Source organism: Dermacentor andersoni, chromosome 7 (genome assembly GCF_023375885.2).
Source record: "Dermacentor andersoni chromosome 7, qqDerAnde1_hic_scaffold, whole genome shotgun sequence".
Lineage (NCBI taxonomy): Eukaryota > Metazoa > Arthropoda > Arachnida > Ixodida > Ixodidae > Dermacentor > Dermacentor andersoni.
Window position 1 is genome coordinate 112,931,051 of NC_092820.1, and position 144,179 is coordinate 113,075,229.

Below are 144,179 nucleotides of genomic sequence, written 5' to 3' on the forward strand. Positions count from 1 at the left end.
AAAAAACAAGTGCGTAACATAATTCAGAAAGACTTTGATGGACCCGCTGGATTAACACAATGAACCACTCATTGCACTTTCCATGATGGTGATCTTGCAAAGTGCGATGTGTGGCATTCCAAATAAACAATGTGATAAACCCAAGCCAAACATGTGCATAACCTCATTAAGAAACATAGACATAACCAATAATATAGAAAGACGTGAATAAACCATTGGAATTAACCCAGTGATAAACACCGGGGCCGCACATTACAGCTTCGCTGGTTTACCCTCTGTACAGAGTGCATGGGCAGTAACTTTTTCTGTTATTGTTTGTTAAGTATTGTATAATGTTGTGCCAGTAAAACACGTTGGGCTAGTTGGTGCAATGTATTGGTACTGCTTTTTTTGCTGGTTTCTTTCTTAATGTTGTGCCCTTCTTCCTTTTGTAACCACTTTTTTATTCCCTCGTGCATAATACTCCAACCTTGCAGCCGGCGAGATATGTAAATAAATAAGTACATAAGCACGTCATTCATTCATCTGCATACACCTCGCACCATTCCTTGCTCAACAAACGTCACTGTGTTGATGTCTCGCAGTGTGCATCTACATTAACTGCCATTTGCGTTTCGGTACGGTTTGTGAACAGTGTAATGCATAAAGATTACATGACATTAAGGTTGTGACCTATGCGGTGCATAAGCAAACCTTGCAAAAGATCACATGTTGGATTGTTGAAAATAAGACAAATTGTATATATTGCAGTCACTTTAACAGATTTAATTGACCACTTGACAAAAACTTCACTTCGCATATATTTCAACACGTGCACTGAATCTGCAGTTTTTTTTTGCGTATTAATGTAGTCGTTACTGCATGGCCACATAGTAGATTTGAAAACAAAGTTAAATAAATTTGTTTGTTGCAATATAACAATGTGCAGATCACTGCGATTGTAACACCAGAACTTGATACAAACAGGCACAGTATAGGATGCAGACAAATGCTCAGGACAAACTCCAGAATGTTTGCATCCTGATACTTATGAAAGTGAACGGTTCCATTCCATGGCTGTCAATGAGAGGGAGAGAGAAAACTTAATTGTGTTCGTGGAACAAAAACGCATGGATAAGCTGAGACATATAGTTATTGCTTAACACTTTCGAAATGAATAATTAATGCTTGCTATCGACATTGAAGCAGCCTTTCGACAGCAAGAAAAAGAATCAGTTTTTCCAGCTCTGAACATTGAACTGCAGGAAATGCTAGCAGGCATAAAATTCTGCCAATATAATCTGTTTAGGAATACCAAATTGGAATAAACATTGAGACTTGCATTTGTACTTTCTCTTGCTGAGCAATCTAGTTTGAAATGACTCCCGTAAGCATGTCGTAACAATGTTGATATAATACAGGTTAAATACATGACTAGCTTAAGAAATCTGGATGATTGCTATAGAAACAGTGAAGAAACTATAATATCTAATAACATTAATAATATAATAATAATATTTATTTCCACAAAACAGGCTAACCGTGAGCGGCGTGCGAGGCTGAGCACAAACCTGAAAAATTCTACGGCAAGTGCGCCTGCCGTGGGCCTACGATCCTGCAATATGGATAGCGCGTATTGATATGGTCTTCCTGTTAGAAGTTCCGAGTATACTACCAGCGCGAGACACGGGACAACAAAGTGGACGAGAAGCGTGTCCTTTAGAATGCTATGTTACAACGTACAGGTTTCTACAAAAGTGACGGTAACTGCTCGAAACATTTGATGCGTCGGCTTTTGCGCCTTTAGAAATATTTAGAGAGGACCCCCATATATATATTCGCAGCGCAAGCACGGCGATGGACGAACCAGCCTAGCGCTAAGGTTCACAATTTTCACAACATAATTTTCATTCCACGTCGTAATCACACATCGTTTGAGGCTTCGTTCAGGGGCACACGCGGGCGTTCGGGTTGGTGCTTCTTGTTGCGTTTGGCGTAAGAATATGGCAAGGAGCAGGTACCAAATATGCGCAATTACGGGCAATATACACGCATAATTTCTCCAGAAGCTGACGCTGAGCACGGGTAGCGCGGGGATCTTGTTGGGCTGACACGACAACTTCGTGGCAGCCGAATTCCGAATACTGCATATGCGGTGAGGGTAGCTATATGAACTTGTCGATAGGTCATCTTGTAGATTGTTGTAGCGCAGGCAGAACGAAACGGTCATAGAAGGTAGATAAGACAACACACAGCGCTGAACCATAGAATAAAGAGCCGCTGAACCACCTGCGAACAGCTGTTTACGTGCGCGATGTCGCACTGAACTACAGAAACCGCCGTCGCGCACTCCAAGACAAATCTTAACTAACGTCTTTAAATTAGTACACGTACATATTATTTGCTTCTAATCAAGAGAAGTCAATAATATTATAGTCTAAACATTTTATTCATTACAATAAAAGAATTATGCAGCGTGTGCTACGAAACCTGGCAGTAAGCAACCCTGGGCGTCGCACCAGTTCGCATCCGCATTGTTGAAATCGCAATCATGTGAAATGAGCCCTCTAAAAATCGCCTTGCGACGCGTGCGACAGCACCGATTTTCGTCGTTGCAGTCGCAGCATGTGAAACAGCCTTTAGACGTATACTCGAAATTGGTGCCAGTTAAAGAATTGCTCCCAACTGATTTGGCCCCACATGTTGACAGGCTCATTCCCGCCATTGCAACATGTGCACTAAAGTTAATAATTGAAAAGAAAAATGGCGCGACTTTGTCAATTATCAACCGTTGCACTGCTATACTCATTGAGAAAGTAACGTCCTCCTGTTAAATGTAACCGAGCTAAAGAAGCAGAATGCTGGTATCTGCAACATGCATTAAAACAAATTGTTTGACACAAGAAAACCCACCCTATGTAATTCAGTATTTATGTTCATGCATGCGTTTGTGTTTTAAAGCCAATGATAGAAGGCGAGCGCTTTGTAGATATTACCACCACAGGTGATCTTTGTCGGATTTTTGACAAGCTTTATTGAACTACTTTTATAGAAAAACAACGGAAATTGGAGTCCGTTGTTGTGAAACGTTGTATAAGTAAATTAGTGGTTGTGCCATAAAATGTGAAATAATTCACGACCGTCTTGTATGGACATTTGAAAATGTCCTTCATTGAATTGCATGTGCTCATTCACCAGAGAACTGTGCAGCCAGGTCACTTGGCTACTTCTGTGATGTTCCCGCTACGACATCTGAAATAAAGACATGTACTACGAAAGTTTCATAAATGGAGCATTACTGTTGTTTGGATGCTGAATACTGAACCAGATGCTTCGTGTTCTCTCAACAACGCTTTAAGCACTGTGCTTCGGAAAATGTTCAGACAAATCCATGATTTCTCATGGCAAGCACTAAGTACACATCGCACACGCACACGTAATGTCACGTTATTTAGCCTCAAAATAGGTGTCGCAAAAATCTGACGCGAGCGGGACAAAATGCGCCTTTCTTCAAGTAATTGCTTCCAATGATTGTGATTAAAGCTTAAATGTAAAACCTTTTTTTCGAAGATCAGGCCTAATATGGTTCCTATTTTCCCCTAATGTGAACTTGGTGTGGCCACTTGGAAACAGCGAATAACGGCCAACTCGCGCTTTCAACCGCTTGCTGAAGCGATTTTTACAAACGCTATAACTTGCCAACACACATTTAACTCCGCATGCTGATTGCCACTAACCTGCCCCGTTTTCACCAAATCCGATCATGGCTGAAATTAAAGTTCTCTCGGGACAGTGGGTCGAATCCTGTGCCGTTCGTAAAACACATTTATTACGCTCCGTAACGCTTGGATACGCAATTTACTGCAAAGGCTGTAATCAAACCAAACACCTTTTACTTCGCCTACAGATTATCAATAACGTTAACATTATTTTTTTTTCACGAAATGAAAACAATGTATCTGGTTTATTTCACCGGAAACATTAGGGAAACCAACTATGAACTTGGGATTGTGCGTGAAATTAACGAGGAAATGAGTTCCAGTAGTGATTTCTGAAACAAGAAAATTAAGCGAGGAATACTAAAGTTTCGGCACGGTTTGAACCAAATGTAAATTCGATGTAGCGTATAGTTTTCTCGGTACACTGAGAAACATAGCTGATAGCGGCTATATAACGCTTGTGAGCGCTTGTTTAAGGAATTTCTCGCAAAACGATGTGACTGACGCTATGGAAACTTCCCTCGTGCACCACGGATATTTCTTTAAAAATTTATTCCACCTTAAAGGCCCATGGGCATTACATAAGGAGGGGGGCATACAGAAGTGCATATACATACGTAATATATAAAAACACACATCTATATACAGTAAAGTGCAAAAGTCTAGACACCACGGCATATGAAAAAAGAGAAAGAAAATTAATTGTTTCTGGCACAGCTGTGAAAAGTGAAAACGTATAAAAGCACGGCGCCGGTCAAGCAGGCGCACCTGAGCAGCACACTTGATTTCAGCCTTTATGCCTAGGCTGAGAAGGAAAAAGAAAGTTAGCGGCAACGCTGGTCCTTAAACTTTTGCACTCGACTGTACATACACATATGTGATAATTCACCGACGGTTACGCTACTTCCTAATCTGAAAGCTGAGCGCAGCGCTATGCGTGTTTTCATTTCGCGAGATATTGGCTGGCGAAGACAATCTGTCACGTGCGACACGTTGCAAATGGAGCGAAGTGGGACACGACTGCCTGCTTAGTGTGGAGATCAAGAGAGGCATCACGCGGGTGACGCCTGGGCGCGATTCACAGCAGCCGCCGCAGACAGACGTCCGCTTACGCAGCGCTTTGTTTTGGCACGTAAAACCCCATAATTAATTTTTTTAAACAACAATAAAAAGTAATAGTAGAGGGGAAAGAAAGAAAGGAATGACGCTGCGGTAAAGGCGTTTCCGTCTTAGTGAGAAGATGTCGCGAAATTTGGAGGGGTCCTTGCTAGATGCAGCAGTATCAGGAAGTGAATTCCACAGTGTAATAGCTTGGGGGAGGAATGAGCTGTTAATGGCTATTGTTCTACCTGTGAGGCGAGCTATGGGTTGACTGTGAGATAGACGGGAATATGTTCCGTGGAGAGGGCTAAGGCGCACCTGTCGTGATTCAGAGTCGTAACAAAAAAAAAAAAGGAAGGAGGCATAAACGGGAGATTATTCGACGTGATTCCAGTGGTGATAGAGCAAGAGTGCCTTTTAGAGCGGTGACACTGACCTGCCTAGAATACTGTGATGAAATACGCAGCGCGATTTTGCACTACATCTTACATTTTGCTACATGTTACTACATTTTGCACTACGTCTTATCAGTACTCACCTACAGGGCTGAAACCTGGAGGCTTATGAAAAGGGTTCTACTTAAATTGAGGACGACGCAACGAGCTATGGAAAGAAGACTGATGGGTGTAACGTTAAGGCATAAGAGCAGATTGGGTGAGGGAACAAACGCGAGTTAATGACATCTTAGTTGAAATCAAGAAAAAGAAATGGGCATGGGCAGGAGATGTAATGAGGAGGGAAGATAACCGATGGTCATTAAGGGTTACGGACTGGATTCCAAGGGAAGGGAAGCGTAGCAGGGGGCGGCAGAAAGTTAGGTGGGCGGATGAGATTAAGAAGATTGCAGGGACGACATGGCCACAACTAGTACGTGACCGGGGTTGTTGGAGAAGTATGGGAGAGGCTTTTGCCCTGCAGGGGGCGTAACCAGGCTGATGATGATGATGATGATGATGATGATGATGATGATGATGATGATGATGATGAATTCAGCAGAAAGACAGGCTTGTTAAGGCTGCCGCACGGGTGCTGCGTATTCGAGATTGGGTCGAAAGTATGTTATATATGCTAGTTTCTTTTTTGGGGGTGGTGGGCAGCACATGCTGTTTTTAGGTAAGGGGCGTAAGTATCCAAAGGTGCGTGACGCATCAGAGCAGATGGTTTCTATATGAGTAGTCCCTGATGCAGTGAGTGCGTAAGGTGAACCCCTATTTGAAACATTCAGTTAATTCAAGTGATAATTAATCTAATACGCGCGGTGATTCATCGTATGTTTGCGGTTGGACGACATGGATTTACATTGTGAGAGTTTCGTGGCATGAGCCACTAAATCCTCCGCGGCTGTGCCGTTGCTGTGCCTTCCACAGTCGCGGCGGCTGCTCTTCAACAAGGCCGTCTGTGGTTTAGACAAGAGCCGCCCAGAGACCATGCCTCTCACATGAAATCTTTATTGGGCTCCCCTTTCGAGATGTGAAAAAGAAAGAAAACGGTGGGTTTCGGCGGCACCGGGATTTGAACTGAGCAAGCCCCGCATATGAGGCGGATGCTCTACCGCTAGGCCACCACAGCGTGGCCTAGTTGTAGAGCACCCGCCTCCGGTGTGGAGGTTGCGGGTTCGATTCCCACCACCGCCAGGCACCTACTGGTTCAAATAGATACACCCTGCCTGGCGTTCGGCTTTCACCAGGGGTGACACGCTTAGGAAAGGAGCATGTGCCCTAAATTCCCGTCGGAACCCTCGCGAGCATAAAATTAGGCTTGGGGCGCTCCATTGGCGACAATTTCCTATGTGGAACCCCAAATGCACCTACTGAGGTCTGTTCCATATGAAGCCACAGGTAGTTTGATGTGAAGTTAGCTCCAAAAAATTTTTGGGCGAAATTACGCCCCATTGCCACCGATACAACGCGTACACATAATGCGCAATTTGACGCACCGTTGGCTGCGTACGTTACAGTTTTGTATGCCAAGGACATCGTTAATTAGTACAAGAGTCGTGAATCAAAAGCCAGTTAACAAAGAAACGCACGGAGTGAAAAACATGACCGCTCCGCCTGTATAGCTTCCACAGCGTTGTCTGCTATGCATGCAACCAGGTAGAGTGAGCGAATGTTTACTGCAATTTGTATTGCCTGTAAAATTACGAACTTTACTTGGTCTATAGAAGTCTAAAAGCCTTTCTATCGCTGCCAATTCTTTGCAATACAAGTGAAATTGCAACTTTTTCACTGAGCTACAACATACCCGCGCAGAATATACTGATAATCATTGTATACCATAAAATTGTTGCAGCCCAACGCTAATATAACTTTATGGGCAATTGCCACCCAAAGGCTTTCACATTTTGTGAAAGAAAATGTTGTTGTTAGGGTGCTGGAACGAACAAATATACCAGTCAACAGTTATAGCGATAGCGACGTGCCTAATATACATATTAACGCGAAGTCGTTAAGGGTCCCATGTTGCAGAAAATCCGGTGTCGTCGTCGGCACCGGCCTCCACATGAGCGAAAATTCTCATATATATTTAGGTATCTGTATATACCACGCCCGGCTATACGTCATGCAGTATATGCGGGTTATAGTGCCACAACATTCTATCACGAAAGTTGCTCATACCTTACCTTAAATTCATGACAGAGTTATTCCTCAGAATTTAGAGAATGATAGCCCACAAACAGAGATCATGAAACAAAACACCGACAGAGCATGCCCTTTATGTTACATCTTCTCAGTCTAAAATATTAAAAGTGCGAAAGAATAACAGAAACTGAAAGTAGCGTAATTTTCTTGGCACGACTGTGCCCTATTGGGGCACGGCGAAAGCACTGCGGGCAAGGTGCTCAAAATGCTCCGTCTTTTCCTGGTACAGGTCCTGTTGCTGTCAAGTACGCACGCACCTTCGCAGGCTATCGCCGAGCTTCATCAAGTATGAACAGAAGAATTGGTCACCAAACATAGCAAATCTGGCAGCGTCGTCACCGTGGAGGCGCCACAGGCCCTGCTGCTGTCAAGTACGCACGCACCTTCGCAGACTATCGCCGAGCTTCATCAAGTATCAACAGAAGAATTGGTCACCAAAGATAGCAAATCTGGCAGCGTCGTCACCGTGGAGGCGCCACAGGTCCTGCTGCTGTCAAGTACGCACGCACCTTCGCAGACTATCGCCGAGCTTCATCAAGTATCAACAGAAGAATTGGTCACCAAAGATAGCAAATCTGGCAGCGTCGTCACCGTGGAGACGCCACAGGTCCTGCTGCTGTCAAGTACGCACGCACCTTCGCAGACTATCGCCGAGCTTCATCAAGTATAAACAGAAGAATTGGTTACCAAAGATAGCAAATCTGGCAGCGTCGTCACCGTGGAGGCGCCACAGGTCCTGCTGCTGTCAAGTACGCACGCACCTTCGCAGACTATCGCCGAGCTTCAGGAAGTATCAACAGAAGAATTGGTCACCAAACATAGCAAATCTGGCAGCGTCGTCACCGTGGAGGCGCCACAGGTCCTGCTGCTGTCAAGTACGCACGCACCTTCGCAGACTATCGCCGAGCTTCATCAAGTATCAACAGAAGAATTGGTCACCAAAGATAGCAAATCTGGCAGCGTCGTCACCGTGGAGGCGCCACAGGTCCTGCTGCTGTCAAGTACGCACGCACCTTCGCAGACTATCGCCGAGCTTCATCAAGTATCAACAGAAGAATTGGCCACCAAAGATAGCAAATCTGGCAGCGTCGTCACCGTGGAGGCGCCACAGGTACATGGATATCAGACGTCGTAGACCGTGACGTCATCAACCCTTGACCCTATAAATTCGGTACCACACCCGTCCGTCTTCAGTGGGCACGGCGAAAGCACTGCGGGCAAGGTGCTCAAAATGCTCCGTCTTTTCCTGGTACAGGTTAGTTATGTTTGCACCATGCGATCTGACGATAGGTTTCTTGTTCTCCTGCCGTGCCCATGCACGTGTCTAAACTGTGCCTATAACTGCTATTGCTCATGTATGCTGATTATTTGTGGAAATATAGAGATAAATCCAGGCCCAGCAGTTGATGAACTGTTTCAGACGCTCATTGAGGGGCAGAAAGACATTAGGACTCGTTTAGAGGCAACAGAAACGGCACTGTGGAACTTTGATGATCGCTTGAATAACATAGAGGCAAACATAAAAGATCTGCAGCAGATGAAAACAGATGGAATTGAAAACATAAGCATAGCTTTGAAGGCTGTGCAGGATGCACTTACATGGCATCAAGCCAGACTCGAAGACTTAGAAGATAGAAGTCGGAGGTCAAACTTAATTGTTTTTGGCGTAAAGTAAGATCCCATTGAATCAGAGCCGGACTTGCGCAGAAAAGTTATCGATGATCTTTTTTCTGCTAAATTGGGAGTGCGGTGTTCATCTGTAGCTCGAATTCATAGACTGGGGAAAAGTTCTTCTAATCGCCCTGTCATAATGTACTTTCAGGACTATAAGGAAAAGCAAGCAATCTGGAGCCCCAATGTATTTAAAACTAAAGGGAAACAACATTAGAATCGATAATGACTACTGCGCGGTAACGTTGTGCAAACGCAAGCATCTTTGGCAAAGTGCAAAACTTGAAAAAAAAAAAGGCTGGAAGTAAGGTTTCCTTGGTTTATGACAAGTTGAAGATCGATGTGCTGTACTATAAATGGGATGCTACACTGAACTCTAGACGATTGATAGAACGCAACACCACATCTTTATCTGAAAGTAATGGCCAGATACGTCCGACGTGCGGTTAGTTTCTTTCAATGCAAGAAGCATTGTGAACAAAAAAGATCAATTGGAAGAACGTTTGCTCTCTTTGGATCCGCACGTGTGTGTGTGTGTGTCATAACTGAAACCTGGCTACACGAGCAAATCAGTGACGATGACATAGTCCCACCAGGTTATCAGCTATATCGGCGGGACCGAGGATCTAGAGAGGGTGGTGCTGCTGTAGTTGTTAAATCATCTATCGATCTTGACGTGGAAAGCCAGATTGCTGAGCAAGAAAGCTTTTTTTTGAAAATCAGAGTGAAGGAAACGGCGTTTCATTTGTGTGCAGCTTATCGTGCTCCGGACGCTGATTAAAGCATTTTGAGTAAATTGTATGATCGCTTGTTCTTGTTACGAAACAAGAATGTGATTGCAACGGGTGAATTTATTTGCCTTTATTAAATTGGAGCAATCTGTCTTTTGGATTATCGCATACGAGCGATAAAATCCTTGATGTTATGCTTGCTCTTGGTCTTGACCAAATAGTTACTTAATGTACTCGCGGAACATAAATTCTTGACCTGCTGTTCATTAGTGAAGGATTTAAAGAAGGAACTGTTGCAATTTAACCCGGCATATCTGACTATAATGTAATTTCTTTTTCCTGGAAGGTTGAAAAATCAAAAACACATGCGCTTGATGTCGCTACAGTTAAGGAATTTAGTACAGCTGACTATGTGGCGATTATTGACTATATTGAAAAAAATCTTGGGATTACATGTGATGATGTGGAAAGCTCTTGGCAATGGTTCGCTAATGCGCTTAGGCATTGCATTAAAAATACGTTCCAAACATAAAAATATTTAAAAGGCGGAAACATATATGGATTACTCGTGAAATTATACACATTAAGCATAGACTTAAGAGATATCGTAAGAAGCAGGGGACGTCAACGCCACTGTTTAAAGAAATCAAACATCACCTATTATCAAAAGTGAGCTGCGCCAGGACTAAATATTTTTCGCACAGTTTAGCAGAGTTTCTAAGGACTGATCCGCAGAAATTTTCACAGTACTTGAGTAAACCCAAAGATCCACTTACTAAAATAAAAGTTAGGGACACAATTATCACGGACACTGCCGAAATAGCTGAGAATTTTGATCAGTATTTCTACGAGGTGTTTTCAGAATTAGATCAATATGAAATAAAAGCAGTGGCTGCACCAGAGGATGGCATTGAAGTAACTTGTGAGGGTGTCCTGGCGATGCTCTTGAAACTGGATGCTAAAAAATCCGCTGCACCCGGTAGTCTTCCGAATGTACTTTTGAGACGATACGCAGAAGAAATATCAGGTTGCCTCACAGACATCTATAAACTCTCATTAGAAAATTGAAAATTCCTTCAGATTGGAAAATAGCAAGTGTGGTTCCCGTATATAAAAAAGGTGATCGATTGTCACTTTCAAATTATCGGCCTGTTTCCATAACATGCAGTTGCTGTAAGATGTTGGAGCATATTGTAACCGGTTACCTGGTAATATGTATGTTTCGTACATGTATGCTGCTAATATTGTATAAATTTTATTCTCTTGTTTATGGAACAATGTAAATTCATTCCTGCTTGGGCCAAGCAATGGCCTGCAGTATTCTGAAATAAATAAATAAATAAACAAATAAATAAATAAATAAATAAATTAATAAATAAATAAGTAAATAAATAAATAAATAAATAAATAAATACAGGACCGGACCACGCAAGAGGCAGCGTTTCTACCAGAAAGCTCGCCTTCGTGCATAGCGTTAGCCGCCAGCCTTTCCCTGTGAACATTACGGGGACATAAGCTGCAGTTGCCGGTAAGCGTGAGATGGAATCAGAGATCTCTGAATGCTATCGCGTTCCACTCTTAAATGCGAAGCTTAAGCGTCCGCCAATTTTTTTCTGAAATCCTTGTGCGCTAAAATGACTTGAAATGCGAGTTCTGTCGTCATATAGTAATACCAGTACCGAAAATAATTCAGTAGCATCGATACCGAAACCAGCAGCTTCACCCTCGCGACGTTGGCACTTTTATCTTTCTTTGTGACCATGGGTCGACGTCCGCAATAAGCCTGAAACACTAAGCTTTGTGCATGCAAATCAGGTCACAGTCGCACGCCTAAGCATACTCGTCTTTCTGGAAGTGACATCGTACGGAAAGTGGATCAGACCGACATGTTGGGCCAACGATACTGTCAGCTGGCCCTGCTGACTTATGCACCGAGAGCCGCCATCTGACCCTATAATCATTGGCGTGCGCAGGGCTCCTCATCACAGGTTGACAAAAAGAAGACTGCGGGTTGACGAAATGGTGCTTCGGAAATGCCTTTCTATAAGCGTGAGAAACAACGACAAAATAAGACAAAAGTGATTCGTTGTCTCATAGTGGCCACAGCAGGGAGGACACTAGAGCAGCCCTACGCTGATAAATGTCCAAAGGGGCCGTAAAACACTTTTCCAACTTATCTTAGAATGGCCTAACTATTAAAGGACGTCGTCTCACGAGTGTCATGCTGCAAAAATGTTTTCGAGTCCTTCAACTATAAGTGGAGTTATCGCACTGATATCCGGCTTTCTTTCTCTTTTCGTCTCCGCTAGCTCGCTGGCAGCTACACAGCGGAGAAACTGGGAGAAGCCAAGAGAGAAATCCCGGGTCAAAAGTGGAGTGTCGCAGCGACGAGAGGGCTCGTCGCAGAAATCCGTGGCAGCCGCGGTATAGACTTCACGGTGCAGCAGGCCGCAGCTTTGTCGAAGGCGGAAGCGTACTGCCGACGCCACAAGGCGCAGTGCGAAGATGAAATCATTTTCTTTTTCTGTCATGTTGAGATCGAAGACATAGACGTATATATTTTGTTCATTTACTTGACTCAGTATTAGCAACTGCATATCGCCGAGATCGCAGACATACACGTATATACTTTCTCCTTTATTTAAATTAAAATCAGCAATTGCGTGTCGCTGGGTATGCTCTCTCAAACACTAAATTAATTAATAGCATTGGTGGGCCAGCTGCTTTCGATGACGTTGCATGACAGCATTGCGGAAGCGACAGCAAGCGATTTCTTATTTTTTTCTTTTGCTGCGCTTGGACATTAGATTGTAAGTTCACTGCTACGTGCCGGGCAGTAATATATGGCTCACATGTTCGCAGCAGTGTCTACGACAGATCGGCAACGTTTTCTTACTATGTTCAAGAAAGTGCTTCAGGCGTGCATTAGGTCGTGTATCAGACAATGTCATCGGGTGAAAGTAACTTCAATTCTTCTAGAATGAAAACAAAGAGTCTATGCCAGGAGAATAATATGTGTCGATACTCTGCAAACGTAGTTATAGCGGGGTTAAAAAACTAAAGCACCATTGCGTGCCTCTTGAACCTAGCTGCCATTATGTAACTCACGCGGTAAGTGTCATTTCTGTCATAAGTGACAGTACCTGTCATTTCATAAATAAAAAAGTCCTCACGGGCAGGTACCCGCACGAATCTAAATTTAACTGAGCCGGCACTAGAGAATAGAATGTACCAAAATGTGAAAATCACTATTTGCAGTAAGCGATGATATAAAGAAACCGTTACTTCAGTAACGGACCTTCCTAATGAATTGAATTTGCATAGGTTTAACCCTTTCAGGCACCAATTCAGTTCGGCAATTTAAAACTTAATTTCACCACATTTTTCACATGTTCAGAATCATTAGAAAAACGTACAGCTACAGAATAGAATAAAAAATTTTAATTCTTTAATGTGTTTTGTCAACTTTAAAGAATGTGTGTTGATTCATGCGAAAATTCACTACAGGAACACCGGTCATGAGAACATAAACTATTTCATGTCTAGTAGGCTTAAAAGGCGCCTATCCAGTCACTCGGAAATGCTTGGTGCAAAACATTGCTAAAAACAATGTAATAAGAGAATCCACTACATACAACGACATGCTTACACTGAGCAAAAATACACAACCGTCTACCTTCCCACTCGTTTTGCTCAAACATTTTACAGACCTTGTTCAAACTTGCAGCGCAATTCCAATCCGAACTGTTTCATTGATTGAAGTAATGATCTTACATATCATTACTTCAATCATTGCTTTTGCAGTTGATGCACAATCTTGGAGTACACAATTCAGTGAGGAATACTTGCATGACGTCAGTAATGCCAAGGGAGAAACTCCAGTCATCAGTAGGAGAGAAAATGCCAATACTAAATTTTGTTTGTCAGAATGTGTCCCGCAGGATGACAGCAGTAGTCGCCAAGCCCACTAAATAATCTTGTAAAGTCCCATTTAACATATTTTAGGAGTGATGTGTTGCGTTGCATTGAACATATGGTTGATGATTACGATGAGCCTTTAAAATATATCACATAACTACAATGGGGGAGGGACAAAGGATCGGGTTGTGCGCAGAGATAGCGGCTTCAGGAAAGTGAACTTGAAAAAGGAATAATTCGAGTAAAAGAGTAGTGAGTAGTTAAGTGAGACCAGGTGAATGGTACGACATATTAAAAAAATAAAAAGGTTCACCGAACAATGTATTCATTTAAAACATTAGGTATATTATTTAATGAAAGAATGTCATGGGATGATCATGTCAGCTTTGTAACAAATAAATGTTCACGTATTATTGGTCTTCTTTACAAGAACCGTGAGATACTACCGCGAAATGTAATGCTAATGCTATATAATTCATTGATACAATCGCATTTCAGCTATTGCCATTTAACCTGGGGTGCAACAACAGCAGGCAATCTTCAGAAACTACACTTGTTACAGAAAAAATTTCTAAGAATTGTTGAAAATGTTCCGCATACCTACCATACGGCCGCACTTTTCTTAAAGTATAACTTACTACCAATTACTAAACTTTATGACTATCGCCTGAGCAAGTGTGTGAAAAACGAGGTGTTGAAGAACATATCTTTTCTATCAAAATTAGCTGGTTTAGAAAAACGAGATGCAATGTACAGCACAAGAAACATAGCACAATGGAACGTAAAAACATACAGAACTTTCTATGGTAATCAAACATTAGAAAATAAACTACCACGACTTCTTAACAAACTCGCACAAAACGATATTGATCTCCAAAACACAACACGCCACAAACTGTTCGAGTATTTTTTACACTACACCTAACCTTTTTTTTTTTTTTTTTTTTTTTTTTTTCTGTGATTTGTCTACCCAATTCTTCTTTCTTTCACCATCATTGTAAGTTTTTTTTTTCCAGCCAGGACAATGCTGTTGATTTTATGCTGACTACTGTAACCGGATAACAACTCTGCTATATGTATTTTTTTTTTTTTTTTTCCTTTGTTATCTGTATTTCCTGTATTTTCTTTTCTTTTTCGTGTGTGTGAAAAAAAAAAAAAAGAAAAAAAAGGGAAAAAGGGAAAGAAAAAAGAAAAAAGGGGAAAGAAAAACAACCACTGTATTGCTGTCAAAGTGGGGGCCCGTGGCCTTGTCAAGCTGTCCAACGGCAGCTTTTACTACGGGTCCCCGCCATCATCTGTACCATGGTGGCAAATAAATTGAATTGAATTGAATGTATAGTCTAAGGAATTTAGAGCTTGGTGTATCGTGCCGTCTTCTTTTTCATTGTTACTGTTTGATTCGACTAGACTCGTTGAGATTGGCTTCGTTCTAAGCACATTTATTATGTTGTATGAGAAGGCCGCTCGCAATGTTTGTCTTACGCAGCTTTCGCAACATTCTTCGATTCGTTCCTTTCTGCACTTAAAACAGGCTGCATTTTGACAGCTGTTTTTGTAGTGAAGCGAGGGCCTGGAAGGAGAAGAAGTCGAAGTTCAGTTTTACCAGGCGTGGAAGCTACGACAGGGGTCCGACAGGCCAGATTTCCCCGTTCCGTATGGCGTTTCAAGGCCGCCCGCCGATGCCGCCTGTCTCCCCAATGGGCCCTCCTCCCATGAGCCCCTATCCCATGGAGCAGACTCCCCAACGGCTCCCTATGTGGCCCGTAGCGCCGACGCCAGGAGAGCGCCTCGACTCGACCAGGTACGGCACCGGCGCCTACGGCGTCGGCAGAAGCAAACGCAGTCGTTACAGCCTGACCATCCTCGTGTTGCTGTCGGCCGGGTGCTTACTCGTCGGCGGCGCCATCGGCGCTCTGGTGACCGTCGTGAGGGCCCGCCGCGGCGAGGGCGACATGACCGACGGGGAGACCGCCATGCGCCGATGGACAGAGCCCGTGCTACGCCTGGACAGGAGCTCAGGCAGGCGAGGCGGGCTCGTCGATGGGGGCTCGGATTCGGCCCGCGCCTTCGACCTAAACGCGACTGCTGTTGCCGGCAGCAGTGTTCTTGTGCAACAGTGTTTTCCAGTCCGGAGCAGTTTACGTTCTTGAATCTATTGTGCTTCAACCGATGAAGTACAGTTAGGACATTTGAGTTATAACTTTGTCAGTCAGGATTCATATCAATATTAGTTAATAAAGCCTTGGAAATGGTTTTTAACAGGCTTTTTTGATTTCCACGAGGTAACTAATGGAAGTTTTTGTTCCGTCACAAAAATCCGAGGACACCTAAGCGTTTTTGATGACTTGTGAATGCGAATGCATTAATGTCCAATGGAACGCCGCTGAGGGTTCTTTCGATTTATGAACGTCTTGCAGGCCAGCGAGCGCGTTGAGATGCTTGGCGCGTTTCGATTTGGACTGGCGAGAGCTTGCGCGGTCGAGGAACGCGCGGGTAACGCAGGCTCCCGAGATCGAGACTGATGTAGCGTTGCGGCGATGCTCTCGCGCGATACCGCGGCAGCAGGTATCGCGCGGTATCGCGCGGCAGCAGGTATCGTGCAAGCTACCTTGTACCCACTCTGCTCCGTCGAGGACCGAGCCAGCAAGCGCGAGCCAGCATCACGTTCGTGACGTGGCGACGCAGAGAATGCGAAGTTAGGTGCCATTTCGCTGCTACAGACGCTGCTACAGACATTTCGCTGCTGCAGACACAGATTCGATGGAGGCCTGTAAGTATCGTTCGTAGTCATTTTAATTAAACAAACGACAGACGAATTAAACGAAGACCGCGCGCGATTGAGCAGCAGAAGCGAAAGAAGAAAATCGCAAAATAGCGCAGCAGGCGTGGTGCGTGCCAGCTAGCGTTCAAAACACGCGCTCCCAGAATTGAAACCGGAAGGAGTTAATCCCATCCGCTTGGTGCGCTGCAGTCGATCCGGCCACTGGGCTCTATGAGAGTGCCCGCTCTTGTTGAATGTCTTCATAACAGCGATAAGCAGGGGCAAGGGCAGCACAGTCGCCTAAATGCTATGTCCGTTTGTGCGCGGAACGCTTGGGAGCAGTGCAATCACGACGGGCAAGCGCGCATGTCACATAGTGGGTTTTTTGTATTTCGCGGGCATCCGCATTAAAGCTAAAAAAACGTAATACGTAATAGATAGAAAGATGGAAACTGTTTATTCGGACGTTTTGCAAGCCGCTCTGCAACTTTCTAATTGGAACTTTTTTCCCTAGCTTCGTTGCTTCAGAAGTTTGTTATTATTCTTCGCTAATTACCTAATTAGGCAAAATAAAAAAAGTAGCATGACACAGGCCACTGCCTGGTAGATCTAATGCCGTCAAAACTGGATGTCAGGTCAAATTCAAAGCTTGTCAATCAGAAAGAAATAAATGCAGTCGTATCTAGTGCAGCAAGACAATGACAGTACTGAAACCAACATAGAGTACGTTACCAGACGCACCGCGTTAGAGAGTGTGCTAGTGCTCCCTGGAGGAGCTAAGAGCAATACCAGAGCACTGCACATCGTTCGAAAAAGGAATCGAAACGTGGTGACATTGGCCAACTAATAAGTTGATTTGCCTAGATCAAGACGACAAATTTCTAAGCAGCCCGAGGCAAGGAATGCTAGCTTATTGAACGACCTGTAACTAGTGTGTGGAAGTGATTTTCTCCAGGCGTTTTATCGTGAGCTGGGGCCAACCGACGCAAGAGGGAACTCCGTGCGAGTGTGCTCTCAGACCCAGACCCACTTCCAGCGGGTCTTCCCAGGTCGGGGCAGGTGCTGCTGCATAGGCTCCGTTCCGGCATCGTCCTCACACCGGATGTGCTGGAGCGGTGGCGACTGTACCGGCCACGCCGGGAAAGACGCCCTCCATCTTCATCTCCCAACTCCCTTCCATCGCAGGAACCCGGCCCTCCCACAGCCTCCGCGGACCAAGAAGCGTTCCAGGCGCCACACAGGTGCCCTGACTACGACATGGCCACGCGGCCATCCGCAGCCCATCTGTTTTGGGAGTGCCAGCGACACGCCCCGCAGCGGGACCACCACCTGAGGGCGGTGCGAGTGTCGTCCTACGAGGAGTGGATTAGACCGGAAACTGGCTCGATGGATTCCGACAGGCTCATTCTGGATTCGCTCTTGGCTTTCGCCAAGGCCGCGCAGCTTCTAGGACGGCTCTGAATACGCCTCCTCCCTCCTCTTCCTATTCCCCATTATAGGCCTTCGCGCCATCCCTTAATAAATACATTTTGTCATCATCATTGTGAGCTGGGTTGTCGTCAGCGCAGCCATCCGGGTTCTCCCGCAGCAGTTGCATTGGCCTTTGTAAATGTAGAGCGCAACTGTTCTCTTTTACAGTATTCTAACAAAACAAATATTTGGCAACTTCGAATAGTTGAGACTTGAATCGAATGCGAATGGAGTAGTGAATACTATTACTATATAATATATCATTTAATATATATACTATATAATATATATACTATATAATAGCGTATACTATTCGATTTCTATTCGACATTTTGAATATTCGCCTCAATAAAAAATATATTCAAGTGTTTGACTTATGATCGAGAAGACACTTTTTTGGAAATAAAGAAACATCCTCATATTCAACTTTGCAAATATTATTTGACGGTCTTAGTGGAATTTTATTGTGCAAACAATGAAATAGAGTTCCAGAACAACAAGCTCTTAACAACAGGTTAATAGGACAGCGTAATTGTAAAGTTTATTGTTAAGTAACACTTGTGATGTGAAGCAGTTGCAAGAAGGCGTGCAGGAACTGAGTGGGAAACAATACGTAATTTTTTTTTTATTCGAAAGCTTGCCTTTAGGTACGGCACAGCCGCATATTCATACGCGTAAGTACCCGAAAAATGTTTTTTTTTTTCATGCGTGAAGTCTACAACAGGAGAACGTAGAACGGTCTATGAACCCCGTGTTCGAGGTCGGGAGGGCGCACTGGGCGAAGGCCAGGGCGCGGAGGTGGCGTAGACGGGTCCGAACAAAAAAAATTCGGGGAAAGTCCAGAGCACTCGTGTTAGGTTCGCGATTTCGGTAGTGGTGCTGCCGAACGGGCCCGAAGAACCACACAGACTGCGGTACATACGAGACCAGAGGGCGGTCACAGTCCGCGCAATTGCAAGCCCGGCACGCAACCTCTACAAGTCGACCTCCTGTCGTCGAGTGAGCCCCCCACGAATGTGTGAAGCACGCGGTAGGGCGTGGGGCACTGCGGCGTCAATGGCCCCACTCTGAGGGATTGGCCGAGCATCGCCGGAAATCGGAGAACGAATAACGCAACGTGCAGAAAAAAACAAAAAAAGTTGATAATAGGTGGTGTGGTTGAACTTGGCGAGCGTATTTTATTAAAAATTAAAAAGAAATCTGAAGAAATGCAAACAATACAAACCGAAACTAAATCCGGCGAGAAAAGAAACCATGTTCTCGTCTGCATCTTGCAATTCAATCGCACAACAACCAACAGCGAGTCAGGCATGCCAGTGAGAATTTTCCCATCGCTGTTTGTGAGAGTCGAGGCATCTAATAGTATTACAGAACAGGTATATGCGTTCAAGAAGGCGGAACGGTGTTTATAAGTTTTTTTTTTGTGCCAGTTGATAAATTGTTGACAATCATCGAAAAACTGATCTATGGTCTAATCCTTCTCACAAACACAGCAATTTGGTCAGTGTGCCAGACGTGCTTGGTGTAAACAACAATTTGGAGATCATGTTCGACAACGTTACCTAGTGACGGCGACTTCAAGTATACCTGGGGGGTAAAATGCTCGTGTTGTGCGTGGGAGGTTTTCCTTACTATTATAAACACTGGACATCATGAGGCAGAGCTAGCTATGACACTAATGAGAGCTTAGCGCGTAGTGTCACATGGTGACCTTATCGTGTCTGAAGTTTGTTGTGCGATGACAGTCTTTTCAGCAGGGGCATTCTGCGCGCGGTGATGGTTCCACGTCTAACCAGGGCGACCAGGTGCAGTTATGGTATTGCGGGTAACCACGCTCGTCCGCTTCGTTATTCGCCGGGCGAGGAGATAATATGGTCGCACGGTACGTTGTCAGTCTACCTAGTAAATCGTCGCGCACCTGTAAAGAAAGAAAGTTAACGGTGTATTGCATGCAAATTTCCTCGTACGAAAGCTTGCCCATGTGCCCGTGCTGTGTGCTTTATTATTTCCAGCTTTCTTACAAAGTGGGCTTCTTTTGCGGCCCTTTGTAAACTATACTCATTGCTTTCTTGTATTTTGCCCCCACCATCGGGTCCTTGACCTTGCCCTTGTAATTGGTATGTGTCGTTGCATAAATTTAACAATTACGAGAGCACGAGAACGAGAACAATGACCAGGATAAACACCAACAAAAAACAAAACAAAAAATGAACGCGAAAAGTACTTTACACGCGCTACAGTCAGTACACAGACCGCCTCAAAAAAGTGTGCAGGTTGACGATGCAGAAAAAGTGCCGCTTGGTAAAAATTACTCGTCCGAGGTCGCACGCTTCATGGTGGAGCCAGATATCAGAATATTGTAGCCACACGTCAACACGTGTTTAAGCGTTCAATGTACGCCTTGATGACAGCAGCATATAGCTGACATGGATGTCGCTCGTACTTTCCAATTTATACATTCCATTTTCCTATTTGTACATTCCAATTAAAGAAAGAAACATTTGAATTTCCCCATCCTTTCCTTGGCTTCCTCGTTCCATAGCTTCATGTGTTGGCTTCGTTTCTTTTGCGGAATGCGCGCTATTAAAACAGGAGCACTACGCCGAGTAAAGCACCGTAGATGGTACTTGGCACCGTACCTCACCTCAACTGCTAGCCTCGTGGTGAGGTAGAATTGCAGAATTTGTTTTTATTCTGCCTTGATGCGAGGTTAACTGACACACGCCATTGTTCAAACATTTCAACAGATCGCGCTGTGTTGGACGGGTAGTTGTGTCACGTGCCGACGTATGGTGCCCTGATGCCCGGCATGACGACAGGAAATCGCAGCTGCTGCAATGAACCCGACGTTGATCGGCGCGCGTTGTTCGCGAAGCTGGGTGTTCTGATGGCACATTCAACGTACGAAGTTGCAGGAACGGGGCTGTGCAGTGGCAATTTTTCTTTCTTTCTTAAAGTTTGAGAACTCTAAGCAACACATCGCGCAGGTTGTATTCCTGATTGTGCCGTAACATACCGCCCTACTCACCAGATCGGTCGTCTGGTCGCTCGCTAGGTCGCTTACTCGTATGCTCATTAACTGGAGTGACAACCGACCGGCCAACTTAACCGTACCGGGCTAGACCGAACCGACCAACCAACTCACACGCTTCCTCACTCACTCACTCACTCACTCACTTACTCACTCACTCACTCACTCACTCACTCACTCACTCACTCACTCACTCACTCACTCACTCACTCACTCACTCACTCACTCACTCACCTACTCACTCACCTACCCACCCACCGACTCACTCACCCACTCGCTCCCCCACCCACCCACTCACTCACCCACTCGTTCACTCACTCAGCCAGTCACTCGCTCACTCACTCACTCACTCACCCACCCACTCACTCACTCACTCACTCACTCACTCACTCACTCACTCACTCACTCACTCACTCACTCACTCACTCACTCACCCACCCACCCACCCACTCACTCACTCGCTCACTGCGCCTGACTCTCTCACCTCGGGTAAGGATGATGCCAGATTGTTAATCTCGCACGGGTCGCTGAAGATGTCGAACACGAAGACGGTGGCACAGGGGTCAAAGTCGTCCGCCGCGAGGTCGTCTGCCCCGTCTGCGCTGCACGTGACCGTTGCCTCACGGCGCCAGTCGGCCCTCTTGGCGGAGTGGAGGCGGGACCCCGAGTCGGCGGAGGCCTCCTGCAGAGCTTTCCAGGCCTCGGACGATACCATGAGGGCGTCCAGGTCGAGCTCTTCGGGAGGTTCTCCTTCCGGCAGGGGAATTCGACTGTCGAGAAGCGCGTCGCAGTATCCCTCGGAGCGGTTTACCAGTTTGTACCTGGGAGTACAGGCAGTTTTGTACATAGGTTGTACACCGACCTCCCGCACACGTTCTGCGCTGTTTGCGCAACCACGAACCGGAGAAAAAAAGAATTTGGGATAGGCCTCGAGCCCGTTAAAGGAAAATTGCCACGAAGTCTTTCTTCCGCGGCCGCCAAATAACTGAAATGACGCAGACAGCAGACTCAAGAATGGCGACGTTGTCAACACAGCGCCAAGAAAACAGCGACGCATTCTACGGGAGGCGAAGAACACGAGGAATATCAAGAAAAATTCCTTCGCCGACGGTCAAGTGAAAGTACTCAGTACATCGAATAATTTAACCAAAATCATCTCCTTATTGTACTTTTTTGTAGTTCTACAAAAAATAATTGTGTACTTTATTGCATTAAGGGAGTAACCTTTACTGCCCACACGACTGCAGCTTTCATGTATATAGCACGAACGACTAAAATGCTGGCGTGTTATTGTCACAGATCCTGCACCGTACAGGTGAGCACGCCACGTAGAACATCTCAGATCTGACCACTGACAAGGCACCTGGCACCAAGACACCCGCCACAATGCGCCGCATCCAAGTATCACCCTACAAGACCATATGGTCATGCTCTGAGAGGCTTCACTCGCCCTGATTGCAGCTGTACTTTATTGAGGAACTAAGACCAGTTGGCTCGCGTATACGACGTCTACCTGCGTATACTTGCGTGGTTGGTGAAGGTACACGCAAAAGTTAATTGAGGACAGTAAAAAGACGAACTAATTCAAAGCAGCAAGACAGACGTGTCACTTATACAGGTCTTCTCATTCTTTCTAATATGGCACGCTTCCAATATTTCTCTCGCAAGAATATACCCGCTCTTGCCGATAATTCGCATGCTAGATAGTAATGGCTCACAGGAACACTGATAGTAATAGCTCTTTGAATCTGCGTTCCGTTCGTGGTTTGCGCTTTTCTTTATTCCTTTCATGATGAACCAACAAGCCTATCAACGCATATTGTTAAAATAACATCTGTTTCTTTCTCTAAAAAAATTCTGCAGTAAAAAGGAACAGCTTCCGTTTTTATTATTGTTCTTTCACACTAATTTTTACAGTACTATTGAAAGCACTCTCACCAAGTTTATGGAATGATAGTGCTTAAATTTTTTTATTAACAACAGTAATTGCACCTTGGCAGACGAGTGCACCTGGTAGTAGTTAATTTAGCGGATGTGACTAAAATCCCTCTACACCGCCTCCGAGATCTTCAGTGGGCCACTGATGCCGCCTTATCTGGGACGTCGTTCCGAGGAGCCACGCTGGTTCCCAAAGTTACATGTTCTGCGTCATTTCTGGTGAGTGGCAATGACGACGTGTTTCAATATCAGCATCAGAAACGTCTATTTTACGAGCTCTTCTTGACTTGACTCAACTCGTATTTAAATACTTCAACGGTTACACTATATATATATATATATATATATATATATATATATATATATATATATATATATATAACACTCCTAAAGTGAGCACTCCAAGCTTAACACAACCTAACACTACGTTAACACCCCCAAGGTTAGTTCTAGTGGTAACACATAAATACCCAAGAAAGTGGATGGGGAGAAACCGCACAGCGGTAGCTTAATTGGTTAGAGCATCGCACGCGTAATGCGAAGACGTGGGATCGTTCCCCACCTGCGGCAAGTTCTTTTTTCTTCCTCTTTCATCGCCATTCTTTAATTGAATTAGTGAGTACAAGTAATTTTCCCCATGTTTGCCTTGGTGTCTTTGTTGGCTGCTCACGATATATATATATATATATATATATATATATATATATATATATTGTTACGTCACAACCAAGAATGGCGCCAGTCAGAAGAAGACGATTTGACGTGTAGAGGTGAAATCGGCCTCGACAGCCATCTTTTTTATGCATCGTTGTCTCTCTTGCAAATATCGTAAATACATCTTTATATGTGACTTCTTCAACGTAACAAATTGGTGGAGGTGCGGGGTACCCACGAGAAACAACGGAGCTTTGCAGTGGTCATGTCGAACTGCACAACGTGACGGACGAAAAAGGACCCGATATGGCGCGGCCCTCATCAATGCCTTGTTAAGAACGGCCAGCTGCAGTGCAAGTTTTGCCACCCAGTTGCGACTGTGGAGGCAACATTCCTGGAGCGTCACCGCCAACCTCTAGCCACGGCGTGACTAAGTCGACTTTGTGTCATGAACAATACGCGCATCCTCCACTCTCCGTCGCTTCAGCTAGGATGCGTTCGACTAAGCAGGCTTTGTGCTGAAATCGTCACCGTTGCGCTCTAGCCTCATCGCCATTGTGACTGAAGGAGTTCGAAGGAACGCCGACCTGATCTGCTACGGGTGGGGGAGTTGACGCGGGGACGCCGACGCAGGCTCCTTCCCACGCACCGACCAAGACGCAAGACAAACGCGCTACCCGGAACGGCTCCGAGTTCTACGAAGCCCCTCGGACGTCGGCTCCGCACCTTCGCACCGGTGTGTATCCGTGTGTGCGTGTGTGTGTGTAACCAGTCCCGGAGAGAGGCGCCCTGTTTAAAATGACTGAACGAACGTTCGCGTCACCTTGTATCGGGAGAAGACCGAGTGTTTAAAAACCGCTGTTGTGCGGCTGCTCAGGTCACTCTCTCTCTCAAGCAGTCATGTCAGACTGATGTACTTTCTCAAACAGTCATGTTAGACTGATATAAATACTGTAAATAAACCCATATTCCTCGTTCTCGATGAGAAGCAGTCCTTCCCTTCATCAACGTCCTCAGCGTGGATAAGTTGGACGACGGCATGGGCCAGCTACCTTCTAATTCATGCCCAAGTCCAATCTTGACAACGGATCACGAGCGATGGGATTGAACCCCCAATCATAACAGCCTACAACCCCGATGGTTGTGGTGGCTCAGCCGCGGGATCCAGGAACGTTCTGCGGCACCGACCACCTCGACGTAGAAGACTGGATCGCCACGTATTAGCGTGTAAGCGCCCACAACAAATGGGATTCGACGATCATGTTGACTAACTTGGTCCTCTATCTACAATTCACGGCCAAGGTGTGGTATGACAACCACGAGGAAGAGCTTAAAGACTGGGACACGTCCAAAGAGAAGCTGAGGGACTTGTGCGGCCGTCCTACAGGGCGGAAGAGCACCGTTAAGAAAGAACTAGCGACCTACGCCCAGACGTCCACAGAATCGTACGTCTCTTGCATCCACGACGTGCTGGCTCTATGCCGTAAGGCCGACAGGCATATGGCTGAGTCAGTCAAGGTTAGGCATCTGCTGAAAGGGATCGCTGACGATGTTTTCAACCTGCTCATGTGCAAAAATTGTGAAACAGTACAGGACATCATAAAAAAGTGTCAACGCTTTGAGCCGTCCAAGAGTCATCGCACTGCAACGCCGTTCGCACGTCTGCCGAACACAGCTGCGAAATCCTCTTGTGAACACATGTTAGGAGTACAGCGACCATCATCATCAGATGACCTGACGTGGATATACGTGCGGCGAGACTTTGAAGCCATGGCTCCTGCAGCGCTTTTTTCCCGCCCCACTGAGCTGAACAATCTGCCTACAGCAACATTTGTGCAGGCAAAATACAGGTCCGCCGAAGAACTAGCTAATCTTCGAGTTCATTCTGTATGTACCGTTGCCGCTTCACAGCTGTCTCATCCTCTAGGTCCACCGACTGGTCCGCGGTGTCCTGCACGCTACCGAAAATCCAGCCGAGTGGCGAACCGCAGACGGTCGGCGAATCTGTTTTGCCTGCCGGCATATCGGTCGCGATGGTCACCATTGTAACAACCGTACTGTCCCCTCACCTCTGCGGCCGCCATTCACCAGTTATTATCACCTCGAACAGAGCGAGCGTCGTTACCAGCCTCTGTTGGCACCGCAACAGTCAAACAATGACGCTCGTGCTCCTTGGAACAGCCCCTTGTCGTCATTCCGACACCATCTGTCTTGTTTGCCACGAGCTCGTCGACCATCGTCCCCGATGCAGCCCCTATTTCTAGGTCCGGGAAACTTAGCGATGCAGCTCCCGGAGGTGACGCTGCACCGGCGACTCGACCGCAAAACCCTCTGACATAGGCGGCGACTGCGGGAAGAGGGGGGAGGGGGGAGGGGGGGGGCGCTCCGGGGCCCGAGCTCCCTTCGTAGTTTTCCGGGAGGGGGGACTGACACACTGGCGGGACAGCGTTACGTGGATTAAATCATTGAAGGAGTGGTGGATGAGTTTCTCAGCGAAGTCCTGCTGTCAGGTCTTCCACTTCTGTGATATGAGCAAGATGGACGGCCAGCACACAGCAGCAGCCGAGCACGAAACTGGCTGGAGGCGACTTTTCAAGCGCAATAGATTGAAAGGAACGAGCCTGTAAATTGGCCGGCTAGGTTACTTGACCTCTCTCCGTTCGATTTGTTTCTTTGGGGTTATGGGAAAGATCGTGCTTACATGATCGAGACAGACGTCAGCTTAATTCAAGGCAACGATAACGAGCGTCTGCAGTAGAATTCCGGCGTTGGTCAACAAGAAAGCCACTGAAGATGTGATAAAATGGACACAGTACTGCGTAGCTGCAAAAGAAGACCTATTCGAACACGTCCTCTAGGCTGGTGTTAGACGGAGCTTACGAATTCATAGATAATAAAGGGACACTGAAATCTGATGTCTTTTTTTTTGTGTGCAAACATCCTGATTGCCAATTCGGCTCATTTAGAAGTCGTATATTTGCTTTCCTGAACGAATTGGATTTGCCTTTTCTCTGTACGTTGGTCGTTTCCCGGTCTGCTCATTTCGCTTTTATTTTTTGACACGAACCTGTTTTGCAGGACGCATACACTTTGATGCAAAATAAAACGGTCACTTTAATTTGGCTTTGGTCCGAAGCAAGTTTCTGGCGCGAAATATAGCTTCCCGCGCCCTCTTTCGATGCGGTGCGAGCAATGCCGGGATTTTGAAACACAGCCTATTAAATTACTTTTCGCATTTCGTGCGTGGTCAGAGTGGCGCTTCGGCCGCGTTATCAAGGGGCTTTTGTTATCAATGTGATCAGTCGGCCTTGAGAGAGTGATAATAAGTGTGACGTAGAAATGAGAGGAAGGAATAGCTGGGAAGCCGCGAGACCTGCTGTTTGTGCTCCTTCCATACCATTATCAAGGTGATGCGCTCTCTCTTCAGGTTTGCGACTGGCAATGCAATTGCTTTCAATCAGCTTATTTGAGGGTGCTGCTTTATCAAGCGGAAGGGAGCGCACTCATGTGGCAATTTTCATACTTCGTGAGGTTTCTTTGCAAGTCGGAAAAGATTGCGCGCAATTAGTAGGTCGCTGAAAACACCACATTTAGATGTCATTTTGGGGTGCCTACAAATGCCTCATTGACACTTTGAAAATTAGGACAGTACTTCTCGTGTCTGATAATAATTGCAATTACTAAATTAAATATCAATAACGAATGAATTACTGGCGGCTACTCCACTGTACTGGAAACAATAAGCACTAGGTTTTCTTCGAGTAACGCAACTGCCCTTCTTTTAGGTCTTCGTGTATGATAATTGGGGGGACACCGTATAATTCACTCAGTAACCGAAGTGAGCTCAAGCCGGATTCACTCGAAATCAGAATCAACAGCAGTCATGCGCAGCCGCGCTTATACTCCGACTCACAAGAGAGAGAGAGAGAGAGAGAGAGAGAGAGAGCGAGAGAGAAAGAGAGGCTGCAGTTCCGCCGGAAAGGCGAAGTAGTACTAGTGATAGCCAAGTATACGACAATTACACGAAGTAGGATTACACCACCGAGGTGACTCAGGCTGTGAAATTGAACTTTCTCTTACTATGAGGTCTGGTATATACTCATATAACGCCGTCACTTCAGCTCTAAATTCTTCGAGGTCACGCGAAGTTTTTTCAAGTGCAAGAAATATATACATATATGGAGTTCGGAAAGCCGGTCGCCCCCCCCCCCCCCCCCCAACGGTAAAATGCAAGCTCTCCGCCTGTGCCCTCTGATAACTTTGCCGACGACACAGAACTTGAGGGTGGTCTTAGCCCTTCAAATTCTTTTAGGCACTTTCCAGGCAGTACCATTGAAGCTACATAAATTGTGCGATTACAGCAGTGTCACTCCTCCGCGCGTTTTACGGCACAGTTCTTTTGGATCTACGACGGTTTTTTCGGAATAACTACGTCGTATGTTACTCTTAGGGCGTTACAATCATGGCTTGTGGACGTAAGGCAACGCCAAATTGTGCACCCAGGATAAGCGTTGTGAGGTTGTGAGTGTTGGTCGCAGAAATCTATGCCTTTGCTCATGTGGTGGTAAGCAAGCTAGCGTCTGCGATGACTTGCGTGCAGTATAATTGCGCAATATTTCGCAACACGAAAGTACGAGACAATGCTACATCGAATCGCATGACGAGACGCATCCCTATGTCTTTCCTCGTACATAGGACTCACTACCTATTGGTCGCGAATGCAAGCAGTGGGAGGAGTTTCGCTATTCTATTGCCACACGTACTCAGTTATCTTTTCCGGTGACCGTCACTCACAGCATAATAAATGTGAAGGGTTATCGCTCAATGCAAGACGCGCATTTCTGTATCGGAAAGCTTGTCGAATGCTATCGCTGGTTCTATCTGTTGCCTATGTTGCCGCCGAACCTTGTGTAATCAGATAGTGGGCGCGACGCCAATTGTGGTCTACATTCTAGCACTTAAGCCAGCGCCAACGGTCATGCTGAAAGGTGCATTGAGCAATCTATACATAGGCGATGCGTCTGATCCGCAAATCGCATTTTCAACGATAGACGAGTGTGCTATCACTGTGTTGAGCCTCGCTTTGCTGAGCACAGGTTTGCCCATTAAACGGTTAGTTGCGTGGCTAGCGCTTTTTTTTATATCGGTAATTACACTACCGTCATTCAAACGGGATTATGCCGCCATTGTCACCGCCATTGCATCGTCGACGGACAGCCGTTGTCACGCGTACATCGTCATGCCGTCGGCAGTACGGTGTGCCGCCAGATTGTTTGAATGCTAATCGCATTAGCGCCTACATTCATCGCGAGACGGATTCTGCCAAAATCCCCCCCCCCCCCATTTGTCTTGAGAAACCCGCAAATCTGGCAGAAAAATCACGTGCAGCGCTATGCGAAGGGCAGTGCAGCAGAGTAAAAGCGTGCCTACAGTGCATGTGCGGAACGTCACACCGTCCGCATATCACTGTACTAAGCTAGGGCAGTGCAATCTACGGCAGGGCGCTGTGCAACCGCGCGCAAGATGAGCCCGGAGAAAAAAAAATAACGCCAGATTTTGCGAAATCAAGTTAGTTCGGGTACTATCCGCTTGCTAGTGCAGTGCTTAGAATGTCCGGTTAAAAAAAAAAAAAAAAAAAACGCGCGATCGTTGTTTCGGTTCGAAGTCGGGTGTCTTGGCTTAATGCGACATTTATCGGGTAATTTTAGTTTTCTCCCTCCTCGTCCCGTTAGGTTGTTCGAAGCTAATGTTATGTCAAGCTTTCTTTTTTTTTTTATTTCCTCATCCTCTCTATTAGACAGCAGGCCTTGTGTCTACTTCAACAGCGCGTCGCGCGTGCGTATGTTTACTCGTTTTCTCTACGCTAACGTAACCGTGGTTCGTACTACTAGTAGCGTTGGGCGCAGTGCTTACATTTCAGCGATCTGGTTGCTAGATTTCGCAAATTTGTGGTTACTGGAGAAACAACAAGAAGAAAATAAACTTCATTAAAAAGAATGGTCCGGCAGGTTTGGTTGTGGCGGCCTCAGGAGGCGGCTCGAAGTCCTTCGACTGGGGCGGCATCTTTGGCTTGCCGGAGGGCGAGACACATTTTTTTTTTTATATTTGACAATCGGCACCTTTTTGTAGCGACGAGACAGAATCATTGGTGATATTATTGCTATACAACGGACTCTTAAGAGACATGGCGCATGGGTATGGAGCCAATCGTTCGTGTCGGCTTGGACCTCACGGACCCTTTTCCGGCATCTACATAGGGGAACGAGTGGGTTGCTGTCGCTGCTGACTACGCGACCAGATACGCCATCCGACGCGCTCTCCAAACTAGCTGCGCTACTGATGTGGCAGAGTTCCTGCAAAAACGACGTCATCTTGATGCATCGAGCTCCACGCCAAGTGCTCACAGGCCGAGGCCGTACCTTCTTACCTAAGGTCATTAATGACATCATGCGCGTCTGCTCTGTCCAGCATCAGCTTATCACCTCCCGCTATCCACAAACCAATGGCCTGACCGAGAAACTGAATCGCATATCTGTCGACATGCTGGTGAAATACGGTTCAGACGATCACCGCGACTGGGACCTCGCTCTACCTTACATTACCTTCGCCTGTAATTCTCGCACTGACAATGCCGGCGATTCCCCGTTCTGCCTCTTGTGCGGCCGTGAACCTACATTACTGGTAGACACTTTGCTATACTACACTCTTACAATCTTAGTCAAAGCTACACATTTTGGAGTGTATCTCTGCCATACAACAATAATCGTTATCTGCCTTGTTTGTGTTTCCTTTCTTGAAAACGCCGCGCGTGCTACTTTCCTGTCGGGAATGCTATGTGATGCTGATAACGCGCATGCCGTTTGTAACTCGGGAGTGCCGGGCTCGCCGCGTTAAAGAAAGGAAATGCGGACAAGACAGATGACGATTATTGTTGTGTGGCAAAAGGGTGTAATTTTGCTTAAGAGTGTAGACAAAGGTACACCCTTTTGGGGTGTATATTTGCCACACAACAATAATCGTCATCTGCGTTGCTAGCGTTTTATTCTTGAAAACGCCGCGTCCGCTACTTTCCTGTGGGAAATGCTATGTCATGCTGATAACGCGCATGGCATCCGCTACTGGGAAGTACCGGGCTCGCGTCGTTAAAGACAGGAAATGCGGACAGGACAGATGACGATTATCGTTGTGCGGCAAGATACGACCCAAAGGGTGTAATTTTGTTTTAGAGTGTATACTGTCGATTATGACCTCGACATGCGAATATGCGCGTGATGCATTCACTCGCGATGACCACGCTGAAAGTGTGCGCACGCTCGCCTATCAGTGTTATAAGAGAGCCAGAATCGTCGCTGCGACCTCTGTCACCGTGAAGTGCAGTTTTCACCGGGCGCCCAGTGCCGCTTCGGTCGCCTTCCCGTCGAGTAGGCACTTGCGAGAAACTCCTGTCTTGTTACAAAGGCCATATCGCGTGGTTCGCAAAGTCCCTCATATGCATAAGACACGGAATCGTTCCAGCCAGCCTCGCAACGTCCTCGGTTCCGACCACCAGTGATAGGCTCCACGTCGCGAGGCTAAAGCTCTGCAGCTCTCCGCTTGCCACATATATCTAACGGCACCGGGACGGCGCGTCTGCCGCCGGGGGTTGTGTTGCGATACAATAGACACTAAAAACATGGCACAAAGGGAAACCAAGAGGGGCATCGGGGCTCGGAACCCAACTACCCACACTGTCCTTAGCGACTATAAGAGCGCTATTTTCAACTTTGCGAGTGGCAGTGTGGGACTAAATACAGCCAAGATGCTGGGAGACTGCAATCATGATGACCGAACCAAAATAGATTTGGTCTGGTTCCCCGCTCACTAGGAAAGTCCCGGCAACGAGCCAGCGCATAATGGGGCCCGAGGGTTAACAAACAGGGTCGGGCTCTCCCTCGAACCGGACCCTCCGATAGGAGAGGTAGTGACTTCTTACAACAAATCTACTAACCTATATAAAGAGGACAGGAGAATACACCCTGTACCACACAGGAACCTCACGAGACCGCAGGCCACTGTCCATCGAATTCAAACTAAAAGCCTTGTCACTTCTCATCGCTTAGCGATCGTTACAAATGAATCATCAGCATCATCATCATCATCATCATAATCTTTTATGTCGACTGCAGGACGAATGACTCTTTCCTGCGATCTCCAATTACCCCTGTCAGGCGCAAACCTATTCCAACTAGCGCCCGCGAATTTCCTAATTTCATCGTTCCACCTAGTCTTCTGCCGTCCTCACTGCGTTTCCCTTCTCTTGGAACCTATTCTGTAACCCTAATGGTCCAACGGTTATCTAACCGGCGCATTACATGACCACCAAGCTCCATTTTTTTTTCTCTTCATGTCAAGCAGAATATCCTCTATACCCATTTGTTCTCTGATACAAGCCGCTCTCTTTCTGTCTCTTAACGTTATGCCTAGCAATCTTCGTTCCATCGCTCTTTGTGCGATCCTTAACTTGTTCTCAAGCTTCCTTGTCAGTCTCCAAGTCTTTGCCCCAATGTCAGCACTGGTAAAATGCAGTGATTGTACACCTTCCTTTTCAGGGATAATGGTAAGCTTCTAGTGAGGAGCTGACAATGTCGTAGGCGATCCAACCCATTTTTATTCTTCTATGAATTTCTTCCTCATGATCAGGGTTCCCTGTGATTAGTTGACCCAGCCAGCTGTGAAGCCAGCTTCACAGACTCTAGAGGTTGACTGGCTATTCTGAACTCTTGTTCCCTTGCCCTGCTATTCATCATTATCTGTGTCTTCTGGATAGTAATCTTCAACCCCACTCTTACGTGCTCTCTGTTTAGGTCCTCAATCATTTGTTGTAACTCACCTGCATCGCTGCTGAATAGAACAATGTCATCGCCAAATTGAAGGTTGCTGAGATATTCGCCATCGATCTTTACTCCTAAGCCTTCCCAGTTGAATAGCTTGAATACTTCTTCCAAGTACACAGTGAATAGCATAGCATTGGAGAGATTGCGTCTTCCTGTCTGACCCCTTTTTTTATAGGCATCTTCCTGCTTTTCTTGTGTAGAATTAAGGTAGCTGTAGAACCTCCATAGATATTTCCCAAGGTATTTACGTAAGCATTCTGTACTCCTTGATTACGCAATGCTTCTATGACTGCTGTTGTCTCTACTGAATGGAATGCCTTTTCGTAATCTATGAAAGCCATACGGAGAGGTTTATTGTACTCTGCGGTTTTCTCCGTAACCTGAATAATGACATGGATGTGATACATTGTAGAGTAACCTTTCCTGAAGTCAGACTGCTTCCTTGGTTCACTAAAGTCCAAGGTTGCCCTTATTCTGTAGGAGATTATTTTGGTAAATATTTTATATAATACTTGGAGTAAGCTATTGGCTGTATAATTTTTCAATTGTTTAACGTTCTCCTTTTTGCGGATTAAAATAATCCTTGCATTCTTCCAGTTTTCCGGGGCCCTTGCAGTCGATAGACTGCTCGTATAAAGAGCCGCCAGTTTTCCAAGCATTATGTCTTCTCCATCTTTGATTAAATCGACTGTTATTACATCTTCTCCTGCCGCTCTTCCTCGTTTCATGTCTTGGAAGGCCCTTCTGACCTCATCGCTAGCTATAGGAGGAGTTTCTGTATTCTGTTCAATACTGTTTCTAATGGAGGTATCCCGACTCCTCTGGGTCTTGTTCAGGTCAGTATAGAATTCTTCCACTTCTTTTACTATATCTTCGAGATTGCTGATGATATCCTGATTATCTTTCAGTGCATACATCTTGGTTTGTCCTATGCCAAGTTTCCTTTTCACTGATTTCAGGCTGCGTCCATTTTTTACGACTTCTTCAGTTTTTCTCACATTATAGTTTTGAATATCACTTATTTTCGCCTTGTTGATCAGTTTTGATAGTTCCGCGAACTTTATCTTATCTCTTGAGTTGGACACTTTCATCCTTTGTCGTTTCTTTTTTAGGTCCTTTGTTACTTGGTATAGCTTGCCAACTAGTTGCCTTGGTGCCTTGCTTCCCACATCAATTGCTGCTTCTGAAGGCAGCCTAGTTACGGTTTCATTCATTAGCTCTATGTCACCATCATCTCTCTGCTTTAAGGCTACATATTTGTTTGCAAGTACCTGTCTGCTTTTACCCTTACTGCCTCTAGGTTTACCTGTTCCTTCTTGACCAATTTTGCTCTTTCTCTCTTCACATTGAGGTGAATCCTAGCTCTCACTAAACGATGATCACTGCACATTACCCTACCTGTAACTTCTACATCCTGAACTATGCTGGGATCAGCAGAAAGTATCAAATCAATTTGATTTCTTGTTTCAACATTAGGGGTCTTCCAGGTCCACTTTCTATTGCTACGCTTCCTGAAAAAGGTGTTCGTTATTCGAAGCTTATTGCTTTCTGCGAATTATGCCAGCATCTCTCCTCTAGTGTTCCTAGAATCGACGCCGCAGAAGCCAATTGCGTGTTCACCAGCCTGCTTTCCCCCAACTTTTGCATTGAAGTCGCCCATTACTACAGTATACTGAGTTTGCAGTTCTGTCATCGGTAATTCAACATCTTCAAAAAAGTGATCTGCTTCCTCATCACCGTGTCTGGATGAGGGAGTGTATATTTTAATAAATTTGTCTGCGACTACAGCTACCCTCTAATTATTGCTGTAGAATTCGCCAATGCTGCCCGATATGTCCTTATGGATTAGGAATCCTACCTCGTATTGCTTCTTATCTAGGAGACCTCTATAGCAGAGAACAAGTCCGTCATTGAGCAATATATAGACTTTCCGAGTTCTTCTAATCTCACTAATGCCGATGATGTCCCAAACAACGTCTGATAGTTCCTGAAAGAATCCTGCTAAGCTGGCCTCACTCGAGAGGGTTCGGGTGTTAAACGTTAAGGGTCAGTTTACAAAATTTACTCAGCCCTTCTAGCCACAATGTTGGTGACATTGAGGCCAAATTTATGTAATTCTTAACGGCTTCTTTGTCTCCGTTCAGGGACGCTAGACAAAAAGAGAAAGCCGGCAACACTGGCTGACACGCTCTCAATCAAGGCTTTCGCTCCGCGTCCGCATTACCAGTTGTGCAACGCCGGCAGGTGTTTTAAAGGCCAGACAGCTGCCAGACCACTTTAGCTCTAGCTGCTAGCAGACAGCTTGAGTTACTAGATGAAATAGCTTAGATACATACCGCAAAGTGGGTAGTTTCCAAATAATGATTTTCGCATTAAAGCAGTTTGCTTAAGGATATGCGTCAGTCTGCTTCTAATGACCACTAAACGCAGTACAAACAGCGGAAGTGAACATTAAAAAAAAAACTAAAACATTTCATCACAAGCGTTACGTTGCAAATGGCTCGCGTTAAATGTATTCTCACATTATGAAGGAGCGGACTCCTTTCACGCCAATTGCGCCGTTCCCGGTGGAAAACATGAACGATGCGACGGCACGAACGAACCAATGGACTCATTTGCTAGACGATAACCGCTTTTCGTAGTTAGAAATGCCGCAATCAGATACCGCAGCTATGCTCCTCTGCTCCGATTTGAAAAATATGAGGTCATATCGGGTCGGCGATTTCCTGATAACTCAATTTCTGCATTTCTCGTGTCTTTCAGTGGGGTGGGTTCGTGCAGAGTTCAAGACACTTGTCTAGAACGTGCTCCTCACGAGAAAGCAGCAGCCAGATATTGCGGCGACCAGCAGGGCGAGAGGTGAAGAGGCATCTCGTAAGTGTAGCCGTGCACAATCGAATCCAGATGGTTTAGCCCCACGTATTATTATCGCCTTGTCATCAGTGAAGTCACGAAAACGCATTCTGGACAAGTGTCAATTGAGCACCGTGTGAAAGTTTTCTATCAGATAATTTATCCCTTGCCTGCCGGAGATGATGGCCGCCGCCTCGTTCCGGCCTTCAATCTCCAGGATTACGTCCCCGCGTTCGATGCATTTGTCCTCAGTCAGCGTTTCCCACTGGTTCTTTCCGTCCACGTCGCCGAGGTCCGAAACGTGTCCACCTTGCAGAAACAACAGTAAGTGCGAAAGTGAATAGGTACATAAGATATATAGTAGGTAGTAGGATAGTAATAGGTATAAAATAGGTATATATATATATATATATATATATATATATATATATATATATATATATAAAATATAAGATATAAAACTTTAAGCCCAATTGCAATTAAACTTTAAGTTGGCTAAATTGTAGTAAATTATGTCCGTATGACACTATACTGACGCAACCTTGACAAAGGTGCAGGGCTGGCAATCGTCAATTTTCTTTTACTGGAGGCCTTAAATAGCACTCAAGCAGATGACACTTGCGTCTGGTGGTTAACATAAGCCGTGAGACCTAGCGTAACCGCTCCGAAATTTGTGAGAGCTCCGCGGGAAGCCGCAGGCGCCAGCTAATCTCGGAGTTCATGCCCAAAAGCCGCGCCTTTTTAGTCATGCGGCGCTTCCGGTGAGTGGTAATGGTGGAATTTTTTTCACTTGAGTTATGAAAACTTAGCTTTTTACTTAGTCTAAAATTGCATTGTAGTTCTTTGATGTTCGGCGATTTGCCGGAAGGCATATGTACGAAACATTCAGAAATGGCATAAAATGAATGCGCGCGCACGCACGCACGCGCGCACGCACACACACACAATCATGCACATATTTGAAATGTAAATTTCAATTTGAAATCGCTATCACTAAGCCCCGCACACCAGCAGGTGCCGCCATTTTGGTGTAGTCTGTCTGATGTCTGAAGGTGCGGTGCCCCCGCTGTGCCGTCAGCTAGGAAAGAGTTCGAGACCACATCGGACGGTTCGCTTTGCATGCTCGATATTCGTTTCGCATATTTAGCCTGTGAAGAGACGCTTAGTTTTGTGTCGAAGGACGCACCAAGGTATTCCATTCCATCGACCTTGGGCAATGGAGCATTCCGAAGTGTGTAAGAAAATTGCACAAGGTGTGTTTTTCCACATATAGCCTATTAGCGTAGTTTTGGAAGCATTTAAGAGTAGCTCATTGTGTCTGCACCAGTCTGAAAGTGGAAAGAAAGATGTCTTTTTGGAGGTCAATGCAGTCGTGAACACTGATGACAGTCTTAAATAGCTCCAGGTCATCAGCATATACAAAGAATGAAGAGCGCCGAATTGCTGATGAACTGTCATTTATGAGCACCAGGAAGAGAACAGGGCCTAAACTCAGTGTCCTTCCACTCTGTGAAGAAGGATGACCAGCGAAGCTGTGTATGTGGGCCTATTGATGGCGAACTGCCCCTCCGCCGCGGGTCAGCCCGGTATTGCACTATCTTCCGGATTTTTGTCTACACGCGGACACGATAGTGGGGAAGCAGCCCTTAACAGCCTCGCTGTAAAATATATCCCTGAGGAACTGCGCTAGTGACCTCATAGCTAACAGAATTAAAAATTAAATTCTGGGGTTTTTACGTGCCAAAAGCACTTTCTGATTATGAGGCACGTCGTAGTAAAGGACTCCGCAAATTTCGGCCACCTGGGGTTTTTTAACGTGCACCTAAATCTAAGTACACGTGTGTTTTCGCATTTCGCCCCCATCGAAATGCGGCCGCCGTGGCCGGGATTCAATCCCGCGACCTCATGCTCAGCAGCCCAACACCATAGCCGCTGAGCAACCACGGCGGGTCATAGCTAATAGAAATCTGCCTATTAATGCGAACGAAGTGTCGACCTTTTGTGCAGGCAATTTGTTGCCATGGCAGTGATGGAAGAAGTTATGGAAGTCTGCGTGAGCTTTGTAATAAGGAGCTCATGGCAAGCAACATGAAATGCTTTGCTTAAGTCAAAGTCGAGAGCGTCTAATTAACCCCCTTCTATGTACAACACTGGAAGCATGAGTCATAAATGTGACCAAGTTCGTTATCCTGGAGCTGCCAGCTACAAAGCCATGCTGTCCATCTATTAAAATGTCCTTAGCACCAACAAAACGCCGGGAATGCAATATAGATTCAAACACTTTTGACGCAGCGCAGGGGGTAGGTAGATATAGGGTGCCTATGACGTAAAGCTATTCCAAACTTTTTTATTGCAGTTTTGCAATCAGCCTTCCACGATTGGTCAAAAATTTTTTTGGGCCACCCCCACTTCGCCTGTCTTTCACACGACGTCACAAAAACCGCAAAACCAGGATAGCTCCCCATCTGATATGACATGCACACACTGATTATACGTGATTGGACCGAACAAAAAAAATTATTTTTCATTTGACGCCTTTTTGCTATTAGCCCTCGGCTATTGGTCAAAAGATTTCGGGCTGCACCCACTTCACCTGCCTGTCACGCGACGCCACAAAACCACGAAAATTCACCGCGTCAATGTGACGTGTACGCAATAAAGATGCACTAATATGCAGAACAAAATTGATTTTTTTTTTCTGAATAGCCGCAGGCTGCCTCGTTCCGGAAGGAATAGATGACTGCCCACTGATTACTCTGGCACTAACTACTGGGAGTGGCCGCGGATCATGAATTTATTTGCGTATAATAAACATTTCTCCGTGCCAGTATAACGTTATCGAGCCGTTTCGGCACGTATACGACGTGGCTCTGCCAACTCTTGTTTGGTGAGGATCCGTTCTGGCGGCATTCTTAATCTTCCGTTGCACGCCGCTGCGATTTTCAATAAGCCACTGCAAGCTAAGTAAGGGGAAGCGGACAAATCGCAGACACCGGCATCACCTTCTTCATCCGCAAAAGGAGAGACAGTTGGGCGAGTTGGTACGGTAACATTATTTTGGCTTCTAGCGCGAAGTGAAACACGGACACAGAAAGGAGCAGACAGGACGAGCGCGGGACAAGTAGCGCTCGTCCTGTCTGCTCCTTTCTGTGTCCGTGTTTCACTTCTCTTCATTCGGTTATCGATTTTCAGTGCAGTGGCTCGGCCCCAAAGAATCCCTTTCCACTTGAGGGTGCTCACCGCTTCCTGTCAGCCAATTAGATAAGACGAGCCGCTCATTGTAGGCAGTGTTATTCATTTTGAAAGCAAAGAAAGGTCACCTCCTATAAACTAAGAGAGCGTTTGATCGGGCTGTTGAGGCAACGCTGTGGGTCACCGCCCGATGCTTGCGTCGGCGGTTACGCAAATTTGACGGGAGGAGATCGGAATAAAAACGTATTGGAATAGTTTTACGTTATAGCGCCCATAGATTGGCAGTTGTTGGATGCACGTATAGCAGCCGATTTGTGTACGGACACTACGCCTGCTACCTTCGAAGCGTTGGGAAACGTACTCGACTTGAGCGGTCTGTTGAGCATACTAGTGATAAATGGGACAAGTATGCTTCCGTACGTCTTAAGCAGTGTGGGAAGTATACCATCAGCGCCACAAGAAAGGGGAGGTTTGTGGCACTTCGCACACTTCAGAACAAAATCCTCACTGAGTGATAGCCTACGCACCATAACAGATTGAGACGGAAGTTTATTTGAGGAGAATCGTTTACACAAAATACAGAAGAGAAATGTTCTGCAGACGCGTCAGCACTGTTCAAGACAACATCGACATTTTATTCAACAAAAGACACATCTTCGGCGCTCTGTTTAGAAGAGTGAGAGCGCACGTAGCTCTAGAAGTTTATTGAATTACGTGTCATGGTGGATTCAACACGTCCAATGTGGTTACAGTGGTCATGGTCAAAATAAAATTTTCAGCGAGAGCCCCCGACAGCACCTAAATTCAAGTTTTCACTTCTCCTAAGGCCTGTTTGCCCTGCTTTTCAGTGTGCGCTGTCTTTCAGTTTTATTGTCAGTTTAAGTTCTCTAGAAAACCAATAAAGCTACTTCGGCTTTTTGAACGGTTTTCTAGGTATGAATATGCACATGCAATCTTCAATGACATCTTCAATGACTTTCGTAAACAAGTTACCCTGAATACAACAACAACAACAACCACAACAACAAAAAGAACAAGAAAGAAGAACATTATCCGGAGCTTTAGTGCGTTCATTCAGCTATCGACGAGCTCGTGTGTCACTGCATCGTTCACACCATAATACGTGCTGCGTAGTACTATTCGTGTACCAAGGAAGTGCTACCAATGTCAATGGTAGCACTGACGTTACGATTCAGTGGAACCCTTTAAAATTTCTTTTGGACATCAGTTATACACGAGGTGAGAAACAGTCATGCTCGCGCACTTAACGCAGCGGACCCCACCACTACGATTTATAGTGGACCTATGTTTACTATGCGGGTATAAGCGATTTGGTAAACAGATTCCATATAAGGGCACCATCTGTTGTTCCCCGCGAAGCACTGAGTATAGTACTTCGAAGTTCTGATGATGCAATCTGATATGTTTTATGACTCAAGCGCTATGTGCAAGATTTGCTCTGCTTATTTGAAAGTTCTTGTCTCTTCCAACGGGTTTCCGAGGGCATGTCGACAACCTTGTCACTTACGGATACTCTTAGCACATGCTCATATCTGTTTCGGAGAGCGCCTTCAAAGCACTGAAAAGAGAACTGTACGACGTGGCATCAGAGGAACCCAAGCAAAACAGCAGAGCACACAGTGGCAGAAGCAGGCAGTTCCGCTTGATATGGGCGTTGTGTCTAAATGCCTGAAAATAGGATAGGCCAGCAGGTGAGCATCCTAGTCTTGTTCTCGGTCCCCTAAAAGCTGCTGGGCTTATGTAAAACAAAACACAGGAAGGCGTACTACCACGTTGCTGCCGGACTAAACATCGAAGGCCACACGTCAGATGAGCAGAAGGCATCGTGCAGAAGGTCGCACTTCCGGGCGGCGAACGCTATGTTGGGCAGAACAGACTTTGCGTGAATGGCCGTCTACGTGAACGTGATATTAATGTCAGGCGGCGCGGCGTAGGAGAGCATTTTGCAGCACACTGCACAGAGTGTGGCTGCATGCCAAAGCGTGAAGGCTGCGTAATTGTAGGCAAGAACGGGGAGAGAACTACAAGATAGATAATTTAGGCTGCCGGGATTGCGTGACATGGAACTATTGACGTAAGTGTGTCATCAAGTGCCTTCACCAATAGAGTTCATTTGAACATCACACGTTCTGTCGATAAGACGTAGTAGTAACAATATTTCTAGGCGGTATGCTTAGGTGACAAAAGTGCTTCTGTATTTGTCACTTTGTTGTTTTCATTGCACAGTCCTATAAACCTTACTTTCTGCGAATAAAATCAGTTGGCAAAGTCATCGCTGTTCTTGCAGTTTCTCATCTATCTACGTTTAGCCTTGCGCTTTAAGCACATATGGGATAGATTTCTTTCTTGCGAAAAATTGCAGTTCGTGCAGACGCGCCGTTCATATAATTTTCTTCCTGCCGATAATATTTATGAGGAATTGTTTTCGTGTTAGCTTGAAATGAATAAAGAAGCATTTAAGTCCATCGCAGATGGCCGCGTGCCAAGGTTGGGACAAGGTGACATGGAACGACTCGCCCGCTAGTCAATTCACTCGCTGAGTTTGTGCACAGTACCTGCGGCCGCGTAGAAAGTCGGCGCCCAGTCGACGATGTGCATCACGTGCTGCGATGGCGGCCGCGGCAGGCGGCCGCGGCGACGTCCGTACCAGAAGACCGCCGGCGTCCGGACGCCTCCTTCCCACACGTCCCCCTTGGCGCCGCGCAAGGGAAAGTTGTTGCCGGCGTTGGAAACTGGTTGGCTGCTAAGCGGTGCGGCCCCGTTGTCACTGGCGAACACCACGACGCTGTCGGCGAGCATACCTCGGGACTGCAGCGCCGCCAGCACCTCACCCACAGATCGGTCCATCACGTGGAGTGCGCCTGCAGAATGACAGCCGCGTGGGTATTTTACGCAATGTTTTGGCAGTGAATCCTGGCTCACAGAGAAGCGCGTGCGAATGCATGTGTGCGCGCTGGCAACTTGGAATGAGTAAATGGGAATACGTTGCATGAAAAGATGACTAAGGAGGCGCGTACAGGCAGGCATTTTACCGCGGGAGCAGTTTGGCTGGGTCTCCCGCAGACTTCTGTTCTACGAAAAACTCCGTCAGTGCGCGACACGGTGGCCCTTTTCAGGCTAAACGGGCAGTCACTTTGTGACAGATTTGTTCCCCTCGCGGGTAGTGAGCGGTGTTACAGACTTTCGCTACCCTTTCATCATCTCACATCAGCAGCAAACTGAAGTCGTGATCTCTGATGCTTTCGCGAGATCTGCTCTCAATATCGGGGCGTGGAGGGCTGGTTTAGGATAACTCATGCAGGCGGGCCGCGGCGGCACTGGCTGGGAATGGCGTAGCTAAGGTAGCACACGCTTTTCTTCATAGTGACTCGCGCCTTGAAATGATTGAAACAACTACAGATGTCGACAACAGCACGAAGGCGGCTAATACACGCGTTGGCCCAAAATGAATGAGGACACAAAGCCGGAAGACACAACACTGTTGCAGAATGCTTGCTTCTGCACTTGAAAAGAAATGAACAATACGCCCCACTTTGTCGATCTTGTCGTTGCTATAAGCCAGGCTTGATATTCTTAACTCAGAGCTGATTGCCAGACTTGTTGGCAATTAGCTCACTTTCCGTGTAAAAATGGATAGACAAAAGAGCAGGCGCTGTGCTAAACGACTTCAAATATAGTGTCACGTAGTAGTGACGGTGAAGAAGGCTGCAAAACTGTGATTAAGGAAACTAGCGTTTTATTGGGCAAGCTTGTGCCCTCAAGATACACGCTGTACTCAAAGAACAACGATAGCGGTGAACACATTCGGCGATCGTCAAAAATCTGCTCAGCGGGTCAAGCGCGTCAGCTTTTATACATGAGTCATCGAATGTTCCAGAGTATTCGCTAGGACCCGCATGTCTTCCACAAAGGTCTACAGTATTCGCGTCGCGCATACATGCAATCAGATTACACAAGGTTCGGTGACAGACAGCGGATGGAACCATCGATAACATTCCAGAAACTTCCGATACACAGGCGCGTCCTGCGCTGTGCGATAATATTTGTTAGGCGGTGAAAGGTGGTCGCCCGATAAAGATAAATAAGTACACGTGTCAATAGAACGACCAACCTGAAATAATCGATCGTCTTAAGAAGCATCATTCTGTTCCTCTCGTTTCTCTGCACACTGTACTGATATGGTCTAAAATGAACACCTTATGTATGGCATAAATGGGAACACGCTATGTGTGGCACTAAGAACTCAAAACACCAGAGATAACTCTACACAGGAGCCCAAAATGATGGCTTCCATCGTGGGTCACGCAGCGTGCCACAGTGCGAGTATGAGCGCAACAGTCCTCACGCTCTTCAATAAAGGACGTCGCTGTCAAATGCTTAATTGAGACGGAAACCCGCCTCACCTTAAAGTTCCTACTAGCCAGTTCTTTTGCCAACAATCCCGTCCCTCACATTTATGCCACCATCATCATCATCATCATCATCAGCCTAGTTACGCCCACTGCAGGGCAAAGGCCTCTCCCATACTTCTCCAACTACCCCGGTCATGTACTAATTGTGGCCATGTTGTCCCTGCAAACATCTTAATGTCATCCACCCACCTAACTTTCTGCCGCCCCCTGCTACGCTTCCCTTCCCTTGGAATCCAGTCCGTAACTCTTAGTGACCATCGGTTATCTTCCCTCCTCATTACAGGTCCGGCCCATGCCCATTTCGTTTTCTTGATTTCAACTAAGATGTCGTTTACCCGCGTTTGTTGCCTCACCCAATCTGCTCTTTTCTTATCCCTTAACGTTACACCCATCATTCTTCTTTCTATAGCTCGTTGCGTCGTCCTCAATTTCAGCAGAACCCTTTTCGTAAGCCTCCAGGTTTCTGCCCCATATGTGAGTACTGGTAACACACAGCTGTTGTACACTTTCCTTTTGAGGGATAGTGGCAACCTGCTGTTCATGATTTGAGAATGCCTGCCAAACGCACCCCAACCCATTCTTATTCTTCTGGTTATTTCAGTCTCATGATCCGGATCCGTGGTCACTACCTGCCCTAAGTAGATGTATTCCCTTACCACTTCCAGTGCTTCGCTACCTATCGTAAACTGCTGTTCTCTTCCGAGACTGTTAAACAATACTTTAGTTTTCTGCAGATTAATTTTCAGACCCACCCTTCTGCTTTGCCTCTCCAGGTCAGTGAGCATGCATTGCAATTGGTCTCCTGAGTTACTAAGCAAGGCAATATCATCAGGGAATCGCAAGTTGCTAAGGTATTCTCCATCAACTTTTATCCCCAATTCTTCCCCCTCCAGGCCTCTGAATACCTCCTGTAAACATGCTGTGAATAGCATTGGAGATATCGTATCTCCCTGTCTGACGCCTTTCTTTATAGGGATTTTGTTGCTTTCTTTGTGGAGGACTACGGTGGCTGTGGAGCCGCTATAGACATCTTTCAGTATTTTTACATATGGCTCATCTACACCCTGATTCCGTAATGCCTCCATGACTGCTGAGGTTTCGACTGAATCAAACGCTTTCTCGTAATCAATGAAAGCTATATATAAGGGTTGGTTATATTCTGCACATTTCTCTATCACTTGATTGATAGTGTGAATATGGTCTATTGTTGAGTAGCCTTTACGGAATCCTGCCTGGTCCTTTGGTTGACAGAAGTCTAAGGTGTTCCTGATTCTATTTGCGATTACCTTAATAAATACTTTGTAGGCAACGGACAGTAAGCTGATCGGTCTATAATTTTTCAAGTCTATGGCGTCCCCTTTCTTATGGATTAGGATTATGTTAGCGTTCTTCCAAGATTCCGGTACGCTCGAGGTTATGAGGCAGTGCGTATACAGGGTGGCCAGTTTCTCTAGAACAATCTGACCACCATCCTTCAACAAATCTGCTGTTACCTGATCCTCCCCAGCTGCCTTCCCCCTTTGCATAGCTCCTAAGGCTTTCTTTACTTCTTCTGGCGTTACCTGTGGGATTTCGAATTCCTCTAGGCTATTCTCTCTTCCACTATCGTCGTGGGTGCCACTGGTACTGTATAAATCTCTATAGAACTCCTCAGCCACTCGAACTATCTCATCAATATTAGTAACGATATTGCCGGCTTTGTCTCTTAACGCACACATCTGATTCTTGCCTATTCCTAGTTTCTTCTTCACTGTTTTTAGGCTTCCTCCGTTCCTGAGAGCCGGTTCAATTCTATCCATATTATAGTTCCTGATGTCCGCTGTCTTACGCTTGTTGATTAACTTAGAAAGTTCTGCCAGTTCTATTCTAGCTGTAGGATTACAGGCTTTCATACATTGGCGTTTCTTGATCAGATCTTTCGTCTCCTGCGATAGCTTACTGGTTTCCTGTCTAACGGCGTTACCACCGACTTCTATTTCGCACTCCTTAATGATGCCCATGAGATTGTCGTTCATTGCTGCAACACTAAGGTCCTCTTCCTGAGTTAAAGCCGAATACCTGTTCTGTAGCTTGATCCGGAATTACTCTAGTTTCCCTCTTACCGCTAACTCATTGATTGGCTTCTTGTGAACCAGTTTCTTTCGTTCCCCCCTCAAGTCTAGGCTAATTCGAGTTCGTACCATCCTGTGGTCACTGCAGCGTACCTTGCCGGGCACGTTTACATCTTGAATGATGCCAGAGTTCGCGCAGAGTATGAAGTCGATTTCATTTCTAGTCTCACCATTCGGGCTCCTCCACGTCCACTTTCGACTAACCCGCTTGCGGAAAAAGGTATTCATTATCCGCATATTATTCTGTTCTGCAAACTCTACTAATAATTCTCCTCTGCTATTCCTAGAGCCTATGCCATATTCCCCCACTGACTTGTCTCCAGCCTGCTTCTTGCCTACCCTGGCATTGAAGTCGCCCATCAGTATAGTGTATTTTGTTTTGACTTTACCCATCGCCGATTCTACGTCTTCATAAAAGCTTTCGACTTCCTGGTCATCATGACTGCATGTCGGGGCATAGACTTGTACCACCTTCAATTTGTACCTCTTATTAAGTTTCACAACAAGACCTGCCACCCTCTCGTTAATGCTATAGAATTCCTGTATGTTACCAGCTATTTCCTTATTATTCAGGAATCCGACTCCTAGTTCTCGTCTCTCCGCTAAGCCCCGGTAACACAGTACATGCCCGCTTTTTAGCACTGTATATGCTTCTTTTGTCCTCCTAACCTCACTGAGCCCTATTATATCCCATTTACTACCCTCTAATTCCTCCAATAACACTGCTAGACTCGCCTCACTAGATAGCGTTCTAACGTTAAACGTTGCCAGGTTCAGATTCCAATGGCGGCCTGTCCGGAGCCAGGTATTCTTAGCACCCTCTGCAGCGTCACAGATCTGACCGCCGCCGTGGTCAGTTGCTTCGCGGCTGCTGGGGACTGAGGGCCGGGTTTTGATTGTTGTATTCATATAGGAGGTTGTGGCCAAGTACTGCACCAGGGTGGCCAATCCTGCTCTGGTGAGAGAGTGCGTTACCGGTTCTGGTCACCGGGATCAGGCCGCACTCCAGGCCTGTTTGTGCAATTTTCTCAACACACGGTATTTTTTTGTATTTTCCGGTGGAGAATTGCGCGGCACCGGGATTTGAATCACGGTCCTCTTGCACTGGAGACGGATACTCTACCGTCCCCGCAGGAGTTAAATTAAAAATTAATTTATGGGGTTTTACGTGACAAAACCACTTTCTGATTATGCACGCCGTAGTGGAGGACTCCGAAAATTTCGACCACCTGGGGTTCATTAACGTGCACCTAATTCTAAGTACACGGGTGTTTTCGCATTTCGCCCCCATCGAAATGCGGCCGTCGTGGTCGGGGTCCTAGCCCACGACCTCGTGCTCAGCAGTCTAACACCATAACCACTGAGCAACCAGGGCGGGTCCCGCAGGAGTTGTACGCCTCATTTAACCTACAGTGGTGCCCTATTTGATCAGTTAAGGTGGACCAATCTGAGCTCGGTTATACCGCATGGATGGCACTTGGCTAGAGAACCTGGTATTTATGACCTGCGCATGTGTGGCCACACATAATTGAGGATATATAATTTTTTTAGGAGGGTTTCCGTACAGTGATAAAATGAAGGAAAAGACATTAAAAAGAAAGAAAAAAAAGGGGAAAAAAAGGAACATAACATGTGATTTGAACTCGTGACCCTTCAATGTTGCCCAGAAAGGTAGCTCAGTCGGTTGGTTCGCCAAGCCACCGGATACTTTCAAGCGCCATAGCTCCTGCTCCGAGCCTCATACTTTTGTGGAAAGGGACTGATGATGTCCGCGACAGTTGGAAGGCATAATGTTTTGAAAAAATGGCCGCCCGAGGAGAAGAGCGAACTCGAGCGGCTTTAGAGACAAGGAAAACTGCCTTAAAATATTTAGACTTGAGGGGAAGCTTCGTTAAGAAACTATAACACGGCAATCAGCACTCGAATATAATTATAACCCTAATAATAATTGTGAACATTCATCTCATCTATAGGATCTAATGCGCGCGCTGTTGCTTTGTCTCTGCGTGTAGTAGTTAAGAGAGACAGTTTAAGGGCGGAGAAGTGGGAAGGAAAGGAAAGTCTCTGAAGCAAACTTGCAGCGCCGTGGTTTTAAAGCGCAACCGTGGTAGAGAAACGGAAGGCGATATAAGCGTGCGTGGCCATGATACGCACACGACAAACTGCCTTAAAATATTTAGACTTGAGGGAAAGCTTCGTTAACAAACTATAACACGGCAATCAGCACTCGAATACGACGAGAGAAATTATTGAGACGTGGAAAATTCCCTTGAAAAAAATCTGATTTGCGAGACAAATGCTTGTATGCATTGAACCTCTTAAAAGATGAGGGGGGAAATATGCGCTCACCGAGAGGGCATCGTCAGCAGGAGACCACCACCAGGCACCTTACAGAGATGTCTTATGCCACCAATATGTGTACAACTCACTGAAACAATCAGCTCATTTTCCACTCCGGGGATTCACTTCGGCCAATGCGCCTTTTCACACACGTAATAGCGAAACATTTTATTACGTCCCGTAGAGCCCGAGACTACAACAGCTACGCAGCAAAGGAGGCCAAGGTCATCAGCGCACTGCACCAGCTTAGTATTCCCAACGACTCGAGCTTACACACAAGACTCATAAAAAATATCTTGAAGAGCCAGCACCCCAGACCTCATCACCCCAGTCCTCGTGTTCTCCCGTCTGGCAAAGGCCGGATGGGAGAACACGCCGGAGATGCTCAGGAGAGACTATACCCTGCTCCAGAGGACAAATTTACGGACCTAGTTTCAGATGATGCGTCAGATGTCGCCCCATCACAAAGTGGCATGTCTTGAGGAAAGGGTCCCGATCTTTCCTCTACAATCACCACACTTTCTTTAATTGGACCAATAGCATTCGTGATCGCGAACGTGCACGCATCGTGGCTCTCACAGAATACGATAATGCCCCGAAAGCAAACTGGCACCTGCTCCACCTGTGTGGGCACGACACCACTTCATCCGTGGATGCACGAAAAACGGATGCAACGGCAAGCTACAGAAACGCATCCCTCTAATAACCACCGATGTCACTGCTCCCTCAGACTGTCTCACGAGGCAAGGCTGTTTGGGATTATCTTGATAAAAAAATTCAAGGCCATTCCGCTTTGCGAAGGTGGGTGACCAGTGGAGCTGCAAACGTCGTGGTAAGAAAACTTGCGCTGAATACTTTATTGCATCACTCATTGTCACTTAGTAATGACGGTCACAATGGCTTTGTGGTCGCTATAATATACACTGATCGGTACACTCGCAACTGCAGACACCTTCTTTGATTATGTCAAATCGATGCACGTATGCCGCTGGGTAGTCAGTTCGACCGAATCGGTGTGGCGTCGCAAGCGAGACGTCTGTGGCACGAAACGCGTAAACCACTCCCTTGTCGGTGCCGACAGATGCACATTGAAATCTCCGACCATGACCATAGGAGTAGTGTCATCCCAACTAACCCACACAAAGTGAGTAGCCATGAAACTTGCGCGGCTATGAGCCATTGAATCTTTTTCTTGGTTGCGGTGGTATGGGCCGCTGATGGTGAGTTTTCGGTATGCTGTTCTGTGTGTTGTATGTGTGATTCGAAAGGGTGTAAGCACTACTTGCTTTACTTTTCTGAGTGCTTGCAGCCTCTGCGTTATGAGGCTATGAACTAGTGCAGCTTTTGCTTGCTTACGGGAGTATGAGTGCTTACGGGGCTGTGAGCCATTGATGATGATAGTTTTTGCGAGCGGACACGACAATTTTATGGTGCGCTAGCCATATACAGCTCTGCTGTAAAAACGACCCGACATCCCCTTGGCTCCAGGTCTGAGGGCTCAACTGCCTGGTACAGTCCAAGACCACAACATGATCATCACCAAACAAACTCCTATATGTTAGTATGGTACTCCAACCATACTCTTCAATGCTCTCCGTATTGAGATATATTGCATTCCTAGCCCAGCCCGTAAAGAAATACTATGTAACCACCACCTTAGGCTCCTCCGGCCTTGATAGGGCATAAAAAATGACTTCCGACGGTAATGCGTTTAGAATTGAATCAACATTGCGACACAACGTATTGCCCCTATCGAAACGACCTATGTATGAACTGTGTACTGCACCGGGACTGCCTTTTCGCGCTTTCCTAAGAACACACTGCGTCAACGAGCGCCGCCACCGCCGCGAAGGCTGGGGTGGTATCCGAAATGCATGGCGCACCGCTTCGTGCGAACGCTGAGAAACGCGCCCACGGTAACCTGGCTCCTCTCTCGCACTTCTTTTTGGACTCGCTGTACGAGCTGGTGGCACTTTCGCGAAACCCGCGCGCGCAGCCTTTTGAGACGAGAAGCATGGTGCGCCGGCGCGTGCGAACGCTAAGAATCGTTCCCTCGCTGGCCGCACACTCAGTGGCACACACTCGGTAAACCAAGTTGGCGAGAGGTTCACTGAAGGACGCAACACACCGAACGTGTTCGTGGCGCAGCTCGCTGAAGCGTTGGCGCGAAGGACGCTCATTACAAAGGCGGCCCGCACGCAGAGCACTTGTGGCGCAGCGTGCTACAGCGTCGGGTTACTGTCCTTGAGGAACCCTTGCGACGTAGGTTCGATTCAGCCCATGAAGTGCCGCTAACGGACCCGACAATACCATTTTGCAGCTGTCAACTCACCTGCAAAGACACTTCTGTTGTAAGCTGTGATGTAGGCATATTGGTCCACGATCTCTGGGGGTGCCTCTACGTTGCAATCTGGGCAGGCGGCATGAACTGCTTGGTAGGCCAGGTACAAAAACAGGGGCTGAAACGAAACAAGTAAAAACGTGTGTACACTCCAAACATAAATAAAGCCAAAGGTGCGTTCCTCTTTATTCTAGGTGCTTAACTTACCTCGTGCTAAAGGTAGGTTAGGTTTGAAACACTCACATGGTCAAAAAAGCCTAAGACGAAGGTAATACGCTATCTGATTTACATTCGATTCGAGAATATTGTATTCAGTAAAATCTGATACTCTTTTATGGTTAAGTATTTGACGTAATATAATCCCAGAGAAAAAGAAAAAGAAAGAAAAGCAATATAATAAAGAAAAAGAATGTTGAATGGAAAAAATGCAGGATATACAATGAGTTGCAATCTATATACAGCGAAGTTTAATCGCGCGGAAACCTGCAATAAAAGCTTGTTGGAATATTGAAGATTTCGTATGTCAGTCGAATAGTTTGACTTGTCTGATTTATATTCGATTCGAGAATATTGCAGTCAGTAAAGTCGAATCTTCGTTTATGATTAAGTATTTGACGAAATATAATCCTTGGATTCTCGCCGAGCACTACGGCATGGTTATTTTCATTGTGTAGTTATCATTGCAAATAACCGAGCGTTGAACGAAATATGCTTGCGACTTTCCTGCATCAGTCTTTCCTCCAATCCCCACCCCTAGAATAAAAGATAATAAACAGAAAAAGAAAGGAAAGCAAAATAATAAAGAAAAAGCATGTTGAATGGAAAAATGCAGCATATCCCATGAGTTGTAATTTATATGCAGCGAAGCTTTGTGTGAGTGCACAAAGAGTCTGAACACCCATACGCGCACACACGCCCGCCCACACGCACGCACGCACGCACGCACACACACACACGCACGCACGCACACACACACGCACACACGCACGCACGCACACACACACACACATATACATACGCACACACACACACACACACACACATACACACGCACACACACACACACACACACACACAGACACACACAACACTATACCGATACATTTGTGAAGCGGAGTTGCTGACTTCTAGCAAGTACGACGGATGCCTTAACGCATCATGGTTTCAGAGGCGGCATGCGCATACGTACGTAGCGCAATTGGAATACATTTTATCCGCAAAAAGCGTTTGCCTCCTCATTGCTGTGCAGCCGCGGATGCGTGAAAGCGAGTTTTCTGGTTCATTTATTCCCCCGAGCTGCCGGCGCCACCACTGCTCCGGATGGATGGATGGATGGATATTATGAGCGTCTCCTTTGGAACGGGGCGGTGGGTTGCGCCACCAAGCTCTTGCTATTATACTGCCTAATGTCCTACCTAAGTTAAACAATAAAAAAAAAATAAACACTATAAACTCCCACACCCAAATTTTCTGATCCCCTATGGCTAACTGTGCTCTTGTACGTCTCCGTTTTTTGTCGTTTCCCTACTTTTCGTCCACCAATCCTCCAATCGCCTCTTACTAATGCCTATTGCGGACATGTTTACTTTTCCACGGCTCCCGCTGTACCCAAGAGCTTCAAGGAGGCCTGTGGTGCCTAAATCGCCCGCTGGGTAGACGTCTTCACATTCTAATAAAACATGCTCCATAGTTTCCCTAGCTTTACCGCAGCAAGCACAGGCTTCTTGTTCCTTCTTATATCTCGCTTTATAGGTGCATGTTCTAAGGCATCCCGATCTCGCTTCGAAAAGTAATGGACTTCCCTTTGAGTTGTCATAAATTGTTTCTTTCCTGATTTCGTTGTTTCCTCTTAAGTAGTTACTCATGGCAGGTTTCCTTTCCATTGCCGCCACCCATGAGATTATTTCAGCCTCTCTGACTTTCCGCTTGACCGTGTTTGTTGCTGTGTTGCCCACCTTATAGGCCACATACTCGCTGGTAAGCTTCCTAGTTCTTTTCCTCCACTGTGAATCAATGTTTTTCATGTACAGATACCTGAACACTCTCCCAGGCCATCCACTTTCTTCCATATTCCTCAGGTGTTCTTCATACTCAATTTTACTGCGAGCTTCCCTCACTTGAAAACTAAAACACCGGATGCGCGCAGGCGAGCGCCACCTGGTGGAGCTGCTAGGAACCCAGCGACGCGCGCTAGGCGCGTTCTCCGCTGTGATTGGTTGGCCTATTAGGCAAGGGAACAGCTAGGCCTCAACTCTCACGATCACGAAACTTGGCGAGATTCGCAAAGAAAATCTTCGCTTTCAATAGAGTTTATTGCTGCGCATGAATAGCGTGTAGTGAGCCAATCTTGTAGTTAGCTTTGCGAGCTAACGTGTACAGTGATAAAGCAATGAATACTAGGTTGTTTCGATAGATGCTTTCGTGACAAGAACATTTTCGCAACGGCGATTTTAAGTGCAGGTTTCCGGAGTGTGAGCTCCTCAGATTTGGTGATGCGAAGTCGTAGGAAGCTGCAATATAAAGAACTGTGTTTCATTTGTTCATCTACTGAAATTTGGTTTATGCCATTACCTGCGGTAGAGTGAATAAACTCATTTAAATGGGGCGCCTCTCGCGTCCACACTCCCTATTCCCCATCATATCCTATAATCTGCTGCCCTGCTCTTTAATGGCACCGAAACTTTTCTCTTTGCCCTAAACACCACTCAACAACGCCACTGATGCTTAGGCATGCCGATCAAAATGAAATATAGGAAGAGCTATATTGTCATGACAGCATTTACGCGTTGCATTAGCTGAATAAAAGCTGTAGTTAATGCTGATGATATATTGTGAAAAGTATGCTTAGAGGCGCCCCCATGAGGTGCACCGTTCACGAAGCTCTGGTGAACGCAGAGGAAAAAACTTTAAAAGATAGACGAACACCAGACAGCTGGCGATAAAATAGAACGAATTTAATTTATAAAGGTAAGGAGGACAAAGATAGAATTCATTCGTATAGACTGTTGACCATGGGTAATAAACAGGCTAGCAATGCAGGCAACTAAGTTAAAGATGAAAGCAAGGGCAGGTAATAATGGCATTTTGGGAGAACTTCAGAGTGGCTTCAGAATAGGTAGGCGTTTGTTCCTATTTGTTCTTACTCAGTGTATTGAAATACTAGGAGTAGAAAGCAAACCGTTATATGCGACCTTTTTATACATTACAGGAGCGTATGAGAACGTAGACAGCAATATTTTGTGGGAAATTCTGCAAGAAGAAGGCTTAGGTGACGATTATCTACAGCTTTTGAGAGAGATTTATCTAGAAAATACCATTTGTGTTGAATGGGAAGGGATGAGGAGGGAGGAGAAAGTTGATGTCAACAAGGGACTGAGGCAGGGGTTCCCTTTATCCCCACTGTTGTTTATGATATGTACATGGTGAGGATAGAGAGGGCGCTAAAAGGAAGTAATATCGGGTTTGATCTCTGATACAAACAGGCGGTATAGTAGTAGAGCACCAGCTTCCTGGTTTATTTGATGCGGATGACATTGTGTTGCTTGCTCATAAGCAAAGTGATTTGCAACGTCAGGCTAATATCTCTGGACAGGAAGGCAAGAATTTAGGTTTGAAATTTAGCGTTAGAAAACAGGGTGTTATGGTATTCAATAGGAACAGTGAACAGACAGTGGCAATACAGGGCCAGGAAATACCTCGGGTTAGAGAATGTAAATACCTTGGTATATGAATAAACGAAGGCAATAGATATATGGAAACCCACGAAAAAACAATAACAGTAGAGGGGAAGAGAAATGCAGCCATAATGAAGCACAGGGCGCTATGGGGATACGATAGGTACGAGGTGCTCCGGGGTATGTGGAAAGGTGTAATGGTTCCAGGACTTACTTTTGTAAATGCGATTGTTTGCTTTAAATCAGGGGTACAATCAGGACTCGATGGGAACTAAAGGTCCGTGGCACGCCTCGCATTGTACGCTCACGGGAAGACTACAAATGAAGCTGTGCAGGGTGATATGGGCTGGGCTAGTTTTGAGGTGACGGAAGCTTACAGTAAAAATGATTATGAAGAACTACTGAGGAATATGGAAGAAAGTTAATGGGCTGGGAGAGTGTTGAGCTATCTGTACAGGAAAAACATTGATTCACAGTGGAGGAAGAGAGAGAGAGAGAGAATGAAGAGGAAAGGCAGGGAGGTTAACCAGATATGAGTCTCCGGTTTGCTACCCTACACTGGGGATAGGGGATAGGGGTTAGAAAGATGAGAGAGAGGAAAACGCTAAAAAAAGGGAAAAAAAGAAACACGCACGCATGGAGACACACACACATAAAAGGCTCTCCAGTTAAAGGCGTTCGCAAAGGCCGATAGATCGCCAAAGGCGCAATAGCGCTTGCACGGCCTTCTTCTGTGACGTTAATTCCCTTTGATGTTGTAGAATTCTTTTTTCGGATACAGGTTGGTCGTCCAGTTGGTCAAGTTCGTGGAGAAGGCATTCCCTCTGTGGATCGTACTGCGGGCAGGCGCACAAAATATGGCCAATTGATTCTTCATGGCCGCAGTGGTCACAGGTTGGAGTGTCGGTCACCCCTATGCAGAACGCATAGGCTTTGGTAAAGGCAACGCCCAACCACAGTCGAGGAAAAAGCGTGGCGTCTCCACGGCGAAGCGGTGATGGCGCTCGAAGACGTAATGTTGGATCTAGTGAGTACAATCGCGTATTTCTTAAAAGGGGGTCATTCCATTGTGACATGGTGTACTGCCGAGCAAGCAGGCGGAACTTCCGTGCTGCGTCAGTTCTGGAAAGTGGAATTGGTACGTGGTGCTCCTCAGTATGGGCTGAACCGGCAGCTTTATCGGCTCGTTCATTGCCGATAATTCTGCAGTGACTTGGAAGCCATTGGAAAGTTATTTTATGGCCTGCACCACTTACATGGTGTAACGTCTCTGTAATGTGAAATATTAGCTGTTCGTGCGGTCCGCGTCCTAAAGGTGACAGTAGGGACTGTAGTGCCGCCTTAGAATCACAGAATATCGTCCACTTGGGTGGCTGTTCATTACCAATGTAGTGAAGGGCACTAAAGATCCCCGCGAGCTCTACTGCCGTCGACGTTGTCGCGTGAGTCTTTTTATATTTGATTGTTGTGACTGTCGCTGGTATCACGATTGCCGCCGAGGAGCTGTTTGGAAAGGCATATGTAGAACCACGGTAGTTCTCGTACAGAAATAGTAGCGTGAGCTGTTTAAGGGCTGGTGATGATACATCAGCTTTTTTCGTGATGCCAGGTATTGTGAGATTGATTTTTGGCTGAGCGAGGCACCATGGAGGAACCGAAGGTCTCGCAGCCGGAGTGAAACAAGTTGGCATTGATTCATCATATGCGGTAATTGTTTGGCTGAAAGAGGTGCGAGGTCTGTCGGCTGGTAGACAGGCTAAGTGGTGACGAAGAGTCCTGGTTAGATGCCTTATATGGGTCCTGAGCACTTCAATTTCAATGTGGGTCTTCACAAAGTGGTTTCTAGTCATTGCTATCGTAGCCGCTGTTGATGCACTCTGAGGCAGGCCTAGAGAGATCCGGAGCGCTTGAGCTTGAACACTTTGTATTGTGCTTAGATTCGTTTTACCTGTGTTGGTTATTGCTGGCAAGCTGTATTGCAGAAAGCCTAGATAAAAGCACCCTGTACAGTTGTAACATGGTACTTGTCGACATTCCCCAAGTCTTGCCAGTGAGAAACTTGAACAGGTTGCAGATGGGGGGGGGGGGGGGGGGGCTCTCAACCGTTCTTTCACGTATGATACGTGAGGGCTCCATGATAAGTCCCTGTCGATTATGGCGCCTAGAAACTTGTGCGATCGGACATGTGGTATTATTTGGCCATTTATCATTACGCCGCAGTTTGTCATGGGTTTGCGCGTAAATGGCACTAGTGCGCATTTCTCGGAGGAAATTTCCAGGCCTTGATTAAGGAGGTAGATAGCAGTTTGGGTAGCGGCTCTCTGAAATCTCGCTCGCAACTGTAGGCGTGTTACTGCAGACGTCCACATGCAGATGTCATCCGCGTACATTGATATCCTGATTGTACTTGGCACGTGCTCAAGGAGAGCAATTAGAGTTAGATTAGATAACACAGGGCTAAGTACACCGCCTTGGGGGACGCCACGGCAGCTATAATGTAGGGGAGTATGGCCTTCCTCGGTGCTTACAAAATTGTATCGCATGGAGAGATAGCTCCGTATCCATTGAAACCTCCGGCCACCCACTCCTACGTCTGTGAGAGCAGAGAGGATGGTTTCATGCGCATGCCCCTTTGACGTCGATGAACAAAGAAGCGCAGAGACGCTTACGGCATTTCTCATGCTGAATGTAGGTGACCAGGTCGACGACGTTATCGATCGATGATCGACCACGTCAACAGCCCGCCATGTCATCCGGTACTCCAAGTACCGGATGACATGGAAGTACCGGACGTACTGGAGTGATACTCCAAGTACCACTCCAGGCGTCCTCGGACCATCCTCTCCATTACTTTGCCCACACAGCTTGCCAAAGTGATCGCGCGATATGACGAGAGTTCCAACGGCGACGTGCCAGGCTTCAGCAGTGGAACAAGGCGACTTGTCTTCCAGCTTGTTGGTAGTGCACCATCTCTCCAAGATTCATTGTACAGCTCAAGGAGAGCACCTCTCGCTCGCTCACCCAGATGATACAGAGCTCGGTAAGAAATTCCATCAGGTCCTGGCGCTGATGCACGACCACACAAAGCTAATGCTGCCTTGAATTCATGGATTGAGAATGGTAGATCCACGCGGTGATCACCTGGTGGTGGACTCGAAGGCGTTGGAATGTTGGGTGGTGTGAGCTGGCCAGATAATATGGCGCAGAAATGCTCTGCCACGTCAATCTCCGGTTTCTTTTGAGAGAGGGCAAGAGCCTTGAATAGGAACCGCTGTACGGGGAGTGTCCGGAGACTGCACACCGCTCTCCATGGTTGGGATAAAGGCTTGCGTGGATCTAGCGACTTACAGAAGGCAGTCCAATGTTGCGATTCGAGCTTGTCTAAGCGGCGCTGGATCTTCCTTTGCGTGCGTCTGGCGGTCCGTAGGTCGTTCATTGTCTGCGTACGTCGGTATCTTCGTTCAGCACGTCGTCGGATTGCTCGAAGTCGTTCTAATTCCACATCAAATTCCGTGAGTTTCGAAGAGCATGTGAGAGTGCGCATAGTGTCTTGTTCCGCGCTCTTGATTGCCTCTTCCAAGTCAAAAGATGGATTGGCGTCGCAGTGTTCTTCCATCACAGACTGAAATTTAGACCAGTCCACTCTTTGTATCGTACCTCGTATTTTGGAAGGGGACAATCCTCTGATCTTGACGTACGTGGGAATATGGCCGCTCCCGTGCGTCTCTATGTCCGCAAACAACCCAACACGTCTGACAAGGCTGCGTGAGACAAAAGCCAAGTCAAGACAGCTGCTCTATATGGAGCCACGTAGAAACGTAGGGCTTCTATCATCCAGCTGCTAAAGTTCATTACTGGAGGCGAAAGACACCAGTGCTCTGCCTCTCGCGTTGACCTTCGAACTTCCCCAGAGTGTATGATGGGCATTGAAATCTCCAATAATGACCCAGGGACCGGGAATTGAGGATACGATGCCTCTCAGTCTTTTGTTACCGAATCGACTTGACGGAGATAGGTAGGCGCCCACAAAAGTAAACGTAAAATTCTTTTTCCTTACTGTTAGGCATACATATTGATTGTCGTCGTTAGGTGGCACAGGCTGATGAATGTGAGGTCACGGCAAATAAACACCAAAACCTTACTCTTTTCACCAACAGTTGACGGCATAACCAATTCATATCCAGAAAGCCTGATCGGGTTGGATAAATTTGGCTCGCAAATGACGATAATGGGAAACATATTGGCATACACGAATCGACGGAAATCCGAAATGCGCGCTCCGAGTCCGCGGGCATTCCGCTGAAACATAGCTGCTTGTCGGACCTCATCCCTGAAAGACAGTGGCTGGAAGCCATGATCTACCCAAGGGTCGCCAGCACCGGACTCAGAGCTTCCAGTACTTGAAGCGCACTTCTGGCAGACGGTGTGTGCATGTTGCTTAGCAACATGCGATGGCATTCATTAAAGACCTCCTAAGTGCTATCACTTGCTCATCTGTTTTCCGCGACTCCTAGCATGCAGCACCTTGCTGTACTGGGGGCGGCTTCTTCTGCAGCTCTTCTGCCGGTCGTGAACGCGGAAGTGGCGGCCATTCCTTTGTAGAGAGAGATCTGGCAGTATTCCCCCTTCCAGCATCGGTGTTTGGGATGCTGGAAACTTCCACTGATGGTGCTGCTTGGCGAGTTGACTTTTCTGGAAAAGTTGATATTCTCCGTCGTGAAGTCCTTCGACGGTGACGTCGTCTTCGCCGCACTTTCACCGCGGCCTCTTTCCTCTTTGTGGGTAGAGTTCTCTCACCATTTGTTTAAGAATGGTGATCTCTTTCTTGATCTCGGGCAATCTTTGGAAGAGGCGCAGTGATCACCGTGACAGTTAGGACACTTCAGCGTGGTTGCGCTGCAGTTGTCTTCCGAGTGGGGTTCGGCGCATCGAGGGCACACGGCGGAATTTCTGCAAACACCCTTCACATGGCCAATCTTCTGACAATTGAAGCATTGCATTGGTCTTGGAATAAATGGTCGAACCTGGTGGCGAAAGTGGCCAACCTTCACGTAGGGTTGAAGGCAGTCACCTTTGAGCGTTATCCTCACACGTGTGTTACCGAGCCGACCAACATGCACAATGACGTTGTGTTCACTTGCTGGTTTTATGAGAACTGGGAGGTCTGCGTTAGGTATTTTATTATCAATGTCATAGATGACTCCTGTTATTGTGGCACCATTCGCTGGCACGATGGATCGGACCTTGATGTTTCCCAGCTGCGTTACATGTTGTAGTATGTTCAGCGCGCTCGGGTTCATCATATCGATTGTCAGGATGTTTCGCCTAGCGTTTATCCTGACATCCTTGATCTCGTTCGGCATGGTGTTCTCTAGATATACGGAGAGTGCTTGCCTGTTGAGGACGCATAGGTTGTCAGTGGCGTTCCGTGGCACAAAGAGGATGGAGTGAGTCCATCGTTGAGGTGCAGTTTTCACGGTGTTCGAGCTGGATGCCGAAGATCCGTTGAGAATTCTCCGTTTGGTCTTGCGGTACTGGACAAGTCGAGAGCTGTCTTCCGAGGATTCATCACCTGATGTGGATTTCAGCTCTGTGTTCTCGCTATCACTCGATGTATTTCCTCGCTTCCTCGAACCGATGTCAGTGGGTGAACGGGCACCGTGAGGGTCCTCGGGGTGCTGTATATCCATCACCGCGATGTAGGGGGCGGTAGACCCCACAAGTGCAGTGAGAAGTCCAGAAAAGCACAGAGACGGGCGAGATGTGTTCCACACGAGGAGCACTTCGTCTTCCTCTTTTATGATCTCTTCACAGGGGAGGAAAAGAACTAGGAAGCTTAACAGCAAATGTGCGGCCTTTAGGGTGGGCAACACAGCAACAAAGAACGTCAAGCGGAAAGTCAGATATGCTGAAATAATCTCATGGGTGGCGGTAATCGAAAAGAAACATGCCATGAGTAAATACTGAAGTGGAAAAAAACGAAATCAGGACAGAAACAATCTATGATAACTCAAAGGGAAGCTTATTACTTTTCGAAGCGAGATCGGGATGCCTTAGAACACGCATCTATAAAGCAAGATGTAAGAAGGAAGAAGAAGCATGTGCTTGCTGCGGTAAAGCTAGGAAAACGATGGAGCATGTTTCATTAGAATGTGAGGACGTCTGCCCAGCGGTCGATTTAGGCACCACAAGGGCTTTGAAGCCCTTGGCTTCAGCGAGAGCAGGGGGAAAGTAAACATGTCCGCAATAGATATTAGTAAGAGGCGATTGGAATAGTTGTGGAAGAAAAGCAGGCAAACGATAAGAAACGGAGGCTTGCAAAAACAAAGTTCACAATATGGGTTCAGAAAGTTTGGTTATGGGAATTCATCATGTTTCTTTTTCTTTTTTTTCCCTTTTGTACTCTGGGTAGGACATTAGGCATTGTATTAGCAAGAGCTTGGTGGCGCAGCCCACCTCCCCGTTCCAAAGGGGACGCTCATAACATCCGTCCATCCATCTATCCATGAAGATTACAGTGTGATTTTTGTAAATTATTTCAGTGTATCGTTCATATTATCTTAACACTGAAACAACAGATGCGTGTCGGTACTAAGGACGCATGCACGTTAGTTATAAATCTGGGTGAACCCATTGTTCATAATTCATCCAAAACTCTGAAGGCTCACCAGTGTAATGCGTGAGTTATAAAATAAGGCCTATAAATAAAGATGGTTATATTCATATTGTGTAGTGACACGATGCTGTGGCGAATATTCTCATTTATTTATTCGTGGTTTTGTACTCTTGTGTGCTCTGTACATGTCAAGTGATTTGAGCTCGCGCACTAGACTAATTGGCGCAACAAGGCTTGAACAGCAAACGTTTTTTTTTTCACCGAGTAGTTGGCCCCGCAATGTGTAGATGGCGCTGCTGTTCTCACGCTCGCTAATACTTACAGGTGTGTGTTACCGACCTCCAAATTCTACTAATTCATTTATTAATGACTTGCGCAGCAATATAGTACCACTGACGAAGCTTCATCCGTCTGATGCCATCTATCTGCTAGGGGACTTCAATTTTACTTTGATCCACTAAATTATCTTCATCCTGTAATACTTTGATAGAATTTATCAATTTAACCTTAGATAACTTGTTTCACGTTGTTACGCAGCCTACACGGTCTAACAATATCTTATACCCCTGTCAAGCGGGCAAGTTAAGTGCACTTACGGCGAGTGCACTCGGTTTTTAAGTGCACTTTCCCAAATCTTAACGTCGCAGCGGAGTGTACTCTCAGATGAGTGCACTCAAGTCGGAGTACGTTCACGGAACGCACTTTGCTGGCCGAGTGCGTAGCCTCGTTGCCAACGGTTTGAAGAAGTGCCTAGCCTCGTCACCAACGCTTTCAACGACGCAAAATGTAATGCATAGAAAAAAGACACAAAAGTTCATTTCAGTTATTAAACAGCTTTTAACAATATAATTTGTGGTTAGCGAGAAGCGAAACAGCACAATAAAGAAACGAATTTATCATGTACGCAGCTAACGGCGCCAGAATGATGCGGCACTGCGGCGCCGCCATGTTCATTCAGTTCGTGTTTATTTTGGTGTGAAAGCGTACTGACCACGCTAGTCGTGCTTTGAGCCATGTGCATGGCATTTTGCAGTGTAGCTAAATATCGAACTCGCCGTCTTTGCTCATATATACTCGCTCATATTCTGTTCTAGCAGGATCATGAGCAGGATCAACTGCCGCACGCCGCCGCGTTGTTTTGGATTGGCTAGGCATTCGTCTTGGCCAGCATTGACTTGCAACACACTCATAATAAAAACATATTCGTTTTTTGTTGAGACAAATAGATGAAGTTTGTTTTTATATATAATTCTACCTCAAACAATCGCTTTTTAGCAGCTTTCTCTTGTTAATTTACATCTTTAAGAACGCGCTCTTAGTCTGTCGCCATTTTATTTTTACTGCGAGTGCACTTTGTTTTCCCGTTAAGAAGCGCGTTGCCTAAAGTGTGACTCAAGGTCCCGAAGCGCACTCCCCGTAAGTGCACTTAACTTGCCCGCTTGACAGGGGTATTAGATCGAATCCTCACAACAGCTCCTGAGACAGTTGATCAAATAGTGTCTGTTAATGGTTTTAGTGATCATTCCTTAGTGCAAGTAACTCTCCACGTAGCCTCATCTTCTGCAGGTTTCGCTACTAAAAAAATCATGATTATAATAAAGCCAATTACAACGTCATGAATTCGGAATCAGATGTATTCTTCTACAACATGCTGTTGCCTTCATTTCATTCTCGGTCGGTGGAGTAGAACTGGATGCTCTTCAGGAATAAGATGTCTGCCTTGGTTAACCAGTATGTCCCTCTCATTAAGGTAACCAATGATAAACCTAACCCATGGTTCACCAGATCGATACGCTTACTGAGAAACAGGAAGAGGCGCCGCTACGAAAGTGCTAAGCACTTGCGCACGCAAGCAACTCGGGATACGTACAACGAAAGCTTAAAAATTTACTGTTTTGCCCTGTGTTCAGCGACAGATACATACTTCACCCAAGGCCTGCCTCCTCTTCTAAAATCTAATCCAAGAAAGTTCTGGTGCACTATAACCCCAGATCAGGACCACACTAACATTTCTTTACACATTAATAAAACTCCTGTTCCAGATATTCACTGTGCTTCTACTTCCAATACTTATTTTTCTTCTATATTCACCGCAGAAGATCAGCCTGATCTACCGGATGTATGGGAGCTAGAACATATCATTAATATATGTATATATGTATAGAACATGTCGCCAATAGAAATAACAGTTAAAGGTGTCGCATGCCTGATAAATAACCTCAAACTAGCAACATCCTGTGGTGTCGACGACATTAATTATAAAATTCTGAAAAACACCGTCATAGCACCTAGTAATATTCTGTCTCATCTTCAGGCAATCTTAGAGGCTGCCCTCAGACTGGAAGATAGCAAAGGTCATACCCATATTTAAGTTAGATAATAAACACGCACTCAAAAACTACCGTCTATTATCATTCATCTATATGCTGCAAAATGCTAGAACATGTAATTGCATCAAATGCCTGCAGCCACCTGGAAGCCAACAAATTCTTCTTTTCCAATCAACACGGATTTCGGAGGAACTTCTCTTGTGAGACGCAATTATTAGAATTAACTGATTTGCTTACTAACATGCAAGAGGATCCACAAACTGATTGTGCTTTTCTATACTTTTCAAAAGCGTTTCACCTCGTTGCACATTGCCATTCAATTAGGAAAATGTTCGCTCTTAAATTAGATTCTCTCACACTAACATGGATTCGCAATTTCCTTTCTAATCGTTAGCAATTCACAGCAGTTAATAACATTTTCCTGTCCTTTCTCGCATGTCACTTCAGGTGTACCACAAGGCAGTGTTATTGGGACATTACTATTTACAATATGCATTAATGACTTTCCCAATAACAGTTCCTCAAACGTGCACGTTTTTGCGGACGACTGCATTCTTTATCGTTTCCTCAAGTGTGCCGACGTTCATACAATCCTCCAAAAATATCTAGAACGTACTTCTCTTTGGCGTAACACTTAGTTAATGAAGCTTAAGGTTTCTAAATGTAAAATTATCTCTTTTAGCCACAAGCCTACTAATTCTACGTTTTTTTATCACACATATAACATCACTATTTTGCAGGATACTCAATATAAGTATCTTGGTGTTAAGCTAACTTAACAATGCTTAACATTGGTTAGGCGGTCAATGTGCGTTGACCACGTTAGGTGGTCAACGCACATTGCCTACACATACGCCAATGCTTCAAAATCATTAGGGTACAATGTACGCAAGTTACCTAATTCTACTAAATACATTCGTAAACTAGCTTGTCTAACATTTGTTCGACCTCAGCTTGAATACGCTGCATCCGTCTGGTCTCCCCATCAGAAATACTTGACAGAAAACTCGAATCTATTCAGAATAGGGCTGCGCGTTTTATTTCACGTTGTTATGACTATAACAAAAGCATAATAAAAATTAAACGGCCTTTCACTACAGTCCTTGCATGATCGTCGTGATATAGCCCTGCCATCATTATTTCATAAATACGTCTATAAAACAGCGCCATCAGTTCTGCCTCTTGAAACTCCTCATTACCTGCCACAATGGTTGTACAATCGGTTCAATTTCATGTCCATCTACGGAAAGACTTATTAATTTAAGTACTTCGCTCTTCCAGGAGCCATTCGCCTTTGGGACCATCTTCCTAACGCCAACGCTTATGAGAGTGACGAAGAAAATTTCCGGCGGCTTCTACTGACGCATTTTTCTAACTCTACATAACCTAAGTGTTATTTTTTCTTGCCTTTCCCGTTGTTAATGTGCTACTATCCCTTAAATAATGTTTTGTTATGTCCAAATATGTCCTGCTCGCTCTGTAATTCTATTGATTATATTTTAATTTGTGAAAGCTCATTGTTCAGTGACCTCTTGCATTCAAAAGCATTCGGTTTGTCCATTGTACAATTGTAACTCCACATTACTGTTTGTTAGCGCAGTTCTTACATCGTATTTTTTGTATATGTATTCAGACATGTATTCTAACTATTGTATCTTATAATCTTTGACTGTACTCTTCCGCCGTACACTATGCCTCTAGGGGCCCGTAAAGTATCCTTCAATAAATAAATACGTGCTAGTCGGCCGCGAAACTTGGTTGCGTGAGACTCAGTTTGGATCGGCACCTTTGTATCGGAGCTGAAGTTCGACCGCCACCAAGTAACCATCGGGCAACACTAAAACTGCCCAATGAACTAAAGAAAGCTATTGGATAAAAAAAAAACACACACACAGAAAACTCCCGAAAAGTTGCGAATGGGCATGCTAGTGCACCTTTAAAAACACTGCAATGTGCTGGCGTTTACCTTTTCAGTGTTGTGGTCGGCGATGATGCGCTTAGCCTCGTCCGTGAACGCGTCCGTAGAGTACGTGCCATTGAGGTCGGCGACAACTTGCGTTGTATGGCCGACGTTGCGCCAGAAGTCCAAACCACAGTGGCCCTCTTCCTGCATTATACGGCGCGATACGTATGTGGTGTAACACTTGCCAGAGCGAGGCGTGCTTTGAATATGCCACCTAATTTATGAAATCACAGGTCGTTGCTAACTCTTCGCGATGTGCTTATTGAGAGCTTCCGAAGCAGACAGCCTTTCTTAACACTTGTGCTATCAAGCCGGTTGCACCTGTGGAACGCTGTTCTTCCCAGTCACATTCCACTATTTATGACATCTCTTTTTTGTTGAACCTGATCAGTGAAGCAAATAAGAGACGCTAAGCGAAACTGCAATGTGTCGATCAAATCATCTTCTTGATATCGCCAGGTCTCCTGGCTTGCGCGTTCGTTGTTCACTACCACCGGCGTCGAGAAAAAAACCTGTTGTAACCTATTGTAAACCATATTGTAATTTCATCGCAACGTAATTGTGCGCACGTTGTGCTGACCAACATGGACACTTTAAGACGGGCTGCATGCGACGGCGTCGCAAGCGCCACCGGCCTCGTATCCGACCACTCAGCGCGCTAGGCCCGCCGGCTCTGACACTGCAGATAGCCTTGCCGAACATTTTCCGCTCTCATAAACGTGCTGTAATGGCATCGTTTGCGTAAAACGAAATAGCCGTGCAGAGACGTTTGTTTTCACTTTCTTGGCGAAGTTACGAGGTATCTTGAGCGCCCATGCAGGGGTGACGGCTCAGGACGGAGCTACGCGTCGCTCGATCTTTCGTGTCGTGTGTCCCGAGTCGTCGTATGAAACAGGGGGACACCCTAAAGCGTGGCGCGACCGATCGCGCACAAAGTCGCACCATGTGGCTCGTGATAATGCGGCTTTGCTTCTGCACGCCCTGCGTTAGGTGTCGGCTTAAAAATTTGCACGGTCTTCACAGTAATAACAAAAACGTACCTTCGTCGTCAGTATTTTTTTATGTCCATGCACTGCAGGACGAAGGCCCTCTCCCAACAATACCCAATTATCCCTGACTTGTGCTTGCTCATGCAGATTACCTAATTCCATCACTCCGCTTAATTTCCTGCTGTCCTCTACTATGCTTCCTCTCCCTTCCCTGGGCACCCATTCGGTAAGTCTAATGGTCTACCGGTTTTCTACCCTACGCATTAAATGACCTGCCAAGCTCCATTTTGGTCGCTTTATGTCAACTAGAACATCAGCTATCCCCGTGTCCCCATTTACGCCTAACATTTTTCGGTCCATCCCTCTTGACGCGGTCCTTAACTTCTCGAGCTTTTTTGTTAACCTCCAAATTCTTGCCCCATGTATTGGCACCGGTAGACTGCAATGATCGTATGCATTTCTTTTTAACAACGGTGGTAAGCTTCCACTCAAGATTCGGTAATACCTACCGTATGCGCTCCAACTCATTTAATGCATTGGCCTACTTCAGCCGTTTTGAGCCTAATTTATCTGTATAGCTAACCTCTTACACCGAACCAATGCCCTAATTTCCCTACCTGCTTGTGCCACTAAGTAATGCGCTCGTGGTCGTGATGGTGTCATGGTTCTCGCATCTTCGTCATTCCTGCGTTGCCATCGAACACCCGTCATGCCGTCGTCGTCAGGTTATTGTCACCCTACAGTAATAATGCATTCCTTGTCACACCAGTGATGATTTCGTGGTCGTTGAATGATCGTCATTCCAGCTTCGTGATCTGACTCTCGTCATGCTGTAGTCTTCACGCCTTCTGCTCCGACACAGTTGTCCAAATTGTGTAATTGCTTGCGCCACTAGGCATGTGTTCAGGATCGTGAATCTGTCGTGGTCGCTGCATTGCCGTCATTTCAGCTCTGTTATCCGACTCCTGTCATGCCGCCAACATGTTATCGTCACAGTCGTTTTGTCATTGTCATCACTTCACTAACATCATTCCATTGCCGTCGACCTGTCGGCGTCCTACAGCCTTCGTCGTTTCATCGGTGTCAATCGGTTTTTGGCGTTGTATTCTAATCATACTGTCGCCATTCAATCGTAGTCTTGCCTCCTTTGTCATGTCCTCCTGGTCAGACGCCGCTATCATGCTTGCGTTGTCATACCGCCGTCGTAATGCCATCGTTCTCATGTCATCATCTTCACTGCAGCTTCGTCATCCGACTCTCCTCATGCCGTCGTCAGCATACAGTCGTCGTCATACAGGCTTCGCGATAGTCTTCGTCACGGCATTGTCATCACACACTTTCCATTGTCATTATGCCGTTGCCATGGCATCGTCGTCGCTGTACCATCGTCATACAGTCGCCGTCGTGCATTCGTTGTCATAACGCCGTCATGAGGCCGTCGCCGCAGTTCCATCGTAATCACTACAACTTCAACATTGGACTCTTGTCATCCCGTCGTAGTCATACCATCGTCCTCATACAGGTTTCCCAATGCAGTCATCGTCACGCCAATGTTATCACAGACTCGTAGTCACGGCGTTGTCGTGTCATCGTCTCCCTGCATCATCGTCATAGATTCGTCGTCACGCATTCGTAGTCATAACCTTGTCGAGATGCCGTTGCGGTCGTTCCATCGTCATCATTGTCGCTTCGACATCCGGCTCTCGCTATTCTGTCGTCGTCATACCGTTGTTGTCATGCCATCGTCGCCACGCTGTCGTTCATCTTCGTCATTACTTCAGTACCATCATCCCACTGTGGTCATGCCATGGTCGTGATATGATTTTCGTCACTCAATCGACATTCTTTGTTCGTCAATCTATCGTAACCACGCTGTCTTCATTTTGATGTGATAATAACGTGATTAGTGCGTCGTCATCACATAGATGCTATCATGCATCCTTTCTCATCCATCATCGTCATGCCGTTTTGGTTATGCCATCGTCGTCATTCCTGCTTATCGTCCGGTTGTCGTGATACCATCATGGTCGTGCTATCATCGTTACTTTACTTTCATCATGCGACTCTCGTCATGCCGTCGTCGTCTACAGGCTTCGTGATGCAGTCATTGCCACGCCACTCTCATAATACACACGTCGTCATCCCACTGTCTCCACACCGTTGTCATGCCATCGTCGTCCCGGCATCATCATACAGTCGGGTGCCATGAATTCGTTGTCCTACCGTCGTCGGATGCAGCCCCGGTCGTTCCGTTGTCATAATTGTAAATTCGATCGCCGAAACTCGTCCTCCGCTCGTCCACCGAGTCATCGCCGAATCTCGTCCACCAAGTCATCGTCCTTCCGCTGTCGGTGTGCCATCTCGTGATGCTTTCGTTTCCCACCATCAATTCAGTAAGATCCTCTTTTGGTCGTGTGGTCGTTGTGTGGCTACTTTCGTCGATTCAACGAGGTCATTTCTTGTTCGCTATTCTATCGTAACCATGCGGCCGTCAATAAACCGTGATTATGCCGCCGTTGTCATGCCGTCGTGCCGTGTATGCCGTCGTGCCGTGTATGTCGTCGTGCTCATTGCGTCGTCGTCACATATTCGCTATCATGCATTCTTTGCCATACCGTCACCGTCATACCGTCTTGGTTGTGCCATCGTTGTCACACCCTCTTCTTTATCTAGCTGTCGTCAGATAATCTTCGTCATCTCATCATCCTCATGTCGCCGTCGTCACGTTCTCCACATTATTTCATCGTCACAATTTAGGAATCTACATCTCATTGTCGTCTTGCCTCGTCGTTATACGTCCTTGCCATTCGGTGAGTATCCTTCCTTTCTCGCCATTTTGTAGAGACTGCGTCGGCGTCAAACGGTCGTCGTCGTGCCTCGATGCTAATGGGCGAACTTGGCAAGCGAGTGCTATTGCAAGGAGGGACAATGCAATAGTATGTGACATGAAGGCGAAGCAATGAAAGTTTTAAAATTAACACTATAAGTGTTAAAAAAAGGTGACTTCAGGAATATGGTCTGTGGCTATATTGCTCGATAGCTGTTCGCATTACCGTCGACAGTCATCGTGAGATCAGTTTTGGCGTTTTTTATTTTTCTGCGAATTTGCTTCCATGGTCAGAGTCCCGTGTGACTATATGATTTAGATAAATGTACTCCTGTACACATTCTAGATACCAACTGGCGATCAGGAGTTCTTGTTTCCTTGCCAGGCTATTGAACGTTGTCTTTTGCATAATAATCTTCAACCCCACTGTTACACTTTCTAGGTTAAAAAAAATTAAATTATGGGGTTTTACGTACCAAAACCACTTTCTGATTATGAGGCACGCCGTAGTGGAGAACTCCGGAAATGTAGACCACCTGGGGTTCCTTAACGTGCGCCTAAATCTAAGTACACGGGTGTTTACACTTTCTCGTTAAAGTCCTCAATCATTTGTTGCAATTCATCTCCAGAGATGCTGAACAGGACATTCTCTGCAAACTGAAGGTTTCAAAGATACTTGCAGTTGATCCTCACTTCTAAGTCTTCCCAGTGTAAGAGCGTGACTACTTCTAAGCGTGCTGTGAATAGCATTGGAAACATATGGTCTGTTTGTCATACTCCTTTCTGGATAGGTAATTTTCTACTTTTCTTGTGGAGAAGCAAGTTAAGTATGGAATCTTTGTAGATATTTTCGTCGTGTACTGCTTGATTACTCAATGGCGCTATAAGTATTGATATCTGTACAAAATTAAATGCCTTTTAATAGTCTGTGAAAGCCTTAGACGGCGGTTGATTTTATCGAGAGTTATCTTGGGGAACATTTTGTATAATACTGAGAGAAAGATAATGGGCATATAATTATTAAATTCTTCAATATTGCACTTCTGATGGATTAGTATAATGTTGGCATTCTTCCAGCTCTCTGGAACTCTTGAAGTCGTGAGGCATTGCGCATAAAATGCCGCAAGATTTTCAACCATAATATATCCTCCATCTTTGATTAAGTCGAGTGTTGTTCCATCTTCTCCTGCCAGTTTTTACCGGGGCATGACTTGCAAGGCTCTACTAACTTCGTCGCTAGTTATACAGGGAGCCGTTCATCACTACTTCCAACGAAGGTAGCGTGGCTGCTCTGGGTACTGTGCAGGTCAGCGTAAAATTTGTCTGCTGCTTTCACTATATCAGCGAAATTGATGATTAAATTTTTCTGCTTAACTTTCATTGCATACGCCTTGCCTTGTCCTATTGCAAGTTGTTTTCTCACTGAATTCATGCTGTGGTCATTTTCTCGTTTTCTCGATTTCTCGAAATGAGCCTTATTTTCTTCTTTTTAAATAGTTTTCACAGTTCAGCGAATTATATCTGTTTTTTTCAGTTAGTCCCTTCTGTACGTTGTGGTTTCCTTATTAGGTCCTTTATTTCTTGAGAGAGCTTACCTACTCTTCTGGGTAGTGCCCGAACAGCAAACGTACACATCATCCAGTCGATTCAAGCTCAAGCACTGAGAATACGCCTTGACCTTCCGAGATGTGCCTCTTCAGCAGTGACTGTCGTCAGCGCGCGGGATCACTCTATCGCAACATATATTCCGTCGATGCCTTAAGGATGCACATTAGGCATTTCGCCCGGATTCCATCACACCACCTTGCCTCACTTCCTGCGTCTAGGCCACACTCTGCATTCAGCGATATTATTGCTTCGCGTCGTTCAGTGCCTCCCTCGAACTTCGCGACTGCAGCAAGACCACCATTGCCGGTGTGGTGCCTAAATCCCCTCGAAGCCCTCCTAACAATTCCTGGAATCAAAAAGAAAAGACAATAGTCATTTTTAGCCCTACAACAAGCCACACAACTGCTCCTCCATGATAAATACAGCGGGCGCCTTTATATTTGTACGGATGATTCAGTTTCTTCTGCAAGCTCATCAGGAGCAGTGGTTATTCCTGCGAAGTCTGTGAGCATAAAAGTCAAGACATCGCATTTGACATCCTCGACGGCTGCAGAACTCGCCACCCTCCACGCTGCTCTAGAATTCGTAATTTAAGAACCCCCAAAGACAGGGCCAATCTTCTCCTACTCCATTGCCGCTATCCAGCTCCTTATGTCGTCATTTCGTCGTGGACGAATAATCAATTAGTCGCTGACCTAAGACTTCATCACCATGCAATAGAGAAAGAAACAAAACATAGTTTATCAGCGGATACCCGGCCACTGCGGTATCTACAAGAACAACCGTGCAGATAAGTCCGCCCGATCTGTTCATGTTCGCCTGCACTGTGTAGCTTTACCGTTATACAGAACAGACGCAGCTACAAGGCTTCGTTCGCTCGCACGTGAACTTGCGTCTTCTTGCACAGTGGAACTCGACGGAATTTACCAACGACCGTCTCCACAACATGGATCCGAATCTACGGCTACGTCTTCCGTCATGAGTAACTAGAGCTGAGGATACGCTTTTGTACCGCTTATGGCTTGGCGTGGCCTTCACGAATGCTAACTCATTTCGGATCGGAATGGCCAGCAGTCCTACATTAAGTGGCCTACATGCGATAACTGTGGGTGCGAGCAAACAATCACTCACCTTCTCTGTGAGTGTTCCCGCTTCACTGCGCCCAGAACAGAACTTTCAAGCGTGTTAGATAGTCCTGAGAAAGGCCTTTTTGTCGGAGAAAAGGGTCCTGGGACACTGGCCGAGACCGTCCTCAGAACAGAAAGTTTTGAAATCGTTGTTGCGCTTCTTGCGGAGAACTAGTCTTAGAGCATACTCTACGAAGTCCCGTATTCTCCTTTCCTTATTCCTCTTTGTTTTTTGCACTTCCCAGCTTTTTTTTCTAATATCTCCTTTCTATTATTTTTTATTCCCATTGGCCCTTTTCTCTAGCACAGGGTAGTCAGCCGGTGTGACAACTGGATAACCTCCATGTGTTTCCGTCTATTCCTCCTTCATTCCGTCCTTCCTTACCAACTAGTACTGTTGTCCTGATTCAGTTCTGCGCCAGCAGGCAGCGCCACCAAGCCGGTCGCTCAGGTTGACGCCTCCACCAACCTGGTGATCCGCAAACGATACCGGAATACTGGACACGCTAAATCTATGCGTTTTGCGGTCGCGGAAACGTAAGAAATTTTCGAAGATGCCTATTACAGCTGTGTCTGTTAAAATACTGGGAATGCTGGGTGATCGGAGACGTAGTGCGGATGCGAACATGCATATCACCTCTGAATGTTTATGCGACGATCCCGAAGCGCGAGGTGGACATTTAGTCAACGTGCGCTACATGGCACAAGATTTCAGCGCTGTCAGCTGCATCATGTATCGCAAGTGAGTCAACTTCTATGGAAAATCAGTTAAGCGGAATTATCCAAGGCGAAGGAAGTTTTGTGAAGCGAAATAATTGTCCTCCGCCTGATCGTAGCGTGAAGTTAGAAAGGAAACCCATACGGGGATCCTCGGAAAGAAATCTAGTAAAGTGAAGAAAAATGCTTGCTCCGGGTATTTGGGGGGAGGGGGGGGGGACTCGGGACCAGCGCCTTCCGAAGTGGTCGCTCTACCATCTGAGCTTACTAGAGGGCTAGCAGATCGAAGAGTGAGGCTGAGTTAGCGGACAACTCGAAGCGCAGCTAAGGACTGTGAATATGGCAAATTAGTACTGCGGAAATCCTCAAGGATTCACGAAAGGGAAAAACTGTCAACTGCCTGAGAGCTGAGTAAAGCTATTAGGAAAAACCGCACCTTTCTTTTTTTGTTTTACAAATTGAAAGCTTCAACGATTAGCTTTTTTAAATTAAACTCGTGCACGTGCCGGATTTCTGCTCAAGTGATTTGCCATATTTTGTGTCCCTATGCGTTCAGTTGAGTGATCAGGCCTTACTCGTCGACCTGATAGGTTCCTGTTTATTTCATATGGTAAAGCGACTGACTCGGAAATTCGCTGGTTCCGGTTTCGATTCCCAAAGTAGAACGAATTCTTTCAATTATGAAGCTTTTTTTGTGCTACTTCACTAACGATGAAACTTATTTTCTTTCATGGCCCAACGTTGTAATCGCCAAACCTGTCACTAAGAAAAGATCGCTATAAACGCCACACCTACATTTTATTGATTAAATGAATAAAAACTGCAAGGAAACCATCGCGGTGCAGAGTGCTAAGGGCTGTAAGAGGAAGTTCTAGCTCGGATCCAAATAAGATACCGCCTATTCAAATACATGTAAAACGCAGACATGCTTTTCTGAAGTAATGCTGTGCCGAGTTTAATAAAATTTGTTGCATTTGCAAGAGAAAGGCAAATTCCAAGTCTGTTGGAAAATAATTCTGATTTAATGTCAGAATATGCAGAGGAATATTGCCAAAATCGTTTAGTCCATAAAAAAAAAAAAACACTGACGCACTCAAGCACGAAGTTTACAAATCTGTAACTCTGCGCCAAGAACGGATATCGCGGCTATGTAAACTTCGTTAGTTAGAACACTAAAGGCGACACATTCATTTATTAGTTTATATCTTTTGTGAATGTGTAACACTGTTTGCAAGGCTTTTGAAACATTTTTGCTCACATACTGGTGGTGTCTTCAAGAGCATTGTTTGTCAATCAATGCTACCGCTTTCGACATACTACCAGAAGGTGTTACAGTTTTCTGGTATTTTTATTGCTTAGTTGCAGAATTGTAAACTTGATAGCCTTGTTTTCTGATAACTCGTAATTCTGAGAATTTTTTATAGATACACCGATGGCCTAAATTGGAAATCCGCTTCCAGCCGTAACTACATTATAACTTTTCATGTTCTATGCAACACACCTAATTAAATTCAGTGCAGTAAGGTTGCCGAGAAAAACCATTTCTCCTTTCCTATGTATTTACATAGGAGCCCCCGAACGAAAGCTTCCTCTTTAAGAAGCTAAAAGGGACAATTCAGGCAAATCGTAAGTCATGCTAAAGCGATAGGTTAGTGCTCGAGAGCGTCTAAGGCGTCAATACAATCGCGAACAGGCCTTTAATAATCGAGAAATTGAGGTAAACGCAGAACACAATTAGACACTTCCCCGGAACAATCAAATACTAGCACGATGACAAATGCACGCCTCATTATAATTATGTCACTAGTATTTAAATACTCGTGAAGAAAATATAATTTTATGGCACTTTAAGACGATACAAAATGCTACTTGCCCAGTTATTGACTCACTGATGTTACCTTGACAACGCCACGGTCGGTCGAAAGGTTTCGTTTCCTCCGCTCTGCGCTGTCCGCACTTCCGCCTTTCTATAGTTTCATTATCACATAGTGCAAAGCTAGACTTGCTGGCTCGCGAAACTCGCACAAATTTCAAGTACCAGAGAATGCCGTGTCTATGTGATGTCGCGGGATTCCCGAACGATCCACGCCACTTGACGAAGAGCCGCTGCAGCGGCGAATCCAAAGCTCTGTCTTGGCTCGGTTTCTCCACGGCCGCTCGTTTACGTTTTACGCAGAAAACCGTAGCGCCGTAGGTCGGGCGCCGTTTTACGCACTGACGGCAGTAAACGGTGCTGATGACGTATGCAACGTCACCATTCTGTGCTCGGGGCGGGCGATTTGAATTACGCTAAAGATATGCGGAGCCTTGAGAAACAAGTTTCTAGTAAACTAAGCCTTTTCTAGGAACGAAACAAGCTCTGCGAGAGTTTTGCAGTGTAATTTTTAACAGTAAACGTCGACTCAGTATTTGCCTTTAGTGACCCTTTAATCTTGATTGGACCAGAACTCCAGTGGCTACTCACATCTCCGAGGGTGTGATTAAAATAAAATTCTTGGCCGTTGTAATAGCCGAAGAAGGAGTCGAAGCCACGCCATGTGGGAGTGTACTCGAGGCTCTTGTATCCCAGGTGCCACTGCGCCACATGCAGCACGATTGCTTAGTAAAGGAAAAAAACAACAATATGGGGCAAAAGGGGGAGTCAACAATGGCTTCCTCTCAACTGGTTCGTTACTATTTGGTGTAACGTACTGTCTGATTTACTGAAAGGACATCAAAAAAAAGAAAAAAAGAAAGAGGCAATACGGCACATGTTTAGGTGCCTCCTCGAAGTCCTATTTAGCCTGAACGCTACATTAAAGAAGGGAAATGGGCTAGTAAGGGTACTCCATCTTTTAGCCTGCTTATCACAGACCACATCACATGAGAGTAGAGTTTGTGCAAAGCAAAACAACAATAATTATATCGGTCACCAAAAGCTACGTTGCTATATCTGAACTTTTACAGACTTGCTCCCCCTCCCCTCCCTCTATCTCATCATTCTATTCCATGTCTCCCTACACCCAGAGTAGGGTAGCGAACTAGACGCCTTCCTGGGTAACATCCCTGCTTTCTCTCTTTATTTCATCCTCCTCCTCCTCCTTACAGCCTTGCTGCCCATTTGGCGGCATTGCGGCTTTGAAACGAATAATGTTGATCCGTGCGTTTATTACGGTGACTTGTGCCCGAGAGCCCAGATCAGCCGACGGCTTGACGTAAATATGGGGGGGGGGGGGGGGGGGGGGCAACACGCAATTTGCTACGTGGGCTTTTAAGCAAACGTACATCAGCATAAACCCCAATAAGTCACACATTGTGTTCGAATTGTTTGTTGTCTTGAGAACGCGAAGCACCACGCCATGGTTAAAATATATCACATAGCCGAACTCCCAACTGGCGTTTTTGCAGAAATGACGCTTCTTTGCACGAAGTTCCTTGATCGTGATCGTTGCCATAATTACCTTGATGCTGTAGTAGTGATCGAGTTACGCAGGCAAATCGTGTGTACCTACAAGAATAGCGATTGTGTGACGCCTCCATTGAGACTGAGCGATAGAGTAGTCTTTGTAGCCGATGCGGCCATTGCTATCGCTCTTATCGCGGTCCGCTGAAGATGAGCCCGCTTGAGCTGTGTGTGCTCTACTAATGCTGTAGTGCAATGGTAACGCGTGGCTCTATTCAAGCCGTGAAGCATCGGCTGAAATAATTGTATTTGAACCCGACGTTTGAGTTCACGCTGTGCTCATTCTGCCTACATTGCGCCGCCGCAATCCTTGCGTTACAGACATGCGCGGCTTGCATGTATTCTGAATACCAAGGAATACGTGCAGTCGTGAGCAAAAGTAGAGAGACCACGGCTCCGGGAGCGGCAGCAGCTGCGGGGCCGCAACGCGGTGCTGCTATCTCGCGCCGCGCGCTCGCTTCGAGAGTTCCCCGAGTGACGACAAACTTCCCCCTCGCTCTCGCGCGGGTGCTTATCGCGTTTGATAAATTTCTAGTGCACCGTTCGGTTGCTCTGCTGCTGACGGTCGCGGCGAAGGGGATCGCGCATCGCAAAGCGCCTCAAGCGTTTGAAGAGAAAGTAGGCCGAACTGCTTCCCTCCGACAGCGTTTTCGGCGCAGCTTGACCGCGTCGATGCCATGCCTATATCGGCATGCTGTTAGAAGGCGCGCGCGCCTTCCACTCGGCTCCCGAATCATTAGGTGGAGACGAATACATCGAAGCGTAAAATGCAAGGCACTGTGGATCCTTGCTTCGAACACCCCCCTCAAATAAGTATTCAAAATATTTGGCGCTCACAGGCTCTGGATTGCCGTGAGAAATGAACATTCTGAACCTAACAGTCAACTAATACTTAGTCAAGGGGCCATTAACGGCGATTACGCCAGCAGCTCGGCGCGGCATCGAATCATACAGTGATGACACAACGTCGGGGCGAGCACGAATAGTCTGCCATCCTTGTTTTGCGGCTGTCCACGGTTGATCATCTGTAGCGCTGCGGAGATCCCGTGCGGCAAATTGCTTCTTGATCAGCCCCCACATGTTTTAGATGTCGTTCTGATCTGCAGCCACTGGTGGCCACCCCAGCTGTGTATTTGTGATAGAACTCCGTGTTCTACGAGCTTCTGGTGTTATTGCCGTTAATGGCAACTTTCCTAAGTGTTAGTTAAATGTTACGTACAGATTGTTCATTTCCTACGGCAACAAAAAGCCTGTGAGTGCCAAACATTTTTAATACTTACTTGAAGGGGATGTCCCAAGCGAGGATCCACAGTGCCTTGCATATTACGCCTCTGTATTCGTCTCTACTAAATGATTGGGGAGTCGACTGGAAGCCGCGCGCGCCTTCCAACAGCATGCCGATACAGGCAACGGCATCGACGCGCGACCGTCACGGCGCGCCCAATACGGAGGAGGAGGGAAGCAGCTCGCGCTATGGACTTCGGGTGCTTTGCGATACGCGCTCCCCTTCGCCGCCACCGTCAGCAGCAGAGCAACCCGAACGGTGCACTATTAATTTATCGAGCGTGACAAGCACCCGCGTGAGAGTGCGGGTCAAGTTTGTCCTCCCTCGAGCAACTCTCGAAGCGAGCGTGCGGCGCTACCCACCCCCGCAGCTGCTCCCGCGCCCGGCATCGCGGTCTCTCCCCATTTGCTCACCACTGTTCTCTCGTCCACTTCAGCGCTACGCTTTCCGAAAGTATTGTACAGCTGCGCACCTCATATCTCCTGCTCAACATCAGAGTCGATCCCATAACGCTGACGTAACACAAAATAAATTGTAGGTTTGAAAATATTCATGCGCACTGAGCCTGCACCGTCGACATTTTCGTACATGGAAAATTCGTGCTCTTTTGCTTTAGTTATTCTTAGGTTGTGTGAACAAACGTAAACCTAAAATAAATCTATAGTTTTGGTGCCAGCGGAGATACACATGTGAGACAAACAGAACACACGCAGAGTGAAAAGTTGTATGCATTAAACATAGAGAAAGGCTTGCCGATGTTTCCCGACCTAAAAGGCAAATTTTTTCGTGTCGGTGTTCTGTTTCAGCGTGCGTATGGTGTGTGTGCGTGTGTTTGTGTGCGTGCGTGTCTTGCCTGCCAAATGCGCCTTTTTTTGCGGGCTTAATGGTACTGATAGCACTACTTTCTGCGTCCTCGTGTTTATTTCTTCCGATATTAGCACGTTAGCGTTAACGGATGCTCACAAGAACGCCGAAATTTCAGGTAGGGCAATGTTCCGTCCCTTATACATGCTACAACTTCCAAATCTCACCTTTCCCACCATGTGAGTGCTGTATCCCTGTCGCTTCAACCACTGCGGCAGAAATTCAAACGTCAGTGGTACGGCAACCTTCGGGGCCGCCGTCAGCACGTCGTAGCCAAGGTCTGGTGTGGCGCCGAGAAACGTCCAACAGAGAAAACACATGTTAGACCGAGTTCCCTTCAGCACGATATTTTCGGCGATGGTCTAATCACAGTTAGATTTCTTTATAGAGGTACACTTACTGAAAGTTTAAACCCAACCAACGCGTTTTCCTATGGATGTTTTTTTTATATATCATCAGGAGTTTGGTTGCTTTAGACTTCAATCTTCCGAACAAGTATGCCAGCAGTCAAGTAAGCTGGATGGCCGAAGTTTGGTAACTGTGTTCATATCGAGTAACCTCCATATGAATCGCCCGCGCCGAAGCGGGAGCTCACGTAAACTCCATATGACGATCTTCTGTACTGCTTTTTGCGATCAGCCAGTGCAGACGTCAAACGAGAGGTGCCATAGTTCAGCGTAGGTGACGCCACTTTGACTTCTTTATTTTCGTCCTTTTCTCGCAAACAAAAGCTGTTCTCACTACAAATGACGAATTCGTAATTAGAGAATCCTAGTTTTTTAATGTAGCTTGATTGAGTACTTTCCTTTAGTGTTCTTCTAAATGCATGCAATTGCCATGAAATGTTTGGAAGGTATTTCCGCATACGCAGGCAGCTAACGCTGTTTGCGTAGTTGGCGCTGTGCACAAGTGTAAGTGTTTAGTAGCCCACGTCAGTAAACATTCCCGATTTCAATATTTCTTTACTCTTCCAGCGCCAACTTACTGCAGAATCTCAACCCGACATATGGACGTCTATTGCGAAACTATGCAGAGACGTCGAAGCGAGAAGAATGATTAAAACACGCCATGACGTAACACGTACCTTGAAACATTAACCAGAGCAATGATTTGCTGAGCAAGAACACTGCTGAATTAGGAAAGGCGTTTAAGCATGCTTTTTAGGCGTCACTAATTCAAGAAGGAATGCAGGCACGGGTTCCATTTCGACGCTCCTCCTTACCCTATCCTATTTCCGGAAATTCAGCGTATTCTCATACATCCTTTCCATTCTCCCGGGGGGAGTGTGGGGGCGAGTGGGGAGGGGTATCCGGTGACAAATTTCATTCACCTCCGCTTGCTTCTTGTGTAATGCTTCTCCCTTGAAATGTGAATGAAAGCCCAGTGGCCTCTAAAAAAATCTCATGGCACATATATCTTGCAGATATTAGAAATGTAGCACATTTATCCCAAGAGATTTTAATTACTTCTTCATTTTCCTCATCCCAGGCACTTTGTGGGAGGTGGGTTCCTGTCTCGCCTCATTTGTGGCCTTTTCTCATAAAAAGAAATGCGTGGCAGACGGTCCAATCAAACGTCTGAGATCCAGCACAGGAGCACGAGTGTCTAGCCATTAGGCCACGATAGCTATTAGCAATAACTACACTTTGCATATGTCCAACGTGCACCTTTCAGAACTATTTCGTGTTGATTTACATTTCAAAGCATGGTAACCGCTTCAGAATAGATTTTGCTCTTGTGCGTAATTTTGTATACTTTCTTTGGAATACTGGCGTCTTGGCCGTGCATGCCAAATCACCACTCTGTACCTCTGTATACTGTGCAGGCAGATGAGCATGATGAGCAGCACATTCTGGCCGAATCTGGAACAGTGGAGTGATCCTGGCGCGGAGGTGGACCCGGCGTACTTCAGTGCGATTCGCGTTTCGCTGGAGTTCCTCGACCGCCGTTCTGACAACAAGCGGCTGCATGTTGGCGCGATATTAGGAACGCGGTGCTTCGCTGCGAATTCGGCGCACCGAAAGTCCCACCCCCCGCACCCACTACCACGGCAACTACGCGTTGAAAAACGTTGGCACAAGCTGTCGGGGACTGCACGGTCTGCGTAGACTGGCTTCACGATTCGTTACAGCAAGCACATGTGTCTAACCTGCGGTCTTCGAGTACAGCTGCTCCTGTGCGCCAGATTGAACCACGCTCTCATATGTACTAGCTTAGCGCGCATGCTACGTGCAGTTATTTTTTATTATTGAGCTCATACCTGAATCATATAATAGCGCGATGAGGCTCTTGGAAAATAATATTACTATTTAGAACTTATGAAGTCGCTGCCATAGATATTGCGTGAAGTTTCTGTGGCTTTCCGTATGAAACTTCTGGTGACATCCCAGTGCTAAATATGGTGGCACTATCTCGGCCTAACTTAGCACGCATCACCAGGAAGCGAAAAGAAACTGCAAAAATCTGAGCAACTTCCGCACCTATTATTGTTCGTGGAGAGGAGCGAACAGCTTGTCAATTCGAAATTTTCTTATTCAGATGTAATTGCGTGCACTTTTATAAATATTTGCATCAGTGACGTAATGCATGCATACGTTTCATGAACTGGAGTTTGGCTACGAGAGATGGTAGTGGCACCGCAATTGCACGTGAGAAGTCGATGTCACAGGTATTCATGAATAAAATCGCATTCTGAGGTTTTACATGCCATGCGACCGGCATTCGATCCCGGGCCCTCGGGCTTGGCAGCGCTACGCCAAAGCAACTACGCCACCATGGCGGTCGTCACTGGCGATTGGTTCAGGACCGCATTTCGGCCTCGGCTTCACGAGCTGTATATGTGAATGAACCGTGCGTATGTTTTGCATACCGGTGCGCGCTGGGTAGATTGACGTGAAGAACGCCGAGCGGGAAGGCGTGCACGCTGGAGTCGTGTAGTGGCGCTGCAGGATGACGCCCATCGCGGCCAGGGCGTCCATGTTTGGCGTCGGGATCTGGCGGGAGCCGTGGAAGCCGACGTCGTTCCAGCCCTGCGCGTCAGAAGAGCGCAGCCAATTTTTCGGTGACACAGACCTTTCCGACGACCACGATACGTGTGTCGGGCGACTCCTATATTGAACAAGTTCACCAAAATTTAGATGGATTACGTGTTACACTCGTGAACAACCAGTATGCAAGGTAAGCAGAATGTGTGGCACGTGGCTCGTTCGTTTGCAAAACTTTATTGGCAACAAGGATCAAATGGTCGCTAAGCGACCAGAAGCCGACAGACCTTGGCGGCCTCGTCAGCCCGCTGGTCGACCCGATGTTGTTAGTCTGGATCCGAGCTGAGCAGAGCAGCATCTTTGGTATTTAAAATCGCTAGCCCTCGTGTCGGTGGGTTGGCCGGGCAGGCCCATATCACATGATTAATGTCCGCTTGTCTGTCGTGGCACCAGGGGCAGACTTCAGAGTATTCCCCAGAATAAATTCTGGAATATGGATTTAGGTTGGCGAAGGTGCCTGTTTACAGTCTCCGTCACGTGACTTCTTGTGCCTTACTAGGCGATTTGTCACCTGCAGGGTATAGCTTCCTGCTCAGGCGATAGTGGGCGGTGGGAAAGAAACCATCGTATATACGGATGTATATACAGGAAGGATAAGGGCAGGCTTGTACACTTTCCGTATAATACAATGTACCTTGCTATTTTACACATGCAGTAGGTTAATTAAATTATGGGGTTTTACATGTCAAAACCACTTTCTGATTATGAGGCACGCCGTAGTGGAGGACTCCGGAAATTTCGACCACCTGGGGTTCTTTAACGTGCACCTAAATCTAAGTACACGGGTGTTTTCGCATTTCGCCGCCATCGAAATGCGGCCGCCGTTGCCGGGATTCGATTCCGCGACCTCGTGCTCAGCAGCCCAACACCATAGCCACTGAGCAACCACGGCGGGTATAGTAGGTTAAAATATGGCGCTGTGTATAATGTACGACTTATAATAAAGGCATGTACCAGTCTAAAGAGCTCAGCCTCCTGTAGCCCTGAAAAGTTATTAAAAATTCTGTGCAGCAAACGAAGTATTTGCTGTACCTGTGTGTCGAGTTTGTTTATGGTCTCAGTACTCAATCCCTTGTCTCGAACTAAGTAACCCAGAATCCTGATGGTTTTAAATTGTGGGATTGGTTAGGCCCCAGACAACATTTTGATTTGGGGGGAGCACTGCGTATTCTCTATATCTGGATGGGACCGCGTAGCAGGAGAAGCTCGGACTTTTGCGAGGAACACTTAAGTTTGCACATTTGCACATAAACCTTGCATCCGTATGACTGCTTCTTGCAAGGTTGCTTCTACTTGGGCGTCATTCCCTCTGCTTACCCAGAAGGTACTGTCGTCCGCGTAGACGCTGTCGTGAAGATCGGGGATACAGTAAAGTATCTCGGGAAGCAGGCATATGACGACATTGAACAGGAAAGGGGACAAAACCGACGCTCAAGGTGGGCCGCCACTTCCTAATCTAATGGTGTCGGATCTAAGGTCGCGGAGATGGAGTTCTGCCTCTCTAGTGGAGAGAAAGGCACGGATGTACCTGTACGCCTTCTCTCCCGGCTTACTTTGAAGTTTTGAAGCCGAATAAGAATTTGGGAGTGTTTGACTCGAGGCCAACAAATGCGTTGGTTCTGCCCCTGGCGTCAGTGTTGAAAATTTGATGCTGGATTTGCAACGTAATCTCCTGTGTGGATAGTCCCTGTCGATAGCCAGTCAGGCTGTCAGGGAAGAGATTGTTACCTTCGATGTGTTTCCGCATTCGGTTTAGGATAACGTGTTTCGTTACCTTCCCTGCACATGACGCAAGAGAGATGGGTCTCAGGTTATGCAAATCTAATTTATTGCCTGACTTGGGTATAAATATAATTGTGGCGTGCTTCCACGTTTTAGGTACTTGACCATAGTGGTACGTGGGAAGCATAAACCTTTGCCTATGCGAACTTTAGTCGTTTTATTACAGTTTTAGAAAAGCGTTTGTGGCCTTACGTAGGGTAAACGCAAGCACCTTTGCTGAACGTTATGGTGCGCACCCTTTCAAGACTTTTGGTTTATCGTACGTCTGGTACCTCGTGCCAGACGTATCCAAGTCAAGGCAATCAATTAGCAACCGTTCTGTTGTTATGCGCAGATGTCGCATTAGGCCTGCGGGCGTCGGAGTTGCCGAGCGACCCCAGAAATCGCACGTGCTGTGCGCTCATGACTAACCTTTCAGGTGAGTTATCTATTAGTTACCCCCTCATTTAACTCGGCCCACCGCCAAATCTCAGTTGGCCTACCCCTACTTTAAGCATCCCATGCATTTTCTAAGGATCTCTAGTTTTGTACCTCTATGGGCATTCTCTTTTTATTTATTTCTACACGAAGCTCTTTGTGGCTAGGTTTCCGCGCATTCTTTTGTGTCCGTCAACAAATGTGTGTGAGCAAAAACTACCATCGTCAGCAATGGCTCGTGCCACTGCTCGCGCGTTCGTCGTCGTCCTCTTCCTTCACAGCTGGCTCCAATGCCACTCATCATGACAGCGTTCCCACATTGTCCCTCCCGCTGCGAAGGCACTAACTACACTGGCGCACTGCCAGTCGGTGCGGTGATTTCGGTCTCAAGTTCTTTGCCTAAACATATTGCGAAATGAAAACAAATCTACATAACGAATGTACAACACGAATGAACGCGGATGTATAAAAATTAATATGTGTGCGTATGTTTCGTCACGATGACCACCGATCAAGACACTAAATGTGTTCGTACCTATGTACCAAATACTGTGTCAGCTCTTTGTCGTGTGCTACACAGCTTCGCTGGTCGTCAACCTTTACCGAGTTGAATTGTGCATGATTTTCGCGCTTGAAATAGTTCCTTTTCGCTTATAAAGCGACGAATCATCTTCGTTTACACTATTAGTAAACGATCAAATGTCGTTGCAAATTACGTAAATTTGTGCAGATACAAGGGATTACCCTTTCGCGTCCCGGGGCTGGGGTATTCGCCAAGGAATGCTCACGCATCGAAATTTACGCCAACGTAGGTGACATGCGTGTTCACAGGGGAATCTCGTGAAGACGTTAGAAGTACTTGCTTCCTCATACCCTGGAATTTAGGACATTGCTCTTTACACACCAGCAAAACTCAATAGGCACCACTTTCCAAAATTATATTATGAAGGATCATCCTAGTTTGAACGAGTATTTGTTGGAAACGCCGAGAACGTACTTGCTTCTAATAGCATATCCATTTATTACACTTAGTCGGCGCTTGGTGCTGCGTATAGCAGTGTTTTGATCCTGACAAAAACATTGCTCTAAAGCAGCAGGGAAAATAGGAGTGAGTGCCGTAAATGCGTAGCTTATTAGAATAAAGTACCATATCAACGTTGCTGTATGGAATTTGTTGAAACTCGGGTCGATCTTCTAAAATGTATTTTTTTTAAATATTTCCGAGTTACGTACGCTGGTGCACTGCGATAAAGGTTAAGAGATTGCCGGAGGGCGAGTATCCAATATTCTTAGATCATCATAATCATCCACATCATCATAATCATCATCATCATCATCATCAGCCTGGTTACGCCCACTGCAGGGCAAAGGCCTCTCCCATACTACTCCAACTACCCCGGTCATGTACTAATTGTGGCCATGTCGTCCCTGCAAACTTCTTAATCTCATCCGGCCATGTAACTTTCTGCCGCCCCCTGCTACGCTTTCCTTCCCTTGGAATCCAGTCCGTAACGCTTAATGACCATCGGTTATCTTCCCTCCTCATTACATGTCCTGCCCATGCCCATTTCCTTTTCTTGATTTCAACTAAGATGTCATTAACTCGCGTTTGATCCCTCACCCAATCTTAGCGTTACACCTATCATTCTTCTTTCCATAGGTCGTTTCGTCGTCCTTAATTTAAGTAGAACCATTTTCGTAAGCCTCCAGGTTTCGGCCCCGTACGTGAGTACTGCTAAGATACCTCTATTATGCACTTTTCTCTTGAGGGATAATAGCAACCTGCTGTTCATGATCTGAGAATGCCTGCCAAACGCACCCCAGCCCATTCTTATTCTTCTGATTATTTCAGCCTCATGATCTGGATCCGCGGTCACTACCTGTCCTAAGTAGATGTATTCCGTTACCAGTTCCAGTGCCTCGCTACCTATCGTAAACTGCTGTTCTCTTCCGAGACTGTTAAACATTACTTTAGTTTTCTGCAGATTAATTTTTAGACCCATCCTTTTGCTTTGCCTCTCCAGGTTAGTGAGCATGCATTACAGTTGGTCGCCTGAGTTACTAAGCAAGGCAATATCACGAGCGAATCGCAAGTTACTAAGGTATTCTTCATTAACTCTTTTCCCCAATCCTTCCCAATTCATGTCTCGGAATACCTCCTGCAAGCACGCTGTGAATAGCATTGGAAAGATCGTATCTCCCTGCCTGACGACTTTCTTTATTGGGATTTTGTTGCTTTATTTATGGAGGACTGCGGTGGCTGTGGAGCCGCTATAGGTATCTTTTAGTATTATTACATACGGCTCGTCTACACCCTCTTAGATATTCTTAGATATATCTGCTCAATTGCCCTTATACATAATATAAGGCGCTATGAATGAAAAACATTATTTTCAAGTAAAAATAAATATATTTATTTTATCATTTGTTTAGCTGAGCACTCTAGCATTACACAGGTGGGAAATTTAAATTTTTGGGTTTTAACGCCAAAACCAACATATGTGCCATGCCGCAGTTGGAGACTCAATATTAATTTGACCACTTGGGGTTGCTTAATGGGCACCCATTGCACGTTAAATTCTTGGACACCGACGAACACGGACATCAGCGCGAGCCGCTGTAAAGTCGCGGCTGCGCTACTTAAGCGATGCCGGACTGTGTGACAAGCTGACTGTGCACTGTATGACATCGAATTATGTCACTGGGGCGTCGACAGTGTGTATGACTATGTGGCGCGTTCGCACACTGTGTGACGTCACCCACAGAAACTGCTCTGTATTCCGTTTTCTTCGCTTCCCTTTCTCTCACCATTCGCTCCCCTCTTCCCCTTCCCCTGCACAGGGTAGCCAACCGAAGATATCCTCTGGTCAACATCCCTATTTCCTGTGCTTTTACCTCTCTGGACGTAGGGAAGGATGCAAAAAGATATCAAGCGTAAAAACAATGTGTACAACATATATGATGATATGAGAAGGCATTAGGTAAATCAAGAATATGTCTAAAAAATGGAACTTTAGAGTGAGAAAAAAAAAAGCGGCACCAGAAAACCGGAATGGATTTATGACAATATTTGGTTTATGAACGTGGGTTGCGGGCGCCCACATGTGATGGGCGGAAAGAATATCGGCTCGAGCAAACGGGATATTACTGTTAGAAAGACTATGGAACAGCACCGACAATGCAAGTTTCCTGCGCATATCAAGAGACGAATATTGAGGTATTTCTTTTGGTGGACACACTTTCATAGCGAGAGTATGAAGAAACGATGGACGACGCATCTTTATTTTGAAGTGATTAGAGTAGATTATCGATATTACAGCGTGAGTAGGGCGCGCAATCAAGGACACACATTCTAAGAGGGCCTGGTTAGAGAGCCGCATGCGCAAAGTCTGATATCTGCTTTCATAAGGTGTAAGCTCCTTACGCGTGCACCTTGCGGTAGTGTGAAAAAAAATGTAGTAAAAAATAAAGAAAATGGAGGAAAAGAACAGTGGAAGAGAAAACGCCGCATTTAAAACTCGAGGCAATAAAAATATGTAGGTAGCACAAAAAAAAAAGAATTTCAGTGCCTTTCCACTCCTTGAATAGGATGACCAGCGACGCCGTGTATATGAACCTCTTAATGGCGAACTGCACCTCCGCCGCGGGGGTCAGCTCGGCATTGCACAATCTTCGAGATACGGGTCCCGTATGGGGAGTGCTTAACGCCTGTTTCACCTCCGCCGTGGGTCGGCCCGGCATTGCACTATCTTCATGATTTTGTTTCTACATATGGGCACGATACTGCGGGAGCTAGCCCTCAACAGATTCGCTGTAAAGATTTCTCCCTTTCCTGCTTTAAAGAATACGCCGACGATTACGATACTCGGTAATGCCAAATTTGAGCGCAGCTGTATACGTGTTTTCATTTCACGATGTATTGGCTGGCGCCGAAAATATATCTTGCGCGGCACGTTGCAAATAGGAGCGCAGTGCGGCGCGACTGCGAATCTGGGGATCGCGAGAGCCATCGCGTGTGTGACGTGTGGGCGCGATTCGTAGCAGACTCCACCGAAAGATCCCCCAGACGACACGCGCTACTCTGGCGCCACATCGTAGCCATTGTTGTCGCACTACGCTTTCTTTCTCACGCTTTCGCCATATCCACGTCCGTTTTCCCCCTCACGGTTCCGCTGCACCCTCGTCGCGTCTTTCGTCCAGCCCCGCTTAGCTCCGCCTTCGTTTTTATATTTCGCTGCCCTCGTTCGCTTGGCTACGCCTGGGTACGACGCCGAGGTACGCTGACGCTCGCCGCAGGATCGGGTATCTAAGAGCTGCGCTCTAAAATAAAGACAGAAAAATAGGTATATTTCCTGACATAATCAGGAGAGTAATCTGATAATTACGCCACCAGGCAGGAAGAACTATCTAAACACCCAAAGGCACTTCGGAATGAAAGAAAGGCGAGCATGGTGGTAGAGATACATGGAATCAAGAAGCAGGACTTTAAATCACAAACGCAAGATTCTGTGAAAAGGACAACACAGAGGTATAACTATCAAGGAAGAAGGTCGCACAGCGGCGGCAGAAGACGCAAAACCCATCTGCGCATGCCCGTAGGAAGGCAACGCCAACACGTCAATGATGGGTGCTTTCAGTATTATTACATACGGCTCGTCTACACCCTCTTAGATATTCTTAGATATATCTGCTCAATTGACCTTATACATAATATAAGGCGCTATGAATGACAAATATTATTTTCAAGTAAAAATAAATATATTTATTTTATCATTTGTTTATCAGTAGAGATACATGGAATCAAGAAGCAGGACTTTAAATCACAAACGCAAGATTCTGTGAAAAGGACAACACAGAGGTATAACTATCAAGGAAGAAGGTCGCACAGCGGCGGCAGAAGACACAAAACCCATCTGCGCATGCCCGTAGGAAGGCAGCGCCAACACGTCAATGATGGGTGCCCGAGGGCTCACGTTCGACACATATTGGTTGGGGCATGACTGTTCCCCTCTATGCGAGTTAATGTAGGGCTGACCTGCGCCTCCGATAGTGCTTTTACTGACAAGCCACGCCTCGACAATGAAACGTACTTCGCTCATATGTTTGAATAAGACATCACTAACTTCAGCTGTAGGAGTGCACTTGCAAGCGCTACAGCGCATCAAGTAGATTGTGCCTTTTTGTCTGTTTCATCGTATTATTCATAGCCTGTAGGTAGAAATTAAGGGCCCATTTATTCATTCAAAAAGGAAATTGCGACTACATTTGTTGAATGGGTAGTTACCTTTTTATAATTTTTTGTGTTCTTGTGTTTATTCTGTTAATGGAAGTTTTCTATTGTCTGATGTGCGCTGTTTTGAACAGCCTGATAATGTTCAGTGTAAAGTTTGCTTTGAGCCGCGTATTGACCGGAGGTACAACAGTCCGCGTTTAAACTAATGGACCTCCCTCTCTATTTGTCGTTTTTGAAACGTATATTCCAGAGTTATGAAAATTTAATTCAACTGAAAAGCTTATACTGCGTCCCACAGGTGAATGGTCGTTCGTGCTCAATTATTATTTTAATAATGCAACAACCTGTCTGAACGATTTGAAGTCGCAAAAACCGGAATATTCATGTCCGGTCTCAAGTCCTCCCTCACCGAGTGGTTGCATTTGTATCAAGCGCAGCTTGGAGGTCCACTGCATCAAAAGTGCTGGCCCCGTCAAAAGCCCAGATTCAGATAGTCTACAACCAGAAATACCTGCGTGCAGGGTTATATGCTCGGAATACAACTGGATTCTTAAGGAAAGGCTCGCAAAAGTAGATGTTTTTTATACCAACACTGGAAAAATTAAAAAAGAAACTTCGCTATTACTTCTCGCCGGGAGCTACACATGGCTAAAATTTATGGCTCCTTGGCATGACCTCCGAGACTAGCCATTGCCCGCGGATCTGGCTTCCCGCGAAAACTGTCGGAGGCAACGTGCTGGGACTTGCGTCACATCCGCTAACCACCTGGTACACGCGTCGTCTGCTTAGCCGGTAAGAAAAAGCCTGGTAATAAGGAAACTATATAATTGCTAGCCCTGCAGCTTCTGCAAAATTTATTCCGCAGTGTACGCTACTCATTCCTTAGCAATTTAGCCAATGTGAAATTTTGTTGCAGTTGGCCTTGCAAACCATGTGGCAATTTCTTACAAATGCAAGAGCAGCTATTATATTGCCTTAAAAACTACTTTGCTCTAAGCGCATCATATGGATCTTATAACGGAGGCAAATTTAGTCCCACTTTAATCGAGGACACTACGCCGCAGCGGCTGTCACCTTGGCGGCTCGCTATCTGACGAGGAAGAAAAGTATTATTTAGGATTGGTGGCATGCAGTGTCAATGGGTAAATCATCCAGCACAGTATGTCTAATTATTTTAGCCAACATTTGTAAGACAAGATCAAGATGATCAATTGCACGACCAAAGACCAGACGACATCGCATCCATCCCTTAGGCGGCGCGCTGCGCATCTCAAAGTCTTGCCAGTGACGAAGCGCCGAATTTTGCTGGCACAGGAAGAACGAGTTTTCATAAGCACGGATGCTTAATATATTATAAATCACACGCGCAAAAAAAGAAAAAGAAAACTGGGCCCAGAGTCAGCGCCAACCGCCGACTGATTATCATTTCTTGACATTTGAAGCGCTATCATTTAAGTTCAGCACTTGGACAGCGAAGTGAGTTCGACGATCGTACTCGAAGGGAAGTGCGTTCTACAGCATCATAAGACCATTTCTGTTGAACACCCTGCGAACGACACTAACGGCAACGCACACTTGCTCAAAATGAATCTAAATGTGCCCTTCTGACGGAGTATCGAACTAAGGCATTAAAGTGTTGTTTGAACCACGGCCGCCATAAAATACCGGATGTTATGCGAACTCTTTTTTTTTGGATGTCGCTCAAAATACGTCAGACACCGTCCTTCAACTTTTTGTATCGTACGTTACACGGTTATGGGAGCGTTTTTACGGAGTTACGTCTGACGCAATTGTTGGTTGTTGCATGTTTCACGTTGCGATACATCGGTCATGACCACGCTGAGCAGCTTCCCTCGCGTCCCTGGCGTCAGCGCTCATACTGTGTACGGTGCCCTGCAACGTGCCCAAGTCGGCACAGCTCCCGCCGATCGGTGTGCCCATCACTGCTGCAGCGAATGCCGCGTCTGGTTCGACAGCGTTGATGTACGCTTTCACAGCAAGAAAATTCATTGTGGACGGTGCCTCCGTACGCATTACCATGACAACGTATGCTGCTCGCCAGCAGACCCCCAACGGTGCACCGACGCCCCGCTACCGACACAGTTGATTGATTGGCTTAAACGAGTCCGCGTTGCCGCATTTCACAATTAAAGAGATGCCGATGTCGAAACTGCGATCCACAAGTTAACAGAATCGTTACCTAACAAAAGCAGAGAAGCGCAACTCTACTTCTCCGAACAACGAGCTCAGCTGACCGCTCTAAGTCCATTTCAGTTCTCGTTCGCCAACGGGCGCGAGTGACCGTTGTCTCACCATTCGGTTTCTCGCTCACAAGCACTTCGTTCTTGAGGATTCTTCGAGGAACGGCTTCAGTCGTACCGCTGTGCACACCACATTTAGAAACTTAAGAATTAATAGGGAGAATTACGGCGTCGTATGGGACGTCGTATCCTTGCGTACGCTTAAAAGCATTCCCGGCCTTGTCCGTACGCACGCACTTCTACTTTAATGCTGTTTCATCTACTTAATGTTGTTAATGATGTACAGGTGGAGCTCTGCGTGAACATACATGCAATAGCTCACTTCGATGGCAATGGCACGAATGGAATGGAAGACTTGGGAAGCTAAATATACTCGCTATCTGTTGAAGGACAGCTGAAAACGCTGAAAAAAATATGAACCGTATCTTCAAGACAGCCACGAAAAGGGCACACCGCACTTGCCGGATGGCTGTGAATCGTCTGTAGCTCATCGGCAAGCAGCCCTGCGCCAGGAGGTACCTGAATGTAGCTCGTCTGGCGTCAAGGAAGCTAGCCGTAATGAGCTTCCAGCTTGGCGTTTGTGGAGGTGAGCCAGATAATTGGCAGCCGCCACATAAATGGCGCACGGGGAACCTGAGCGAGGCACACAGGGAGAAAATGTGCTTTGGGAAAACAAATGGACTCTAGTGATCAGAAAACAGGAATTGAAGTTTCGAGCTTTAGCGCGACACCGTGTCGCAGGAAATCCGGAGTCCAGTGTCGGACATCGTTCTGGCCGAAAAACTCATTTCGAAGCACGTATACCCAACAAAGCGGGCCCTCCGTGTAGCGCAAGAAAATTACTGAACTAATTAAATTTCTCGAGGTAAAATACATCAGCAAAATTGTAAAGCATGACTTACGCACAACCTACAGACATGATAGTGTCGGACTGTAATTTGAGTATACGAGTAAATATAGTTCTGTTGCGCGGAAGCTCAAGTAACGTAAACCCAATTTCCGGCGTTTCTACCATTTATGAAGCGACTGTGGCGTCCGCCGGCGCGCAAATCTGTGCAGTGCCGGGCCGACCCACGGCCGAGGTGCAGTTCGCCATTAAGGGCCCACATAGAAAGCTTCGCTGGTCATCCTTCTTCACAGAGGGGAAGGGCACTTAGTTTTTCTTGTACGTTTCAAGCAGGGCTATAATCGTACAAACGTGCCTTTCCCATGACACAGCTGCCGAGGCAAAACTATTTCTTAGTAATATTTTCATCAATCTTCTCCTTAAGAAAGAAATGAACTTTTAAAACACGTTATCGGAATGCATTGTCAAAAATACGTTATACCTAAAGTGCAAAAGAAGTTCAGAAGCGCCTTCGCATGTTCACGAAAACAGCCAGATATTTTTCGTATGAAAATATCGGTGTAGATAGAAAGAAACATAACAAGAGCAGTAACTAAATGACCTGACTTTCTTACTATGCCGTCTGGCGGAAAGCTACCAGACTAAGCAGTGATAAAGTGACGAAAAAAAAAAAAAAGCAAGGCGCAGCTGGCGTCGAACCCGCGAACTAGCGCACGTGGTACCAGTGGATTTAATCTGTCGCTGTTCAGAGCGCTTGGATGTCAATTCGACCGGCTGCTGCAAGCGAAAACCAGGTTTATATATCTACCACAATAAATTCCATGACCTCGTTATGAAAACGACGATTCTGGAACGACTGTTTACAGCGAAGCTGTTTACCTCGTCCAACCGGCGATTCTTTCGTGGCGGTCCACAGAAAAATCGGCTTTCTAGAAATCGATGATTTAGCGCAAAAAACACATGTAGCGCACACGGGCGGCATGGTGTCACCGTGCGTGATGAACAAGTGCCGAAACGGCACTTGTTCCTGTTGTTCTTGTAGCACGTATGCGTGTACTGATGAATCTGCAAGGATTCTCTACTCGAAGGTAAACTGCCTCTTCTTTCCAAGACTCGCGGATACTCGTACCCTCCGATTCCGCCGCTTATGCCCCCGCTGAACGTTGTCGAAGAACGGCTGGTTGCACCGTGGATCCCGTTCAGGTCGATCAGGGTATCACTGCATTTTACGGCGCACTCATTTAATTCGTTAGACTAGAATAGCTTAAGTGGATGGTAACGGCTTCGCTGACAATCTTCCTTCACAGAGTGGATTGGGCCTTCAACTTTTTTGTTACTTCAAGAACTGCTGCTGTTACAAGCTGAAAGCTGAGTTACTGAAGTTGATAAATCCCATGGAATATGCCAATCACTGCACTAGTTTTACCGCAAATCATTTTTACTAGGCAAAAAAAGCCTCCAAAATTTGAATGTTTCAATAGACTACCATATTTCAGACTGCGCCAGCAACTTGAAACAAGTTTTCTGCCGTAAGTAATACTACCGCTTGCATGAGGTGCCGGGCTAGGCGAGTAGAGCCTATTTCCATGGGAATATTTTGAAAGATGGCTTCTGTGGTTAGTTATTTGCGAAAAACTACGCCTACACCCCCCCCCCCCCCCCCCCGCCCTCTGCCATAGAATATGTGCATGTTTGCAAGGACGGCCGCTAGAGGCGCTGTTCGGCGATGTCCCTGTTGCACACGAAAAAATTGGCTGAAGGCTTAGCTTGGTTAAGCCTGGAAGATTGCGTAAGCAATACCCTTGGCTGCGCCTTAGTTCGGCTGATGGTGTGGACATGGTTTCCCTATGTTAAACTTATGGCTATACATCATCCGACATAGCGCAAGGCAGCGCTGGCTATGGTGTTGGGCTGCTGAGCACGAGGTCGCGGGATCGAATCCCGGCCACGGCGGCCGCATTTAGATGGGGGCGAACTGCGAAAACACCCGTGTACTTAGATTTAGGTGCACGTTAAAGATCCCCAGGTGGTCGAAATTTCCGGAGTCCTCCACTACGGCGTGCCTCATAATCAGAAAGTGGTTTTGGCACGTAAAACCCCATAAATCAGCGCAAGACAGCGCGCCGACCACTGCGAGGAGCCGAGCTGTAGCCCCATCTATCCTCCTAGCGTGACGTCACACCAGCGAGCGCCCTCTCTCGGTAGCGCCGCAGCAGCGGCGCGCAAGGCTTCGCCTCATGGAGGAAGGAATCTGAGGAGAGGCCCTATCCCTTCCGCACGCTAGGAGAAAAGTGTGGAGGAAATGACGTAGTAGGTTCTCCTTTGTTTTGCTGTTTTTTTATTTCTTTGCTGTAGTGGCCCCGCCTTTCAGGCCACAATGGCGGCTTTGTTATTGTTCTGTGCGCTCACACGTGTTGCTCATGTAGGTCTCGTACCGTGGCAAAGGCGCCGTGCGGGCAAGTTTGCGTTGGTCTCCGTGTTTTGTTCCGCTGCGTTACCTGGACCGTGCTCAACTGGAAGTTGCTGTGGCGAGGCGGGACAGGAGGAACTAAAAGGTTTGTTCGATTCAGAAAAAGGTGCAGGGCACCTCAAACGAAAAAGTGCAGGGGTGCCGGGCTGCACCCACCCGCTGCAAGGTTCAAGGGTGCAGTGCACCGCGGCGGCACCTTGCATTGCACCCCGTTCAATCGAGCACGGGGGTGCAGGGTGCACTGCTGCACCTTGGGGAATCGAGGGTCTGGGTGCAGTGCACCGTCAATAGGTGCAGAAGGTGTAGAGAAACTTGGCTGAATTGAATAGAACTAAAGTTCGTGAAATGAACGCGCATGCAACGCTGTACGCAAAGTACCGCGCCACGGCAATGGCAACGGGCGAAGGAATATCCGCGGGAAATTTTGCCCTCTTTGGCGGAATCATGCTAACGTGCTAACGATTGTTTAGTATTGCTGCGAAGCGCGCGGGTCTGAGCAGCACGGTTGCGCGCAGCGGCGTGGTTTCGTCAGAAATGTAAACAAGAGAGGAGCGCTGGCCCGATAGGCGGAGCAACGGCATGACCAACGCCAACTTCCGGCTTCACTTTCGCTTCACAAAGAGTGACGGCAGGACCTCTCCTGAGTTTCCTTCCTCCGTGCTTCGGCTCCACTATCGATGCCGCGAGCTGGGGCTCCGTCTCTCGGTCTGGCGTGACGTCACACGGTCACGTGACGCGCAGGTCTGTAAGGAGGCGCCACGACCACCGATGGGCCGAAAGTGCGAGCAGTATTGCTTTCGCAATAAAACATTGATTAACAGTGGAGGAAAAGAACTAAGAAGCTTACCAGCAAGTATGCGGCCTGTAGGGGGAGCAACATAGCAACAATGAACGTCAAGCAGAAAGTCAGATAGGCTGATATAATCTCATGTGTGGCGGCAATGGAAAAGAAACCTGCCATGAGTAACTACTTAAGAGGAAAAAATGAAATCAGGAAAGAAACAATTTATGACAACTCGAAGGGAAGCTCATTAATTTTCGAAGCGAGTTAAAGAAGCCTTAGAACACGCACCTATAAAGCGAGATATAAGCAGGAAGAAGAAGCATGTGCTTGCTGCGGTAAAGCTGGGGAAACGATGGAGCATGTTTTATTAGAATGTAAAGAATGTGAAGCCCTTAGGGTAAAGGGAAAGTAAACATGTCCGCAGTAGAGATTAGTAAGAGGCGATGGGAAGTTTGGTGGAAGAAAAGTAGGGAAACAACAGAAAACGGAGACGTACAAAAACAAAGTTCTCAGTAGAGGGTTAGAAAATTTGGTTATGAGAATTCATCGTGTTTTTTTTGTTTCCTTTTCTTTTTGTTTTCTTTTTGCCATAGTAAGGCCATTAGGTAGTATAATATAAAGGGCATGGCGGCGCAAACCACTCCCCCGTTCCAACGGGGACGCTCATAACATCCATCCATTCATCCTAATTTCTAGTCATGAGTGGTGGGCCTTGCACCGAAATACGGAGCTTTGAATTAGTGGTTCCGCACATTCCATCCCAGGTACAACTATAGGAAGACCACGAGTAGTGCGTACTACTGACGAAGAAGCTGCCTACCGCAAAAACGAAAACGGGGTGAAATAATGGTGAAACACAATATTTACAATATAGGCTTCTTGCGAAGTTTCACTTGCATGCTGTAACACGGTGTAACTAACACAGGTTCGCTGTTCGACCATCTTCACGGACCGGAAGGGGCTGTGATTTTTTACAGCGAAGCTGTATACCTTTACCGTCCATGGAATTTCTTGTGTCGTAAGCAAAAAAATCCCCATACGTGGGCCGATCCCGCCGATAGTGCAATGCCGGGCCGACCCGCGGCGCAAGGGAAGGAGGTGTTAAACGTGGACCGATCCCGAAGATAGTGCAATGCCGGGCCGACCCGCGGCGGAGGTGAAGCAGGCGTTAAGCAATCTCTATACGTGGACTGATCCCGAAGATAGTGCAATGCCGCGCCGACCCACGGCGGAGGTGCAGTTCGCCATTAAGGGGCCCACATGCACAGCTTTCTTCTTCCAGAGAGGAATCCTTCTTCAAAGAGTTGAAGGGCACTGAGATTTTTTTTTCAACGAGTGGAAATTTCAATGGCAAGTGAATTGAGACAGAGAAGTCATTACGGAAATTAAATTTCATTTCCAAAGTGTAAAGTGACTATAATGTCATGTAGTAGTGACGGTGAAGAAAGCAACAAAAATGAGAAAGATGAAACTAGCGTTTTATTGGGCGAACTTGTGCCCTCAAAAACAGGCCTTCTCTCAAAGAACGGCGAAAGCGGCAAACACAGTCGGCGCTTGTGAAAAATCTGATCAGTGGGTCAAGCGCCGGTTTTTATACATCAACCATCGAAGGTTCCAGAGTAATCGCTGGTGCTCCCGTGTCTTCTGGAATATTCCACACCAGTCGCGTCGCGCGTAGATGAAATCAGATTACACAAGGTTCGGTGGCATCAGACAGCGGATGCAATCATCGATAACGTTCGAGAAACTTCCGATACATGCAGGCGCGTACTGCGCTGTGCGATAACATTTGTTAGGCGGTGAAACGTAGTCACTCGATAAAACTAAACACGTGTGAATAAGCTTTTATTGCAGAAGGATACTTTATTATAACATGTTTGAAGATTACGAAATATGATAAAGTACGTGGAAACTTCAGAGTTAGCGCTAGTCAGCGTAACCTTTAGATTTTTGGCGTCAACCATGTAAATCTTTATGAAGCACAATATAAGCGAAATTATTAGCGAAATGTGTGCACCGCTCTGCAGTTATCCTTCATGCTGCACTTTCCTCTAATACACATTTCGGGCTTGAGCTATTCAATAATGCGTTAGCTGATGAGACTTTCATATGCGGGCATATGAGTTTTAAGCTATACATCAAAAAGTTGCACGAGCTTAAGTATGCTTTAAAATCAAGGAACTTGTCGTTTCGCGACTGAGTCGCGAGAACGTTGTCGGGCTTCCCAGTCGCCAGGATTGTGATCTTATGGAAGGCAAATAAAAAAAAAACATGACGTTTGTTGCCATATACTTACTAGCTTTTGTAAAAGTAACCCTCGACAAAGTATGTATGCAGAAAATTCAAGGCCCCGTGCTAGTCTTGCTCGCGTTGAGAATGCAAGTAAACAAATGAAATGCAACCGTAGCGTACAAGATACCAAAGGTGAGTTCCACTGCTGACGTCAAGGCAGCTCCGCTCGCTGCAGCGCGACCATCAATCACTCACATAGAGAATATTGACCCTTTTCGCGGCGATCCCGTGGCCGCAGCCACGTTGGATCACGTGGTGGCGCGTCCATTGCTTGCCTAAACTGGCTCCGTTGCCTCCGCGTCTACAACGGGTTTGTGTGATGCCGGTGCGGCTTCGCAAACCTCTATTTCGGCAGATATCGTAGACGGTCGACGACACGAAGCTTTGGCCACAACTTCAGAGAACATTCAAAAGTGCTCTGGAAGCTGATTACGCTAAGTCCCACCGTGGCGGGCAGCGTATATGGTGCTTGTTTTAAAAGCGAGGCTAAATGTGTGTTCCAAGCTACCTAAATTTTCCGCTAGTGAACTGAATCCGGGTTAGTGTGTTTTGATTATCGTTCTTTATTTGGGCAAACATCTTGAAGCAGCGGCTTGTCACATTTCTGACTCATTAAATTTCCTTGGTGCGGTCACTATCTGATTATCTGATGTTCTTGCGGCACGCAAGGCGTGAAATGTGGCCGTTTTGTAAGCTGTAATATCTTGTAGCAAATCTTTATTATCGATAGTAACTCGCTTATTATTGTAGACCATCACGAAACATCCCGCTTCGACCATTCTCGCGCTATCGGTGTAGTCCGCCATTTATCGGCGCGTATATGGTGCGCATATATTCAAGTGTGCGCCCATTCACTTATTGACACGTTGGTGATAGAGAGGGCGTAAGATTACGTGCCAGTTGGGGTAGTTGTGTTTAGGTGCTACGCGCGAAACGTACTATGACAGGAAATGGTGCTATTCTCTTCGTTATTCTTTAACGAGCGGTACGAACTCTTGCCGATGTTCCGGGGTTGAAGCACTTATTTTTAAAGGCTAATGGTTCAACGCTGGCGGATGAGCAAATTTCTGTATCCTTCAAGAAAGCCGTACATCTCGAAGTGCCGGTAACACGTACGCACAGTTGCAGCAACGGTCCGCGAACTTGGCTACACAGATTCATTCCATTACTTAATGTGCCAGTCACTATTTTTGCAGCCAACTACTGCACATATCTTAGATCCACATGATTATATTCGGCATGACTGGAACACAGTGCATTAGCAAAAGCTCATTTGCATTTCCTGCAGCTGGGGCACGATCGGAGATATTTTGTTCGATACGCGCTCTGTTCGGTTGCTGCAACGTCACAAAGTCGCAGTATGCAAAATTTGTGACAGCGGGGCGGAGAGAGCAGCCAATCAGGAAGCGGTGACCTCCCCGGAAGTTTACTTCCGTCGTTTGTCGTCTGCTTGCAGACAGTATGCTACAAAATGAAATGTTCCTCGTCTTCCAAATGAATGAAATCTTTATCTAAAAAAAAATGTATTTTTTCTTCTCAAGCCCAAACACGTTTTCAAATAGCGGTACGTGTGACTACTGCAATTTATAACTATTAGTTTCTTTGCGTCGTCCCTAGGTGGTGTCGTGGACAGCGAGAAAAAAAAAAGAAAAAAATAAGATGGGAAGAGTGGCGCACTTTTCAAGAGGCTGCGACAACATTCCAGTGGCTCGCTGGCACCAATGATGGGTTCGGTTTCTCTGTACAACCAACGAATTATTTGTTTCGAGAAACAAAAACGACGCCGGAATTCACTTTCTGCCATTTCTTCAAACGCGTTTCGCCCCGCCACCCGCTCTTCTCCTTTCTCTAGAAACGCCAGCGCAACAACCTAAGTTCCCAACGGAAGCGCCATTTTCTCGAATTAAACTATGGATTGGATCCAAACGTGCCATGCCACAGCCGCCGGTTGGATCCAATCCAATCCACCAGACGCGCCATGCGAAGCCGTATGATCGCTCCAAACTTCCCAGCTCCCGTCGGGTTCGGCGCCTAGCATACGAAATGTTCGGTGGGAGCATGATTGACAGGAGCGTGTCGTCATTTTGACGTCACCAAAAACGTGGCTGCGCCCGCGGCTGGTGACGTCCGCGGAGTAGGCCAATCGCGCGCGCCAGTAACCGAACGAACGCGCCGAACAACCATCTCCGATCGCAATCCTGATCGCCCAGAAGGAAGGTGGAAGCGGTAATGCTTTCGTATTCGCGCGCTATCGCTGCGGCAACGCGTGGGGCGCCGCCCAAAGCACCGTCCCGTTTGTTCAGAGCAAACTGCTCCACGAAAAGGGCCAACAGACACTCATGTTTCGAGGTAAAGCTTCTTTATCTCAGAAGCTCTTCTCTTAATGGATACTTTACTTATAATTAATTAACTTATATATAGATACTGCAATAAGGATGGATGGATGGTTTTTCTCGGCCCTCACGACTAGATCTGCGGTGAGGTTTCTAGTATTGATAAGAAAATAGTAGACACACACCGAACCTACATTTTTTACTTATGCTACAATATTGTTTGAACTTTTGAAAATTGCAAGGAAGGAAGGAAGGAAAAAAGCGGAGAAGGAAGGCAGGGAGGTTAACCAGTTTAGCCTAACCGGTTTGCTACCCTACACATGGGAGCGGGATGGGGGGATGAAAGATGGGGAGAAGAGATAGAGGGCACATAACACGGCACACACATCGTTGGTTACAGTCTGTCACTCTTGTGCGGTCCGTGACATCACTGTCACAGCCGCTTGTCCAAGCCCGTATCCTTCATAAACCGAAGTAGTCCCTTCGTCGCCTTCAGCTGCGATGTCTTCAGTCGGCGATATGTGAAAATGGTTGCAACTGACAATGGTCTATTGTCAAGGTGCGCTAGAACGGACGCCATGGACTGTCTCTGAACATTATATTCAGGACAGTCGCACAGAATGTGTTCCAGCGTCTCCTCGCAAAGACAGGCATTGCAGAGAGCGTTGTCGGCCATTCCAATGCGAAACGAGTAAGATTTCGTGAAGGCCACCCCTAGCCATAAGCGATAAAGCAGGGTGGCCTCACTTCGGCGGAGTCCAGTTGGCATACACAGATGCATCAAGGAGGGCAGGTCGTGTTGATGATTGCTGCGGTTGGTCTGGCTGCTTGGTGTGCACCATAGAGAGAGCGTGATCTCCCGTGCAAGCACTTGAAGTCTGCTGGCTGCGTCGGACCGTGAAAGTGGTATGGCCTCTTCCTGTGTGTCTTCAAGAGCTGTCCGAGCGGCTTTATCGGCGTCTTCATTTCCGATGACGCCGCAGTGACTTGGCAGCCACTGAAACGTCACGTGATGTCCTTTCTCATGTGATGTATGGAGTAGGCATCTAATATCGAATACGAGCTGTTCGAATGGCCCGCGACGCAGAGCTGATAGTACAGATTGTAGGGCTGCCTTTGAGTCGCTGAAAATTGACCATTGTCGAGGTGGGTCCCGATTGGCAAAACAAAGTGCAGCTCGAAGAACAGCTAGTTCCGCAGATGTAGATGTCGTTGGGTGGTCAGTCCTAAAGCTGATGGTAATGCCTCTTTCTGGGACGACTACAGCACCGGACGATATCGAACACTGGATGTTTGTGGAACCGTCAGTATAAATATGTGCACTGTCTGCGTACCTCTCGTGCAGAAGAAGCAGAGACAGTTGTTTCAGCACAGGCGACGACAGCTCAGACTTTTTCCCGATTCCTGGTACGCTGAGAGGGACTGTGGGGCTGACAAGGCACCAAGGGGGTATCGATGGTTTAGATGCAGCGGTGAAGCCCGAGGGAAGTTTGTCGTTGTACTTGACGATAGTTTTTGAGAATGATGCTTGGTGCCTGTCTGAAAGTAGTGTTGCAAGGGGGTGATAGGGGGCCCGTGCCAAATGTCTCATATGCGTTCTCAGGCTTTCCACCGTGATGTGAGTCTGCAATGGATGGTCCCGAGCAATCGCAATAGTTGCCTCAGTTGACGTGCATCTCGGCAAACCAAGACAAACTCTGAGTGCTTGAGCTTGCGCTGCTTGCAGAACACGAATATTTGTCTTGCAGGTGTTGTTCAGTACAGGTAGACTGTATCTTAAAAAACCGAGAAAGAAAGCTCTGTAGAGTCTCAGCACTGCGTCTACTGACATCCCCCACGTCTTTCCTGTCAGGTATTTAAACAACTGGGAGGTTGCTGTTAGGCGTCGTTTCATGTAAGCCACGTGCGGGCTCCAACAGAGGTCTCGGTCGATAATTACGCCAAGAAATCTGTAGGTTCTGACATAGGAAATGGTCCGCCCATTGATTGAGATGACATAAGGCGTCATTGGTTTGCGAGTAAACGCCACTAGGGCGCATTTTTCTGGCGATATGCTGAGACCCTGTTCACACAAGTAGCTCGCTGTCAAAGTAGCCGCTCTCTGAAGCCGTGCACGTATCTGAGGACGTGTGACTGCCGAAGTCCAGAGACAGATGTCGTCTGCGTATACTGAAATTTTGGTGGTAGTTGGCAAGTGTTCAGCAAGCCCAATAAGAGCGAGGTTGAATAGCGTCGGGCTGAGAGCACCGCCTTGAGGAACGCCCTTGCTGGTATAGCGTCGCGTAGTTGGGCCATCGTCAGTTAATACATAGAATGATCTTGCAGATAGGTAACTTGCAATCCATAAAAATACTCGACCACCTAGGCCAACCGTCACAAGCGCGTCGAAAATAGCCTCATGTAATACGTTATCGTATGCCCCTTTCACATCTAAGAATAAAGCTGCAGATAAACATTTACGGCACCTTTCGTGCTGGACATATGAAACGAGATCAACTACATTGTCGATGGAAGAGCGGTCACGTCGGAAACCAGCCATGGAACTCGGATAAATCTTGTAGTGTTCAAGGTACCATTCCAGGCGGCCAAGGATCATCTGTTCCATTATCTTTCCTACACAGCTGGCCAACGCTATCGGGCGGTAAGAGGTGAGCTCTAGCGGGGATTTGCCCTGCTTCAAGATTGGCACCAGGCGGCTCACTTTCCATTCGTCAGGAACATTTCCCTCCTGCCATGAGGTGTTGTGGAGACTCAATAGTGCTATCCGTGCGGATTCTCCGAGATAGCACAAGGCTCGGTATGATATACCATCTGGACCCGGAGATGATGAGCGCCTGCAGAGAGCTAGTGCCGCCTCGAGCTCCTCCATTGCAAAAGGAAGGTCCATGCGGCAGTCTCGGGAATGGGGGACATCATCTCGGGCTGGAGGATCTGGACGTGTCGCTTGGTCTGCCATTCGCGCACAAAAGTCTTCTGCGACATCGATGTCTTGCCGCCTTTGGAAAAGCGCGAGCGCCTTGAATGGAAAACGCTGTTCCGGAAGGCAACGCAGACCTTGCACCGTTTTCCAAATGTGAGACAGCGGCTTGCGGGGGTCGAGTGTCTGGCAAAACGTTGCCCAACGTTCCGACGCTAATCTATCCATTCGACGCTGAAACTTCTTTTGTATCCTCCTGGCTGCCCTAAGGTCATGGATTGATCTTGTACGCCGATATCGACGTTCCGCCCGGCGACGAAGTGCGCGAAGTCGCTCTAATTCCATGTCGAAGTCGTTTCGCGTGTGAGAGATCGTCAGTATGCGAGTGGCGTTCCGCATCGTATTTTTAATTGTTTGTTCTAACCCAGAGGGTAGGCCCTTGCTGCAGGCATCTTCCATATCAGGTTTGAAGTTGGCCCATTGAATCGTCCGAATGGTATTCCGTGGGCCAGATCTAGACGACAAGCCTTTGATGTTCAGATAGGTGGGAATGTGATCACTCCCTTGTGTCTCAATATCTGGAAACCACTTCACATATCTGGCGAGAGAGTTGGAGACAAAAGCAAGGTCGAGGCAGCTGCCGTATGTCACGCCTCGAAGAAAGGTGGGGCTACCATCGTTCAAGAGAGTAAGGCCATAGTTGTAGGCGATGCTTGATAATCTTCGTCCTCTTGCATTTGTCTTTGTACTTCCCCATGCTGGATCGTGTGCATTGAAATCTCCTATGATGACCCATGGGGCGGGGCAAACACTCAAGATATCCGCTAATCTTTTAGTGTCGAAATTGTTGGAAGGCGATATATACACGCCTATGAGAGTAAACAAGAGTTTGTTCTTTTTAACTGTGACGCATATATACTGATTGCCGTCGTGGGGCGCAATCGGTTGCAAAACATAGGTGAGTTCCCGACGAACAAAAATGATGATTTTGCTGCATGCACTATTTGTTGATGACATGAAACATTCGTACCCTGACAGTCTGATTGGTTTCGACAAGTTGGGCTCACAAATGACGATGAGTGGAAAAACATTGGTGTACACATACTGACGGAAATCTGAAATTCGTGATTTTAGCCCTCTGGCGTTCCACTGCATGACGGACGCTGCCTTGACTTCTTTTCGGAAGGATGGGGTATGGGTAGCCATCTTTCTAGTTGAGGGATTCAAGCACTGGGCTTAAGGCGTCCAGCACTTTAAGTGCGCTTCGAGCAGACGGTGTCCCCATCTCAACTAAAATCGTTCGGATGGTCTCCATGAGGGACCGTAGCACCGAGATGACCTGATCTGTTTTAGGTGAATCATCAATGGCCGGAGAAGGCTCCGGTGGTGCCGTGACCTTCTGAGGTTCCTTAGCAAGGGAGCGGCTCTGTAGCGTAGGCCATTCCTCTAAAAAAAGAGTCTTATCTGATGCCCTCGTGGAAGTGGTGGGCCCTTTCGCGTCGCGACTAGGTGGTACCGTAGTGGAGCGGGTACTATCGCTTCGCTCATGCGCCTTCTTTGAAGACGTACGACGGTGCCGACGCCGACGCCGACGCCGGACTACTTCGGCTGCCTCCCTGTGGGCCGAATTGTCTCTGGCCATTTGCTTCAGAACCGCGCGCTCCCTCTTGATGCGGGGACAGTCTTTCGACGAGGCTGCGTGAGGGCCGCTACAGTTGGCGCACTTCAGAACTGTGGCACCGCAGATCACTTCTGCATGAGGTTCAGCGCAACGGGGACACAGAAGCGAGTTGGGACACACGCCCTTTACGTGTCCTAGCCTGAAGCACTGATGGCATTGAAGCGGCTTCTGGATGAATGGTCGAACTGGATGTCGAAAATGTCCGACTTTAACGTGGGAGGGTATGCAATCCCCCTTGAAGATTACTTTTACGCAGCGCGTATTCCCAAGACGGCGCACTTGCGTAATGATCGTGCCCTCGTTTGCCGGCTTGATGAGGCTAGGTAAATCTTCATTGGGAGTGGCAATGTCAATGTCGTAAATTACTCCGGCTATCGATGTGTCGTCGATCGGGATGAAGGGGCGCATTTTGATTCCGCCAAGCTCCGTGATTTCTTGAAGTGTTCCAAGCGCACTCGCGCTGTACATGTCTATGGCGAGTATATTCTTGCGTGGGTTTATTCTGATGTCTTTAATTTGATCCGGCACCGCACGTTCCAGAAAAATGAATAGGGCTTGCCTGTTAAGCAACCGTAGGTTGCTTGACGGTTCTTCCGGCATAAAGATGATGACGTGTGGCCAGCGCGCAGGCCTTGACTACATAGTCGTAGTGCTCGCAGGAGGTGACGGCGCTGTGTTGGCGATCTTTCTCTTCGCCCTCTTACTCCGGACGGGTACGAAGCCATCGTCGGATGAGTCGTCTTCCGACATAGAGTACAGCTCGGTGTCCTCGGTGTCGCTGGGGGAGCCAACTCGCTTCCTTGCGGTTGAAAGCCGTGATGACTTCTGGCCAGGCGGGCCTGTGGCATGCTCCGCGTCCATGGTCGCAAGACGGGGAGGTGAGGCACCCCGGAAGGCAAAGAGTTCACCAAAAATGCAGAGAGCACAGAAACAAGCGTTCCGTCAAGAAGACACTTCGTCGTCTTCTTGACGACGATTGCAAGAAAGAAAAGAACTGAAGCATCTTGTTTACATCATGCAACTTGGTAAAACATATCGCGCTTTTGTAAACTGGATCTATAATGACATCTATAGCGGGCAAAACTGATGAATTATACACCACCTTGAAATAAACCACTTACCTGTAAGTACGGATTTTGCAAAATCTTTGCAACAGATGCGGGTTCCAGAAATTCGTACACACTGTGCTTCAGTATTTTTTTAACTTAACAACTTCTGCCGATTTTTGCAACAGTAATATTGACATCATAAATAAAAATTCTGCTTCCCTCAGTAGGTAGAACTGAGTTTTCCCTCTTAAATCCAATAAATCCGTTCAGTGGTTGCCTAACAATAAATTTCGTGTAAGTTGCGTTTACTTAAAATCGGGCCAAAGATTACGCCGTATTTACTACAAGGGTTACTGCTTTCCGCGATTAAAGTCATTGTTACTCAGGTCGACACAAATATTGGTCCTTTTCGTACTCACAAGGTCATCCGCCAGGAGGAAGATGATATGCGGAGGCTTGGAGGCTGAGTCCGCAGGTTCGCCACGAGATGTCGCGAAGAAGCAGAAGGCCAGGCTTCTCAGAAGATTGAAAAAAGAAAAAGAAATGCACAACAAGCACAATCACACGCCCACTCTACTACTTCAATTGCTTAGTGATATTCTAAAAAGCAGTGGCAAAGAAAGCTTAGAAAAAGAAAGATCGCCGTTGAAATTGGCAAATCTTTTGATTTGTTTTCTTTCACATATTGTAACCTGTCGTTTAACACTTCAGTAAAATAAAACAGAGCCAATTCACTGTACTCAGTCAAGTCTGGGCAAGCCGCATGCTCGCGCTGGAGCCCGGTGCACGGTGTGCCACCCGCTGGCTAAGCCACTGCTCCACGGCGAACCCCGTCGTGGCTCAGTCGCTGTGGCGTCGATCTACTCAGCATGAGGTCGGAGGTTCGATTCCCTGCCGAGGCGGCTGCATTCGGACGAGGGCGGGAATGCAAAAAGCGCTCGTGTGCCGTGATTTTGGGCGAACGTTGAAGAGCCCCGGGTGGTCGGCAATATTACGAAGCTGTCGACTACACGCGGCGTTCGTGCCTTCTGAGCCACTCTGCCATTCCGGGACGTTAGGGCGAACAATTTTTCTTTTTGTTACAACACGACGGGCTTTCTTACCTGAGCGAAACGCTTCTCAACATCGCTCGACGAGTGTAACAACTCGAAGGCCAGGTGTTGGCTTTGTCGGAGCGATCGCAGGGACGCACGCCTCGTAAAATCGCGCGGTGGCCGCCGAGTCTGTGCCCTGTGTAATATTGCTGCCAGGAGCGCGAGGTTAAACTTCGGTTTTCATTCAACAGGTTGTTTCGCTTGTGCGATGCGATGCTGCGAATTACAGTACAGCTGGTACGATCCAAACGGGGTCGGTGGTCGCGTTTTGCGAAAAACCTTTTCATCATCTATTATTTTTTGCCCTTCGCCATCGGCTCGCACAAAGTTGCGCTGCCATTATGGCCAAACGAGCGGGATGGTGAAAAATAATAGAATTTAAATAATTGTTAAAAACATTACGGAAACGCAAATTTAGCGCGCTGTTTCTGTCTATGAGCGAGTCGCCGGCCACTCAATGGATCCTGCAATTGTGTGTTTGCAATAGGGTGCTTTTTATGAACGAACTCTAAAAGAAAGCCTGCATCCTTTGATTGGTCATGTTGTCTTTTTCGACACATACCCAGCGGCATATTTTTTCTCCTAGGCAAGGCAGCAGCCAGTAAGTACACTCCCGAGCTAGCAGACAATTTAGGTCATTCGACCGACTGGCGTAGACGGTGACATAGATAGATAGATAGATAGATAGATAGATAGATAGATAGATAGATAGATAGATAGATAGATAGATAGATAGATAGATAGATAGATAGATAGATAGATAGATAGATAGATAGATAGATAGATAGATAGATAGATAATGGATAGAATAATAGTTGGATAGATAGATAGACACACAGAGAGACAGGCAGATAGATAGAAAGCTTGAAAAGACAGAAAGGAACAGAAAAAAGAGAAAGAAAGACAGAAAGATAGAAAGTTAATGATGTAAACTAAGAAAGCGGTGCGCATAATATATTCTAGTAAATCAAGGAAACCGTTAAATATAATGAGCTATTTCAGAAAGAGCTTCGTGTACTTTAGAAGTACCTATGAGCCGACATTGTGGCGTCAGATTGTACGTCGGAAGTTGTTCGCTTGTTACGCAGAACCCAGGTTCGCTTACTGGCACTTCTTTTCGGCCAACAAACAGGGGTCGCATGAGCCCATTTGCTGGTACTGGCATTCGGCGCCCATATAAAGTTCGTATGCGTATCCATAAATATACCCACAGAGGTGATGACAGCGATTATGATGATGATGATGATGATGCAGAAGCGGTGGTGACGGTGTGGCTTAGGGACAAGCTACAGAGCCTGGCGTCAACCAATCGTTTTAGCGAGAAGCAAGGCACATGTCTGGGCTTGTTCATTAGGCATGATTCAAAGAACAGCACGAATATGGGCCTTGTGGGAAAGAATGAAGTGGTGTTTTCGTTCGAAAAAATTCTTTGTTTTGCCCAAGTTCTACCTTCGGCTGTTAATTTAATGCCATTGGCCATCACCCAAGGGGTCATGTACAATATCGCCTAGGCGCAGCATTCCTTGCAGCAGCGTGGCGTCCTTACAGAGCCTGGCGTCAACCAATCATTTTAGCGAGAAGCAAGGCACATGTCTGGGCTTGTTCATTAGGCATGATTCAAAGAACAGCACGAATAGGGGCCTTGTGGGAAAGAATGAAGGGGTGTTTTCGTTCGAAAAAATTCTTTGTTTTGCCCAAGTTCTACCTTCGGCTGTTAGTTTAATGCCATTGGCCATCACCCAAGGGGTTATGTACAATATCGCCTAGGCGCAGCATTCCTTGCAGCAGCGTCAGCGGAGTCGTTAAGAGGTAGAATTTGCGAAAGGCAATCTGCGGGTCCTGAATTGGAACCAACACAACGAACTGTGACTTTTTATAGACGAAGGTAATTTTGTCCCTCAGGGATGTCTTCATTGGCAGGTGTTTGATGTGTTGCGACACCACGTACCACGACACCACGACACACAGGCTTTGGACCCTCCCGCGTCTAACCATGCGGAGCTTAGCCGTGTCCAAGGAAAAGCGGATCCTGGAGGTGGAGTCGATGCCGGGACTTTGGAATTTTACGGCCCCTCGGAGGAAGCAACGCGCCACTTTGGCCTCGGCTTCTCGTACACCGTACCCCCGGGCTGACCTACTCGGGGGAAATCGGTAGTTGCCTCTTCCTGTCTCCCTCTCCCTCCAATCTTCGTCTTTCGCTGTCTCTTTCCAGCTTTCCAGCTTTCCTGTGTTCATTTCATTTTATTTCCCATTTTCCAGGCAGCAAGGGTTACCCTAGGGTAGTTTATCCAACCTTGGGTATATTATATTAGCTTGTAGTAGGATGTACAGCTGGCGTCTGCGTTTTCTTCGGGTCTCGTAGCGTCCCCTTGTTGGGTTCGATGGTGGGTCGATGGCACAGCTGCCAAAATTAAGCAATTATTTATGAATTTATCATCCTTCTTCCGTCTGCCTGATCGCCCTCTTACTAAAAGAGGAGGTACCGAAGAAATGCTGCACTTTTTGGTCAATGCAAAGAAACCTTTCTCCGATTTCACGTCGTTCACAGTAAAAACCCTGAATAGACCACCAGAACGATTTCTCCTTTCAATGTTGCCTGAATGTACTAGGCGCCGGCATAAGTTAGTGAAAAATGACCTCCTCCTTGAGCTTCGCGACAAGCACCCGCATGGAAAACTTTCCAGTCTTGTAACAGTCGGTGACATACAAATTACAGTGACCCCACACCGATCGATGAAGACATCCGAATGAGCAATTTCTTGTGTAGACCTCTTGAACTTGACCGAGGGAGACGTCCTAGGGGGCTGGAAAGAACAAAACATAACACAAGTACAACGAATCAAGATCAAACGAGACAACATTGAAATTCCCACGAAGCATCTAATCCTTACATTTGGCTTCGGTACTCTCACAAAGACGATCGCAACATGATATAAGAAAATCCGAGTAAGACCGCATATTAAAAACCCACGAAGACGTTTGAATTACCAAAGATTCGGCCATGGTTCGCAAAGCTGCCAAGGCCGACAGACAGGCGCAATATGTACCGACCAGTACAGTTCTGCCAGTACAGTTCTGACAACTGTACTGGCACCCGGCACTGTCTAGACTGCGATGGTGACCATGCAGCATATTCTCGATCCTGTCCTACATGGAAAAAAGAAAAAGACATCATCACATTAAAAGTAAAGGAAAGCATACCTTTCCAAGAAGCATGGAGGCGTGTTTCTTTTCTTCACACCGCAGAGTATGCTGCTGCGGTGCGGAAGGGTTCAACGCCGCAGCAGCATACCCTGCGGTATACGCCCGGCCCACAAAGAGTGTGGTCGCGGCCGCGCCAACAGCTACCCCCCCCCCCCCCCCCCACCCTCCCTACCCGCGATTCCTGAAGGAGGGCTCATCGCCCTCTGGGTTCGTGGCCTATAGGGTTTCGTCTCTTCAGGCGATGCCTACCCCGAAAACACCCCGCTCGTGTGAACGGAAGTAAAGCGGTTCCCTGGAGTCGATGGACACAACCCCGAGCCAGACGGCGCATTCAGCGTCCCGGGAGTGGCGTGGTACTCCCGACCGCTCCAAGAAAGGAAAGAAACCCGATCACGGGGCCTGGAAAGGTTCCGTAAGCCAACTTCACTCGTCTTGACATACGGCATAAAAACACAAACAATATGGATATACAAATAATGCACTGGAACGTGAGAGCTCTTATTCACAGCCTGGATGCCAATAAAGAACTTTTAAACAAATACAATCCTAAGGAGCTGTTTGTTCAGCAGACACATCTTAAATGTACACAAACAAACTCTCCGGGAATACGCTATTTTGCGGAAAGACGGAGCCAATCCTGTTGCGTCGTTCGGAGGTGTAGCAATAGCTGTAGACAAGACTGTAGCTTGTCAACGTGTGCCTCTTCAGACGGGGCTTGAGGTAGGGTCTCTTCGGGATTCTTTTCAACATATCAGTCACTATATGTTCCATATATAACCTTCTAAAACACTCTAAAACCACCTATAACAATCTAAAACCATAAATACCCATCTCGGTAAAGGAGATTTTTACAGCCTCGTTGATCGGCTTCAGAAAGCCTACATACTTGTGGGCGATTTTAAAACTCACAGCAGGTTGTTAGGAGACTCGCGATGCGATGCGAGAGGTTAACTGATAGAAAACTTCCTTGTATATTCTGGTGCGCGCCTCTTCAATAAGAACGAACCAACATATTACAATCTTCATCATGATTCATATTTATCAGTGGGTCTGTCGACTGACCATGCTTCTATATTCCCTCACTTAGAATGGCGTGTAATAAAAAAATCCATTCGTAAGTGACCACTTCCCAATAATATTGCATTTATTAACGCAACATGACTCCCTTCAGCATGTCCCTTGCTGGAAACTAGCCTCAGTGAACTGGTAATGTTTAAAGGAATCCATCTACCTATCACAAGATTTTATAAGTACCTTTAGTGTAGGCCATGCCGCACCATACTTTGCCGCTTTTATCATTGACGCAGCTGAGACGTTCATCCCTCAGAGAAATGGTACTTCACACAAAAAACTGGTCCCCAGGTGCAATGATGATTGCAGACAGGCACGAAGGGCGCACAACAAAGCCTGGGGTAAACTGCGCGAATGCGCTACTGCTGAACATGTTGCCGAATTTACACATGTTAAATCTCAGGGAAGAAGGACGCCCTGGAAGGGCAAGCTGGAAGAAGTTTCTTTCAGGTATATATTCACACAATCAGGCGACGAAAGTGCGGAGCGGTATAAGAAGGCTCAAGGGTCAGGAAATACATCTGTTGCCCATAGTGAACGACAAGGGAAACAACCTGGAAGACCAAGCTGACGCTCTTGACGAGCACTTCAAACGCATATCCGGTTCCAATAATTATTCCAACGCGTTCCAAAGACACAAAGAAGTAGCAAAGATGAAATCAATCAACGGCAAATGCAGATAGAAAGAATTCTATAAGCTTCCCTTCAACATCGCCGAGCTGAGAGCTTCTTTGACCTAATGTCGGAGCGCTGCACCGGGTCCTGACAGAATCATGTACGACATGATTAAACACCTCCACAGTGACACTCAACTGGCACTACTGGTACTTTTCAATGCTATATGGGTTGCGGGGTACCTACCATCAGATTGCAAAGAAGCGATTGTCATTCCAATTTTGAGACACGGTAAAAACTCCACATTAGTCATTAGCTACAGCCCAAATGTCCGGACAAATTTCAACTCCAATCTCTTTGAAAAAAATTATTAACCGCCGTCTTTTACACTTGCTTGCGTCAAATTAATTTTTTATTCATATCAGTGCGGCTCTACAGGGGCGGTCTACAACCGACCACCTCGTGCGCATTCGAAGCAAACATTCGTGATGCGTTCGAACAGAAGCAGTTTTTCTTATGCGTATTTCTCGATATAAAAAATTCATACAATACAACGTGACGTTACGGCATCCTGCGACACCTGTCGGTAATGGGCACCCGCGGCGATATGCTAATCATTGAAAGCTGCTTACAGAACCGTACATTCCGGGTGAAAATAGGTAATGCACTGTCGCGCGGATTCATGCAAGAAACTGGCGTTCCTCAGGGAGGCGTGTTGTGTTTCACCCTGTTTATTGTTAAGATGAACTTACTTCGAGCATCAATACCTCCAGCTATTTTTTATTCGGTCTACGTGGACAATGAACAGATTGGTTTTAAATCTTGTAACCTTACAGTGTGCGAGCGACAAGTGCCACTTGACGTCACCAAAGTGTCAACTTCGCCAGGACAAAATGGCTTTATACACAATCCAAACAAAATTTATTGTGTTCTTTTTTTCATGAGACAGACAACTCGTGTCAGGGCCAACTATCGAACTGCATAGACAAATACCCGTTAGCAAAGAACACAAATTTTAGGCATTATACTTGATTCAAAAGTAACCTTCATTGCCCCGTATTAAATACGTCAAGGAAAAATGCCTAAAAACAATGAACCTTCTGAAGATTCTATCCCAGACAACATGGGGTAGCGGCAGAAAGCGCGTCATGAACCTGTAGGAGATCGTCATACGTACACCTTCGGACTATGCCGCTTCAGTATATCAGTCTGCTATACCAAGTTCATTGAAGATGCTGGACCCTGTTTACCATTTAGGTGTCCGTCTAGCGACGGGTGCCTTCCGGACAAATCCAATGCCGAGCCTGTACGTTGAGTCTAATGAGTGGCTTCTGCACCTGCAGAGGACATATTCAAGTTTTGCATATTTTCTAAAAGTAGAATAAAATTGTGAACCTCCTTCATATCCTGCGATAAATGACACATCTTCTATCGTGCTTTTTCACAACCAACCCCTAGCAAAAAAGCCGTTATCTCTTCGTGTGAGAGAACTCGGCGAAAAAATGGGAGTACAAATCCTCCATTTCCATCTAATGGCTCCAGCAAAGCGGCCACGGCCATGGCAGGGGACTCTGATAAAGTGCGACGCGTAGCCTGTTGCAGTCAATAAGAACGCTCCGGAGCTACATATAAAAACGCACTTTTTAGAACTACAATAAAAATAAAGATCATCGCCCAAGCATTCCGTACAAATGGTTAACCAGCTTCGCTGGTTAACCATCTTGGTTAAATAATAAATATTAACCATTGGTCATAAATAATATAAAAATAATTACATAAAAATAATAATACCAAATAATATAAAAATAATAATAACCATTGGTCATAAATAATAAAGTCACGACGATGGGATATCCCCTTGTGTCGACTCAGAATAGGGCACTCATATGGAATCCATTCTTACCTTCTGACGGGCCTTGAGCCTCTCGTTTGTGGTAGATGTGGAGAGAGGATAACCATCCTTCACGCGCTACTAGTGTTCAGAAGCAGATGGTGAAAGGAAAAAGTACTTTGCACTTGCTTGCGGAAAACTTATCCCACTTCACCCGGTAATGTTCCTTGGTAAAGAAACATTGTTTGACATAAAATCAGTTTTAAGTTTTAAATGAAGTCTCCAGGCTACATATTATCAGCCCAATAAATTTGTGGCACGGTCTCCCTCGAGAGGCCGCTGTTGCGTTGGTAGAGTTTAGTATAGCACATGCCTCCAGGCTCTCACATACCAAAGGCGCTGCTGCCATTGACTCATATCAGTCTATCAGCCCTTCGTAGCACATTTTCTATATTCATACTACGATGTCATTCCCACATCACTAAATAGTTAGTGTCATTGTTTTAGTGCCTTTGTCTTGCACATATACAGCGATAGTTATTGTGGCTCTTTTACAGCCATGCCACGCCTCGTTTTTTACCCGCACCTCGTAATTCACTATTTATGTACCACTAACAAGCCAATCATCGCCTTGGCGCTCTTTGGCCAGATCTCGCCTTTGCACCAACAAACTACACTAATCATCATCATCATTAAAAGGCAATTTTTGCGAGCGGGCACCCTCTTTTCTTTTCTTATCGATTATGTATGTTTTTAGCCTCTTTCGCGAGCCAATCCCGGAGATAATCATCACCAGCATCACTCTATTTTTACTTGCACAGCAGGACGAAGGCCTCTCCCAGCAATCTCCATTACCCTTACCTTGCGCTTACTGATTCCAGTGTGCGCGCCCAAATTTCCCAATTTCATCACCCTAACCAATTTTCTCTACTATCGCGGAGACAGTGCAGTTTAAGAATGTCCGCGGATCCCGTAGATATGGTACCGGTGCTTCCGGTAGTATGGGTAACGATGGTACCACAATGGCGATATAGGTGATACCAGTGTTATAGGGGTCGGCGATATCGGCGCTTCTGACAATACCGTAAGGTCACTGGTATGGGTGCTACCACCATGTGATACCGGTAGTATCAGTGGTACTGGTACCGGTTGTAGTACTACCAGGCATTTACATCCGTCCTCCTGGTAGTTGCGGCGGTTTTAAAGTGCATGACGAATTGCGAAATTCGTGGCTTGGCGGCGAAGGGCACGAAATTGTCGAGCGGGTGAAGAGGTGAAGAGAACATTCAAGAGGCATGTGATCCAGGGGTGTTTGTGCTGTTCCGAAGGAACGTATGCGATAGTGAGAGCATCCAGGGAAAAGTCAACTGCTCAAGGTGGCTCTTTGTCGGATTTCATGGGTGATCGAGAAAGTGCATCCGGGTCAGAATGCTTGCGCCCGCATCAGTAAACGCGAATGTCGAATTCTTGCATACGAAGAGCCCAACTACTGAGACGACCAGAGGGATCTTTTAGGGACCAGTAGAGTGCGTGATGGGTTCCTACAACGTCGAAAGGCCTGCCGTAGAAAGAGGGCGAAAATTTCCTAAAGCTGCGAGGCACTCTTTTTCGGTGACCAAATGATTCGCTTCCGCTTGGTGAGGGCGCGGCTTGCATACGCTACAGCACACTCAGGGAAGCAGGGCGTGCGTTGTGCGAGAACTGCACCAAGGCTGACACCACTGTCGTCTGTATGCATTTCCAATTCACTTGGCGCAGCAGGGTCATAATAGGGTAGCACGGGTGGCGATATAAGTAGGGGGCGCCGTGTCGCAAAGGCGTCGTCTCGGGCCGGTGTCCATGCAGCGAGGAAGGTATCTGGGGCCGGCGAGGAGCTTCGTAAGCGCTGCTATGATTGAGGCGAAATTTCGGAGGAAGCGATGAAAATAGGAAGACAAGTCGACAAAGCTTCTCAGTTATTTCATGTTAGGAGGCTTGAAAAATTCGGGAACAGCACGCAGTTTGTCCGAGTCTGGGAGAACTCTACATTTGGAGACCACGCGGCTAAGGATAGGGAGCCGGTGAGCCCTCAAGTGACATTTCTTCCGGCTGAGTTGAAGGGACGCGTTTTTAAGGCAGCGGCGATTTGTGCGTAAGTGAGCGAGATGTGTGTAGAAATCGAGGAAGGGGGGGGGGGGGGGGGGGACACGACGATGTCACCGAGATAGCAGTGGCATGTCTAATGCCGTCCGTCATCCGCTGAAACGTTGCGGGCGCATTGAAAAGTCCTAGCGGTATCACTGTAAATTCATACAGGCCACCCGATGAAACGAACGACGATCTCAGACGATCACACTTCGCCATAGGGACCTGACAATATCCCTATCGCAAGCCGAGGGAAGAACAAAAGGATCGGAAACTTCTACGCAACTGAGGGCGTCGTCTATTTGAGGAACAGGATAAACCTATTTGCGAGTAAGCTTTTTCAGACCCCGGTAGTTCTCAGAGAATCACTACAGCCATCTTTATTTTTAACCACTACAACAAGAAAGGAGCAGGGGCTGCCAGAAGGCGTGATGACTGCGCGCTGAAGCATGTCGTTAACTTTCTCCTTAATTAAACGACGCTGCGCAGGAGACACACAGTACCGGCGCTGTCGCAAAGGAGCACGAATTCCAATGTCAATCCTGTGAACAACTACGCTAGTTCGGCCTACTGACGCTTACGGGAAGTGAAATGAATTGCGGAACTCATGTAGAAGGGCGAGAAGCTGCGTCCGTTCAGCCGGAGCCAGGTCGCTGTTGATGGAACGGTGAAAAGAATGCGAGAGCATGGCGCCGGACGCAAGATGAGGTGTCGGAGCGTTCATCTGATGTTATGTCTCAGGCGCGGAGGGATCGAGGGGCACGATAACAAGACCGTCTACAGGTTGAGCGTCGCCAAGTGTTTCATTACGGTGAAAAGTCTGAGGGGCTGAGTTGGGGCCGCAAATAAGTAACCCAGGAGTATCCTGCTGAAGCGCAAGTAGGGAAGGTGGCAGTGACGTATTGTAGCAGCGACGAAACATGTCAGATGGCGTGAGCAGAACGATAGCATCGGAGAGGGTGGCACAGGAAACGGGAACAGTGCAGGCACTGTGAGGCGGCAGGTCCGTATCGGCGGTAACGACACGTTTTCATCCCCAGGAGCGGACACATGAGCGCAAGGCATCTAAAAAAATATGGTGAGCTCTATCAGAGCAAGAGCGCCGTGGATAATGGCGTGCTTGGGAAAGTCAGCTCAAGAAACTTCACGCTATAGATTACGTCCTACGCTGCAACGTGTTCAATATGTTGCGCGCTCTCAGTACGGAGGGAAAACACTAAAGGTGGCGTCGTCACTTTACGGATGGAGCGGCCAAACTTCTGGCTCATTAGAGAAATAGTGTCTACCAGGGCAGGCGTTCGTACCAATTCCACACACACTTCAATAACACTGGAAGTCGACAAGCGAGGACTTGGATAGGTGCACGAAGGCGCAGCTCGTGCTTCACAAGATGCGGCAGTCAGTTTTCCGCCTCAATAGCATTCCACTCACGCACAGGCGGAAAAGAACGGCGGCGTGGTGAGGGCGAGCAGCGATAAGCGAGTGGTTAGACACCGGAAGTGGGCTGGGGATCACGGGAATATGCTTCAGGTTCTTGTTCTGGTTGTATATGCTATATGGAAGTCGTAATGAGTAATTAGGATATCTCGGTGCACTCGTGGTCACCGCGAAGCGCCGGCGACACAAGCCGGAAAGATGACCCGGGATTCCGCAAGCGTAGAAAATCGGCCGGTTGTCAGCACTGCGCCAATGACCTATGTGCTCTGGCGGTACACCACAAAGCAGCGTTTGAGGGTTCAGTGCTGGCAGAGGATGTGGCTCGATGATGGCATTCGCATACGTCAGAGGAGCGGTAACAGGAGTCAGCGGAGAGGCAGAGGGCACCGCTGCTGGCATGTATATATATATGTGTATATATATATATATATGTATATATATATATACATATATACCATATATATATATATATATATATATATATATATATATATATATATATATATATATATATATGTAGCGTGGGCAATGCAGCAGCAGCAGCTTCAGCATGTTGCCTAAACGCTTCTTCATGTTTGCACAGCTCCTGGATTTCTTCACTGGTCATGCCGTTCGTCACCGGGGCATGGCGTGCCTTGCACCGGTTGAACACGTGGTTGATGCCGGCAATTCGTCATGGTCCTGCCCTATCGTCCAGGCATATGACTGGCGTACATTTCGTGCGCACCTTCTTCATCTGGCAATTTTGCGCACTCCTGTGGATGCTCCTAGCGTGGCCACTCCGACAGGAGACGCCATGGGATCAGTGACGTCAAGCTTCATCAGTACAAAACCTCCGTCGTTCCGGCACCCCGATAGTGGGCAATGCAGCAGCAGCAGCTTCAGCATGTTGCCTAAACGCCTCTTCTTGTTTGCACAGGTACGTCACTTGGACAACTCGTACTGTATCCGATCCGATAATCGATTCCTGCTGCTGCTGCGTTGCCCACACAGTCGTTTGCGTAGTAGACTGACGACTGTAAAAAGCGCTTTGAGAGCTTTGTTACCGTTCAAAATGAGTCTTTTGGAATGTGGCGACGTTGAGTCAGACCCTGGCCCAACGGATAGGGAAATGTTGTCGCAACTTTTATCTGGCCAAAGTAGCATGACTGCTTCTATCAATGATGTACTGGCTAGAGTAAAATTGAAACAGATATCGCTGAATTAAAAGAACGCATGCTCAGCTTGGAAGCTCAACTGAGTATTTTACATTTATTACAAACAGATGTTATTAATGTAAAAAAAAAAAACAGTAACTGATTTGGAAAATGATGTCTCCAGCTTGCTATGTAAAGCTTAAAGGGACAACGCTTTGTATAACAGAGGACTTTTCTTTGAAAGTTCGGGAGATAAGAAAAAAACTATGGCAAAGCTCAAAAGAAGAACGTGATCAGGGCTCCAAAGTTAAACTAGTTTTTGATAAATGTAGCATTGATGGTGAAATGTTTGTGTGGGATGTGGAAAAGGACAAGCGCTGTAAGCTAAAAAGAAGGAGCAAATGACGCGCTAACACTTGCCAATCACCATTCACCATCTTAAACCTTAACTGCCGCAGCGTTGTCAACAAAGTAGAACAGCTTGAAGGCGTCCTTTGCTCGCTTGACCCCGATATTGCCGTATTGACGGAAACGTGGTTAAATGAAGATATATGTGATAGCGAATTTGTCCCGATAAACTACAGAATAATGCGAAAAGACCGCGATAGAAGAGAAGGGGGCGTAGCCATTCTTTTTAAAGATTCCTTTAAAATCTTAAGAATGCCGGACACCTCTGGAGTAGACAGTGTTTTCTGCACATTTTGTATTAACAACGTCAAATACATTCTTGGTGCCGTATACAGGCCCCCTAACTCTCCTGTCGAAAACTTGGAATGCTTAGGAGAATATATGTACACCCATATAAAACAAGCAGATAAACTAATCCTAACCGGCGATTTGAACTTGCCAAATGTCGACTGGAGCACATTCACGTCCCACTCCACCACAAATATTGATAGTGAGATGATCGATATTGCTTTTAATTTTGACTTATTACAGGTAGTTAAGGATTTCACTAGAACTCACAAAGATTCAAATCCAGTTCTCGATCTATTTTTTGTGAGTGGAAATATACAACATAATGTCTCATGTATGGTCACAGACGGCATTTCAGATCATCAAGCATTGGTATTGTCGTTTCAATGTGCCCCTCGTAGTAAAAACGACAAGATTCAATATTACCCTAATTTTTCTCGTGCAGATGACGAGTCTGTAATTGATACACTAGCATTTGATCTGGACGACTTTAAAAATAACACAGCTAGCATGAATGATCTGTGGCTTCTATTTAAAGGCATTATATTCAACTGTATACAACAGTTTGTCCCAAAAATTGCGAGAAAGGCTACGCGTCGGAATCCTTGGATTTCCCGGGAGACGTTGCGCCAGCAACGCAGGCTTAAACGGCTTAAAAATTCCGCAAAATTGAAAACTAGTTCCAATCCCGAAAGGGTCATTGAGGAAGCATCAAATAAATTCAAACAAATGATCATAAACGACAAACGTAATTACTTTAATGTAGAGCTTCCTAGTTTCATGAAAACGTCTCCAGGGAGATTCTGGAGGACGATGAGTCATTCTTCTTCCCTGTCCGATATGTTTATAATAGACGGTGAGAGTGTACGCGATGAGCAGGTTGTATGTTCTGCTTTTAACAATCATTTCAGGAGTGTATTCACAACGGATGACTGTTGCCTGCCCTCTTTTTACATGGATTTGCCTCCCAATCCCGATATTGTTATTTCTGAGAATGGTATACGTCACTTACTGTTAAAAATTGATGAAAAAAATCCCCCGGTCCTGATGGCATGCCAAACACTTTCTTAAAACGTTATGCCGAGTGGTGTGCGAAATACTTGGAAATTTTATTTAGTAAATCGCTTCAGGATGGCATCCTTCCGGATGACTGGAAGACTGCAATAATAAAACCCTTACACAAATCGGGAAACAGGAATTATATCAAAAACTATCGACCAATTTCCCTGACTTCAACAACATGCAAAATTTTTGAACACATAGTCTATAGGCATGTAATCGGTTTCCTTGATGAGCATTGCGTATTGAGAAACGCTCAGCATGGATTTCGGCAGGGCTTTTCCACAACCACTCAGTTAGCAGAAATAATTCACGATTTTGCCAACACAATAAATAATAGTAAACAAACTGACGCTATATTCATGGATTTCAGTAAAGCATTCGACAAAGTAGCCCACAGCAAATTTCTTCACAAATTAAGTTTTATACTTAGAAATGATAAGCTATTCAAATGGATACAGGCGTACCTAACCAACCGTTTCCAATACGTTAAAATAAACGAGACTTCCTCCAACACATTACCTGTTGCCTCTGGCGTTCTGCAGGGATCCGTGCTGGGTCCTCTTTTATTCTTGCTTTATATAAATGACATTGGCAATAATCTATCTGTAAAAATTAAGCTTTACGCGGAGGACTGTGTACTATATGATGAAATTGACTCACCCCAAGATCAAATCAGGCTAAATAGTGACTTTGGCAAAATAGTTGCATGGTGCCATCAATGGCAAATTGCTATTAGCTATTAAAAAACCGTCTTTATGAGAATAACACTAAGAAAAATGCCTCTTCTCTTCCACTATTTTGCCCAGAACACTTATATCTCCGAAGTATCTCACTATAATTATCTCGGTGTACACATATCCCATAATCTTTACTGGTCCAAACATACTGACACTGTAATGGCTAATTGTCTTCGCAAATTGTTCACCCTCAGACGGTCGCTGAAATTCTCCGCACCAACTGTCCACCTCCTGGCATATAACACAATAGTTCGTCCTACTTTAAAATATGCAATAAATATTTGGGACCCCTACACAAAAACAAATATTGAGAAATTAGAAAGAATTCATAAGAAAGCTGTCCGATTCATCTACAATTCTTAGGGTCGAACTTCTATAACAGATCTCCTTAATCGTAGTGGCTTCTCTTCGATTACAGAACAATATCGTGTATCCTGATTAAAATTCTTTTTTCAACTAATGAATGGCCACTACCATATTGATACCTCACACATCTTAACACCTTCAACTGGTTATGCTACTCGTCATAAACACTCCCTAGCAGTAACGCTCAGATGTGGCGAGTGCATTGTAGAGGAAGCTAGCATTCTGTGGAGTTCGGCTGCCTAGAGAAATTATGGAAGCTGTAGATGCAAAGACACTGGGAGAATCTTGTGTCAGCATGGCCTCTGTTACAATTTCAGAGATGGATGCGTTTCTTGTTGGGATCTGTATGGACACACATCAGATCTTGCTTCTGCTTTTTGTGTAAGTTTGATTTATTGCTTGTCGACCAGCATTTACTCGGCATGTTCAATAAACTTTCATTTGTTAATACACTTCATGATTGTCTTGGTCTCTAGCAGAAAGGCGTTAATTCTTTTTACAGTGAAGCTGTATATGTCTAGGTGAAACACTCATGGTCCGATCACAAAAACGCTAGTGTGGGGGTGTGAGCCATTGTTTAAGGGGGCGCGAGCCATTGCATTCGTCTTGCATGATGGACGGAGAAATTTCTTGTTGGGTAGACAAAGAAATGCTTATGGATTTCAAACATACATTTATCTACATATTATTGCAGGGAAGGGACACAGAGGGGGACGGGGTTAAGACAAGATCATGATGTCGTTATTATCTCGCAGCAAAGGTGTGGTGGGCCATTCACTAGACCGATAGTGACGTCGCTTCTCTCTAGCAGCAGAGCGCGCGTGCAGCAGTCTCTCTCCGACTTCCCAATAGGTTCAAAAATGTGTCCCTGTATTTAATTAAATGAAATGTGCAGCCCCGGTGTGTCACTTGGTAACTACAGTGCATAACTGAGTCATAAACATTATGATTAACGCATTACAAAACACAAGTGCGTAACATGTTTCAGAAAGACTTTGGTGGACCCGCTGGATTAACACAATGAACCACTCATTGCACTTTCCATGATGGTGATCTTGCAAAGTGCGATGTGTGGCATTCCAAATAAACAATGTGATAAACCCAAGCCAAACATGTGCATAACCTCATTAAGAAACATAGACATAACCAATAATATAGAAAGACGTGAATAAACCATTGGAATTAACCCAGTGATAAACACCGGGGCCGCACATTACAGCTTCGCTGGTTTACCCTCTGTACAGAGTGCATGGGCAGTAACTTTTTCTGTTATTGTTTGTTAAGTATTGTATAATGTTGTGCCAGTAAAACACGTTGGGCTAGTTGGTGCAATGTATTGGTACTGCTTTTTTTGCTGGTTTCTTTCTTAATGTTGTGCCCTTCTTCCTTTTGTAGCCACTTTTTTATTCCCTCTTGCATAATACTCCAACCTTGCAGCCGGCGAGGTATGTAAATAAATAAGTACATAAGCACGTCATTCATTCATCTGCATACACCTCGCACCATTCCTTGCTCAACAAACGTCACTGTGTTGATGTCTCGCAGTGTGCATCTACATTAACTGCCATTTGCGTTTCGGTACGGTTTGTGAACAGTGTAATGCATAAAGATTACATGACATTAAGGTTGTGACCTATGCGGTGCATAAGCAAACCTTGCAAAAGATCACATGTTGGATTGTTGAAAATAAGACAAATTGTATATATTGCAGTTACTTTAACAGATTTAATTGACCACTTGACAAAAACTTCACTTCGCATAGATTTCAACACGTGCACTGAATCTGCAGTTTTTTTTTGCTTATTAATGTAGTCGTTACTGCATGGCCACATAGTAGATTTGAAAACAAAGTTAAATAAATTTGTTTGTTGCAATATAACAATGTGCAGATCACTTCGATTGTAACACCAGAACTTGATACAAACAGGCACAGTATAGGATGCAGACAAATGCTCAGGACAAACTCCAGAATGTTTGCATCCTGATACTTATGAAAGTGAACGGTTCCATTCCATGGCTGTCAATGAGAGGGAGAGAGAAAACTTAATTGTGTTCGTGGAACAAAAACGCATGGATAAGCTGAGACATATAGTTATTGCTTAACACTTTCGAAATGAATAATTAATGCTTGCTATCGACATTGAAGCAGCCTTTCGACAGCAAGAAAAAGAATCAGTTTTTCCAGCTCTGAACATTGAACTGCAGGAAATGCTAGCAGGCATAAAATTCTGCCAATATAATCTGTTTAGGAATACCAAATTGGAATAAACATTGAGACTTGCATTTGTACTTTCTCTTGCTGAGCAATCTAGTTTGAAATGACTCCCGTAAGCATGTCGTAACAATGTTGATATAATACAGGTTAAATACATGACTAGCTTAAGAAATCTGGATGATTGCTATAGAAACAGTGAAGAAACTATAATATCTAATAACATTAATAATTTAATAATAATATTTATTTCCACAAAACAGGCTAACCGTGAGCGGCGTGCGAGGCTGAGCACAAACCTGAAAAATTCTACGGCAAGTGCGCCTGCCGTGGGCCTACGATCCTGCAATATGGATAGCGCGTATTGATATGGTCTTCCTGTTAGAAGTTCCGAGTATACTACCAGCGCGAGACACGGGACAACAAAGTGGACGAGAAGCGTGTCTTTTAGAATGCTATGTTACAACGTACAGGTTTCTACAAAAGTGACGGTAACTGCTCGAAACATTTGATGCGTCGGCTTTTGCGCCTTTAGAAATATTTAGAGAGGACCCCCATATATATATTCGCAGCGCAAGCACGGCGATGGACGAACCAGCCTAGCGCTAAGGTTCACAATTTTCACAACACAATTTTCATTCCACGTCGTAATCACACATCGTTTGAGGCTTCGTTCAGGGGCACACGCGGGCGTTCGGGTTGGTGCTTCTTGTTGCGTTTGGCGTAAGAATATGGCAAGGAGCAGGTACCAAATATGCGCAATTACGGGCAATATACACGCATAATTTCTCCAGAAGCTGACGCTGAGCACGGGTAGCGCGGGGATCTTGTTGGGCTGACACGACAACTTCGTGGCAGCCGAATTCCGAATACTGCATATGCGGTGAGGGTAGCTATATGAACTTGTCGATAGGTCATCTTGTAGATTGTTGTAGCGCAGGCAGAACGAAACGGTCATAGAAGGTAGATAAGACAACACACAGCGCTGAACCATAGAATAAAGAGCCGCTGAACCACCTGCGAACAGCTGTTTACGTGGGCGATGTCGCACTGAACTACAGAAACCGCCGTCGCGCACTCCAAGACAAATCTTAACTTACGTCTTTAAATTAGTACACGTACATATTATTTGCTTCTAATCAAGAGAAGTCAATAATATTATAGTCTAAACATTTTATTCATTACAATAAAAGAATTATGCAGCGTGTGCTACGAAACCTGGCAGTAAGCAACCCTGGGCGTCGCACCAGTTCGCATCCGCATTGTTGAAATCGCAATCAAGTGAAATGAGCCCTCTAAAAATCGCCTTGCGACGCGTGCGACAGCACCGATTTTCGTCGTTGCAGTCGCAGCATGTGAAACAGCCTTTAGACGTATACTCGAAATTGGTGCCAGTTAAAGAATTGCTCCCAACTGAATTGGCCCCACATGCTGACAGGCTCATTCCCGCCATTGCAACATGTGCACTAAAGTTAATAATTGAAAAGAAAAATGGCGCGACTTTGTCAATTATCAACCGTTGCACTGCTATACTCATTGAGAAAGTAACGTCCTCCTGTTAAATGTAACCGAGCTAAAGAAGCAGAATGCTGGTATCTGCAACATGAATTAAAACAAATTGTTTGACATAAGAAAACCCACCCTATGTAATTCAGTATTTATGTTCATGCATGCGTTTGTGTTTTAAAGCCAATGATAGAAGGCGAGCGCTTTGTAGATATTACCACCACAGGTGATCTTTGTCGGATTTTTGACAAGCTTTATTGAACTACTTTTATAGAAAAACAACGGAAATTGGAGGCCGTTGTTGTGAAACGTTGTATAAGTAAATTAGTGGTTGTGCCATAAAATGTGAAATAATTCACGACCGTCTTGTATGGACATTTGAAAATGTCCTTCATTGAATTGCATGTGCTCATTCACCAGAGAACTGTGCAGCCAGGTCACTTGGCTACTTCTGTAATGTTCCCGCTACGACATCTGAAATAAAGACATGTACTACGAAAGTTTCATAAATGGAGCATTACTGTTGTTTGGATGCTGAATACTGAACCAGATGCTTCGTGTTCTCTCAACAACGCTTTAAGCACTGTGCTTCGGAATATGTTCAGACAAATCCATGATTTCTCATGGCAAGCACTAAGTACACATCGCACACGCACACGTAATGTCACGTTATTTAGCCTCAAAATAGGTGTCGCAAAAATCTGACGCGAGCGGGACAAAATGCGCCTTTCTTCAAGTAATTGCTTCCAATGATTGTGATTAAAGCTTAAATGTCAAACCTTTTTTTCGAAGATCAGGCCTAATATGGTTCCTATTTTCCCCTAATGTGAACTTGGTGTGGCCACTTGGAAACAGCGAATAACGGCCAACTCGCGCTTTCAACCGCTTGCTGAAGCGATTTTTACAAACGCTATAACTTGCCAACACACATTTAACTCCGCATGCTGATTGCCACTAACCTGCCCCGTTTTCACCAAATCCGATCATGGCTGAAATTAAAGTTCTCTCGGGACAGTGGGTCGAATTCTGTGCCGTTCGTAAAACACATTTATTACGCTCCGTAACGCTTGGATACGCAATTTACTGCAAAGGCTGTAATCAAACCAAACACCTTTTACTTCGCCTACAGATTATCAATAACGTTACCATTATTTTTTTTTCACGAAATGAAAACAATGTACCTGGTTTATTTCACCGGAAACATTAGGGAAACCAACTACGAACTTCGCATTGTGCGTGAAATTAAGGAGAAAATGAGTTCCAGTAGTGATTTCTGAAACACGAAAATGAAGCGAGAAATACTAAAGTTTCGGCACGGTTTGAACCCAAATGTAAATTCGATGTAGCGTATAGTTTTCTCGGGACAATGAGAAACATAGCTGATAGCGGCTATATAACGCTTTTGAGTGCTTGTTTAAGGAATTTCTCGCGAAACGATGTGACTGACGATATGGAAACTTCCCTCGTGCACCACGGATATCTTTTTTAAATTTATTCCACCTTAAAGGCCCATGGGTATTACATAAGGAGGGGGGCATACAGAAGTGCATATTGTCACGTGGTAGTGACGGTGAAGAAAGAAGCAGTACAGTGGAATACAAAACTAGCTTTTATTGGGCGAACCTGTGCCCACAAAACAGGCTACACTTATAGCACAACGAAAGCTGCGAACACAGTCGGCGATCGTCGAAAATCTGATCTGCGGGTCAAGCGGGTCGGCTTTTATAGAGCAGTCGTCGAATGTTCCAGACTAATCGTTCGGACCCGCGTGTCTTCCACAAAGTTCTACACCATTCGCGTCAGGTGATGAAATCAGATAACATAAGTCTCGGCGACAACAGACAGCGGATAGAAGCATCGATAACTTTCCAGAAACTTCGGATACATGCAGGCGCGTCCCATGCTGTGCGATTACATTTGTTAGGCGGCGAAACGTGGTTGCCCGATAAAGATAAGTACACGTGTCAATACCCCCCTCTTAAAAAAAAGCATCGTCCCGATGCTACAAATATAAGAGAGCGAAACACAAAAGGACACTTCTTAAACATAAGTAACAAAAACGAAATAAAGTCCAAAGGTCAGTTACGCGAAGCCACAAAGTTCGTTAACGCTGGTAGTAGGGCTTGAGTCGCACAACGTGGACTATTTCAGGTCGCGAGCGGCGCCGCTGTGATAGCGAAATACCGTCTGGCACGACCTCATAGTCCAGTGCGCCAATACGTCGGATGATCTTGTACGGTCCGAAATAGCGACGCAAAAGCTTCTCGCTCAGTCCTCGTCGGCGTATAGGGGTCCAAACCCAAACACGGTCACCGGGCTGGTACTCCACGAAGCGTCGTCGGAGGTTGTAGTGTCGGCTGTCGGTCCTCTGCTGGTTCTTGATTCGCAGGCGGGCGAGCTGTCGGGCTTCTTCGGCGCACTGGAGGTAGGTACGGACGTCAAGGTTCTCCTCGTCCGTGACGTGAGGCAGCATGGCGTCGAGCGTCGTCGTCGGGTTCCTGCCGTAGACCAGCTTGAACGGCGTGATCTGTGTTGTTTCTTGTACCGCCGTGTTATAAGGGAATGTTACGTACGGCAGGACGGCATCCCAGGTCTTGTGTTCGACGTCGACGTACATCGCTAGCATGTCGGCGAGGGTCTTATTCAGCCGCTCCGTAAGACCATTCGTCTGCGGGTGGTAAGCCGTTGTCCTCCTGTGCCTTGTCTGACTGTATTTCAGAATGGCTTGGGTGAGCTCCGCTGTAAAGGCCGTTCCTCGGTCGGTGATGAGGACTTCTGGGGCGCCATGTCGCAGCAGAATGTTTTCGACAAAGAATTTCGCCACTTCGGCTGCGCTACCTTTCGGCAGCGCTTTTGTTTCAGGCAGAAGTCCGTGCTCTGGGGGCAGTCTTTGCAGTCTGCGGCTAGCACGCTGGTCTTGGGCGATGTCGGTTTTGTCCTCGGGCTTCGGGCTTGGATCGCGGCTTTGCGGGGGCGTTCGGTACATGAACGCACAAGCACCTCCACCAGATGTCACGTGGTAGTGACGGTGAAGAAAGAAGCAGTACAGTGGAATACAAAACTAGCTTTTATTGGGCGAACCTGTGCCCACAAAACAGGCTACACTTATAGCACAACGAAAGCTGCGAACACAGTCGGCGATCGTCGAAAATCTGATCTGCGGGTCAAGCGGGTCGGCTTTTATAGAGCAGTCGTCGAATGTTCCAGACTAATCGTTCGGACCCGCGTGCCTTCCACAAAGTTCTACACCATTCGCGTCAGGTGATGAAATCAGATAACATAAGTCTCGGCGACAACAGACAGCGGATAGAAGCATCGATAACTTTCCAGAAACTTCGGATACATGCAGGCGCGTCCCATGCTGTGCGATTACATTTGTTAGGCGGCGAAACGTGGTTGCCCGATATGGATAAGTACACGTGTCAATATACATACGTAATATATAAAAACACTCATCTATATACAGACAAGTGCAAAAGTCTAGAGACCACGGCATATGAAAAAAGAGAAAGAAAATTAATTTTTCTCGCACAGCTCTGAAAAGTGAAAACCTATAAAAGCATGGCGCCGGTCAAGCAGGCGCACCTGAGCAGCACACTCGATTTCAGCCTTTATGCCTAGGCTGAGAAGGAAAAAGAAAGTTAGCGGCAACGCTGGTCCTTAAACTTTTGCACTCGACTGTACATACACATATGTGAAAATTCACCGACGGTTACGCTACTTTCTAATGTGAAAGCTGAGCGCAGCGCTATGCGTGTTTTCATTTCACGAGATATTGGCTGGCGAAGACAATCTGTCACGTGCGACACGTTGCAAATGGAGCGAAGTGGGACACGACTGCCTGATTAGTGTGGAGATCAAGAGAGGCATCACGCGGGTGACGCGTGGGCGCGATTCACAGCAGCCGCCGCAGACAGACGTCCGCTCACGCAGCGCTTTGTTTTGGCACGTAAAACCCCATAATTAATTTTTTAAAACAACAATGAAAAAGTAATAGTAGAGGGGAAAGAAAGAAAGGAATCACGCTGCGGTAAAGGCGTTTCCGTGTTAGTGAGAAGATGTCGCGAAATTTGGAGGGGTCTTTGCTAGATGCAGCACTATCAGGAAGTGAATTCCACAGTGTAATAGCTTGTGGGAGGAATGAGCTGTTAATGGCTATTGTTCGACCTGTGAGGCGAGCTATGGGTTAACTGCGAGATAGAGGGGAAGATGTTCCGTGGAGAGGGCTAAGCCGCACCTGTCGTGATTCAGAGTCGTAACAAAAAAAAGGAAGGAGGCATAAACGGGAGATTATTCGACGTGATTCCAGTGGTGATAGAGCAAGAGTGCCTTTTAGAGCGGTGACACTGACCTGCCTAGAATACTGTGATGAAATACGCAGCGCGATTTTGCACTACATCTTACATTTTGCTACATCTTACTACATTTTGCACTACGTCTTACCAGTACTTACCTACAGGGCCGAAACCTGGAGGCTTATGAAAAGGGTTCTACTTAAATTCAGGACGACGCAACGAGCTATGGAAAGAAGACTGATGGGTGTAACGTTACGGGATAAGAGCAGACAGGGTGAGGGAACAAACGCGAGTTAATGACATCTTAGTTGAAATCAAGAAAAAGAAATGGGCATGGGCAGGACATGTAATGAGGAGGGAAGATAACCGATGGTCATTAAGGGTTACGGACTAGATTCCAAGGGAAGGGAAGCGTAGCAGGGGGCGGCAGAAAGTTATGTGGGCGGATGAGATTAAGAAGTTTGCAGGGACGACATGGCCACAATTAGTACATGACCGGGGTTGTTGGAGAAGTATGGGAGAGGCTTTTGCCCTGCAGTGGGCGTAACCAGGCTGATGATGATGATGATGATGTAGATGATGATGATGAATTCAGCAGAAAGACAGGCTTGTTAAGGCTGCCGCACGGGTGCTGCGTATTCGAGATTGGGTCGAAAGTATGTTATATATGCTAGTTTCTTTTGGAGGGTGGTGGGCAGCACATGCTGTATTTAGGTAAAGGGCGTAAGTATCCAAAGGTGCGTGACGCATCAGAGCAGATGGTTTCTATATGAGTAGTCCCTGATGCAGTGAGTGCGTAAGGTGAACCCCTATGTATTTGAAGCATTCAGTTAATTCAAGTGATAATTAATCTAATACGCGCGATACTTCATCGAGTGTTTGCGTTTGGACGACATGGATTTACATTGTGAGAGTTTCGTGGCATGAGCCACTAAATCTTCCGCGGCTGTGCCGTTGCTGTGCCTTCCACAGCCGCGGCGGATGCTCTTCAACAAGGCCGTCTGTGGTTGAACAAGAGCCGCCCAGAGACCATGCCTCTCACATGAAATCTTTATTGGGCTCCCCTTTCGAGATGTGAAAAAGAAAGAAAACGGTGGGTTTCGGTGGCACCGGGATTTGAACTGAGCAAGCCCCGCATATGAGGCGGATGCTCTACCGCTAGGCCACCACAGCGTGGCCTAGTTGTAGAGCGCCCGCCTCCGGTGTGGAGATTGCGAATTCGATTCCCACCACGGCCAGGCACCTACTGGTTCAAATAGGTACACCTGCCTGGCGTTCGGCTTTCATCAGGGGTGATACGCTTAGGAAAGGAGCATGTGCCCTAAATTCCCGTCGGAACCCTCGCGAGCATAAAATGAGGCTTGGGACGCTCCATTGGCGACAATTTCCTATGTGGAGCCCCAAATGCACCTACTGAGGTCTGTTTCACATGAAGCCACAGGTAGTTTGATGTGAATTTAGCTTCCAGTGTTACACCTGGTGCTGCCCACTTATTGCTGAAAATTTTTTTGGCGAAGTTACGCGCCATTGCCACTGATACAACGCGTACACATAATGCGCAATTTGACGCACCGTTGGCTGCGTACGTTACAGTTTTGTATGTCAAGGACATCGTTCATTAGTACAAGAGTCGTGAATCAAAAGCCAGTTAACAAAGAAATGCACGGAGTGATAAACATGACCGCTCTGCCTGTATAGCTTCCACAGCGTTGTCTGCTACGCATGAAACCAGGTAGAGTGAGCGAATGTTTACTGCAATTTGTACTGCCTGTAAAATTACGAATTTTACTTGGTCTCGAAGTATAAGCCTTTCTATCGCTGCCAATTTTTCGCAATACAAGTGAAATTGCAACTTTTTCACTGAGCTACAAATACCCCCGCAGAATATACTGGTAATCATTGTATACCATAAGATTGTTGCAGCCCAACGTCAACATAACCTTATGGGTGATTGCCACCCAAAGGCTTTCACATTTTGTGAAAGAAAATGTTGTTATTAGGGTGCTGGAACAAACAAATATACTAGTCAACAGTTATACCGATAGCGACGTGCCTAATATACATTTTAACGCGAAGTCGTTAAGGGTACCATGTTGCAGAAAATCCGGTGTCGTCGTCGGCACCGGCCTCCCCGTGAGCGAAAATTCCCATATATATTTTGGTATGTGTATATACCGCGCCCTGCTATACGTCAGGCGGTATATGCGGGTTATATTGTCACAACACTCTATCACTAAAGTTGCTCATACCTTACCTTATATTCCTGACAGAGTTATTGCTCAGAATTTAGAGAATGACAGCCCGCAAACAGAGATCATGAAACAAAACACCGACAGAGCATGCCTTTTATGTTACATTTTTGCAGTCTAAAATATTAAAAGTGCGAAACAATAACAGAATCTGAAAACAAAGTAATTTCTTGGCGCGACTGTGCCCTATTGGGGCACGGCGAAAGCGCTGTGGGCAAGGTGCTCAAAATGCTCCGTCTTTTCCTGCTACAGGTCCTGCTGCTGTCAAGTACGCATGCACCTTCGCAGACTATCGCCGAGCTTCATCAAGTATCAACAGAAGAATTGGTCACCAAAGATAGCAAATCTGGCAGCGCCGTCACAGTGGGGGCGCCACAGGTCCTGCTGCTGTCAAGTACGCATGCACCTTCGCAGACTATCGCCGAGCTTCATCAAGTATCAACAGAAGAATTGGTCACCAAAGATAGCAAATCTGGCAGCGCCGTCACAGTGGGGGCGCCACAGGTCCTGCTGCTGTCAAGTACGCATGCACCTTCGCAGACTATCGCCGAGCTTCATCAAGTATCAACAGAAGAATTGGTCACCAAAGATAGCAAATCTGGCAGCGCCGTCACAGTGGGGGCGCCACAGGTCCTGCTGCTGTCAAGTACGCATGCACCTTCGCAGACTATCGCCGAGCTTCATCAAGTATCAACAGAAGAATTGGTCACCAAAGATAGCAAATCTGGCAGCGCCGTCACAGTGGGGGCGCCACAGGTCCTGCTGCTGTCAAGTACGCATGCACCTTCGCAGACTATCGCCGAGCTTCATCAAGTATCAACAGAAGAATTGGTCACCAAAGATATCAAATCTGGCAGCGCCGTCACAGTGGGGGCACCACAGGTCCTGCTGCTGTCAAGTACGCATGCACCTTCGCAGACTATCGCCGAGCTTCATCAAGTATCAACAGAAGAATTGGTCACCAAAGATAGCAAATCTGGCAGCGCCGTCACAGTGAGGGCACCACAGGTCCTGCTGCTGTCAAGTGCGCATGCACCTTCGCAGACTATCGCCGAGCTTCATCAAGTATCAACAGAAGAATTTGTCACCAAAGATAGCAAATCTGGCAGCGCCATCACAGTGGGGGCGCCACAGGTCCTGCTGCTGTCAAGTACGCATGCACCTTCGCAGACTATCGCCGAGCTTCATCAAGTATCAACAGAAGAATTGGTCACCAAAGATAGCAAATCTGGCAGCGCCGTCACAGTGGGGGCGCCACAGGTCCTGCTGCTGTCAAGTACGCATGCACCTTCGCAGACTATTGCCAAGCTTCATCAAGTATCAACAGAAGAATCGGTCACCAAAAATAGCACATCTGCCAGCGCCGTCACCGGGGGGACGCCACAGGTACATGGATATCAGACGTCGTCGACCGTGACGTCATCAACCCTTGACCTTATAAATTCGGTACCACACCCGTCCGTCTTCAGTAGGCGCGGCGAAAGCACTGCGGTCAAGGTGCTCAAAATGCTCCGTCTTTTCCTGGTACAGGTTAGTTATGTTTGCACCATACGATCTGACGATAGCTTTCTTGTTCTCCTGCCGTGCCCACGCAGGTGTCTAAACTGTGCCTATAACTACTATAGGCACAGTTTAGACTGTGCCTATAGTTATGTTTCAGACACTCATTGAGGGGCAGAAAGACATTAGGTCTCGTTTAGAGGCAACAGAAAGGGCACTGTGGAACTTTGGTGATCGCTTGACTACCATAAAGGCAAACATAAAAGATCTGCAGCAGATGAAAACAGATGGAATTGAAAACATAAGCATAGCTTTGAATGGTGTGCAGGATGCACTACACGGCATCAAGCCAGACTGGAAGATTTAGAAGATAGAAATCGGAGGTCAAATTTAATTGTTTTTGGCGTAAAGGAAGATCCTATTGAATCACAGTCGGACTTGCGCAGAAAAGTTATTGATGATCTCTTTTCTGCTAAATTGGGAGTGCAGTGTTCATCTGTAGCTCGAATCCATAGACTGGGGAAAAGTTCTTCTAATCGCCCTGTCATAATGTACTTTCAAGACTAAAAGGAAAAGCAAGCAATGTGGAGCAATGTATCTAAACTAAAGGTAAAAAACATTAGAATCGATAATGACTACTGCGCGGAAACGTTGTGCAAATGCAAGCATCTTTGGCAAAGTGCAAAACTTAAAAAGAAAGGCTGGGAGTAAGGTTTCCTTGGTTTATGATAAGATGAAGATCGATGGGCTGTACTATAAATGGGATGCTGCTCTAAAGTCTAGACGATTAATAGAACGTAACGCCACATCTTTATCTGAAAGTTGATGGCCAGATACGTCCGATGTGCTGATAGTTTCTTTCAATGCAAGAAGCATTGTGAACAAAAAAGATAAATTGGAAGAATGTTTGCTCTTTTTGGATCCGCACGTGTGTGTCATAACTGAAACCTGGCTACACGAGCAAATCAGAGACGATGACGTAGTCCCACCAGGTTATCTGTTATATCGGCGGGACCGAGGATATAGAGGGGGTGGTGTTCTGCGGTTGTTAAATCATGTCTAGATGTTGACGTGGAAAGCCAGATTGCTGAGCATAAAAGCCTTTTCTTTTTTGAAAATCAAAGTGATGCAAACGGCGTTTTTTTTGTGCAGTTTATCGTGCTCCGGACGCTGATGAAAGCTTTTTGAGTAAATTGTATGATCGCTTGTTGTTGTTACGAAACAAGAATGTGATTGTAACGGGTGGCTTTAATTTGCCTTTATTAAATTGGAACAATCTGTCTTTTGGATTATCGCATACGTGCGATAAAATCCTTGATGTTATGCTTGCTCTTGGTCTTGACCAAATAGTTACTGAATGTACTCGCGGAACATAAATTCTTGACCTGCTGTTCATTAGTGAAGAATTTAGAGAAGGAACTGTTAAAATTGAACCCGGCATATCTGACCATAGAGGCAATTTTTTTTCCTGGAAGGTTGAAAAATCAAAAACACATGCGGTTGATGTCGCTACAGTTAAGGAATTTAGTACAGCTGACGATGTGGCGATTATTGACTATATTGAAGAAAATCTTGGGTATACATGTGATGATGTGGAAAGCTCTTGGAAATGGTTCGCTAATGTGCTCAGGCATTGCATTAAAAATATGTTCCAAACATAAAAATATTTAAAAGGCGGAAACATCCATGGATTACTCGTGAAATTATACACATTAAGCGTAGACTTAAGAGATATCGTACGAAGCAGGGGACGTCAACGCCACTGTTTAAAGAAATCAAACATCACCTATTGTCAAAAGTGAGCTGCGCCAGGACTAAATATTTTTCGCACAGTTTAGCAGAATTTCTAAAGACTGATCCGCAGAAATTTTGACAGCACTTGAGTAAACCCAAAGATGCACTTACTAAAATAAAAGTTAGGGACACAATTATCACGGGTACTGCCGAAATAGCTGAGAATTTTAATCATTATTTCTACGAGGTGTTTTGAGAATTACATCAATATGACATAAAAGCAGTGGCTGCACCAGAGGAGGGCATTGAAGTAACTTGTGAGGGTGTGCTGGCGATGCTCTTGAAACTGGACACTAGAAAATCCGCTGGAACCGATAGTTTTTCGAATTTATTTTTGAGGCGATACGCAGAACAAATATGAGGTTGCCTCACAGACATCTTTAAACTCTCATTAGCAAATGGAAAAATTCCTTCAGATTGGGAAATAGCACGTGTGGTTCCCGTATATAAAAAAGGTGATCGATTACTAGTTTCAAATTATCGGCCTGTTTTCATAAGATGCAGTTGCTGTAAGATGTTGGAGCATATTGTAGCCGGTTACCTGGTAATATGTATGTTTCGTATCCGTGTGCTGCTAATATTGTATACATTTTATTCTCTTGGTTATGTAACAATGTAAATTCATTCCTGCTTGGGCCAAGCAATTGCCTGCAGTATTCTGAAATAAATAAATAAATAAATAAATAAATAAATAAATAAATAAATAAATAAATAAATAAATATTTCCGCGACCGGACTACGCAAGAGGACGCGTTTCTACCAGAAAGCTCGTCTTCGTGCATAGCGTTAGCCGCCAGCTTTTCCCTGTGAACATTACGGGGACATAAGCTGCAGTTGCCGGTAAGCGTGAGAAGGAATCAGAGATCTCTGAACGCTATCGCGTTCCACTCTTAAATGCGAAGCTTAAGCGTCCGCCAATTTTTATCTGAAATCCTTGTGCGCTAAAATGACTTGAAATGCGAGTTCTGTCGTCATATAGTAATACCAGTACCGAAAATAATTCAGTAGCGTCGATACCGAAACCAGCAGCTTCACCCTCGCAACGTTGGCACTTTTATCTTTCTTTGTTACCATGGGTCGACGTCCGCAATAAGCCTGAAACACTAAGCTTTGTGCATGCAAATCAGGTCACAGTCGCACGCCTAAGCATACTCGTCTTTCTGGAAGTGACTTCTTACGGAAAGTGGATCAGACCGACATGTTGGGCCAACGATACTGTCAGCTGGCCCTGCTGACTTATGCACCGAGAGCCGCCATCTGACCCTATAATCATTGGCGTGCACAGGGCTCCTCATCACAGGTTGACAAAAAGAAGACTGCGGGTTGACGAAACGGTGCTTCGGAAATGCCTTTCTATAAGCGTGAGAAACGACGACAAAATAAGACAAGAGTGATTCGTTGTCTCATAGTGGCCACAGCAGGGAGGACGCTAGACCACCCCTACGCTGATAAATGTCCAAAGGGGCCGTAAAACACTTTTCCAACTAATCTTAGAATGGCCTCACTATTAAAGGACGTCGTCTCACGAGTGTCATGCTGCAAAAATGTTTTCGAGTCCTTCAACTATAAGTGGAGTTATCGCACTGATACCCGGCTTTCTCTCTCTCTTCATCTCCGCTAGCTCCCTGGCAGCTACACAGCGGAGAAACTGGGAGAAGCCAAGAGAGAAAGCCCGGGTCAAAAGTGGAGTGTCGCAGCGACGAGGGGGCTCGTCGCAGAACTCCGTGGCAGCCGCGGTATAGACTTCACGGTGCAGCACGCCGCGGCTTTGTCGAAGGCGGAAGCGTACTGCCGACGCCACAAGGCGCAATGCGAAGATGAAATCATTTTCTTTTTCTGTCATTTTGAGATCGAAGACATACACGTATATATTTTGTTCATTTACTTAACTCGGTATTAGCAACTGCATATCGCCGAGGTCGCAGACATACACGTATGTACTTTCTCATTTATTTAAATTAAAATTAGCAATTGCGTATCGCTCGGAATGCTCTCTCAAACACTAAATTAATTAATAGCATTGGTGGGCCAGCTGCTTTCGATGACGTTGCATGACAGCATTGCGGAAGCGACAGCAAGCGATTTCGTATTTTTTTTTTTTTTTTGCTGCGTTTTACATTAGATTGTAAGTTCACTGCTACGTGCCGGGCAGTAATATATGGCTCACATCTTCGCAGCAGTCTCTACGACAGATCGGCAACGTTTTCTTACTATGTTCAAGAAAGTCCTTCAGGCGTGCATTAGGTCGTGTATCAGACAATGTCATCGAGTGAAAGTAACTTCACTTCTTCTAGAATGAAAAGAAAAAGTCTATGCCAGGAGAACAATATGTGTCGATACTCTGCAAAAGTAGTTATAGCGGGGTTCAAAACTAAAGCATCATTGCGTGCCTCTTGAACCTAGCTGCGATTGTGTAACTGACGCGGTAAGTGTCATTTCTGTCATAAGTGACAGTACCTGTCATTTCATAAATAAAAAAGTCCTCACGGGCAGGTACCCGAACCAATCTAAATTTAACTGAGCCGGCACTAGAGAATAGGATGTACCAAAATGTGAAAATCACTATTTGCAGTAAGCGATGATATAAAGAAACCGTTACTTCAGTAACGCACCTTCCTGATGAATTGAATTTGCATAGGTTTAACCCTTTCAGGCACCAATTCAGTTCGGCAATTTAAAACTTAATTTCACCACATTTTTTACATGTTCAGAATCATAAGAAAAACGTACAGCTACAGAATAGAAAAAAAATTTTAATTCTTTAATGTGTTTTGTCAACTTTAAATAATGTGGACTGTATGCGAAAATTCACTACAGGAACACCGGCCATGAGAACATGAACTATTTCATGTCTAGCAGGCTTAAAAGGCGCCTATCCAGTCACTCGGAAATGCTTGGTGCAAAACATTGCTAAAAACAATGTAATAAGAGAATCCACTACATACAACGACATGCTTACACTGAGCAAAAATACCCAACCGTCTACCTTCCCACTCGTTTTGCTCAAACATTTTGCAGACCTTGTTCAAACTTGCAGCGCAATTCCAATCCGAACTGTTTCATTGATTGAAGTAATGATTTTACATATCATTACTTCAATCAATGCTTTTGCAGTTGATGCACAATGTTGGAGTACACAATTCAGTGAGAAATACTTGCATGAAGTCAGTAATGCCAAGGGAGAAACTGCAGTCATCAGTAGGAGAGAAAATGCCAATACTAAATTTTGTTTGTCGGAATGTGTCCGTCAGGATGACAGCAGTAGTCGCCAGGCCCACTAAATAATCTTGTAAAGTCCCATTTAACATATTTTAGGAGTGATGTGTTGCGTTGCATAGAACGTAGGGTTGATGATGACGATGAGCCTTTAAAATATATCACATAACTACAACGGGGGAGGGACAAAGGATCGGGTTGTGTGCAGTGGCTTCAGGAAAGTGAACTTGAAAAAGGAATAATTCGAGTAAAAGAGTAGTGAGTAGTTAAGTGAGACCAGGTGAATGGTACGACATATTAAAAGAATAAAAAGATTCACTGAACAATGTAGAGTTGAAGGAATTTAGAGCTTGGTGTATCGCGCCGTCTTCTTTTTCATTGTTACTGTTTGATTCGACTAGATTCGTTGAGATTGGCTTCGTTCTAAACACATTTATTGTGTTGTATGAGAAGGCCGCTCGCAATGTTTGTCTTACGCAGCTTACGCAACATTCTTCGATTCGTTCCTTTCTGCACTTAAAACAGGCTGCATTTTGACAGCTGTTTTTCGTAGTGAAGCGAGGGCCTGGAAGGAGAAGAAGTCGAAGTTCAGTTTTACCAGGCGTGGAAGCTACGACAGGGGTCCGACAGGCCAGATTTACCCGTTCCGCATGGCGTTTCAAGGCCGCCCGCCGATGCCGCCTGTCTCCCCAATGGGCCCTCCTCCCATGAGCCCCTATCCCATGGAGCCGACTCCCCAATGGCTCCCTATGTGGCCCGTAGCGCCGACGCCAGGAGAGCGCCTCGACTCGACCAGGTACGGCACCTACGGCGCCTACGGCGTCGGCAGAAGCCAACGCAGTCGTTACAGCCTGACCATCCTCGTGTTGCTGTCGGCCGGGTGCTTACTCGTCGGCGGCGCCATCGGCGCTCTGGTGACCGTCGTGAGGGCCCGCCGCGGCGAGGGCGACATGACCGACGGGGAGACCGCCATGCGCCGATGGACAGAGCCCGTGCTACGCCTGGACAGGAGCTCAGGCAGGCGAGGCGGGCTCGTCGATGGGGACTCGGGTTCGCCCCGCGCCTTCGACCTAAACGCGACCGCTGTTGCCGGCCTCGACGGCGAGGCCGACAGGAAAGACGAGACAAGCGGGACCGAACGCCGCCAAGTCGCCGAGCTGACGCGGGAGAGCGGGGCCGAGAATGGCGGCGACGTCGTCGACGCAGCGGTCAAGAAAGCTGCGGCGCGTTCGGCGGGAGGCACGAGAAGGCGAAGAACACGGGGCGCCTCCAGAAAAATGCCGCGTCGACGCTCGGCTCGACGATCTCGGCGTGAGGATTAACGCGGTCAGCCAGGTGCCGGCAGTTGAGGCCGAATAAAGTGCAGCGCTTCTTTACGAGTGCAAGCTTCTGGCAAGATCTGCGCAGCGCCTCCTCGAAATTGAGCTGGCTCTGCAGAAAGATTTGAATTCGGGCTGCCGCTTGTTTGGTAAATTAATAAACGCTCGTGGATCGCTTCGCGGCTCACAGTTACTTATACAGCAAGCGCGTGGCTGCATCGGTCTTCTTGTGCAACAGTGTTTTCCAGTCCGGAGCAGTTTACGTTCTTGAATCTGTTGTGCTTCAACCGATGAAGTACAGTTAGGACATTTGAGTTATAACTTTGTCAGTCAGGATTCATATCAATATTAGTTAATAAAGCCTTGGAAATGGTTTTTAACAGGCTTTTTTGATTTCCACGAGGTAATTCATGGAAGTTTTGTTCCGTCACAAAAAACGAAAATCCGAGGACACCTAAGCATTTTCAATGACTTGTGAATGCGAAAGCATTAATGTCCAATTGAACGCCTCTGACGGTTCTTCCGATTTATGAACAACTTGCAGGCGAGCGAGAGCGTCGAGATGCTTGGCGCGTTTGGATTTGGACTGGCGAGAGCTTGCGCGGTCGAGGAACGCGCGGGTAACGCAGGCTCCCGAGATCGAGACTGATGTAGCGTTGCGGCGATGCTCTCGCGCGATACCGCGGCAGCAGGTATCGCGCGGTATCGCGCGGCAGCAGGTATCGCGCAAGCTACCTTGTGCCCGCTCTGCTCCGTCGAGGACCGAGCCAGCAAGCGCGAGCCAGCATCACGTTCGTGACGTGGCGCCGCAGCGAATGCGAAGTTGGGTGCCATTTCGCTGCTACAGACGCTGCTAGAGACATTTCGCTGGTACAGACACAGGTTCGATGGAGGCTTGTAAGTATCGTTCGTAGTCATTTTAATTAAACAAACGATTCCGCAATAACACCGCGCGATTGAGCAGCAGAAGCGAAAGAAGAAAATCGCAAAATAGCAGAGCAGGCGTAGTGTGTGCCAGCTAGCGTTCAAAAAGCGCGCGCGCCCAGAATTGAAACCGGAAGGAGTTAATCCCATCCGCTTGGTGCGCTACAGTCGATTCGGCCACTGGGCTCTATGAGAGTGCCCGCTCTTGTTGAACGCCTTCATAACAGCGATAAGCAGGCGGAACGGCAGCACAGCCGCCTAAATCCGTTTGTGCGCGGAACGCTTGCGAGCAGTGCAATCACGACGGGCAAGCGGGCATGTCGCGTACTGGGTCTTTTTGTATTCCGCGGGCATCCGCAGTAAAGCTGAAAAAACGTAATACGTAATAGATAGAAAGACGGAAACATTTATTCGGACGTTTTGCAAGCCGCTCTGCAACTTCTAATTGGAACTTTTTTTCCCTAGCTTCGTTGCTTCAGGAGTTGGTTAATTATTCTTCGCTAATTAACTAATTAGACAAAATAAGAAAAGTAGCCTGACACAGGCCACTGCCTGATTGATCTAATGCCGTCAAAACTGGATGTCATGTCACATGCAAAGCTTGTCAATCAGAAAGAAAGAAATGCAGTCGTATCTAGTGCAGCAAGACAATGACAGCACTGAAACCAACATGGAGTACGTTACCAGACGCACCGCGTTAGAGAGTGTGCTAGTGCTCCCTGGAGGAGCTAAGAGCAATACCAGAGCACTGCACATCGTTCGAAAAAGGAATCGAAACGTGGTGACATTGGCCAACTAATAAGTTGATTTGCCTAGATCAAGACGACAAATTTCTAAGCAGCCCGAGGCAAGGAATGCTTATTGAACGACCTGTAACTAGTGTATAGAAGTGATTTTCTCCAGGCGTTTTATCGTGAACTGGGTTGTCGTCAGCTCAGCCATCGGGGTTCTCCCGTAGCTGTTGCATTGGCCTTTGTAAATGTAGAGTGCAACTGTCCTCTTTTACTGTATTCTAACAAAACAAATATTTGGAAACTTCGAATAGTTGAGACTTGAATCGAATGCGAATGGAGTAGTGAATACTATTACTATATAACATATCATATAATATATATAGTATATAATATAATATATGTACTATATAATAGCGAATACTATTCCATTTCTATTCGACATTTGGAATATTCGCCTCAATAAAAATATATTCAAGTGTTTGACTTACGCTCGAGAAGATACTTTTCTTGGAAATAAAGAAAGATCCTAACATTCAACTTTGCAAATATTATTTGACGGTCTTAGTTGAATTTTATTGTGCAAGCAATGAAATAGAATTCCAGAACAACAAGCTCTTAACAACAGGTTAATAGGACAGCGTAATTGTAAAGTTTATTGTTAAGTAACACTTGTGATGTTAAGCGGTTGCAAGAAGGCGTGCAGGGACTCAGTGGGAAACAATGCGTTTTTTTTTATTCGAAAGCTTGCCTTTAGGTACAGCACAGCAGCATATTCATACGCGTAAGTATACCCGAAAATTTATTTTTTCCATGCGTGAAGTCTACAACAGGAGAACGTAGAACGGTCTATGAACCCCGTGTTCGAGGTCGGGAGGGCGCACTGGGCGAAGGCCAGAGCGCGGAGGTGGCGTAGACGGGTCCGAAAAAAAAAAGAAAATTCGGGGCAAGTCCAGAGCACTCGTGTTAGGTTCGCGATTTCGGTAGTGGTGCTGCCGAACGGGCCCGAAGAACCACACGGACTGCGGTACATACGAGACCAGAGGGCGGTCACAGGCGGCGCAATTGCAAGCCCGGCACGCAACCTCTACAACTCGACCTCCTGTCGGTGATTACAAAGACGGCGCCGAATACACCAACACACGAAGAAGGGGACACGAGACAAGCACATAGGCGCACTACTAACAACTGAGTGTTTTATTTCTTGGCATAGTGATATATAGCTGCTGTCAAAGATCAAAACAACAAGAATGAACAGGGCAGTCATCTGCATCGCACAAGGAAGCCAAGATACAGAATAACTTCTAAGTGTCGCTCTCAAGATACGCCAGTTCCTTTGTCGAAAGAGAAACTGAGGCTTCACTGATACAATCAGCACCACGCTTTTTGATCTCAAGCGCTTCCAATATCTCCCTTGTCAGTTGATGATCAGCTCTGTTCAGAACACTGGTTCTATCAAAGTCTGGGATGCACTTGTGAGCCTTACAATGCGCACTTATATGACCGGAGAGCTGGTTTTCCATCTTATATCTATGCTCATGCAATCTGTCATTCAGACATCTGCCCGTTTGGCCCACATACGTTGAACCACACGACAAAGTCGTGTGTTGTTGTATTCGGCGCCGTCTTTGTAATCATGCTTAACCAACTAGCCCACCAACACATGCTCAATGCTCCTGTCGGTGAGTGAGCCCGCCACGAATGTGTGAAGCACGCGGCAGGATGTGGGGCACTGCGGCGTCAATGGCCTGAGGGATTGGCCGAGCATCGAGTAGCCGGAAATCGGAGAACCAAATAACGCAACGCGCAGAAAAAAACAACAACACCGTTGAGAATAGGTGGTGTGGTGGAACTTGGCGAGCGTATTTTATTAAAAATTAAAGAGAAATCTGCAGAAATGCAAACAATACAAACCGACACTAAATCCGGCGAGAAAAGAAACCATGTTCTCGTCTGCATTTTGCAATTCAATCGCACAACACCCAACAGCAAGTCAGGCATGCCAGTGAGAATTTTCCTATCGCTGTTTGTGAGAGTCGAGGCATCTAATAGTATCAAAGAACAGGTATATACGTTCGAGAAGGCGGAACGGTGTTTCTAAGTTTTTTTTTGCCAGTTGATAAATTGTTGACAATCAATCAAAAACTGATCTATGGTCCAATCCTTCTCACAAACACAGCAAGTTGGTGAGTGTGCCAGACGTGTTTGGTGTAAACAACAATTTGGAGATCATGTTCGACAACGTTACCTAGTGACGGCGACTTCAAGTATACCTGGGGGGAAAATGCTCATGTTGTGCGGGGGAGGTTTTCCTTACTATTATAAACACTGAACATCATGAGGCTGAGCTAACTATGACAGTAATGAGAGCTTAGCGCGTAGTGTCACATGGTGACCTAATCGCGTCTGAAGTTTGTTGTGCGATGACAGTCTTTTTAGCAGGGGCATTCTGCGCGCGGCGATGGTTCCACGTCTAACCAGGGCGACCAGGTGCAGTTATGGTATTGCGGGTAACCACGCTCGTCCGCTTCGTTATTCGCCGGGCGAGGAGATAATATGGTCGCACGGTACGTTGTCAGTCTACCTAGTAAATCGTCGCGCACCTGTAAAGAAAGAAAGTTAACGGTGTACTGCATGCAAATTTCCTCGTACGAAAACCTCCCCATGTGCCCGTGCTGTGTGCTTTATTATTGCCAGCTTTCTTACGAAGTGGGTTTCTTTTGCGGCCCTTTGTAAACTATACTCATTGCTTTCTTGTATTTTGCCCCCACCATCAGGTCCTTGACCTTGCCCTTGTAATTGGTAAGTGTCGTTGCATAAAATTAACAATTACGAGAGCACGAGAACGAGAACAATGACCAGGATAAACACCAACAAAAAACAAAACAAAAATGAACGCGAAAAGTACTTTACACGCGCTACAGTCAGTACACTGACCGCCTCAAAGAAGTGTGCAGGTTGACGATGCACAAAATGTGCCGCTTGGTAAAAATTACTCGTCCGAGGTCCCACGCTTCATGGTGGAGTCAGATATGAGAATATTGCAGCCTCACGTTAACACGTGTTTAAGCGTTCAATGTACGCCTTGATGACAGCAGCATATAGCTGACACGGATGTCGCTCGTACTTTCCTATTTATACATTCCATTTTCCTACTTGTACATTCCAATTAAAGAAAGAAACATTTGAATTTCCCCATCCTTTCCTTGGCTTCCTCGTTCCCTAACTTCATCTGTTCACTTCGTTTCTTTTCCGGAATGCGCGCTATTAAAATAGGAGCACTGCGCCGAGTAAAGCAGCGTAGATGGCACTTGGCACCGTACCTCACCTCAACTGCTAGCCTCGTGGTGAGGTAGAATTGCAGAATTTGTTTTTATTCTGCCTTGATGCGAGGTTAACTGACACACGCCGTTGTTCAAACATTTCAAAGATGGAAGTGCGCTGTGTTGGACGGGTAGTTGTGTCACGTGCCGACGTATGGTGCCCTGATGCCCGGCATGACGACAGGAAATCGTAGCTGCTGCAATGAACCCGACGTTGATCGGCACGCGTTGTTCGCGAAGCTAGGTGTTCTGATGGCACATTTACCGCACGAAGTTGCAGGAACGGGTCTGTGCAGTGGCAATTTGCTATTCTTCTTAAGGCTTGAGAACTCTAAGCAACACATCGCGCAGGCTGTATTCCTGATTGTGCCGTAACATACCGCCCTACTCACCAGATCGGTCGTCTGGTCGCTCGCTAGGTCGCTTACTCATGTGCTCATTAACTGGAGTGACAACCGACCGGCCAACTTAACCGGACCGGGCTAGACCGAACCGACCAACCAACTCACTCACTCACTCACTCACTCACTCACTCACTCACTCACTCACTCACTCACTCACTCACTCACTCACTCACTCACTCACTCACTCACTCACTCACTCACTCACTCACTCACTCACTCACTCACTCAATCACTCACTCACTCACTCACTCACTCACTCACTCACTCACTCACTTGCTCACTGCGCCTGACTCTCTCACCTCGGGTAAGGATGATGCCAGATTGTTAATCTCGCACGGGTCGCTGAAGATGTCGAACACGAAGACGGTAGCACAGGGGTCAAAGTCGTCCGCCGCGAGGTCGTCTGCCCCGTCGGCGCTGCACGTGACGGCTGCCTCACGGCGCCAGTCGGCCCTCGGGGCAGAGTGGAGGCGGGACCCCGAGTCGGCGGACGCCTCCTGCAGAGCTTTCCAGGCCTCGGACGATACCATGAGGGCGTCGAGGTCCAGCTCTTCGGGAGGTTCTCCTTCCGGCAGGGGAATTCGACTGTCGAGAAGCGCGTCGCAGTATCCCTCGGAGCGGTTTACCAGTTTGTACCTGGGAGTACAGGCAGTTATGTACAGAGGTTGTACACCGACCTCCCGCACACGTTCTGCGCTGTTTGCGCGACCACGAACCGGAGAAAAAAAAGGAATTTGGGATAGGCCTCGAGCCCGTTAAAGGAAAAATGCCACCAAGTCTTTCTTCCGCGGCCGCCAAATAACTGAAGTGACGCAGAGAGCAGACTCAAGAATGGCGACGTTGTCAACACAACGGTCAAGAAAACTGCGACGCATTCTACGGGAGGCGAAGAACACGGGGCATGTCCAGAAAAATTCCTTCGCCGACGGTCAAGTGAGAGTACTCAGTACATCGAATAATTTAACCAAAATCATCTCTTTATTGTACTTTTTTTGTAGTTCTACAAAAAAATAATTGTGTACT

General features: G+C 46.4%; 2 protein-coding genes and 1 long non-coding RNA gene across 3 annotated transcripts; 1 reads left to right on the forward strand and 2 right to left on the reverse strand.

Annotated features, from left to right (window-relative positions):
- Positions 1 to 19,135: 19,135 nt before the first annotated feature.
- On the reverse strand, positions 19,136 to 108,407 carry LOC126534697 (arylsulfatase B-like). The gene is made up of 15 exons (XM_072289500.1): positions 108,393 to 108,407; positions 108,132 to 108,208; positions 104,730 to 104,823; positions 80,050 to 80,229; positions 79,350 to 79,374; positions 77,368 to 77,480; positions 73,964 to 74,184; positions 70,897 to 70,921; positions 64,345 to 64,485; positions 58,775 to 59,110; positions 49,750 to 49,876; positions 41,110 to 41,514; positions 35,512 to 35,650; positions 21,508 to 21,844; positions 19,136 to 19,910 (listed from the first exon to the last, which is right to left on the reverse strand). Exons 1-15 carry the CDS (start codon positions 108,405 to 108,407, stop codon positions 19,743 to 19,745), a joined length of 2,403 nt encoding a protein of 800 aa, XP_072145601.1. The 3' UTR covers positions 19,136 to 19,742.
- Positions 108,408 to 131,426: 23,019 nt separating this feature from the next.
- On the forward strand, positions 131,427 to 138,126 carry LOC129385412 (uncharacterized). Its single transcript, XM_055072046.1, has 3 exons — positions 131,427 to 131,475; positions 134,861 to 134,975; positions 136,996 to 138,126. The coding sequence occupies exons 1-3, from the start codon at positions 131,452 to 131,454 to the stop codon at positions 137,775 to 137,777; spliced, it is 921 nt and encodes a 306-aa protein (XP_054928021.1). The 5' UTR covers positions 131,427 to 131,451; the 3' UTR covers positions 137,778 to 138,126.
- Positions 138,127 to 141,268: 3,142 nt separating this feature from the next.
- LOC129385804 (uncharacterized) lies at positions 141,269 to 143,789 on the reverse strand. The gene is made up of 2 exons (XR_011895504.1): positions 143,456 to 143,789; positions 141,269 to 142,032 (listed from the first exon to the last, which is right to left on the reverse strand). It is a non-coding gene; the product is annotated as an uncharacterized lncRNA (long non-coding RNA).
- Positions 143,790 to 144,179: the final 390 nt, after the last annotated feature.

What these genes read in the sequence shown, in the direction of transcription:
- LOC129385412 (XM_055072046.1), top strand. Translation starts at nt 131,452, where the DNA reads ATGCTCCGTCTTTTCCTGGTACAG. An exon ending in TCCGTCTTTTCCTGGTACAG is followed by an intron (nt 131,476 to 134,860) that starts GTTAGTTATGTT and finishes CATCTCCGCTAG; the next exon opens with CTCCCTGGCAGCTACACAGC. An exon ending in AGAACTCCGTGGCAGCCGCG is followed by an intron (nt 134,976 to 136,995) that starts GTATAGACTTCA and finishes GCATTTTGACAG; the next exon opens with CTGTTTTTCGTAGTGAAGCG.
- LOC126534697 (XM_072289500.1), bottom strand. An exon ending in TCGGATGTCTTCATCGATCG is followed by an intron (nt 104,824 to 108,131) that starts GTGTGGGGTCAC and finishes TCTTCTGAGAAG; the next exon opens with CCTGGCCTTCTGCTTCTTCG. An exon ending in CAACAGAAGTGTCTTTGCAG is followed by an intron (nt 41,515 to 49,749) that starts GTGAGTTGACAG and finishes ACTCATTCCAAG; the next exon opens with TTGCCAGCGCGCACACATGC.